General features: G+C 52.4%; 4 protein-coding genes and 2 long non-coding RNA genes across 10 annotated transcripts; 2 read left to right on the forward strand and 4 right to left on the reverse strand.

The window, feature by feature from the left end:
* Positions 1–5778: 5778 nt before the first annotated feature.
* LURAP1 (leucine rich adaptor protein 1) lies at positions 5779–11631 on the reverse strand. Its single transcript, XM_085067693.1, has 2 exons — positions 11362–11631; positions 5779–8388 (listed from the first exon to the last, which is right to left on the reverse strand). Exons 1-2 carry the CDS (start codon positions 11569–11571, stop codon positions 7699–7701), a joined length of 900 nt encoding a protein of 299 aa, XP_084923819.1. The 5' UTR covers positions 11572–11631; the 3' UTR covers positions 5779–7698.
* POMGNT1 (protein O-linked mannose N-acetylglucosaminyltransferase 1 (beta 1,2-)) lies at positions 11095–26574 on the forward strand. 3 transcript variants are annotated; one of them, XR_014853710.1, is made up of 23 exons: positions 11755–11955; positions 12789–12972; positions 14997–15105; positions 15468–15583; positions 15836–15901; positions 16308–16421; positions 17072–17189; positions 17489–17587; positions 18072–18199; positions 18786–18856; positions 19132–19207; positions 20594–20677; positions 20809–20850; positions 21020–21078; positions 21626–21698; positions 21983–22111; positions 22406–22531; positions 22687–22751; positions 23109–23153; positions 23332–23467; positions 23752–23861; positions 24134–26004; positions 26059–26574. XR_014853710.1 is itself a non-coding variant. In XM_085067692.1 (22 exons), exons 2-22 carry the CDS (start codon positions 12862–12864, stop codon positions 24234–24236), a joined length of 1980 nt encoding a protein of 659 aa, XP_084923818.1. In that variant the 5' UTR covers positions 11095–11110; positions 12789–12861; the 3' UTR covers positions 24237–26574. The 3 variants fall into 3 exon arrangements, 2 of the variants coding, with proteins under 2 accessions (XP_084923818.1, XP_084923817.1); XM_085067692.1 differs by lacking the exon at positions 11755–11955 and adding an exon at positions 11095–11110 and having other exon boundaries at positions 24134–26574; XM_085067691.1 differs by having other exon boundaries at positions 24134–26574.
* Positions 26575–30688: 4114 nt separating this feature from the next.
* On the reverse strand, positions 30689–35482 carry TSPAN1 (tetraspanin 1). The gene is made up of 8 exons (XM_085067694.1): positions 35378–35482; positions 35185–35249; positions 33977–34183; positions 33503–33577; positions 32699–32797; positions 32192–32329; positions 31655–31738; positions 30689–31402 (listed from the first exon to the last, which is right to left on the reverse strand). Exons 2-8 carry the CDS (start codon positions 35239–35241, stop codon positions 31349–31351), a joined length of 714 nt encoding a protein of 237 aa, XP_084923820.1. The 5' UTR covers positions 35242–35249; positions 35378–35482; the 3' UTR covers positions 30689–31348.
* Positions 35483–41268: 5786 nt separating this feature from the next.
* Positions 41269–119302, forward strand: PIK3R3 (phosphoinositide-3-kinase regulatory subunit 3). Of its 3 annotated transcripts, none has more exons than XM_085067698.1 (16): positions 41269–41420; positions 41980–42652; positions 46653–46748; positions 46984–47061; positions 55342–55473; positions 58228–58429; positions 58781–58866; positions 102251–102362; positions 104664–104762; positions 106190–106370; positions 107189–107314; positions 108070–108212; positions 109282–109458; positions 109939–110013; positions 110344–110514; positions 111938–119302. In XM_085067698.1, the coding sequence occupies exons 2-16, from the start codon at positions 42337–42339 to the stop codon at positions 112137–112139; spliced, it is 2196 nt and encodes a 731-aa protein (XP_084923824.1). In that variant the 5' UTR covers positions 41269–41420; positions 41980–42336; the 3' UTR covers positions 112140–119302. The 3 variants fall into 3 exon arrangements, with proteins under 3 accessions (XP_084923824.1, XP_084923825.1, XP_084923826.1); XM_085067699.1 differs by having other exon boundaries at positions 41302–41420; positions 42232–42652; XM_085067700.1 differs by lacking the exons at positions 41269–41420; positions 41980–42652; positions 46653–46748; ... (2 more) ...; positions 58228–58429; positions 58781–58866 and adding an exon at positions 86918–87363.
* LOC146433770 (uncharacterized) lies at positions 45061–47950 on the reverse strand. The gene is made up of 2 exons (XR_014853711.1): positions 47489–47950; positions 45061–45288 (listed from the first exon to the last, which is right to left on the reverse strand). It is a non-coding gene; the product is annotated as an uncharacterized LOC146433770 (long non-coding RNA).
* LOC146433771 (uncharacterized) lies at positions 84323–86922 on the reverse strand. Its single transcript, XR_014853712.1, has 2 exons — positions 86209–86922; positions 84323–85619 (listed from the first exon to the last, which is right to left on the reverse strand). It is a non-coding gene; the product is annotated as an uncharacterized LOC146433771 (long non-coding RNA).
* Positions 119303–121896: the final 2594 nt, after the last annotated feature.

Here is a 121896-nt window from a genome sequence, read left to right on the forward strand (position 1 = left end):
GGGAGGGACAGTGAGACTCTGTCTCACAGTGGCACTGCTTGCAGAGGGACTGGTCCCTGCCATGGGGACATGCCACTCTCTGGGCACAACTGGTCTCCCCACGGCTGCAGCAACAGCCCAGCGACTCATCTGCACTGCCAACCCATCACCCACCAACTGCTGGAAATAAGGTGGAGGCTTCCCTGGGCATGGAGGCAGCCACCTCCACTCCAGCCGGGCTCTTGCTCCCTTCCTGAGACATTTGGGGTCCCACGTGACGTGGTTAGACCCCAGGAAATGCTCCTGCTCCAAGCAGCAACTCGCACCCAGGGCTGTCACCCAGCCTGTCACTGTCCTCTGAGCGGGAGCAGAAGGAAGGAGCCCAGCTCCCTCCTGTGGCCACCTGCACCGGGGTCTGCCAGGCTGCTCTGTTCTGGGAAGGGGCTGGAGAGGAAATGCCCTCAGCCCACTCCCCGCAGCCTCGTTGAAGCCCCTCATTTGCAGAGGTCCAGGAGGGATCCTGGTGCTGTGTCCATATCCCGGGCTGGCCGAGCTCTGGGTGGAGTTCCAGCAGTGTCCGTGGTGAGGGAAAACACCAACCACCTCCCTGAGCTGCAGGGTCACACCTGATCAATGCCAGGAACGAGGGCTGGCACCAGAGCCACAGGATCCTGTGTCTGTAGCTGTTTTTGGAAGTGACCCCACTGGAACCTGCCACATACAGGGAAAAGCCACAGAGGATAGCAATTTCCCATGCCACCTTCCTTCACATACCCCATCCCTGCATCATTGCCATCATCTGGCACCTGCCTTCCCCCTAACTTGTCCCCAAACATGTCACCAGAGCCTGCACTGGTGCTGAGCTCTGAGGATGACTGTGAGCCTGTCAGAGTCCCAAGATCACTGAGCCATTTTTTCTCGGGACACTGGAGACAGGGCATGGCTTTTGGCTGCAACAGTGCCTGTCTCTCCAAGAATTCAGTGTTTTTCTGTCCAGCCGGGTGCCCAGGCAGCTCACTGCATTTTGGAGGACATTTCCAGTACCCTCAGAGGACCTTTGAAGTGAGGTGGCAGGACAGGACCAGACAGATGAGTGAGGCTGCAAAGATGGGGAAGGGAGAGCTCAATGTTTTTGTTTGGGTTGTGCAAATGGTACAGCACCCTCATGTGCTCTTCTCACCCACAAGGAGCCCCTCTCCAGGCTTGGCTGTCCCCCTCAGCCCTCTCCTTGCCCCCCACAACCTCTAAGCAGGGAACAAATCTCTGGTGATCCAACAGCAGGAACCCAGAAAGAGCATGGGGGGACTTCTTTGCCCAGGGGAGGTTTTTGGGGATGCTGAGGGGGAAGGGGTCTGATGATTGTGCTGGGCTGTTCTGACTGCTGCCATCTCTGCACCTCTTCAGTGCAGAAGGTTGCTCTTTAATTCCCTCTTTCCTCCCCTAAGCGCCTTAGGGAGCAGAGACGAGAGATGCTGGTGCTTTTTATAGCAGCCATAATCCCTGCTGCTCACACTGCCTGCACCTCCTGCCCCAAGACTCAGGGCTGAGCCTCCAAAATGAGGGCTACTGCCCAAAAACTGCCTCAAACCCCTTTGGCTCCCAGCATTGCCTCTCTCCCAGCCCACACATCCCAGCTGGGGTTGGTTCTGGGCTCAAGACCCCTTTGCAGAAGGTGTTTGATGGCCACAGGTGCTGCAGTCTGACAAGGAGGGACAGGCAGACAGATGAACAGACACACATGGATGAGCACCACAACAACTGCTTGGCCTCCCTGCTCTCCTCCAAGACTTGTGGAACTGGAACCAGCCCCACAGCACAGCCACAAGAAAATCCACAGGCACAAGAGGAAACTGAGGATTTCTTTCCTTTCTATCTCCCCCAACTTTACAAAAGGGAAACTGAGGCAGCGAGGCAGCAGGGAAAGGGCTCCTGGCCCTTCAGCCCAGGAGTAGAGTCCTTCAGGACAGCTGAAGCCTTTACTTAGATGTAACCCCCAGGACATGAGCTTAAACATTTTATCAGGATCATTGTGGTGCTGGGGTGGCTGGTTTCCCTCACCCAGCTTGTGCCTCCAAAGGCAGGGATGCCACTTGGGCCATCCAGGCTTCATCCCTGGGCCTGAAAGGGATTGAGGAAAAGCGATGTGAAATGGAGCAGTGGGAGGTTTGGTGGGGGAGGAGCAGGTCCTGGTAGAGGCATATTTCACCTCCTGTCCCTCTCCTGGTGGTCAGTGCTGTCCTTGCACCCAACCCCAGTCCCTGTCGCCACCCCAGGACCACAGCCACCAAGGAAGGGCAGGAGCAGTGCAGCTCTTTGTTCCCATTGCCATTTCTCTCTCCAGCAGCTCAGATTTTACTTCCCTCCAGCCGAAAGTCCCCCTGACTCTGCACCCTGCCAGGAGGAACCTAGCACAGCTCTCAGCCTTTTACTGCTTCTGTTTTAGCACCCATGGTTGGGCAGATGGAATTTTCTCTGCCCACCCAGCCCCGACCAGAGGGTCTTGCAGGAGAGGGAAGCCTGGCAAATCCTTCCTAAAACCATTGCCTGCCCACTTTGCCCTGCTGTAGGTCTGGTCCTTGTCTCCCACAGCTTCTTTTCAACACATTTGCTGTAATTTTTCCTTTAAGCACCCGACAGGGGAAAAAAAACAACCCCAGGGGCTGGTTCTTCTAGGTCAGGCTGAGCTAAGACCGGAAAAGAAGATTAATTTCTCAGAAGAGCAATTCAGATTTTTCTTCTGCTCCCCACTGGGGACCGAGGCAGAGCTGGTGGCAGGAGCACACTCATCTCCTGGCGATACACAGGTTTTGGTTGTCACCCCTGGGGTGGCACTGGGCAGGATGTCCCCTCATCCAAGTCCTACATGGGAGGTGTAGCAGGATCCTTGCCAAGCGATGGGTGATGTAAGTGGGAAGAAGGTGGGATATCAGGGATGCTGATGGGCCAGGGTGGGTGTCCAGCACCCAGGGAGGAGCAAGGGGAAAGCTGTGCCAACACTCCCTCCTGGCCCCTTGGCTGGGCTGGAGCAGGGCACAGGCAGGGAATGAAGCCCTGTGCCTGTCCTTGTCACCCACCCGTGCCCACAGACCCACGAGGCCCTGAGCAGTCACACTTGTTTTTCACTCCCAAGGAGTGCTGGGAAGCTCTAGAGCCAGTGGATTATTCTCCAAAGCAAAGGCCTGGCCAGCTGCCAGCCTCTGGCAGGGAACAAACAGCCTGGGGAGGCATTTCCCAAAGGCTCAGCTCATTCCTGGGTCACACTCTGACTTTGTACTCCTGTTCAGCAGACTCACACTCACCTGCAGACACCAAGAATCTCAGGAGGGGCTTCCCAAAGGGGGGAGGAGGCAGGAGGTTACCAGGAGACCCCACCAGGTATCTGAGCTTCCCTGGACAGAGTATCCTCTGTCCAGCATGGCTCCTCCAGGGTGTAGAAGAGGTTCAGTAGAAGACAGGTACAGGGAGGGGGATGTCTCTTGTCTCTCCTCTTTGCACAAAACCTGTAGGAAGTTCCCACCTTTGGAGACCTGTGACCCAGGAGCAGTGGGAAGGAAAAGACGGAAACTATTTGGAAATTCAGGACACAGGAATCCTACACTGGGCTGATTTAATCCAGCACTGGGGGGTCCTGGGCACAGCATGGGGAGCAGGCTGGAGGAGAGCTGAGTGATGGGGCCAAATGAGTGCCATGTCCCAAAGGAGTGGAATGAATTCAATTGTCCTAAATTGGAGAGAGCTTTGGCATCACAGGGCTCTTCCTGGGGATCTGGGCATCACCATTATGCTGCAACCAGCACCAACACTTCAGCCTTGCTCAGGAGGCCATCACAACATCCCCCCAGCCACAACAGGGTGGGCTGAGAGCAGGGGTTGGCAGCTACATGAGCCCTTCCTGTCCCGTGTATTGGCCTCTCTTGCCCCGTGCTGTCTGCAGTGGGTCAGGCAGCACAAAACGAGAGCTCTGCTCACAGTGCTGCTCCCCAGAAAGGGTTACAGACAACCGGGGTGTGTGGGAGCTGTGCAGGGAACGGTACAAGGGTCAACAGGGAGCATCCATCTCCAGATAAGAGGAGGGTGGGGGTGCTGTGATCAGCCCCACAGGCTGTGCTTGCACCCACATACCCCCTGCACCTGCTCCCAGGGTCCCCCCATAGTGCTGCTCCCCATGGCAGTGAGCCCATGGGATGGTGTGGGGCCACAGGCCTGCCAGGCCAAAGGCCACAGAGCTTGGCCACCTTCCTTCTGACCATGGGGACCATGCTCCTTTTCCTCTGGGAAAAGGATATTTTCATGCTTCCTCCCCACAGGAACTAACAGAAATTGCTTAAATGGCTGCATTGCTCTGGGGACAGGCCCCTTCAGAGCTGAGCTGCACGCAGGGAAGGGAAAGCCCAGGGGACATTTTAATAACAAGCAAGGAGAGCTATTGAAGTCTTTTACTGCCTCGTTAAGGCAGTCTAATCTCTGTGTATATCTGGAAAAAAAAATTGGCTTGCTGGTGTTTTTATTGTAACAGAGGTGGGTGTTTTCTGGCACGGCTGGGATCCCGCCTGCTTTATCTGCTTGTTTTCTTACCTGATACCAGCACTGAACAGCCCAAGAGCAGCTCAAGGGCAGCAGCAGGCAGGGTCAGGGCCAGGTAGACCAGGAGGGAAGCTCTGGGCTTCTTCCCACCCATGGGAGCTCTGCACCCCATTGCTGCACCCACCTTTCAGCGAGATGCAGGTCCCCGGGGTGTTTCCCCAGGGAAGGTTTGGCTCTGCCCATGCCTGGGGAAAGCCCAAAGGGGGGTGATCCCTCATCTATGCAGCCCAGAGACAGAGCTGGGATAAAACCATGAGGTTCCATCCATCCTGCCAGCTCCAAGGGATGGGATTTGGGGAATACACAGATTTTGGGGCTGTGGGCACCTTGGGCTGATGTAAGCCAGGCTGAAGAGTCCATGCCCAGGGGAGCCCCAGCAAAAGTTTTTCTGCAGCAATACAGGTCTGTCCAACTGCTGAGGTCTGGATTTGGAAGAGAAATAGGCAGGGCATTTCATTTCTGAGATTTTCTTCATTATTCTATTTTTTACCTCAGCCCAGCAGAAACTGGGGAAATCCTGCTGAGTCCTGCTGGCTCCAGCATCCAGTTCCCCATTTGCAAAAGCTCACGGTGTCAAAGCTGTGAGCCGGAAGGGATGCTGAGGCTGGGATGGCAGGGCTGGATAAGCCGATTGCGTTTGCTTTGGAAAAGCTGATGTTTGCATGAGCACTGGCTCTAGTGGTTTTAAAGGGATCCACCCAGGAGCAAATCCCAACAGCCTGATATCAGAGCTGTGCTGCTCCCACCCCGGCTGGGACAGAGAAGTCTCTGCTCTACACCCAGATCCACACTGCACCTCCTGGGTGGAGGAAGCCACGGGAGCCAAAGCTGCCACTGCAGAACACAGGAAGCAAACAAAGACTCCAGCACAGCTAACAGGGCTGGCAAACACCTAAAATGATCTTCCTTGGAAATTTGTGGCAGGAAGGGTGAAGCTGCTATTTGACCCATAGTTCAGCCGAGATCAATACAGTCACCACTGCTCCCAGCAAATGTGCACTGGTACCCAGCTGCTTCAGGCAAAGTGACTTTTATGTGCCACCACACTGATGTGAGAAGGGACAGAGCCCCAGACATTTGGTCTGTGCCTATTTCAGGGCTGAAGCTAAACCTGCCCTTCTGCAGGGCTGCCAGAGGCTGCAGGGCATTCCATCCCAGATCGTCTCCCCTTCCCCTAGAAACAACTGTAAGCTCAGCAAAGCACCAACAGTGGGGCCTGGGAGAAACATGAACATTTATTAAGCCAGCTATTTTTTGTTGAGAATGATTTTAACAGCGCCGAAGGACTTACCCTGTCTCCCCCAGGGACCCTCAGCTGATTCATTGCATGCAGGGTTAGCAGGAAAGCAGGGAACAGCCAGCCTTGGGGACATGGTGGCTCAGAGTCAGCAGCACAGCTATGCAGGGAGCCACAAGCAGGCAATGGCAAGCCAAGCACAGCTGCTCCGGGGCAGGCAGATAGATGCTTGCATAGTGCAACCCAGTCCCACTTTGCTGGGATTCCCCCAAGTCCTCAGCAGGTACTGTCTCTGAGTTTTGGGTATTGTCCTGCTCTCCACATCCATCCAGGGAAATCCTGAGGATCTGCAGGGGAAGGGAGGGTGCTCGGGGCTCTCAGAGGGTAATTTCCACTGAAGGTGCTGCTTCAGAGACACCAAGCTGAACCTGTTGTGCCCCCAACCACCTTCCTAACCAGCTCACATCTCACATCTGGGAAGTCACAGCCAGTTGCTTCCCTCTCTCTCAGCTTCCCACCGACATCACAAAATGATGTCCTCACTCCTACTGCCCCAGCAAGGAAAGATCCAAGCTGTGACCCATGCAGGGAAGGGAACAATGAAGCACGATAGTGAGAGCAAAGCCATCACAGCACTTGGCTGGGGCCAGATGTACCCACGGGTTCTGAAGGACACTCCAGGCTTATCCACAAATGTGGAAGAGTCTGGCTCCTTGAATGAAGCTCAGGTCCTTCTCTGCATCATCTGGTGAAAGCAGCAGGTCCTGCCCAAGCTCTCACATGGCTCCAGCTGCAAGCCATGCTCCACAAGCCAGCATGCTGGGAGGCGTGGTGGGGACAGCAAAAGGCACGGGCAGAAGCCAAGGCTAAAAAGACAGAGAAGATGTCTCCAGACCAGAGTCACTGCAAATCCACCCCAACAGAGCAGCTTCGTGTTTCGGTTGCTGGTAGGAGGCAGAGACCTGACACCATTCATCACACAGAGAAACCCAGCCTTCACCACCATCACACTGTGTCAGGGGAGAGCAGGAACCTCTCAGAGTCTGAGCCCTGCAGGCTCTGCCTGGCTGCCCATGCACTGCCACATCCCAGGGATTCTGCAGGACTGCTCCCAAGGTGGAAGACAGTCCAGGAACAAACTGGGAGAACTGGATTTCCATTTCCCACCCAGTGCTTTGTCATTCTCATGTCATCACGTCAGGAAGTCTGCACCATCATCCTTCCTCCACAGGGCACGGGCAAAGGCTCCTCAGCCCCACCTCAGACTGGCTTCACAGAGGCATTTAAACCAGGCAGGGCTGCACCTGCAGGGAAGGGGTTTTTAGCATCCATCATATGCTGGGGCCAAACCCCAGGTCAGCCCTGTCCCGGATGGACACTGGCCTTGAAGACAGTGATGGAAATTAGCAGATCCAACAGGGATGCCCTACTCATGTTCCTGCCCCACAGTGAGCATGCTGGTGCCACTGAGCTGTGGATGCATAGCAGTGTCTCCTGTCCTCTCTGGGTAGTCATTTTGGGGGAAGGGTCCCCAGTTTTTGCACACAGGAAGCTGAGGATTAGAGAGAGAGATCCCAGGAATCCCACTGTCCCAGGTTTCCCCACCACCACCATCAGGGACAATAAGGAGTGTCCAGCCACCTGCAAGCACCACCCTAGAGCAAAGGATTAAATCCACCAGGACCCACCTCATCCCACCTCTCCCAGAAATGTGCTGCAGGGCAGGCACCCAGTCCCTTATGGCTGCATCACCAAATGCTGTTGGGGTGATCAGAGGAACAGTGCAACACCCCCACCCAGCCTGCCCCCCCCTCCAGCCACCCCAACTCTCCCAAGCACAGACAAGTGAAGCAGAGTGGGCAGTTGGGAGAGCTGGACTGGAAAGGCGAAGCCACGGGCTATAAGAATGTCACATCATCCTGTGACTGGAGCCAGCGCCAGTGGGCATCATACTCCAGGTGCAGTTTGCTGTTGAGTTTGCAGTTCTCGAGGTCAGACTCAGCTTTCCAAGCCTTCCCATCCGGATTCCCCTTCCCCAGCCTCTCCCCAGCCCCCGGTGGTGATTTGGTGTCTCTGTCTGGTTCCAGAGAGGGGGACTGCTGGCCCAAAAACCCGTTGGGCACCTGGGGCTCCTTAGCAAACCGGTGATCCTGGGGCAACCCGGGTGGGGAGAGGTCCACATGGGGCCACTCATGCTCCTCTTTGTCCTTCTCTTGCTTTGCAAGACCCCTCTCGGGGTCGATCCTGACCCAATCCTGCTCTGCCCTGGCCAGGGCTCTGCCCGATGTGGATGCAGCGGCAGTTTCGGCAGCGTTCTGGGAATACTCATCCATGTCATCAGCCAAGGTGTCCAGGTAGCTGCCGACGGAGATGCTGTCCAGCCTGTCGTTGGGGTCCTGCAGGCTGTCCCAGCTGCCCCGCCGTGAGGCCTCCTGGCTCTCCACCAGGCTGTACTGGCTGCTGGCCAGGCTGCTGCAGCGGCTGGTCAGGGTGCTGCGCTCCTCCAGCAGCCACTTCACCGCCTCGATGCCCTCGTTCACCACCACCAGCTGCTGCAGGATCTTCACGTCAACCGCTCGCAGGTAAGCCTGGGGGGAGACAGAAAGCACGGCGGGTTGAGGTGACCCAGGGGCTCCATGTCCCAGCCCAGCCCGGCCGGGTGTCACCGCGGTGGCCACAGGTCTCCTGCTTGATGAAGAGCACAGTATGGAAGAGCACTCTGCAGAGAACTATCCTAGGGCACTATGTCCAAGATCTGGGGACGCTGCCATCGATGACCAACAGCCACCAACCCCCTCGGGGAAATAAATCCAGGGCACTTATGTTGCTGTCTCCTATGGGAACAATGAGTAAGCAAGGAACTGGAGGTACTGGATGCAAATCTGATCCCAGAGCATCCTCCAAGACCTGGGAGGCTGCTGGCAGGGCAAGAGGATCAGGCATTACTCAGGGACCTCCCCAGGCTGGCCCCTTCATCCCTTTACTTCTTTGTTTCTTGGGTCTGAACCAAGCTTGGTGACACTGTCACATGGCAAGATTTGGTGACCCAAATCACTCCCAAAATGGGAGGACAAGGAGGACAGGCCTTGCTCATCACACCACTCGCCTCACTGACTCCTGCCCCTCCAAGCCTGGGGAAGCTCTTTGCAAACCTCAGTTGCTGCAGAAACATCTGTTTTCCTAATGGAAAGCCCTGTGTGCCAAGACATTCCTGTCTGCGTGATACTGCCCGCCAAAAGCCACTGGATTTCCCCTACACAGGACGCAAATATTTTGCCAGGAAAGGAAATAAGGCCACGATGGGGAGAAAGGGAGAAAACCCACTGCAGGGCAGGTACAGGCAGCCTGGGGGCTGCAGATGCCCATGGCCTCCTCCACAAACACATCCCATGGCCAGCATCAGCAAGCTGTGACTGAAATCCAGGCGATCCCCTGGGATCATTTTTCAGCACAGCGCCCAGTCCTCAGCATCCGGTACCCTGGGAGTCACCCGTCCGCCCACGGTGACCCCACAGTCTCCTGAGACCCCCATCTCCGGTCCCACAGCCAGCACGGCAACAGAAGCATCCGAGAAAGGAGCCTGGGAAAACTCCAGCCAGGATTTTGCCATGTGACACCTCTCACTCCAGTCAACACCAAAAAAAAGGGTCAAAGATTTGTAAAGATCCAACACCAGCCCCCCACCCCCTTCCCCACACTCCTCAAGCTGGATTTAAATAAAAAATAGAAGTGATGTGCCCGGATTGGGGCAGGAGCCAGCTTCCAAGTGCAGAAATTTCCTTTCTAGGCAAGTTATTTTAAAAACTGCCTACAATGGACTTTTCTGCACGCACTGCTAAAGCATCTGGTCTTGGCAGGGAGACGATGAAGGAGGAGGAGGGCTGGAAACCCCTGGTGGGGGGTTCCCCATTTTTCTCTGCCTCATGCAGCTGTCAGAGATGCCAGGGAAGCCACCCCAAAAGCAGAGGGCGGGATAACACTCCCCGCTTTCCACACTGTTTGCTGGAAGGGATTGGCCATCAATTTGCTGCTAGTTCAGGCAAGCCTGACCTCCCCGTCGCACTCCAAGAAACCCCTTCTCCAGCAGGTCAAGGTTATTGTGGGAGGAGACCCAGCACAGCCTGCTCTCTATACTCCTCCAGATGCACTGAAGTTCACTGCACGACCTCACGACAAGGACAGCCATACAGGGGACTGTCACACTCCTCCTCACGCTCTCCAGGGGCACATACAGCCCTGCTCCCCTCCCCAGCATGCAAGAAACCTCAGGCGCCTTCTCCTTTGAAGATATCTAGCTCTAGGGATAAATCTTCCTCCTCCGATCAGGAGGCGAGAGTGGGAATTTGCTAAATTCTCCTCCCACCGCCCACTCCCAGGCCAGCTTATCCTCTGAGCATGGGGTTTGCTGGTTTCCTGCTGCTCGGGGTGGGGGGGAATTCTGGTTCACGTTCATGGGGATGGGGAGATGAGGGGAGCCCCGTGCTGGGTTTTGGCACCTGGGTCCCAATCCCGAGCTGCTGATCTGCGTGTGAAGTGTCCCCACTTCTTCACTGGCCAGCAAGAAGAGTCAGGGCAGGACAAGGAAATGCTTTTCTGAGCCAAGGTGAATAATGCCCGGCCCGAGCCAGGCCTTGCTGGCCATAGGCTGAGCCTGCTTGCACCTGGGCAGGGCAAACACCACACTGCCCCAGAGACCTTTCTCCCCCGGTCAGGGTGCAGCCTGGAAGCTGGCGCAGAGGGAGGATGAAAGCAGAGGGAGGATGAAAGCTCTTGCACCGATGGGAATATTGAATCAGCCAAAGTGGAGGGCTCAGGCTGGGTGGTGCTCCAGTCCCCCGGGGGCACGCGGGGATGCAGGCGTATTTATCCTGTTTCCCTATGGAAACAATGCTCATTCCCACCCACTCGGCATGTTCATGCGTGGGAGAGTCCCTTCCCCCCAGCTGCACTTGAACCCATTGCCCAATCTCGCCACGTTTCCCGGAGGCGCAGGCATCGCCGGTATTTGCTCCCTCCACGAAAGAGGGAGGCGAGAAGGCTGCCACCGGCACTCCCACGGTCCCCGGGAAAGGCTGCCACCGCAGCGCAACCCTTTACGAGCCTCCCGAGAAGCCCCAGCAGGAACCGAACGCCGGGAAAGCTCCCAGCGATGCTTGTGCCTTGTCACCCCGAGGGTCACACCCGGGGGAGAGGAGATCCACCACCATGCCCTTGGCGAAGGTCCCTGCCCTAAATTCTGATCCCGGGACAGCGCGATGCCCGCCGGAGCCGGCGGCTGGGGCAGCGCGGGGCGAGGGGCGCAGGACGGAGGTGGCAGAGGGGTCCGCGGGACCCCGGGGGTGAATGCTGTGTGAGCCAGGGAAGGGGTAAGAGCTGGAGAGTTTAACCCGTACGCGGAGGAACAAGGCGGGGGCTCCCCAAAATGCAGGCAGAGCGCGGGCACTATTCGGGACTGCCACCGGGGATGGCAAGCGGCTACCCGGGGTGGATGCGGCGACCGCGGGGTGGGACGGTCAGCTACCGGGGATGGCCGGCAGCGCTGCCGGTACCGCGGCACTCACCAGCTCGAGGCGGAGCGTCCGGAGGCGTTCGGCGAGCGGCGGGTGGGCACCGCGGGCCGGTGCGGGTGTCGCAGGCGGCGCGGGCGGCGCAGGAGGCGCGGGGGCGGTGTCGGCCCGCAGCCCCCGCAGCAGCACGGCGGGCGGGCGCCGTCCCACCTTGCCCGCCAGGTCCCGCAGGTCCGCGGGCAGCGCCTCCCCGCCGCCCTCCATGCGGGTGGGGCGGCGGCGGCCGCGCTGTCACCGCGGCCCGCGCTCGGACACGCCCCCTGCCGCGGCCACGCCCCTCGCCACGCCCCCTGCCGCCACCTGCCCGCGCACCAGCGAGGTCCGCCGGGGCGCGCAGAGCGGCGGGGGGCGGGGTTAGGGGCGGGGCTAGCCCTGACCACGCCCCCGCGGTGTCGCTGCGGCGCCGGAAGCGGCGCGGAGGGTGCGCGGGGCGGCGGCGGCAGCGCCGAGCCGGGACGGGACCGGCCCAGCCCAGCCCTGCCCAGCCCAGCCTAGCCCAGCCCAGCCCAGCCCAGCCCAGCCCGGCCCGGCCCGGCCCGGCCCGGCCCGGCCCTTTCCGGCCCTTCCCGGCCCCGCCTCAGCCTCCCCGTGAGTAGCGCCGCCGCCACACGCCCTCCGGCACCCCCCTGGACTCCCCGCGGTCCCGAAGCGCCCGGGTCCCCCTCTCCCCGCCGCCGCTCATTGCCGCCCTCAGACACCCGGCTTCCCCCCGCCCTGGGTGCCCTTCGCCACCGCTGCCCCCCAGTGCCTCTGGGCCCCTCAGCGCTTGTCTCCCCGCCGTGCCTGGCCTTGTCGGGGCACGCTGCGCTCCAGACAGGTCCCTGGCTCCGCCGGAACTCCACATCCCGCCCAGGCCCAGCGGTTCGCTCTCCGCAGGGAGCCCGGCCTCCCGCTGGCACAGCTCCTCTGCCCGGGGTGCTGGGAGCTCCAGCAGGACGCTGGCCCGGTGCTGCTCCCCGTGTCTGGGCTGGCTGCGCCCCGATAGCGGGGATCGGCCTGTGAGTGTGGAGGGTGTCACTCCACCACGGACCCCTGTGGCACATACAGCCAGCGATGGCCCATTCCATAACACCTGCCGGTCCAAGGGCTATTGTATGCTTGTGACTTTGGGCTGCGTTTCCTTCCCAGAGCGTGGGAATGGGCCCATGGCACTGCAGCAGCCTCGCTGAGGGGTTGGCCTGGAGCAGAGGCTGTCACTGGCCCATGAGTTATCGGGCCTCATCCTTCTCACAGCCCCGGATCGAAGCCTGGCCTCCTGCATCGCTCCCAGCAGGAGTTTTGGCAGGGATGGAGGCTTCAAAGGACTTTTGCTAGTGACACATCTATGCTGTGTGTGGCTGCTGCTTGTGCCAGGCTCTGTCTTTGCTGGGGAGAGGGTTTGAAGGCACCTCTCTCACCCTGCACCCATCCCATCCTGGCAGGGAGCCCCGATGGACATGAGACTGGAGCAGCACACATCCTGACCCCTGCCCCACACTGCCAGCTCCCGGGACTATGGACGAGTGGAAGCCCAACCCCACTGTGAAGCCCCACAAAAAGCGGAGCTGGTACCTTGCCTGGAAGTACAAGCTGATGAACCAGCGTGCGCTGCGGAAGCTGTGTCAGGTGAGTCACCCGCGGCCCTGCAGTAGATTAGGAGGGATAATCTGCAGGATTTATGAGTTTATGGAGCAGCTGCATGGGTGGAAGTGTGTCTGCTGGCAGTCTGGGTGACCTGACATGCTGAGGAAGCATAATTTGGTCCCCAAGATGCTGCCTCCAAATGCCTTTGTGTGGAAGGGTCTGCTATGTGTAGCAGCTCGTTTGAGCTGCCAGCAGACCTGTTGAGTGGCTATGGGAGGAGATACAATTATCCAGGTGGATTTGGAAGGCTTTCAGCTAGAAACCAGCTGATTCCTCCCATCCTTGCTCTGGACCCATGCTGAGTGCTGCAGGGCTCAGCTTTGAGCTGTTTGATTTGCAAACCAAGCCTGGTATAAGGCACGACAGGTGGACAGAGAAAATAGGGCTTGGTAACAGGATCTCGTGCCCCAGAGGCAGCTGGCGTCTGGGAAAGCCTCAGGCTTGGTTGGTTGTGCTGTGAAACAGCTAATCCTTGGTGGAGACGGCATCCTGGGGGGTGTCTGCGGCTGTAAGGACAGGAAGGTTTGGCCCCATGGCAGCAAAACACAGAAAAGGGGCCTTTCCTGAGAGGAGCTCATGAGATCTGGCAGTTGGTTGCTGTAGGAGGGAGCAGGGGAAGTTTTGCCTGTGGCTTGGAGGTCCTTGGGTCCTTGGTCTTGGACAAGGAGACTGCTCAGTTCTGTGTCTGATGGGGTGTTCAAGGCTTGGGCATGGTTCTAGTCATTCAGGCAGGCATTGCTCACCATGCTGGGGTAATGGGCTAGAACCTGCACGTTGTGATCTCTGTACTTTGTGGCACTTCTGTGGCTCAAAACACAGATGAAAATTTGGCTTAGAATAGGTAGATCAGAGCTGTAGGTATGGAGTAACCAGGTCTGCAGCAGCCACACATCCATCAGTAGCTTTGACTGAGCCAGCTTTGCTGGACCTGGCTGCTGGTCTTGCTGAGTTCTTATTCCTTATTGCCCTATTCACTTTGGTCACCAGGTCTTTTCCCTCATGTCCCCAGTGCTGACCAGGGCAGAATGTCTGGGCAGGTTGGTGAGGTGGCCTTGCTGCCTCTCTGTGAGCCCACGGCTCTGTTCGTGCCTAATTAAAAGCTCTCTGTGCAGAGATCCCAAAAGGTGCTCGTACTCCTGAGTCAACAGCAAATTAACAAGCCAAAATGCCATAGTGACATTTATACCATCGTATTGTCTCATTGCTGGTTTTTTTCCTCAGTTACTCTTTGAACCTGTTTGGCTGCTTGGCAGAGATAGCAGCAGCACGGAGCTTTGAGGCAGTAGCTGGACAGACAGGGCAGGAATCCTTTTAGTGCTTCTCACCAAGGGCAGGCCAGTGTGTGATCCCAGCCCCATTATACACCTCAGAGAATCAAGGGTCTGGTCTACAGCCCCTGGACCTTCCCACAGCCCTCTGTGTCAGCACCCACGAGGGTTGCATTGAAGTTTGCTGCAGACAGTAAGGCTGCAGGCTGGTCTCTGCAGCCTGTGGTACAGTGCAGTTTCCTGAAATCAGACCTCAGCTGCTTCCCTTTGTTTGATTCAGCTGCACAGCATCTCCTCTCCTCTGAATACCCTGAGTGCATCCTCTGGTTCCAGAGGGATGGATGAGAGTAGTGATGCTGCAGCAGAGGCAGAAGTTAAGGTTACCCTGGGAGCTGTAACTCTGAATTACCAAACTCTTTGCCTGCAGGGACTCTCAACATTGATGCAATAATTTAGCAGGAATCTGCTCACAGATCTGGAAGCAGGGATACGTTGGAAGTGGGTTAATTCTCACATATCAAGGAGTCAGTGCTCTCCAGCTGATGAATGCATTTCACCATGAAACTCGGTCACCTGTATTTCTTTCTCTTTGCTTTCCTCAGAGAAAAGCAGGGAAAATGACAGATGCTTGTGATCCCATGCAAGATCTCCTTGGGGTGTCCTGCAGCCTGTGCTAAGGTGGACTGGGTTTGGGGTTGTTAGTCACAAATTTCTAACACAAAACATCCTGCATTGCAGACAGGTGCTGTTCTCTTCCTGCTTGTGACTGTAATTGTGAACATCAAGCTGATCTTGGACACCAGGAGAGCTGCTTATGAGGAGGAAGAGGAGTCTGCACAGGACTATGGTGAGGGGCAGCATCCTGTTGTGCATTGAAAGCAAGGAAACCAGAGGGTCCCTTTAAGTCAGGGCTAACTTGTGACCAGCAATATAATGAGAGACAGGTCTGTGCTTGTGGGTTTAACAAAAATTAGTAGAAAATTCTGCTCCCTTCCTGGTCTGTCTACTGAAGGCTTCAGCACATTTGGCTGCAGAGCTGAGTCCAGACCTGTTGCCATTACTTACCATCCCTGTAAATTCTGACCCATGACTCCTTGGGCTGGGATTCCTGGTGGGCATGCCCTTCTGGAGGTTTGGCTGGGCTAGCACAGAGTGGGGACAAGCTAGAGGTGCCTTGACTGGTTGAAATTGGGAATTTCCCCGCTGTAGATGATGAGATGCTGAATGTGGAGGTCCCCAGGCACCCTGTCAACAACAAGAAGGTCCTGGATGTCGAGGTGTACTCCAGTCGGTCGAAGGTCTACGTGGCTGTGGATGGGACAACGGTGAGTGACAGGTGCTGGCTGTCCCTGGGAGCAGAGGATGGACAGAGCTGAATGGTGAAGCCACATACAGCAGTGGTGAGAGCACTTCAGTGGCTGGCAAGTTCTGCTTCCAGGACTTCTGCTCTGGCACCCATCACTGCTGTGAGCAAAGCCAAAGAAACTTGCCTCTTGTTTGGGGGCTCTGCTGTGCTGAATGGGCAGGGAATAAAAAGAGGTCTTGGCATATGATTCTCATCATTTTTTTGCTTGCAGGTCCTGGAAGATGAGGCTCGGGAGCAGGGAAGAGGAATCCATGTCATCGTCTTAAATCAGGCCACGGTAAAACATCCCCATGTCATTCTTAATGGGCAGTTCATCCTTGCTCTTAAACTGTTGGGTGCCTGAAGCTGGGGGCAGCCAGGATGGAAGTCCCTGAATGTTTTTTGTGTGCAGTTTGCAGAGCATGACACTGTCACCCAGAGAGTCCCTGCAGGGTTTCCTTGTGCTGCCTGCTGTCCTTGGGGAGCAGGCAGGGGAGGAGTTGTGAGGTTGGGTGATGCTTCCCATGGACCTCCATGCAGGAAGGCCTGAGGGCTGAGCTTGCCTGGGGACTAACTCCCTGGCATACCGGAAAAGCCACTCCCTGTGTTGCTCAGGGAATGAGGCTCCCAGGACAGATTTCCATAATTCTGTGTGTCCATACCATGTAGTATTTAACATCCATCTGACGTGCGAATACCAACAGGGTCATGTGATGGCCAAGAGGGTCTTTGACACCTATTCTCCCCATGAAGATGAAGCCATGGTACTTTTCCTCAACATGGTTGCCCGGGGCCGGATCCTGATCTTCACCATTAAGGTATGTGACCCTCGTGTCAAAAAAAAAAGTCATCTTGAGTCAGGATGTCCTGAAGCTTATCTGGGCAATAGCCTCCTGAATGTCATCAGGCATTCCCAGGACTAAATGTCACATTCCCATGGGGCTCTGACTCCCTGTCTGGATCACCTCCCTTGTCCTCTTGCTCTCCCCTGTTGCTTTAGGTACTACCGTGTGCAGCAAAGCAGGAGATCAAAAAGCAAATGTGTCAGAGCCCACAGCAGTAGACAAGGGGTTAGGTGGAGAGTGGACATAAGGAAATATAAGGATGTGGTGGGATCCTTCTGGCTCCCAGTTCCAGGCTTTATAGGGGCCCTGTGGACTGTGCTGGGTCCAGGCTGCTGTACAAGCAGCACTGCTTCAGGCTTTCAGGTTTAGCTGTGTGAAGTGTTACTTAACACATGGCCCTGCTTGAGAACAATTTGGTCTCAAGGAAACAGGAGTTCATGACTCCTTTGACCTCCCAGTGGGTCATGATGAAGCCACCAGAAGGTTAAGTGGTACAGAGACCTTGAAGGTTTTTGGCTCAACTGATTCAAAGGTAGGAGTGGGCCCTGTTACCCTTTGGTATTGGTGAGAGACTTGCCCTGTCAGGAGCCAGGCCTCAGCTATAGAGTTGTTTTTTGTTCCAGGATGAAGGCTCCTTTCACCTCAAGGAGACAGCCAAGAATGTCCTGAAAAGCCTGGGGAGCCAAGTTGCACCATTCTTGAGCTGGAGAGACATGTGGACATTTGTGGGGAAGAAGGGAGGTGAGTCTTGCACAGCCTGGGAGAGGGTTTGTGGCTTCTTTATTTTGGAGAAGCCAGGTGAAGACAAACCCAGCCCATCCCCAACAGACTCTGTGAGCAGGGAACAAGTTGCAGAGATTGGCAGCTCCATTCCTGGGGTCGAGGGAGGGTATGGAAGCAGAGCATGTTCCTTCAGCAGTTTGCCAGAGGCCAATGGTAAAAGGTGCCAAGCTGTCCCCCAGGCTGACAGCCCCTGGTCATGCCTTGACACAGGAGGGCTGAGCTCGTCCAGACAGTCCTGACCCTGTGTTCTGCTCCAGGGGAAGTATATGGGGAGAAACATGCCAAGTCACCTGCCCTCTCCACGTGGGGTGACCCCGTGCTGCTGAAGACAGAAGTTCACCTGACATCTGTGGAAGGTAGGAAGTACAATCTGCTCTGTGGTGTCTCTGGGAGATGTCTCCCTGCTGCCTGGTTTAAGTCAAAACCATGGGTCTGTATTTAAGGCTTTTTGAGATGATGATGGTAACTTAAAAAGGGCTTAGCTCCCTTTCTTCCTGCCTCCATGGCAATTCCAGGCATGGTTGTTGACAAGGGTGAGGATGAAGAAGTGGGAACATGGTCTGGCCAGTTGCCACCTCTCCAAACCAGACCTGGCCTGGTCTTTTCTGACTGTTAGCCATGAACAATGCATTGCTGCTCAGAGCAGCCAGAGGTGGGGCTGGGCTCTGAATGGCTCCTGAAGTTGTATCTGGCATCCAGAAGCGTTGCTTGTTCACAGTACCAAGGACTGGCTTGGTGCTGAGGCCAGGGAGAGCCATGTGTGTGGTATCCCATCCTGGAGCACACTCCAGGTGAGTCTGTGGGGATGACAGATCTGTTTTTTCTCCTTGGTGCATCCAGATGCTGAATGCCACTGGCCCGACACGGAGCTGAACCGGCGCCGCAAGAGGTTCTGCAGCAAAGTGGAAGGTTATGGCAGTGTGTGCAGCTGCAAGGATCCCACACCCATCGAGTTCAACCCTGATCCTGTGAGTGCCGGGGCAGAGTGTTCAGAGGAGGCTCCAGGAGGGAGGGCTGGGCTGGACCAGGTGTGTTTTGTAGCTCAGATGCAGAGAACTGTCCTTAAGCATCAGCTCAGTGATGCAAACTGCCCCAGCAGTTTGGCAAGCCCTTAGCCCCAGCAAAGGTGAGGTGAATACCTGGGGGTGGGCCATGCTGGGGAAGGGGAATTCCTTTGCCCTGAGCTGCCAGGTTACCCTGTTCTAGGGAAATCAGTGTAAGCAGCAGAGCCTGAACATTTAGAGACAGAGCAGCTATCGTGACTTTTGGGCTGTCCTTGGCACAGTACTGAAGGATTCAGACCCAATCTCTGAGTGGATCCATACTGGGATTTTGGAGCTGGGACAGAGGTAGGGTGAAGGAGGGAAGCTGTCAAGGTCTTCAGTAGTGATGAGGGCATCCTGGTTGGTTGGTGTGGCCCTGAGCCAGGAGGTAGGACTATGCAGCTCTGCTATCTTAGCAGCAGGTCCCTATCCCTTGGATCCTGCTCCCAGTGCGTCATTTTGGTTTGCATGGCCTCTCCCACCCCCACTCACACACATTGTTCTCTTCCAGCTCAAAGACAATAAAGTCTTTGATGTGCCTGTAGCTGTCATTGCCGGGAACCGCCCTAACTACCTGTACAGGTAAGCACTCCCAGAGGGCACGGCTACTCTGCTCTGTGCCACAAGACCAGGCATGGCCCAGGCCCTTCCCTTTGTCCTGCTGGCAGGATCAGCCTCCTCCTGGGGATGCATGAGCACCAAGGGCAGACCTTGGGGGAGGGGAAGGGAAGGCGTAGGTAGGTCCTGTTCCCTAATCATGCCCACTTTCCCCCATGCCAAGGGATCCATACCCCTGTGCTGAAGGGCCTGTGCCCACTGGGGCTGTGCTGCGCTCAGGCCCCTCCGTCTCTCCTCAGGATGCTGCGTTCCTTGCTGTCGGCTCAGGGCGTCAATCCACAGATGATCACAGTCTTCATCGATGGGTACTACGAGGTGAGAGCATTTCCAGAGATGCCTGTGGTCAGCTCTATGGTCCCCCAGCCCAGTGCTGGCCCAGTCCTTGGAGGGTGGCAAGTGAAGAGCCTTGTCACCTTCCTCCTGCTGTGTGTCACACTGCTTCTAACCTGCTCCTGTGCAAAGTCAGTCAGCTTAGCCAAGCCGTGGGTGTGGATAAAGCTGCCTTGGTCTTTTCCAAATCCCAGGGCTGATATCCTCATGTCAGAAAGGGCTTGGTGTGCAGGAATGACCTGTGGTGGTCATGATGGGCTCTCCCAATCTGTTTTTTTCACTTAATGAGTATCGCCATTACCTTGAGCAGGCTCTGGGTGTGACACCACCTGTCCAGCCCCCTCACATGGAGAGGAACACACCAGTCCAGCCATGCCTGTCCAGCTCCATTCTCACTAAGCGGTGAAAAGACCCAAAACTATGTTTTCCCAAGGCTCAAAGCTTGGGGCTCACAGAAGCTGGGGCCAGGTGGAGGAGAACTGGCCTTTTAGAGGGAAAACCCTGTCTCTCTGGCAGTGGAATGTACTTTGGGACAGGCATGTGGGATCTTAGTAGGTCTCAGGAGCTTGCTAGGCCTCATCTCTGCAGCATCCAGTGAGGTACTGCCTGGCTGTCCTGGGATGGAGACAGTTGTTCCCTTGCAGGCCTCTCCCACCACTGCCACGTTGTGGGGCTGGGGGAAGCTGGCTTGTTTATGCAGACTCTTGCTGCACCACATCAGAGCAGTTAAAGATAGCAGCATCCATTGCCATGGCAACTGGAGCAGCATCCCTTAGCTACAAGGGGGCAGCCTGGATGCTCAAGCTGCCATGGTGGATACCAGGGAAAGGGGGAAGGATTGGTACAATGGGAGCTCCTTCTCTCTTTTATAGCTAGGAGGTGGGATGCACAGTAAGGAGAAGGCCTTGGTGGCTCCTTTTTGGGGCAGAGATATGTCATCCCAAATTTGGATTATTTCTGACTCCAGAGCAGATGTGCTTGGTCAGAAAGGTCCTTTTCTTGGTAACTGTGAGAGAAAATGGAGTTGACTGTGGTCTTGCCATTAAGCAGCTACTAGGTGGTCCTGGCTATAGCTGTTTTCTTTCTGCACTGTCTTTGTGGGACTGAGAATTTGGGACCTCTCAGATATTTTTGGATACAACTCTGGGTCTGCAAAAAGGGCTAACAAAGTCATGGTGATACTGAAGGGCCATGAGAGTTTGGCAAGTTCTGTGCTGCAGGATCTATAGCTCAGCATCACTTTGAGCCTCACTAGTCCCCAAGAAGACAGCCACATGCAGGGGATGTTCCTGTTGTCCTGGGGAGCTGACAATGGCAGGGGAAGGAAGAATGGCCCATGCGTTTGGTGAGTTTTTTACTTTTCCATTGCAGGAGCCAATGGATGTTGTGGAGCTGTTTGGCCTCTCAGGAATACAGCACACTCCCATCAGCATTAAAAATGCCAGAGTTTCCCAGGTGAGAGAGCTTTCCAAAATCCTGGGACAGTTATTTCCAGAGACCTGGGATAGCATATGACAGAGGCAGGTTTAGCCCCAGATCTGTGCCAGGTTGATGCTAACACAGGCAACAATTGTCTTTTCTTACAGCACTACAAAGCCAGTCTGACTGCAACCTTCAACCTTTTTCCGGTGAGTGAGACTGCTGCAGTGCAGACTTTCCCTGGCATTTGTGATCCCTGTCCCACAGGAGCTGGGATCAGATGTCCAGGGCAAGGAACCACACAGGCAGGGGACACTGCTTGTGGCTCTGCTCTGTCCTGTTCATCTCCATCCTTCTGGTGTTCTCCTTACCCCGCAGGATGCTAAATTTGCTGTGGTTCTGGAGGAAGATCTTGACATTTCTGTTGACTTCTTCAGGTAAAGTTGGGGGTTCCTGGGTGGAACCATTTCCTGGAAGCTCTCTGAATGCTCAGGAGAAGCCAGATCCCCTGCCAGCTGTAGCTCACTTATCTGAGGCTGAGCAGTCCCCATATAACAGCCATAACGGAGCTCTGCATTCAGAGTGTTGAGGCCAGTGTCCTGGCACTCAGTGCAGGGTGACTTCAGGGTTGGGGATCTCTTCCTGGTTTGCTTTTTGGGGACACTGATCCATTCTATGCACACATGGTTGGGGCTGCCCCATAGCCAGAGGACAGGGGCAGCGTCTAATGGGGCTCCTGTTTCTTCTTAAGGAGAAGAGACTGATGGGCAGGAGACAATGCTGTCCTTTCCCCATGGTGAGATGCAGCTTAGCTTGTTTGGGTGCTCCTCCCCTGGTCTCACACCAGCATCAGTTATCTCAGTCCAAAAATTGGGATAAGTGGTTCCAGCAGTTGCTCATCCAGGGGGTGGCTCATCTCTTGGTGGAGGGTTTGCCTTGGTTTCCATGGTAGAAAGGTGTTTGACTGGTCTGCTCTTTCCTCAGCTTTCTGAGCCAGTCAATCCACCTTCTGGAGGAGGATGAGAGCCTGTACTGCATCTCTGCTTGGAATGACCAGGTGGGTCAGGGAAGGATGGTGGAGCAAGGTCACCTCTGCCCTGTGTTGCTCACACATCAGGCTGGGGTCCAGGTTCCATCTTTAAAGCAGGATGTGTGTCCCCACTGTCATCCTAAGTGGGTTTGTCTCCCCAGCCCTGGACTCTTCAGAAGTGCCCCTGCAAATCACCATCCTGTCCCTGCCATTTGCTTCCCAGTGGCTGTTCCCTTTTTCCCATCATGAGAAACTCAATGGAGCACTCCCTTTTTTGGTGGGTAAGGATGCTGAACACTCCCACATTGCAGGGCTATGAGCACACAGCTGAGGACCCCTCGCTCCTGTACCGTGTGGAAACCATGCCAGGCCTGGGATGGGTGCTCCGGAAGAGTCTGTACAAGGATGAGCTGGAGCCTAAGTGGCCAACTCCTGAGAAGGTGAGTACCCTAGAGGGACCCTGTCTTCTGCACCCCCATCCCTGCCCATCAGCAATCCCTGATCTTCACCCAGTCCCTGGGTGTACAGCTCTTGGAGGGGCTGTGCCTGTGTTTATACTGGGAAGGATGCCCAAGCAGAATGGATTTGGGACAGACAGTAACTTGATGAGGCACATAACTAGCCAGAGCTGGGGCCAAAGGGGCTGGTGTGTGCACCCAGAAGGGTCCTTGGGTGGCCACACTTCCAAGCCCTGTCCCCAGACTTGAGTGTGAGTAGCAGTTTCCCCTCCCCAGCTCTGGGACTGGGACATGTGGATGCGGATGCCTGAGCAGCGGAAGGGCCGGGAGTGCATCATCCCGGACATCTCGCGCTCCTACCACTTCGGCATCGTGGGGCTCAACATGAACGGCTACTTCCACGTGAGTGACCTCCCACATCCCCCAGACCCCATCCTGGTGCTGAGCTCTGACTCGGACACCTCCCCAGATAGTGGAGATGCTTGAGGTCAATTCCAGGTATTGCTGACACATGATCTCACCTGGTTTTCCTTCCCTCCCCTCTCTCTTCTTCCCAGGAAGCCTATTTCAAGAAGCACAAGTTCAACACAGTTCCAAATGTCCAGCTTAAAAATGTGGAGAGGTGAGTGCTGGTCACAATGAGATCTTTATGAAACAATTGCTTGGCCTCACCCTTGTCTCCTTGTGCTGGAGTGATCTCCCCTCTGGAGCAGCCATAACCTCCTGCATCAACACACTGGCCTCTGCTGGGGAGTCCTGGCAGTGGTTTTTGCAAGGTTGGGTTTGGCTACCCTGTGCTTCAGGTGGACATGTTGAAGGGTCATGTTTTTGCTGCCACATCTCAATAATGTGTGGCAGTGCCTGCTCTCCATTTATTGGTTCCAGCTGCCTTCAGTGTTAAAATTTGGATAATTTTGGATGTTCCCTGCTTATCAAACTGACTTTGCCCTGACCTCTGTGTTCTCTTCTCCTCCAACAGCTTGAGGAAGGATAACTATGAGACTGAAATCCATCGGCTCCTGGGGTGAGTGCCTGCTGGAAGGTGGGCAGACCACAGGGCACACTGGGTGAGCCAACCAGAACAGAAGGAAGGGTAGAGATGGCCCTGGTGGCCCCAGCCACATCCTGCATGTCTGAAGTACTCTGCAGTGGGAACAGGGAGAAGGTGGGGTCCCCTCTCACTCCCTGTTCTGTTTCCACAGTGAGGCTGAGGTCTTGGACCACAGCAAAAACCCCTGTGAGGACTCCTTCGTGCCCGACACTGAGGGCAAGGTCTACGTCATGTTCATAAGGATGGAGCAGGAAGCAGATTTCACCAGCTGGACTCAACTTGCCAAGGTGAGGCCCCTGACACGGCCTGTCCTCATCCCTGCACTGGTCTCTGCATCGCTGGGAAACACGTGGCTGTTGTTCTTGGGTTTGCCCATGGCATTGACACAGCTCAGCAAATGGATTCTTGCTGTCCCTGGATGATGTTGAAGTTCTTGGTGTGGCTGGAGGGGTGCAGCCCTCTCTGCTATGTGTCAGTGAGGGCAGGGGTTGTGGCTCCTCCCATGCCAGGGGACACCTGGCCCTGGTGTCCCCAGGCTCTGATGCCTTTTCCTCCCTCCCCACCATCCTAGTGCCTCCACATCTGGGACCTGGACGTCCGTGGGAACCACAAGGGGCTGTGGCGGCTCTTCCGTAAGAAGAACCACTTCCTTGTGGTGGGGGTCCCTGCCTCCCCCTACTCGTGAGTATCAGGGACAGGAATGTCTGAGCAATGCCCCATCCTTACAGCACTGTCCCCTGCCTGGCACACTCCATCATCCACCTCAGTCCCAGCCCAGTCCTGGGGACCCCACCCTCACTTCTTATTAACTGTGGTGGGAGAGGGGACAGGATATATTCACAGGGCTGGAGATTGACAGTGGGAAGGAGATCATACCAGGCAGTGCTGTTGGGAATTGGGGTCCTGAAGGACCACCAGCCCTGCCTGTTCCCATCCTGCCCCCTCCCCTGCAGGTCCAAGAAGCCCTCATCGGTGACACCAATCTACATGGAGCCTCCTGCCAAGGAGGAAGGGGCAGCAGCAGTGCCAGCAGTTGCAGCAGCAGAGCAGACGTGAGGCTGGCAGCTGGAAGCAAAAGGGATCTGGGGAGCACAGAGATCCCCACGGTGCAGAGACAGAGTTGGCAGCGGCTCTCGGAGGCTGGTGACTGGATATAGACTCCTGTTTTGGGCTGCAAAAGGAGATGTTGGGCTCCCTCCAGCCCCCTGTTGTGGTTTCCCTCTCCCTTGCACAGGACAGGGTCCTTCACTGTAGATAATGCCACCCCCATCCCAGGAACTTTGTTTTTTTAACACAGACACTCTACTAACGCTGCTCCTTTTGCCCCCTGGCTGGGCAAGGCTGGAGGAAGGAGGGGGCCTCAAAAAACACCTCTGCTCTCCTTTTTGGCCCTGAAGTCCTGAGAAGGCAGCATGGTGCAAGTGCTTCAGCCTACCAGCTGGGTGTTATTTATTAACTCTTCCCTGGCTGGCTTTGTGCCCCATGGTAAACACAGTGCTGAAGAGGGGATATTCCAGCATCTCTGCTGTTACCTGCACAATGGATGCACCTTGAAGACTGTGCGTGGGCTGGACATCTTCCTGCACACTGGCTTTGCTTTGTGGGCTGCAGGTACTGGTGCACAGAAAAGGGAATGCTGAAGAGGAGCTGGACTTGCTGTAGACACATAGGGAACACCCCACAGCCAGCACAAGGGCAGTCAGTTCTGGAAGCTGGAGGTGACTGTAAATGGAAGTGGACCAGGCTGTGTGCTCTGGCTCAGACTGTCCTCATCCACCTTCTCTGTGGGGAGCAGCCCTGCCCCTGAGTCGTGGGAGAGGGGGTGAAAGTGCCTTGCAGAGCAAGATGGGAGCAGCCAGCAGGCATCCCCTGGCTGCAGGGGCAGGCTGGGCCGGGGTCCCCTGGAGTGAGAGATGCTGCACTATGGTCCTTGCCTGTGGTACTGCACCCTGTCTCTCCACCCTCCCTGCCCAGGTATCTCCTGCTTTTGCTGAAGGCAGAGGGAGATTCTTCTCCTGAATCCCCACCCTTACCGTGGAAAGTTGCTGTCAGGGAAGCTGTGAGCTGGTCTGGGATGGGCAGCCCAGCCCTCCCGCTGTGGTACACCCCTCGTGCAGAGGGAGAGGGGGAGGGGGTTCTGTGCCTTAGGAAGCACCCCAGGGCCCCCTGCCATCCCCAGCCATTCGGTACTAATGTCCCTGCACCCCAGGGGCACAGTCCTGGTCCCCTTGCTCAGTACAGCTTCCCCTCTCATCTGTGCAGCAAGAGATCTGTTCTCTGCCCGTTCCCCAGCCTGGGGCAGGGATGCAGTGCTCTGGCTTGCCTTTGGGAAGAGGAGCTGCTGCTCAGCCCTTTCCTTGAGGTCACAGGGGCTCTTCCCCTTCATTTTGTCACTGTGAACTGAGCATCGGGGTCTACACTACACTAATTTATTTATTTATTGCTTCTGAGAGGGGGCAGATAACAGGAGGCAGCATGGAGAGCTGGCAGCCCCCAGCCTATTCAGGGGCAGTCATGGGAGGTTTGTCTCTTGTCCCCCTGGCTCCACCCTCTATATTCACTGCTTTCCTCCCTTGCCCAGAAAAGGAGTGAAAACTTGTGAACTCCTCTTTGGCTGAGATGATCCCAGTGTGGATGCAGCCCAGCTCTAGCATGACTGCAGGGACTCTGACACTCAGTCCCTTGCATGCCTGCCCCAGCAGCAGGGATGGGATGGGATGGATGCAGGAGGGGAACAAGAGCATGAGGCTGACACCCTTGAGGCTGCAGTACCAATCTGGGGTTCAGCCCTGCCCTCCCCAGCTGCCCCCAGAGCTGCCCCTCAGTGGGACTCTGCTCTGGCAGCCAGTGGGCAGGTGGCCCCTGTGCTGGCCCTCAGGGTAAAGCAGGTCTTTTAAGAGGATGGAAAAGGGACTTGGCTTCTTGCTGAGAAAAAGTAGCTTTGGAAAAACTTCATGGCTCTCCCCTACCCTTTCCTTGGCAGTTCTGTTCCCAAGGCTCAGTTTCTCTTTCCCTTGAAACTAAATGCATTCTCTTCCCTTTCTCAAGTAGAGCCCAGGCTTGGCTTCCTCCCATCTCCTCTTGGGGCTGGGGAAGGTGGTCCTAGGGATAGGAGATGGCTAAACATGAGTTCACTCTCCTCTCCTGCCAGCCATGTGTGACCTCATGTCTGTGGCTCCCAGCTCTCAGTGACAGCAGGACGTGACTGGTGGGCTTCAGGCTCCCCCTTCTCCACACACCACAGCCTGTGGGGTGCTGTTCTCCAGCCCTCCCCATATCCCCAGCAGGGCTCCAGGGTGGCAGCCATGGCAGGGCTGGGTGTGTGGCATCACCAGGGTTTGACGCTTTCTGAATTGAATTATTTTTTCAAGAGTAAACATTGCAAAGCTGTTGAGCCTCCTGTGTTTCATAGCTGGCCTCGTGCAGGGTCCAGGCTCCCTGGCTCTGGGGTCCTGCCTGAAAAAGACAGACCCCTGTCCTCTGGTGTCTCATGCTGCCCAGTGCAGCGCAGGCCTGGTCATGGCTAACAGTGGCCCCAGGCCTGTGCCAGCAGAGGTCCTCTGTGTGGTGCCAGGCAGTGCCAGCAGGGCTGGCACAGGTTTGGAAGTTGTTTCCTCCTTGAGCTTTATCACTTTTATCTTGAGTTCAGCAACGGATGGAAACTCTGACGAGCTGCCTGGTGCCTTGCCCCGTCTTCCTCCTGGCACCTCCAGCTGCTGTGCCTGCAGAACTACAGCCTTGTCACCCTCTTGATCATTCCCAATTTCTGCCCCTGTGGGGCAGGGAGCCCTGGGGGAGCTGGGGCTGCACCTATTTCTGGGGGCAGAGACCACAGAACTGAAATAAAGTGGCAGAGGGAGAGTGTCATGGAGCAGCTGCAACCTGCACCCCAGACCTGCTGCCTGCTCCTCCCCTACCTGATCTCTGCAGCCAGGCTGTGCTGCCAGCCCCTCCCCAGGACCAAGCACAGCCTTCTGGCAGGGCAACCCTCTAGCAGAAGCTTTTTGCATATCTCCTGGGGCTTGGCTTGGCAATGCCGGAGGGGCTGTCACCTCCTAGCAGCCTCCACATCCGCCTCCTGCTGAGGCCAAACCCCGCAGCGCTGAGCCTCCTCCAGGGTACTGTGGGCGAGGCGAGGATCCACCTGCTGGGTCTGAGTGCCCGAGGGCAGAGCCCTGCAGAGTGCTGTGGGCTCAGGTCTGACACCCTCCTGTAGTGCCCACCTCAGGGAGCCAGTATGTGCAAACTGCAGCCTTTGTAGGAGCCTCCCCTCCTGAAACAGAGGGATGAGAGTAGAAGCAGGTTAAACCCCTGGAAAGGGAGCACCTGTGCCACCGAGGGAGAGCCTCAGCTCATTGCCCCCAGGTGCTGGTGATGCCAAGGTTCATTACCCAAGGGGCCAGGCCCGGGGAGCTTGTGAGTGTAGCCAGCTCGCTCCTCATCCTGCCCTTTTTTTGGGGTGTCATTCACTTCCGGGCACAGCCTGCAGGTGCTGGAGCATTCCCAGCTGCCCAGGAGCTGGCCAGGCAACAGGCCCCTCTCCTGCCTTCCCTGGAAGTCTGATCCAGGGGCTGCCACAGCTCAGCCCCATGTGGCAGCAGCTGTAGCATGTGCTGCCCGAGCTGCAGATCTCACCCAGCCCCTGCAGCCCCCCCAGCCCGGCCTCCCTGGCTTTGTGCAGCCCTACAAAGGAGAACCTGTCCGGGCTGCTCCACCTCCCGGGCGCTGGCTGATAATTAAACAAAAGCAAAATAGCGTTGGCATGAAACTTGACCTTTCCAGAGCTTGTGGGGGGGTGGGGAATTTTGCATAATTTCTGGTGGTGTTTATTTTTGTGTGTTATGTTTTGGGCTTTTTTTTTGTTGGAGATCTCTGTGCTGGGGAAGAAGGAAGTCCCTGTGCTCTGATGACAGGGTGGTATGTGGGAGATGAGGTCCAGGCTGACCCTTCCCATGGCACATCAGTTCCTCTGTGCCCCACAGATGGAGGGAAGCACTTTCCAGCCAGAGTCCTCTGGGATAACATCCCCAGTCCTCTTGAATGGAGAGATCTCAGGTGTGCTGGTCCCATCTCCTTCCCTGCGTGGCAGGGAGGCACTGGTGCTGTGTCCAGCCGTTTGCATCCCAGCCCAGGGAACACATCTTACATTTTCAGCACCCTCTCCTTCATAAAAAGTCATAAATGCCAAGTGCATTTATGAATAAAAATTCATAAATGCCAGGGTGCCCAAACTGCTCCCAGGAAGGGGTTCTACTTGGCTTCTCCCCTTGATCCCAGCGGTAAGGGAGGTCCTTCCCCTGCACACAGCCCGTCCCTGTTCCCTGCTGTGCCTATGGACACAGGGCTGCCACCTCCTATGCCCACTCCTAAGGCTGGCAGTGAATTAATCTTCAACTGGGTGTCCAGAACTGTTGCTGTGATGGTTATTGTGCCATTCCTGCCCAGTGCAGAATTAATTATTAACACCCAGGTTCAAGGTCAGCTCCTGCCTTTTGAATAGCCCTGGCATCACCTCCTCTGATATCCCGGCAAATTATCAGGGAGGGAGCTGCCTAGAAAGCACCATTGGGGTTAGGCCAACACTAAGTTTATCTCTGAGGAAGAGGAGAAGGGGAGCCAGGCAGGAAGTCTGTGCCAGAGAACTTATGATTGCCTCACTTCTTCCCCTGCACCAGCCTGCACCCTTCAAGGTTGTCCTCTCCTCCCCAAGCTGGGAACATCGTGGCCACCTTGTTACAGTAGGCAGGGGAAATTCCCCACAGTGGGCACTCCTTGAGCAGCTGATGCTAGAGGAGTTTGCTTTTGCTTCTTATTTACCCCATTTATCAGCACAAACCCAAAGACGTGCAGTTCCTCCCTGCTTTCATGCACCTGTTCCCATCAATGCTAATTCCCAGGAAGGAGGGGGTGGTTCCTTTCCTAAATCGCTGATTCCTGCCCACTCCCTGCCAGCACAGACGCCTGCACCACACAGGGTTTCGCCTGCTGTGTCCTGGGGCAAAGTGATGCTGGTGGAGGGTGCACCTTACAAATCTCCAGGAATTCTGGTCTGTGTGCAGCTCCCATCATGGCACTGGCTGCTTGCCCAATGGCCCTGCAGGGAGACTTTGCCCTCCTGCCCTCCCTCACCCTGTATCCCAGGTGGAAAAGAAAAACCCCCATTCTGGCACACACCCAGACATGCCAGATGCTCGGGCCGTTTCCTGCCATCTTCTCGGGGGCAATAAGGAAGTTTCTGTTTCCTGCCACAAGCCCTGAAGGACCTTTCAGCCTGTGCTGTAAGCTTCTGATTGCCCCAGAGTGCCTGTCTGGGATAACTAGGCAAGTCGTAGGGGTACAAGGTGCAGAGGTGCCTGGTGGCACCACATGGGTTGGTGGGGATGGGTGGTGGGCTGGGATGTGCTGTGGTGCTGGTGGGGAACCAGCAGGAATGGGATCTCCTTGGAGAGCCCAAAGGCTGTGGCAGTGCTTGGGCAGTGGAAGTGGAAGGCACAGTGGGAGCACAGGGAGGCTGTGCCAGTCTGGTTTACCCCCCACTGCTCTGTTTTTAGCTGCCAGGGTAGCCAAGAGCCGCAAAGGGCAATTGGGAGGAATCATATCCGCAAGGAGAAACTGGTCCTTCAAGTTTTCCCAGCAGGTGGAGGGGAGGAACCGAGCCAGTGGTTGCAGGGTTATTTACAAAACTCAGTGCCACAGAGAGAGCCTGTTCTGTCCCATGGAAACCCCATGGCCAGGAGGAGTTGCAAAGGCAAAAGCCACCAGCTGGCCAGGCATCGCCCCTGAAACCACTCCATCCCACAGTGAGATGGTGAGAGGGTGTGTGCCAGGAGCCAGCTCTGCAAGGCATACCAAAAACAGGGAACAGAAGAGGCCATGGGTAGGTGTGCCCAGCTCTGTGCCAGCTGGTTCCTGGGCACAACACCTCTAGGAAAGCTGGCAGCTCCTGTGTACTTGGAGAGGGGAAAGAGGCATAAAAGCCCTGACGTCACCCATGAAGTGACACCAGTTTATGGTGCAACTGGGGCTTATTCACTTGTCCAGGAAGGAATGAGGCTATTTTCTGGCAGCTTCCTCCCACACCTTGCCATAGAGCAGGGTCAAATCCCATGTCCCCAGGGCTGAGTATCCCAGGGTGGGGAGTGGGTGCCCATGCCTGTCTCACTGTCCCCTGCCTGCTCCTGCCAGTGTGACAGGTACTGGATGGCACAAGGGACATGCCAGACCACGGCAGTGCCTCAGCACAGCCCCATGCCTGGGCAGGAGCTGATAAGGGGGTGCCATGGTGTGCACGGAGCCAGGCAGCACACAGGGAGGCTGTTTACACACTGGCCTCCAGCCACTGCCCCTGTCCTTCACTGCCTAGAGGGCAGAAAGGCTGTAGGCAGGGCTGTGCTACCCACAAGGATGTGGAAGGGAAGGTGAGGAGGAGGCAAGGCAGGCCTCACCCCTGCAACCCCCAGCAGAGGGTATTTATTAAAAGCAGAACCAAGATCAACTCCAGAAAACAATTTGTATCCAAGATGAAAAATTTATTGCATTTCTCTTACAGCATGGAGTGGGGCTCAGGCACAAAATGACAGGGGGTAAGGGGAAGCCAGGGAGCAGCAGGGCTGTCTTCATGCCAGGGAAGGAAGGGGCAGAGACCAGCCAGCACCCAGCCAGACCCTCTTTCAGGGGACAACATGGCAACAGGACCAGGGCTGGCTTAAAATGGGTGCAGGAATAGATATATCCCCCTGTGAGGATGTAGTTACCACCTGAAACTGATGCAGGGGGACAAAGTAGGACACTGTGAGAGAGGTACATCACCCACCTGCAGGACTTTATCAAGGCATCACTGTGCCATTGCCAGATCAGCAGCCCTGAGCTGTCCTGTGCTGCTTTATCTCCTGCTGGTATCAGCCAAACAGACAAAGCAGCTTCTCCCAACCCCACCCTCCATCAAGAAACACCCCAAAACTCTATGTACAGACTCCATATATCATATCAGTACAAAAATATAGACAAACTCTACAGATCCCAGCTCAGTAGATCAAAATACAGCTATAAATCACAGTGCACAGGACAACATCAGACGCAGGGAGGGATGACGTCCCCCTGAGAGCATGGCACGCCACGGGTGCACCCCAGCATGGGGAGGTGGCAGGTCATCCTCCTGCCTCGAGAGGTCACTTCTCATCCAGCCTACAGTACAGGTACATGGAAACTGCCATGGCTGCAATCTGTGGGGGACAAGGTGCAAGTCAGCCCCCTCCAATGTGCACCCTCCTCCCTTTCCCAACACGGGTGTGGGTCACAGCCCACCATCCCCAGTGCACCAAGGGGGAAGGGCTGCATGTGCCCAGCAAAGAAGGCTCAGTAGCCTGCAGCTGCAGGTGGTCCATGGAGCTGCACCAGCCCCTGGGCCCCAGGCTGGTCCCAGCCCCAGCTCCAGGCACAAGGAGGAAGCAGCACAGCAGTGCTCAGGCACTCACCTCCAAGGCAGCAATGCCGGCTGCCACGCCGCCCACCACTCCTGCATGGGTCCTGATTTCCTCCAAGATCTGTGGGAAACAGCCCTGCAGGAGGCAACCAGGCAGGTGAGGGTGAGCAAGAGGTGATGATACCCCAACTGCCAGGGCACAGCATCCCCCACAAAGGGAGATACTGCTTCTCCAACCCAGAGCACACAGCCATGGAGAAGGTCTGGGGGATTCATGGGGCAACTCAGCCACTTCTCAGATCAAATATTGGGTGGGGAGCAAGGAAAGGAATGGACAAAGCAGGGAAATCACCCAAAAAGGCAGAATGGTGCCTGGGTTCATGCTCAGCATCAGGCATACCACTCTTTTTTCTTTAAGACCAGAGCATCATAACTTTACTTGTCTCTACCAGGGACAAAAGGACACCACAGCATTCCCCCAGAATTTAAAGCCCATGGGACCACTGTGTCCAGAGCTGGAGCTACAGGAGAGCTCCCTCCCCATGCTCAGGCACACCCCAAGTCAGGCAAGAGCCACCACCACATGTACCTTGATATTGTACAGTTCAGCCAACGTGCTGTTGCAGAACTTGTTCATGTCACAGCACTGCTCGGGGTAGTTGCCATGTGTCTTGTACCAGTAGGAGTCATTGAAGTCTGTGTAGTTATTCAGGCCACAGCAGTGGACCTAAGAGGGAGAGAGAGGAAGGGATGGGAAGAGCATCCTTCAGGTTTCCCTCCAGACTCTGACACCATCTGGACCCTGCTGGCTCATGGCGGGTGTCACCCAGCTCAACCCTGCTTTGGTGGGCTGCTCAGTAGTCATCCTGAGACCAGGATTTTGCCCCACACACCACCACATACAGCTCTCACCCCACTAGGTCCCAAGCAGGTAGTTCTGAGACACCTGGGAAGTCGAGAAGGCAGTGACAGCTCAGCACATCCAGGATTGCTATGTGTCCCCACTGCTATCTCACTGTCCCACCCAGATGTGCACCACCTAGCCCATGTTGGGAGGATCCCAGCCCACAGGTGAGGGCCCCAGGGCTCAGCACACCTCGTTCATGGTGACATTCCAGATGTGTGTGAATGTGTCATCCGCCCCATACTTCTGCTTCAGCAGAGGGGTCACCAGACCATTCAGCAACGTTTCTGCCTGGAAGAAAGGGAACAAAAACAGTATCAGAAAAGGCCCTGGGGAGCACCACAGAGCTGAGCACCCCCATCCAAGTCTCAGCCTATGGAGAGGAGACCAAAAAGACCCTGCATGGGCAGAAGTCACACCATGTCCATTTGACCCACAGTTTGTCCCCTGCCCCAGTAACCAGTGCGTTATGCACCAAGGTCACTTCTGACCAGTGAATCATCTGATAAGCAGTGTTAGGTGAGGGAGCCAGGAATGACGTTTGCCCTGCGGTTGACTTCTCCAGTGCCTAATGAGGCAGCCACCTTTCTCCCCAGGTGGTTTCTCAGGTGCCTAATGAGGGGGTGAGTTTGCTCAGCATGAGGCAATAGGGACTTCCTCCACCAGAGGCTGCTGCCCTCAGAGGTGGGGAGGCGTCAAGCCTAAGCTGGTTAGGGACTGAGGGGCTGGACAGAAAGAAGCAGGCAAAAACTTGTTCTAAAAAAATTAGGATTATGATGTAACAGGAACACCTCTTCACAGCATCCTCAGGCCAGCCAGGCTACTTCAGCCTGCCCAGTTAGCTGGTGCCAGCAGTGACCAACATCCTCCTGCAGCACTGACCACTGGGCAGCTTCCCCACCCATGGGCAGCACTGCCAGCCCATGTCTCCTGTTTTCCCAGGGGGTAGGACAGGTCCCAGATCAGCCCAACCCGAGATTCAGGTATTCCACTCACAAGACCTGTGTAGATCAGAGCCACCACAGCAGCAACAACTTCGACGATGAAGATGATCAACACCACTGAGAAGAACTAGGACACAGCAAGGGGAGGGAGGTCAAACCAACAGCCAGAATCCTCAGGGGCCCCAGGAACTCATCTGCTTCCCCAGGGCTCAAGCCCTCCTGCCTCACTGCCTTCAGCTCTGCTCCAAGGCGGGAGCAGCACAACCTTGGGGTCCTCCAGCCCTCCACCTGCATGGGGCTGAGCTCTCTGGACATGCTCCAAAAGAGACCTCAGCACCCCCTCCTGCCTCCTCTCACCCTTTCCTGGGGCAGACTTGGAGTCCAACACCACCTTTCCAAGGCCCACCCAGACTCCACCACATGGAAACATCCACAGAGCACATATCCACAGAGAAATCCACCCATCGGGTCCCCCCACCCCAGACTCAGCTCAAACAAGGCTTGATAAGGTCAGTCAGGTCCATACCATCATCAGGAGACATTTGCTCTCCTTCTGGGCGCCATAGCACCCGAGGAAGCCGATCACCAGCAGGATGGCACCGATGACAATGAGAAGGTAGCTCACATTCACAACCTGCATGATGCTGGCAGAGATTGTCCCAAATATACCCAGGAATGAATCTTGATCCACTTTGACCCAGATGCCAACTCCCAGCAGGGTCCCACCAGCGAGCTGGGAGGAGAGAGGCAATGTCAGCTTCCAGATAGGCACGAGGTTTGATATTTGGGGAAGGCCCTGGCACAGGTGTTTCTCCCCTCGGCAGTTTTTCACCACACCAAAGCAAGACTTTGCATCACTGCAGGCAGCTCAGGGCATTGCCAGATGGGTCAGTACCCTGAAACACACCCCACCACCAGCACATCCCCCACGCAGTGTCACAGCTGCCCCTCTCCCCAGCCAGAGGGTTTCAGTGCCAGCAGAGGGCCAGCCAAGCCAGCAGTGCCACCAAGCCCCACCATGATCCCCGAGGGGCCCACATGGCCACTTCAGACACTGGCCACCATGACACTGCCCCCAACGCAGAGGAGAATCTGAGCAGCCCCAGCCAGTCAAGTATTCATGGTGAAGGTGAACTCTGGGCTGCCCAAGCCTGTCCCAGCCCTCCCCTCTGCCTGCTCAACCTTCCCCACCACACTCAAATCCTGGCAGGAGCTTTACGGAGTGAGTGTTTCACCAGAGCGAGCCTGAAGGCTCTGCATCCTCTCCTTCCCAAGGCTGTATCCTATCACACCCTTCTCCAGGTGGCTCCAGCAGAGCCAGGGCAGCTCTTGGGAGCTCCACTACGTTTTGCCCTGGGTGGGAGTAGAGCCTGCATGTGCTCTGAATTCCCAACATCCAGGAACCCCAACACCACAGGTCACAGTCACACACATGGGCTGCTCCCCTACAAAAATAGAGCACCCAGCAAACCCTCTTTTCTGGGGTACTCAGCACCCCTTGCCAAGCTTCAGCACAGCGAGGGACAGGGGCAGCTGATGCAACAGCCACTGTCCCCAGAGCACGGCACAGCCCTGGGCTTTGCAGGTCCCACCTACACTCACCTGCCCACACTCTCCACACCATCACCCACAGAAAGGAACACGGAGGGAAAGGAGAGCCCAGCCAGACCCACCCGGCTCCGGGAGCTCCCCGGGACCCCCTCCGGCAGACCCCAACCCCCGGGGCGCACTTACGAAGATGGCCAGGTTGAAGAGGATCATCATGACCTTGATAAAGGTGAAGAACCCCATCTTTGCACCTGGAGAGAGTAGAGGGGTTACCGGGGAATCCCCACCCAGCACAGCTCCTGCCGTCCAGCCAGCCCAGCGCCCTTCCAGGGAAATCCGTGGGGTTCCCACGGGCGGGGAGGGACAGCATCCAACTCACCTGAGCGGAGAGCAGCTCGCAGCACCCCGACCCGTCCTTACCCAGCCCGCTCTGTCTCCCCCACCCCGCCGGTGCCGCCCTTTAACCGGGCGCGGTTCCGGGGCCGCCCCCGCCACCGGAGCCCCCCGCCCCGTCCGGCCCTCCTGGGCCACCCCTGGGTGTCGCGGGGAGCCCGGAGCCCTGCTGCCCTCTGCTGCTGGCAGCCTCCGTGGGACTCACACCCGGCTCCCTGCCCGTGTCCCCGCGAGGTCCCTGCTGCGACGGAGCGAAGGCAGCCCGGGGGATTTCACCCTCTGCCCGATGCTGCAGCCGTGGGTATCACCCTGCAGCCGTGGGTATCACCCTGTAGCCGTGGGTATCACCCTGTAGCCGTGGGTATCACCCTGCAGCCGTGGGGGATCACCCTGTAGCGGTGGGTATCACCCTGCAGCCGTGGGTATCACCCTGCAGCCGTGGGTATCACCCTGTAGCCGTGGGTATCACCCTGTAGCCGTGGGTATCACCCTGTAGCCGTGGGTATCACCCTGCCGCCCTCCTCCGCACGCCGGGCACTGTGATTGCGATTTCCCAGCTCTGGGCACCCCCAGCACTCACAGCCTCCCTCTGCCAGCCAAGGCTGAGGCATCCATGGTCCCAGGCTGGCTCTGCGGGTGTCCTGCTGGTTCCCCTCCTCAGCACCACTCTGTCAGGGATCTCTCCAAAGCCCAAATCTCCAGCATCCTGGGCCAAAAGAGAAGCAGGCAAAGGAGGGCGCTGGGGAACGGCCGCACTAGCCTGTTTGCAGAGGAAAAGCCAAAGCTGCCCGGGCTGTCCCCAACTGCTGCACAGGGAGCTGGATTTTTGCTGGCGGGGACACAGCAGGGTGACGGCGGGAGAGGACAGTGACAGCCATGACAGATGCCAGCGCTGGAGCAGTCAGCGGAGACCTGCCATTGCCTAAGGGCTGCCAAAAGTGATTTTCTTTGAAAAGATGCTTTGAAACAGAGCTGGTTTCCCACAGAGGAGGGCTGCAAGAGAGCCACACCGCACACGGGGGGATGCTGCCTCCCCAGGCCTGGCCCTGGCGGTGTCCCTTGCCTGTCCAGGGCAGCTTTGGGGCAGGAGCTTGTGCTGGTCCCCTCCCCAGCACCCACAGCGTGTCTCTTTAGCTTGTCATCAAACCACAGAGCAATTCGGGAGGCAGGGGAGACCTCATCCTGCAGGAAACTAGGTTCTGTGTGCTTGGCACGCTCCACCCCACACCAGGCTCCCCTAAAACCCCACAGCACATTCCCTGCCTGGCTGTAATGATACATTTCAGCAGGGTGAAGTCAGCCCCATTGGGCTCCAGCCAAATCCCGGTGGTATTTGGGGGAAGCCTCCAAGCCTCCCAGGCACCCTGGGTATTACCACAGCCCGTGCTGCAGCTGGGGGCTGCAGCCCTCACCCCCCTGTGCCTTAGCCTCAGCCCTTCTCTGCAGCAGCTGCCAGGAAGCTGCTCAGAGCCAGGGGCCAAGCCTTCATTCCTCTCCCAAAGGGGGACAGCTGCTCCTAAACCCTCCCTCATATTGCCCCTCTCCCAAAAGTTGCCCCATCCCAGCCTGACCCTCTTTGCTGGACACAATCCCCCCCCCCAAAAATAATTTTTGGCAAACATATAAATACTTGCTCTCCTTCCCAGTCATTGCCAGCCACAGGGGAAAATCAGAGGCCAAGCTGTGGACTGGTCCCCTCACCTCCTCCAGTCCCTGGTGCAGCAGCTTGGGGTTTGGCTGCTCCCCAGCATCATCCACCTGAGCCTCAAAGGGGAGCCAGGCTGGATTTTCTGGTTCTCTGGGAAGGCCTGACCCGACCACAGAAGGACAAGTCTGGTGACATTCCCATGTCCCTCCTGCCCAGCAAGGCCACGCCATCTCCCCGCTGTCCCCATCCTCTCACCCAGGCCAGCTGGATCCCAAGCATCCCCTTCTCTGGAGCATGGAGATGCCTCTCACCAGGGCATGGGCAGCAAAGCTCCTCCTCTGGCCCTGGGAGACCAAGAGCAGGGAAGTGGCCTCAGTTTCCCTCCTGGTAAAGCACTGAGCATGAAGTCCTGGGCACTGCCAGCCATGGAGATCAGCCAGGTCTGTGACTGACAGGATGTCAGGATATCCCCAGCCAGGTGAGTCCCTTGCAAAGGGCATTCCCATGTCTGTTTTGGGCTGGCAGCATGTACCCATCTGTCTGTCCAGCATCCAGACACCTGGGGCAGCACTTATGGATGGACACACTGCAATGTGCCAGCTATGAGCCCAGCTTTGGATTTGCAGACAGAAGTTACTGAATGTAGCAGATTTGTGCTGAATTCATCACTTCCCACCTCCTGATGCGGAGAAATAAATATCTACATCAGCCAAAAGTTTTTGATGTCTTGAAGTATTTCAGTTCTCAGCTTCGAAAGGACTCAAAGCATTTTGGCTGGAGAGCTGGGGAAATCCCAATTCCCCCACGTTGGGAGGGAGCAGGCAGTGGGACCACACCGATTTCCCTGCAGCTGCAGCTCCCGCTTCCGGGGCGATCCTCCCCATTCCTGCGGCTAGTGCAAAACCACAACTCGAGTCCCGAAAGCAGGAGCTGCCCCTTCTGGTGCCATGATCTGTGCCATGTGGGGCCCGGGGTGTAAATGCAGGGGTGCTGAGGGGGGTTGCCAGTGTGCCCCAGCCCTGGTGTGTCCCTGTGCCTCACGGAGCCGATGTTAATCCCGACGATGCTCCAGCTGTTAATAACGCAACTAACGAGGGGCTCGATGACAACCTCCCTCCTTCGTACCGGGCTGAGCTTCTCCCCGTGCATTTCTCCCCTACAACGAGTCCCCCGAGGCTGCCCTGCCTCTGGCTGCCTGCCCACCCCTCCGGATCACATTTCCTTGTTTCCCACGAGTGCCCAGGCGGGCAAATCCCTCCTGAATTAATTTCCAAGGGCCACGGCGAGGCGGCAGCTGCCGTAAAGCCCAGCCGGGCAGGTTCGGGGATGCGAAGGGCTGCGCTGCAGGGTCACATCAGGACAGCTCCATGCCTCAGCGCCGACACTCCGGGGGCTGCTGCAGGCGAGAGCCAGGCGGTGAAGTCTCCATCGCTGTCTCGCCAGTGAGGATGGCCAGGGCTGGATGGGTGGTGGAGCTTTCTCCCCACGTTGGGATGTGGGACCTGGCCGAGCTCAGCTCCTGGGATGTGCTGTGCCCGCTGCCCAGGGAGATGGCATTGAGACCCCTGGGTCCCCAGTGCCACTCTGGGGTGCCCTGCCAGCCCCCCTCCTGCAGCCCTGGCAGCTGCCGTGCTGGGGAGCTTCAGCCCTGCAGAGTAGCATGGGGAAGAGCCCCAGCAGCACCTCCAGCCTTTCCTCATGTTCCTTGGGTTTTGTCCAGCCTCTCCCTCCCCAGCCCCGGGTTAGCTCCAGCCCGGCAAGCAGTCTGGTGGTGGTGGCAGAGCACGGCTGTGGGAGAGAGCAGCAAGAGGTTGTCCACGGATACCACACTGGGAGTTGTTTGGAGAAGCACTTGGCTCTCCCTAACCAAAACCCACAGAAGCCAGAGCTCAATGCTGGGCACTCTGGAAGAAAACCAAGAGAGAGGGAATTTTCCTGCTCCTAAGGAGAAAGCAAAGCATGGCCCATTCTGAATTGGGGAAACAGTGGTGATATCAAAAAAGCCAGCTCTGAAATGTCAAAGGAAATAAAAAATCTTTCCGTTTTCTCTGGCTGGGAAGGGCTCAGCCCAGTCCTGCAGCCTCACTTTCTCCAGCCGGGCATGTTAACAACTCTATTTATGCTCTATTTATTCACAGCCATGTGGCCAACTTTCCTGGACACGAGCATGGCAGCCCCCAAAAGCAAAGAGGGGAGCAGTAGGACCTTGAGTAGTCACTTTGGAAAGGCCAGGACAAAGAGCCAAGGTGGATGCTGAGCATCCCCTGGAGATGCTCCCACCAAGGGTTATCCCTCCAGCCAGGAGAGGAGAGAAGCTGCAGAAGGTTATGGGGACCCCAGGGAGGAGATATCACTCTCATCCCCACAGACCCATCCTGGGCTGCCCACACAGAGAGCAAAGGGCAGCCTGAAAGGGACTGTGGGGTACAGGGAGCAAGGATGGCTCCTCCTGCATCCTCCACAGAACACAGTCAAGGCCACTCATGGCCATGAGTGCTGCTCATTAATCCAGCAAGGATGGATTAATCAGGGCCTGACAGGCAGCTCCTCTGGCTCAATCAATAGCAGTGAAGGCCTGAAGCACCTCTTGCATCTTGACAGGGTGCTCTCTGAGGGCTCTCTGCCCACCTTGGGGGATGGAGTGGTGTGGGGGTTTAAATTAACCAGGTAGGGGTGACACAGGGTGAGGGGTAGCCCAGGGTGCAGAGAATGAGAATGATCCTGGTGCAGCTGGGATGCGATGTAAGGGGTGCTCTGAAGGTTCTTGGGACAGGAGCCAGCCAGGGAGGGCTGGGGTGATGCTCAGCCCCATCCAACAGCGGGGTTGTTGGGGGCAATGGAACTTGGCTCCAGCAGGAGATGGTGCCTTTGTGTTTGGGGACCCCAAGGTACATCATGAGTGAAAATACCTACTGCTGGGAAGGAGAGATGATGGGTGTCACGCCAGGTTGTTCCCCTGCCCCTGAGCCCCAGGACTGTGTTAATTCCTGGCCTATAAATTGGATTGATCCTGGGATAGGATGGGTGGTACCCACCAGCCTCCCCAGCTCCAATCCTGTCCCAGGAGGGAAACACCTCCTTGCCTTCCCCCAGGCAGCCCCCAGAGCACTGACACTGTGCTCAGCCTGGTTGACTTCACAGCCCCGTGGGACACTCTGGGGACACCAAGAAGGGCTTTAGACACTCAGCAAAAGCTCTCCACCCCTGATGGGGCACAGGGAACATGACTGGGGAAGCATGACTCAGGGGAGGGCAGCATCTGGCTGTTCACAGCCAACTCTAACTCTGTCCCAGCACCAGCAACAGCAGCATGGTGCCAGCAGAAGTGGGACGAGGGAGAGAAAAATCCCTTTTAATCTGCAACAACCAGCAGCTGGGCTGGATCCAGCTTGGGGAGTGGGGCAATGGGGGCTGCATGCTGCCCAAGGAAGTGCAGCTGGGGAGAAATCCCCCAGGATGATGCTGCCCTGCACCATCAGGCCATGTGCTGCAGGGAAAGGAGGGGGGCTTTGCTGAAATTATGGATGAGAAGGGCCATACATCTCCTGCATTGCTCTGCTGGCCTCTGTGTCTGTTTCCTCAGTTTTCCCAGCACTTGGGATTCCTCCTTGGACTTCGTGCCACCCCTGCACTGCTGCCTGCAGTGGCTTGGATTCAGCCAGCGTGCATTTCCCAGAGCCTGTGTTTTAGGTACCATCTATTTTTAGGATGTCCAACCTGCAGCAAAGACAAGGAGCCACGACCATTTCAGAGAAGTCAGCGTGAGAAGCAAGGATTAAAAAAAAAAAAAAATAGAACCAAAACAAGCCTTGGAGCCTCTGGGAACATCACATCCACCTCTCTGTGCCTCACAGACAGACAAATACTGGGATAGCTTGTCCAAGCTCAGGAGGAGAGCGAGGAACCAGAGCATCCCTGAGCTGGGATTCTCCATGACGTCTCCTGCCTGTCCTGTGCATGTTTTGTAGCCTGACTAAGGGATGGGATTCTATGTGGGTGCACAGGGAGAGCTGGCTGGCATAAGGGGGATGTCTATGGGGTGCTGCTCCTCTCCTGTCCTTTAGCACCCCTAAGGATGGATGGAAACCCACAGATGGGAGATCTCCATCCTACAGAGGATGCAATTTGGGAGCAGAGATGCTGCATCTGGGGATGAAGTCATCCACCTACTCCTACAATTCTCCCTCCTCCTGCTCGGTAGTCGGGCCCCCCCACCCCCCCTCCCGACGCGCTGCGGCGGGGGGGCCGCCCGGCTACCGAGCAGGAGGAGGAGGAGGAGGAGGGACGCTGACATCACCGCCGGAGCGCGGCTCGGCGGGGCCGGGAGCCGGCTCCGCTCCGCTCCCGTTCTCCGCTCCCGCCGCTGGAGCCACCGCGCCCGGTAAGGCTGGAGGGGCGGCGGGAGGGCTCTGGGAGGCGGATGGATGGATGGACAGACAGACGGCTGCTGCTCATCATCCCTCCATCCCTCTTCCACGGGGTCCTGCTGGAAGCTGGGGGGCAGTGGGTCGGCGGCAGCACAGTCTTTCCCCCTAGGGATGATGTCACTCTTGGAGGAATATATAAAAATGCACCAAAAAAAATTAAAAAAAAAAAAAATAAAAAACCCAAACCCACATGAAAAGCCTACATCTTCATCTGCCAGCTCCGTGCAGCATTGCTAGGCTGGAGCTGCCGGAGGGGAGCTGCGTGCGGCAGGAGGTTTCTCAGCACATATGTCTATTTTAAAAACCCGTGGCGTGATCTCTTGCCCTACTTTCCAGACTCTTGCCGGTACTTTCCTTGCGTGCAGTGGCCGAGCCCTGCTGGCGGGAGCTCCCTGGGAAGCAGGAGCCCAGCGAGCCGCTGGGCTCACCCGGGAGATGGGATGGGGGGACGGGCAAGAGGTTGAGGTCAAGGCAGAGGTTTGGTCACTAACGCGCTGCCTTTCTCTCCGGCAGAGCAGGGATGTCCCCAGCACCGTGCGGATGAGGCCAGGCTGAGGAGGACCCACGTTTGTCCCCTCTACCCCCGTTAGCCTCATCTCCTCCGTTTGCCCTGGTGAAGAAACAGCTCCTTACCCACACCTGAGCCAACGCTGACCAGTCCCAGGCGCTGGTGTGGCTCCACTGCAATTTTGGGGTCGGAGGGTCAGGAGCCGCTCTCCATCTCGGAGATTTTCCACCACTGAGGTTTTCCTCCTGCCTGTGCAGGGACAGCAGCGCTCCCAACCCCGCACTGCCCCAGCCCCGTGTGGGCACCCCAAGCCCTGATGCCCGGCTGGCCAGCGGCGGTGTGAGCCACGCCACGCTGTCGCCATGGCCTCCTCGGACGGGCTGCAGTACCGGGCTCTCTACGAGTACCAGAAGGACCGGGAGGAGGACCTGGCGCTGTGCCCCGGGGACGTGCTGACGGTCAGCAGGGCCGGGCTGCTCAGCAGCCCCAACTACAAGGACGGCGACGAGCGCAACCCCCAGGGTTGGCTGCACGGCGTCAACGAGCGCACCAAGGAGCGCGGAGACTTCCCCGGTACCTACGTGGAGTACCTGGGTCCCACCCGCATCGCCACCGCCGCCACCAAGGCCAGACCGAGGCCACTGCCCCTGCCACCCGCTGGGACCCCCACGCCCTGGGGTGAGTGTGAGGGGAGCAGGAAGGTGGGAGCCCAGGAGCCTAGGGCGAGGGTGGTGTGGAGGCTGGGTGGATGCTTGCAGTTGAGGTGGCTTGGTGGGAATCCACGCTCGGGAGGGGGATCTGGCCCCAGAAGGAGGAACTGGCCTGGGAATTACCTGCCCTGGTGTATGGAGGCAGCCTGGAGGGGCTGGGGGTGCCCAGAGTGTCGCTATACCCAGGCAAACATGCTGCAGGGATTGTTCCTCACCAGCATCCCAGGCTGGCTGCTGTGCTGGCATGGGGTGTCCAAGGGGATCCACATCCACGAGAGCACTGGAGAAGATGCAAGGCCCCTTTGGCCCCTCAGAGAGGAGCAGAAAGCCCCATGGTGGTCCCTGGGGACCTTTTTTCCAACTGCTCCTCTCCCCACCACTGCGGCACCTGATTCAGGCTGCTCTCAGTGCCCAGGCGAGTGCTGGCCCTAGGCCAGCTCCCAGCCTCACTGTCACTTTGTGCAAGCTGGGACAGGGGACAGTCTTGGCAAGCGGTGTGGTTAGTCCCTGGGGGGCTCCTCTGTCCCTGGGCGCTGCAGCACAGCTCTGGGGAGGGATATTTGGCAGGACCCTTCCTGGCACAGGGGCCTCCAGCCGTTCTCTGCCAGGATCTGCCGAGCTTGTGCAGCCTGCTCTGCCCTGGCCACTCATCATGGCCAAGTGCATTGGGGCCTGGAGGGATTTCACAGCAGTTGCACAGTGTACACTAGCTAAAAAAAAATAAAACCAAAGTAAGAATCCCCCCTTCCAGCCAGGCACGTCGTGGTGACCCCAGCCAAAGCTACGGTGCTCTCCTGCTCTGGGAGGCATGGAGCAGAAATGGCTGTCCGTGTGGCCTGGGGCTGGGATAGCAGCATCACCTTCAGCCATGGCAGGAAAACCTGCCCAGCTGCTGGTCTGGCACCTCAGGCACCCTCCTTGCCCATTTTGGGACCAGTGTGGCACCCAAAGGAGCAGCCCCTGTGCTGTCTGGGCATTGCAAGTGCCTTAGTCTGGGTTTGGAGGGACACCCACTGATGCAGAGTCTGTCTCCCTTCACAACACAGTCCAGTACCCCCTTGCCACCGTGATTTGAGGTGGGCACCACCTGGCTCCCGGGCTGAGCAGGGCACCATCCATGTCCATGTGTGGGGTTGCCATGCTGCTCCTGACGTGCAGCCCCCACAGCCCCTTGGGAAGGATCCTGGGCCCCCCTGCCACCTCCCCTCACCAAAATGCAGGTGCTCCTCCCCGACCAGTGCGCCAAGGCAGCCGCAGTCCCAGCAGCGCTGGGGAGGCTCCGTGAGCAGCTACGTGCTGGATTTGCAGGAGGGTGGAGGCCACTTTTTGGGGGTGTTTAGCTGCCAGAAGAGGGGTTTGAGCCCCCTGCTCAGTCTGGCTCAGTGGTGAACCCTCTGCCTGGTCAGCAGGCAGAGCCCTGGCAAACTCGGTGCTGTGTGGAGATTTCGGGTCAGACAGGAGCAGATCCCAGGGCTCTCCAGTCCCGCTCACCAGGGAATGTGAAGCCACCTTCTTGTTTCTGCCTTTGCTGCCTCTCACCACTGCCCTGCTGCATGCAGGGGGTGGCATGGGCTCCTCTCTGAGGGACATGTGCCCAGGGACCCCATGCCTGCAGGTTCTGGGGACGAGGTGATTCCCTACAAATCAAGGAACATCCGCAGCACATCCTGGCTGGAGAGCCTGGCCCATGTGGAAGGTCTCACTGCAGGCACCCCAGCCCTGCAGGTACTCAGGTGGAAGGATAACAGAATTTTTAAGAATGTAAAATCCACAGTTTTTAGTAGGGAAAAAAGCCCTAAAGCCAGGTTTTGGGGTAGGCTGGGGAGGGTGCCGCCATCTGCAAGATGTGCTCTGGCCATGGCCAGGTGTCCAGCCCCACATTCAGGGGGACACGGGGTGCTGTGCCGTGGGGTGCTCCTCCATGGGGTGCCTTTCCTGGGGCAATGCCAGGCTGTGCAGGGACCTCAGTAGGGGACATTCCGTCCCACGACCACATCTTTCTGCGGCACGGGAGCAGTGTGTGCCATTTTGTGTCAGTTTAAACCCAAACCTCCCAGCTCACAGGATTTCTCTTAGAGTGAAAATCTCCAATGTCCTCTTGGAAGAGAAGGTACTTTTCTTTTGGTTTGGGTTTTTTTGGTTTGGGGTTTTTTTTTTTAATTCTTCCCATACTGATTCCATTTCCAGATGGAGGTTTGAGGGACGTTTTTTTGGCAAGCCCTAATTTATTTTTCTGCGACAGCAGTGTACCCACTCTACTCCACCCCCCGAGTGCCCTCAGTTCCCACTGAGCCCTGCTAGCACACAGGGACCCTGAGCTGGCTCAAGCCATGGAGGAAGCCCTGAATGACAGATACTGCATGTCCCAGCCATGCCTTCAAGCCAGGAATGGTCCTTTATTTAATTAAATAACATCCCAAAAACAGCTCTGCAGCAGATTCCGAATCCCAGGGGACTTCCAAGAGCTCAGTGGCTGTTTTGCCCCTGGCTCGTTGTCCTGGGCAGCATCACTGCCAGGAGGCATCATCTCCACTTCACCTGGGGCTGGAGTCGAGTGGGCCATCAGGATGCTGGGGTCCAGCCTGGCACAGCTTGGGGCCATTCCTGCCATTCCCAGCAAGGAGAAACAGACAACAATTATATTTTTGCAGTCACCACCTTTTCCCTAAGCCATTGGTTTGGAGGAAAAGCCCAGTTTTCCCTAATTACAAAACCACTCACACAGCAGGGACATTTTTACATGAGCTTCCAATGATGTACTTTGCTTTTAACCCTGAAATCTTCCCTGTTCCCACCCAAGGCACCCACACATCCTCACTGGGTGGCAGAGGGGACCCTCTTGCTGTGCCTGGGGGTTGTGGCCATGCCTGGGGACTGGATCAACCACCCACAGGGGGAGGTTTGCATCCCTCCCTGTTCTCCAGGGGGCACCAGGGCATCACCCTGGTGAGGATCAGAGCCTGGATCTACCTGTCGCAATTTTTTTACAAAAAACTGAAGGCAGTGTGGCCCTGCCCAAAGTCCCTCTTTTATTTTTTTTTATCCTTTCCACATGCTGTCCGTGCTGCAGCAGTCGTACATGGCCCTGGTGTGCTGCAGCCAGTGGCAGCCCCTGCCTGCTGCCTCTCTGGGGGTCTAAAGGCCACTAAAGAGACAGTAGGGAGAAATCCCAGTAGTCCGCTGCCAAGGTTGCCACTGGGTTTAACCCACACAGGACGGGTTTATCAGCTGGGGTGATAAAAAGGGATGGATGGATGGATGGATGGATGGATGGATGGATGGATGGATACAACATACACTGGGGTAAGGACAGGTGCTCTCCTGCCTGCCAAGGGGTTTGCTCCTCTCTGCCATGGTCTGGTGTGAGGTGTCCTTGGTCTAAAACTCAGCAGCACATGGGGATTTGTGCTGTGGGAAGCCTGAGTCTTGTTTGTCTGAAGGGCTCTTCAAGGGCTGAGGGAGGTCTGCACCAGCCAAGGGGATACTGAGTCCTCCCTGGCCTGTGCTCAACCCTGTTGTGCACACCAGAGAATACAAGCAGGTGAGAGCTGCAGAGAGAGAAGTCTGTGCTGGGTACAGATCTGGGTGCCTGGGCCCTGTCTGGTGTCACTGTGGGCTGTGGGTGATGAGAGGGGACAGTCTCGGTGCCGTGAGAGGAGAGGTGGGGAAGCCAATTTGGCCTGGAGGATCTCCATGCCTGGGATGCGATGCTCCCCACAGGCAGGGCACATGCCTGAGCAGGTCTTTGCATCTCAGCAAGCAGCTGAGCCCCCAACGGTGACTCTTATTGCAAAAAGAGGATAAAATAAAGAGAGAAGTGCTCCAAAATTAGACACGCATGAGACGGAGTGTTGGTTGTGGCTGTGCCAAAGCAGCAGCTTGATCCTGTCCTGGGGCAGCTGAGGAAAGAGCCTGGAATTCCTGCCGGCAGGCATTTCCAAACCCCTTCTCCCCTTCTTTCCTCACAGGGCTCCCCGGGCAGGCAGAGCTCAGCGAGCACCCCACCCTCCCCGAGCAGGCACTGCCCACCGTGGCCAGGCTCATCGAGGCGCTGGAAAAACAAGGTATGGAGAACCACAGCACTCACCCGCAGGGCACCCCCGGGGCACACACAGCCACCTGATCTGCCCTGCTCAGGGCGCCCTGAGAGCATCTCTAGAGCCAAACCTCTCCCCATGGCCCCAGCTCCTGCAGACAGGGCGAGGGAGGGTGGTGCTCTCAGTCCCTGCCCACGTCCCCTGTGTCGCAAAGGAGGATGTGGGGCTCCGCACTGACCTCTCTCTCCTGGTTGTTCCCCAGGGCTCGACAGTGAGGTGCTCTACAGGTCTGGCCCTGGTGTGCTGGGGGATGCTGAGCTGAAACAGGCCCTTCTGGCTGGTGAGTCCCAGAGCCACATCCCTGCCCGTATTCCCGGGGGAAAACGGGACTGTGCAGGTGATCCTGCCCTGGCAGGGTAGGGTTGTGACTCCAATATCATTACAGCCCTAATCCCAGCTCTGTGAGGCCCTGCCTGCATGCAGACCCTCCTCTTCTCCCCGGGTGATGCAGCCAGAAGGGATGCAGGTGCACAGCTGGGGCCCTTCACTAATAGTTCTATTTTTGGAGGGGTGGGGAGAAGAAAAATACTTGGGTTTTTAAATCTCTAGGGTTTGTATCTGAGAAGCAGGGCAGGGAGAAAGCCTCTCATGGATAGGGAAAAAGAAAGAGGAAAGGAAAAGCATATTATTTACAAGAATGGGAAGCTGTTTGCAGGACTTGGGGGCATGAGCGGGGTGGGGAGGAGGGGAAAACCATCTCCACATACCTGCTTCTAAATCCACGGCGGGGATAGGATGGCACACGGCGGGGGCGGGGGGACGCGATGGATCCAGTGTGCCGCTCCGATCTGGGTATTTGGGGGGTTGGGGGGTGCATGGAGCATCCCCATCCTCCGGCCGCAGTGCCCAGAGGGCGGCACTGTGACACCAGGCACGGGCTGCCCCGCACAGCCCCGGGCCGGCCCCGCATCCCACCGCATCCCGGGCGCTGCCGGCCGGGGGGCGGCGGGAGCCGAGCGGTGTTGCTGGGGAGAAGGGCTGTGATGAAATCGCTATATTAAGCACCATGACCTCATCGCTTCCCGCGCACCGGGAGCCGAGTCCCGCCGGGCGGGGAAGGAGGGATGCAGGAGAGGAGAGCTGGAGCTCCCAGGGATGCTCCTTCCCCACTGCCCGAAGAGGGCTGTGCTCCCCCCGGAGCTGATGCGGGTTCGGGGCACCCCACCACCCCACTCTTCTCCTCCAGCTGTGGGCTGAGGAAGCCCGGAGCAGTGAGTGATCCTCTTCACAGCCTTGTACCCCGGCTCAGATTTCCTGGCTGAGCTCTGGAGGAGGTTAAGGCATCCAAGAGCAACCCACTGGACTGCCCTGGGCAGCGGTGCCTAGGCTGGGCAGGGGCAGCAGCAACAGCGTGAAAAGGATGCTTTGTTTTCCAAGCACGCAGGAGTTATGGGTCCTCCATTCTTCCCATGCGCCTGGTGCAGCATCCCAGGCAGGTCCAGGGCTCCCCACGGGGCAGCACCACAGCAGTTGCTGCCAAAATCCTGGTCAGCCTTAGGAGATTCTGCCAGCCCAGGGGCAAACCCCACTGGCTCGGGCAGAGCCTGGGCTGGAGCTCTGGGCTCTACTGGGTCTGTCCAGATCTGTCCATCTCCCACAGCAGGGCCCAGCACTGGTCAGAGAAATGCCATTGTGGTTTTCAAACCATTCGAGAGCCCTGAAAAATCACCAGCAGCCCTGGGAGACTTGATACTCCCAAACCCACATCTCTGGGACCAAAATCTTTAATTGGACACCTCAGGGGGCTGCCCCATGTGCTCAGCAACACTGAGCTGGGCAAAATCAGAACTATTCAGAGCTGGAGGGGGTAGGACAAGTCTCACACTTACCAGTCCTCAGCTGAAGGGGCTGATGCTCAGCCCTGCCAGAGGGATGCTTTCCAACAGGATGGGAATAACATTCCTGCCAGGGTCAAGCATGCCAGCAGCAGCCAAGCTTGGCAGCCTGCTCCTACTGCAACCTCCTGCAGACCACAGACCCAGTGGTGCTTTTCCAGGACCCTGCTGGGATAGGGGAGAGCAAGACAGCATCTCTGCTTTGGCTCCCATAGAAGCCCTTTCATTGCATTTGGTGGAGTAAAACATCTCTTCCAGAATATTGGAGTTTGCTTGCCCAAAGATTGTGTGAGGAGACGGAGGTGAGAGTCACATTCCCATTCCTCCCGTGTTCCTGGTTGTTCATCCCTCCAGTGTCCCATCTCTGCCAGCAGCCTGCCTGCAAAAGCCAAGCCTTATCCTGGGGAATGGGGAGAAATCAGAGCCGGGGTTGGTGGCGGCTGGAACCAAACCATGTCTCGGCTGGGGAGAAAACCAGCTTCCCACCGGGGGTTTCAGCTTCCCTGTGAATACCCAAATCACTCTGGTGTTGGGCAGTGGTGGCAGGAAAGCTGCTAGAGAGTGCAAGGAAAAAGGAGCAAGGGCTGGAAAAGTTCAGATGTTGTTTTTTTTAACCCCCAAATCCCAGTGTGTAGGAGAATTCAGCACATTTTACTGTACTGAAAGAGCATCTGAACTTCCAGTGGGGAGGAAGAGGAAGAACTTGGGAGACAAGGAGCCATGCAAGTCACAGCAGCCCTGGAGCCCATGGGCACTGTGTCCCTGCGGCTGGCAGTGCAGGCACTCATCTGAGCTGTGCTGGTTGAACCCTTTTCCCATCCCTGGCCCTTTCAGAGCCCTTACCCATGGAGGATCTTAACTGTGGGCAGCCCCTGAGCAAACATCTCCCAGGTTTGGGATGGAGGTTTCCCATCCTCGAGGTAGCATTGGACAGAGCAGTTCCACATGGCTCCACAGCCTGAGCTGAGCCTGTCCCCATCCTGGCACTGCTGATGCTCTGCAGGTCGGTGGCATCTGGCTCCTGTCCAGAACCTGTGCACCAAAATTGGTATTTCCATGTCGGATGGTGCAAGAAAAATTAAGAGAGGCGAGGGGGGCATGCAGCATCTCTGAACATGAGAATCAGTCACGTGCTGGCACCAAAAAGGGACTTAAAGAAATGCTGCAGCTCCACAGGGGGCTGGGGGAAGCTCACCAAAGGGTGGGAGGTGATCAGCCAGCCACGAGCCCTGCTGCAGTGTCAGGGAAAGAGTGTGGTCAGAAAAAGAGGAATAAAGCAGAGCTTTAAACAGCAGCATCTGGGTACAGCACTCACCCCGCTGCCCCTAGCAGTCCCTGCAGTGCCTGCCTGGGGGCTGCTCCATGCCCTAGGGAATTTCTGTGGTGTGGGGCCACAGGCTGACCACAGCAGCCCTTTCTGGCTCCCAGCACTCCTGCTGTCCCCTGTGTGCAGCTCAGGGGCTGTTTGGAGCACAAGGGATGGGGCAAATCCCCTGCCAAGTCCCCAGCGCCTGGGAACACGAGGTGTAAGAGCCTCTTCTGTGCCCATTCCTGATGTCTTCTCCCCTCAAAGATTTCTCAGTGTCCTGTCTACACCCCTCTCCCCTTGGGATATGCTAGGCAGCCCTCTCACAGCTGCTGCTGGAAATTTGGGACCTTCTCTGGCAATAGCAGCAGAGCTGTGGGTGGGCTGGTGGGTGCTGGAGCTGAGGGACTGAGCTGGGGCAGGTTTGGCTCGGGGATGGCTGCGAAGTGCTCTCTGTAATGGTCGGGCAGTGCTTTGCCGCTGAGCAGGGACGGCGTGCATCCTCACCCCTCCTCCCTGGTGGGGCACAGTGCACAGAGACCCCGCAGGACCCTCACCCCACTGGTCGGTGGGTGCTCCCCGTGGCTCGGATTGGGGCTGAGCCCATCTGGGATGGCAACAAAGCACCGAAACCTCTCCCGCACTTTGGATAACCCCTGCTCTGCTCGGGGCTCCGCAGCCCAGCCGCAGACGTAAACACCGAGAGACCCTTCCCCGGATACAAGAGCAGCAATGGGAAAGGCTGCGCTGTTGTCAGGGCCGGGCAGGAGCCGGCGGCAGCTCGGGGTGCCAGGGAGAACGCGTCGGCAGCGCACGGCGGATTGGAGCCGGTGTCTCCAGGCGTGCCGGGCTGCGCTGCCATCCTGCGCGCTTTGATCTGGCCCGGGCGCACAGCAGTCTGCCTGGAGACACGCTCACGTGCCCGGGAATTAGGTCAGGTCTCGGTGGGGATTAGCTAGCGATGGTGGGTCCCGGGGCTTCGCTGGGGCTGCCAGGAGCTGCTGCTAGGCAGAAAGGGTCGGGCAGTGAGGGGCGGCTTGGGGGGCCTCACGCCGCTCCCCCCATCACCACAGTGTGGATGCCCAGGGAGGGAGAGCATCCTCATCCTCATCCCTGGGATGCCAGAGGGGTCGGAGCCCCCAAGGGCTGTGGTTTCCCCTGGCCGAGCTCACTCCACCAGGATGACTTTCCTCCCGAGCGCCAGGCGCCCCGGTGCCTGCGGCACTGCTTTTTATTTATACCTGCAGTGGAAATAAACCCCGTGTCGTCAGAGCCTGGCGAGAGGCATGAGCTCATCTCTTATATTTGGTGGTGATGAAAGAAGGGTAAATAAACGGCAGCAGCAGAGCCATCCCTGCCAGGCCCGTCAGGGAGAACTGGGGGTGAGTTTTTGCCATCCCCTCGCATACCTGCTGGGAAAACTGAGGAAGGGGATTGCCTTAGGGAAGGTGAGGTGGGGGAAGGCAGTCTCACTGGGCACCCTCAAAGGGGATCCCAGCACCCCTACCCTGGCTGAGTGCAAGCTAAGGGTATGGTGAGTTGAAATCCAGCTGGGAGAGTGTTTGGGGCTGCCAGGAACTCCTGTGCATGGGCAGGGGGTGTCCTGGCAGCTGCCAAGTCCCCAGCACGAGGTACCAGCAGGCTGGCTGGGAGATGTTACACTGATGCTGAGTCAAAGCTGGGAAATATTCCCTGATTTGGCGCACCGTTTCCCAGTAAATCCTCACTGTGAGATGCCCAGGAGCCTGAATGCCTGGTCAGGTCCTCAGACAGGCAGCATCGGTGTGGATGGGAACGTTCTGCCCTCACGATTGGACAGCAAGGACATCTCTAAAGCACCCACTGACAATTAAAACTAAAAGGTCTGGAAGGGGTATGGAAAATCCCAAGTCAGTGTTTCAGTCACCCCCAGGGTGGTTTGGGTGCCCCTCTGTCACAAGGACCATGCACCTGAGAGCATCTCACTGCAGCAGCACTCGGGGGCCAAGGTCCAGCTTAGCCTGTTGCACTCCCTGCTGGCAGAGAGACCCTGGGTGCTGGGCAGGGTCTGCACCCTGTCACCCATTGCTCGGGCTGGGGGAGCAGCTGTCACCTGTGGCCACATGCAGGGGACAGCTGGGTACCAGGGCCCATTCAAGCCTCTCTTTCAAAACAACCCCCACACCCCCCCACAACCCCTCCTGGCTAAACATCCTCCGCATTTACCGAAACCCTGGGCTTACTCACACCTCCCCGGCTGCCTGCAGCTGCGGGAGAGATCCTGGAGTTTCCTGCCCAGCCTGACTCAGCCCAAAGCTCCGGCACCTTTCTGCCTCCGCTGGGATGTGGGCTCTGGAATCCCAGTGAGAGGAGGCTGGGACTTGTTCCCTCTGGGCCAGTGGTCATCCCACGCACCCTGTCCCCAGTCCCAAATTTATTCCTGCTTTTCACCCTTCCCTGGGCAAGGCATGCTCTCTGCCTGTCCCCGGATGCTTGCTCTGCCAGCAGGTCACGCAAGCAGGTTGTGTGCTGAAGGGGGTTGTATGGGGTCGAGGTTGGGGTTTTGGGGTGTTTTCCTTCTATTTATGGCAGGCAGATGGAATCCCTCCGTCATTCCTCCATCATTCCCCTGGGGAAAGGATGGGAACATCTGGAGAGCAGCAGGAGAGCATTGACTCATCCTGCAGCTTCATTAACTTCTTATAGCTGGTTATCATCTCCCTCAGATAAGAAGAGAGCAGCATCCGTGGGGTCAGGCCGGCGGTAATTGTCTGGGAAGGCTCCAGGGTTAACCCTTCCCCAGCTGCCGGCTGAGCCTCCCTGAGCTGCCCGGGCACAGCCAGCGCTGGGGAACAGCTCCGAGCATCCCCCGGTTGTGCTCTCAGCCTGATGGGGAGCCCAGCTCGCCAGGGCAGCTCCTGGGGAAGGAGGAGAGCTCCTCCTGGGGCAGGGGGATGCCGCTGCATTTCCAGGAGGATGGGGGCAACATCTAGCCCACATGCCACGGAGAATGGTGCCATCGGCAATCAGTCCCTGTCAGCGCCGTGTGAATCCCCCTGGTCTCCCCATCACGCCTCTCTCTGGGTGTAAAGATGTTTGTGAGTCTCGCTTTGAAACCGGCTGAGCCTTCCCTTTGAACACCCCCCCAGGCTCATGCCTAACGAGACAAACAAGCTAATTAGGCCACGGTGGAGCCCGGGGCTGATCGCCTGGGGCCAGCGCCCGGCAGCAGCCCCTTCCCTGCGCAGGAACAGCTTGTGGCTGCTCTCCTCAATCCGTGCCAGCATCCTTAAGGCGAGTGACAGGTCCCTGCAGAAACCTTCGTGGTGGTTGGGAAGGGCTTTGGGGTTTTTCGGTGCATTCCACCGATGGGAGAAGCTCTCTGCAGTGCAATGAGACCCTGAGATCCCGCAGCAGCATCCCTGGGTTTTGGCCATGCACTGCGAGTATTCAGCCCAAAACAGGTGTTGGATCATCTTGTGGGATCCCTGACCCCACCCTCCTCCACCTGTCCAGCTCAAGACAACCTGCCAGCTCACTTCTCCAGAGCAAGTGCTAGCAAAAATGGGTAATTGACTGTCATCCCCCCACAAACCCTGCTAGAAATAACCCTTTTGGCCAGCCAGGAAGGTCCAGCAGGGTGGCTGGGAGATGGGAGCATGACCACAGACCAGAGTGGGGCTGGGGTGCAGCTGGCCCAGCCTTGCCCACCTCAAGGATGCCAAGGGCAGAGTGGTCCATGCTGTGACTTAGTGGGGTGCCAGAAAGGCAGCACCCCATTTGCCCTGGGTCATGTTTGGCCATGCTGGATGGCTGCCTACCCCAGCATGATGGCATCTCTCCCAGCTGTCCCCACGCTGCCCCAGGACACAGTTCCCAGCCGGCTGGGTGCTTGCTCCTGGAAATGAGGTAGCGTCTCCAACGCTGGGTTAAAGGCTTCGCTTCGGGCATTGGTCAATCTGTTTGCTCTCCGTCTGGGAGCCAAATGGAAGGCACTGGCCATGAGGGACCTGCTACAGCTTCATGTTCCCAGGCTCCCAGGCTGCCTGGCCCTCAGCAGGGACATTCCAACTAGAGGAGATCAAGGTCAAGGTGCTCAAAACCAGCTTTTCTCAGCTGTTCCCCATCCCAGCCCTGCTGGATGTGTGTCTCTAAAGCCTTGTCCTAGGAAATAGCATTTCTCCCCTCTTTTGGGTTTATTGCCCCAGAAGGAAGCACAGCTGGAATGGCTGGAGACTCACAAAGTTTTCTGCTGGAAAATGCTGGGCTGGGAGATGGAGCATCTCCCAAAATGGCACCAATTTCAGTAAATCTGCATCTGGGGGTAAAGACCCAGGGAGGGGAGTGGAAGAGGGCTCAGAGCAGGGCAAGCCCATTCTCTGCTCAGTCTTTTGGGGCCTGATACAGCATCTTTAAGAAAGTGACTTTTTTTTTTTTTTTTTTTAAATTAACCATCTTAAACCATCCCAAATACCTTCATCTTTTTTATTATTCCCCCCCATACCCCTCACCCTCCAAGTTCTCCTACAAGGAGAATTTCAAAATATTGCATTTGGGTCCAGTTTGAATCAACGCCTGATTTTGAAACCTTCAGATCTTTGCAAAAGGCACCATCACCCTCCAGACAGCCAGGATGGGAGACCTCCAAGACAAACACATGAGGCAATACCAAAGGATGCTGAAAGGGCTCTTCCCCCTGGACCATGGTGAAACAATGTCCCTGTGCTGGCCTGGCCATGGGGCTCAGACAAACACATCCCACCCTCTGACTCCTGACAGACCGTGGGACACTTCTGCTCCTAACACTGTCCCTGGCCTGAGCTCAGGACCCCTGAGCCCCCAAGCCCAGGCTGTGTGCTTTCCCCCATTCCTGAGGCATCCTTCACCACCTCCCCAGGACAGCTGCCTTTCAGGGCTGGGAGAAGTGATGCCAATTGGGGCACATCCACAGCATTTCAGGATCACTGGGAATCACATGGGCCTTTAGCAACATGAACTGCCTGAGAACCATAACCCCATTCCATGGATGCATTTTCCAAGCAGTTCCCGCTGGGCTGGGGTTGGCACATGGCACCTGGCTGGACGGTTCCTGGGGCAGTTGCTCAGTCCTTCCCATGGGTCCTATCCTGCAGTGGGACCTCAGTGGAATGGTGACACTCCATGTGCCACACACTGGATGAACAGTTCACACAAAGCAGAGATGCTGCCTCGTGCTCTCCTTGGGCACGTGGAACTCAGGGTCAGTGGAAATTGGGACAGGAATGTTTGCTGGGGGAGCAGTGGCAGTGAAATCATGTGCAGCCACACTGGGGAGATGGGGGCATGGGGGAAGAAATCCTCAATGTCTGGAGGAAGGCCCACAGGGATGGTAGAGCTCCGAGCTCTGTGCCAGAGGGGAAGAACCTCAGGCTCAGGGTTGCCTCTGTGTCTCTCCCTGCAGATGCCTCAGCCGTGGACATGGACCTGTACGAGGCCCAGACGCTGGCAGATGCCCTGAAGTGGTACCTCCAGGAGCTGCCCATGCCCCTCATCCCTGCAGCTCTCTACAGTGACCTGGTGCACATGGCTCAAGGTGAGCACAGCTGGGCTCCCCCACACCTGGGGCCTTTGTGTGGCTGGAGAAACTTTGGGAAGCCCCCAGAAAGGCTTTCCATCATCTCCAGGGTGGCTCTGACCCCATCCCCTGCCAAGTGCTGCACTAAGGGCAGATTCTGAGAAGGGCCACTGGGAACATCACCTGCACCAGAGCAGCATGGGAATATTTGGGAGATACTCTGGGAGAAGGGGAGATCCAGGGGGTTGATTTTCCCTCACCACAGCATGGTCTTCTCCCTCTGCAGTGCCCAGAGGAGGAGGTGCTGCCTGCCAGGACAGGCAGCTGCCAAGGCTGGGTGATGCTGGCCCCAGAAGAAAGCGTTATTATAATATTTTGGCTCTGCTGCCTGGGAATATTTTCCTGTAATCTCATTAACTCCTGGCTTTATATGGGCACAGAAAATTCTCAGCTTTTCCAGCTTAGTACCATTAGGAAATGCCTTTAGATCCCTGCAAGCTTTTCTGCCTCTGTGCAAATGTATGAGACTATCAAGGTTTTGGTTTTATTTGATTTCTTTTCAAATAAACAGAGCATGGCTCACACCCAGGTCAGCAGAGCCCTCAGTCCATCTCAACAGTGAGCCTGGACCAAAACCCATTTCAAGTGAGTCCTCATAGAGCCTCTCAGCCCCTCCCAGCTTGAGGTGCCATGAGACACATGAAGCCCTTGCCCACTGTGTTAGACAGGACCTGAACCTCTTGCTGCCTGTGAAACCACGATTTCCCCTTCCACAGCAGCTCTCACGTCACTGCTGGTTGCTGCAGCATCCTCCATCCCTGTGCATCACCTCCCCATCCTAAGCCAGATTAGTGCTTGGGCAGATCACTTTCTCGGCTGCCTTAAGAGGCACTAAAAGATCACCCGTGGCCAGACCAGCGTGGCCTTTTCCTATCACATCCTGACAGGAACAGCCCACGGGCTCTTTGTGGCCTCCAGCAAGGCAGGAGGGACACACGGACAAGGTGAGGGATAACTCACACCCCATCCTCCCTGCCCTGTGCTGAGACACAGAGCCAGAAGAAATACCCCTGGGGCTGGTGGCACAGAGAAGCTGCCTTCCCCTCACCCGTCAGAGGAGAAATCAAAGGCTGCCTCCCTTCCAAGGATAAAAACGCAATTAGGAAGCAATTAGCTGGGTTGCCTCGTTAAGCAACTTCAAAGGGAAGCGCCTTTCCCTGCAGCCTGTGCTGCAGCGGGCTCTGCTCCTGGCACAACAGGGGCAGGAGGAGGAGGGGGCAGAACGGAGGGGAAACCAATGGGAAGAGGATTTCTCTGGGGAAAAAATTAAAATATAAGTCTTTGAGGAGACGGTGCTAGGTTTTGGCAGCCTGCCCTGCAAGATTCCTCTGCCCTGCTGGAGGCTGAGAGCTGGGTAAGCAGCAGGATGACCACCTTCAAAAAGAGGGGGAAAACATCCTCAAATTCTCCCCTTGGCTGTCAGCCTTCTCCTGCAGGATCCTCTAGGTGCAAAAAAGTGCAAAAAAACCAGGAATTGCAGCAGGGGAGGCCTGGAGAAAAGCCAAACATCCCTCAGGAGCAGCTTGTGGGATACAAGGGCTTACAAACACCCCATCACCAACAAGGCTGGGACCTGCTTTGGAGGGCATCCCAGCCCCTGCCCCTCCAGCTCCGGTACACCCTGGCTCCAAGGAGGGATGTCGGGGGCTGGCTGGGCATTGGCCAAGCCTCAGTCCTGGTGCAAAGAGCCGCGGGGAGCTGAATCAGCCCCTGGCCGAGCAGGGCTTTGAAGCCAGCTGAGAGCAACGCAGCCCTGGGGACTTCCCTGTCCCCAGCAGATAAAAGGGCTGGGACAAGGCAGGAATGGAGGATGGCTGGAGAGTGGCTGTTTCCTGTGCCTGGGGCAGGATCGCAGTCCCAGGGCGCTGAGCTCACAGCTCACAAGACCGGGGAGCCCCAGCCAAGACTGCCAGAGGGCAGCAGGGACTGGTGCGAGCTCATGGGCTGCTCGGGGCACCCGATGGTGTTTCTGGCAGTACCTCCGTGATGTGCAGTGCCATTACGTGCCTGATTTTATTCACAGGGGCAATTCCAGTATCACTGGAAGCAGCTGTACCCCAGTCAGCCCTCCCTGGGCTGTGTTTCGTGGGGTGTGAGACCATGAGGCTCACTGCAGCCCCATCTGCAGCCCAGGGGCACATTATTTTTACTTCCTAAAAGGCCTTTTCCTTCCCAACTTGCTGTTCCTGCAAGGGAGGGCTGAGCCTTTAAATTCAGCAGATCTTCTCTGCTTTGCTTTGCCTTTACTATAGCTTTGCTGTGCACCAGGGCAGGGCTCTCACTCTTCTCCATTCAGGCAGAAGTGAGGGATTTTTGAGGTGCAGCCCTTACCAGGTGAGCAGCTCAGCCCCCTGAGCTCCCTTCCTGGCTGTGCTGAGAGGGGGAATGTGCTAAAGGCACCTGACAACCTGATCTGGGGTGGAGTGAGTGGGTAAGGCAAACCCCAGAAAGAGGTGGCCAAGATCCTGAAGACGTCATCTCTGCACATCCTAGGATATCCATGAGTCCCACGGGCTGTCTGGGAGTGGATGGGCTGCAAAGAAATAGTTATAGGAGAGGGCGAGGTCAGGCTTTTTGGGGTCTCTCGGGGGAGTAGAGAACTACCACAGCTTATGCCATGGGTGCTGGCAGGTGCTGGGCTCCCACAACAGGCAAGGGGATGCCCTAAACTCCCAAACTGATCATTTTTCTCCTGTGTTCCTTCTGCTGCAGAGACCCCAGGCCTGGAGGAGTGTGGCCAGCGAGCCAGAGCCCTGCTGGCCCCGCCGGCCCTGCCACAGCCCCAGGCACTGCTCCTGCGCCAGCTCGCTCGCCACTTCTGCCGCCTCTGCCAGGGCAGCCACCGCAGCCGCCTCTCGCCCCGCCTCCTCGGGGAGCTCTTCGGGGAGCTGCTCCTCTGCCCTGCGGCAGCCAGGTGAGCTCCCCTGCCACGCACGGGACAGGGCGGGTGACAGGAGGATGCCCATGGACAGGCTGGTCCTAACAAAGCTGGGTTTGCTGTGTGACAGCACACCACTGCCCTAGCCACAGGGTTCTCCGAAGGGGGAGGCCAGATGTGGAAGTTGCCATTCCAGCTGTGGTGGTCAGACATCACACCCATTCCCAAGGTGACCAGGCATGGTGCACACACGGGACTGGGACACACAGCATTGCCTCTGTCCCACAGCAGAGCCATTGGGGCAGCATGCTATTGTCCCAAGGGGTTGGGTGTCTCCAGGGAGGTTGAACTCCTGGCATCCTCACACACCTCTCCTTCTCCTCACAGCACCGAGGCAGGCCCTGAGCTCCGTGCAAGGATCCTCGAGTCCTTCATCATGGCCAGTGAGGTGGCAGAGCTGCCAGCAGCTCCTGGTAAGAGATGTCCAGCTGGCGGCGGAGGGGGGACAGGGGGTGTGACATTCAGGGCAGTGATAACAACAGGTCATGGGGCAGTTTCAGTGGCAGTGACAAGAAGGTGCTTGTGTCCCTGTGGCAGTGCCCAGGCTGATCGGGCTTCCTCTCCCATTTCCCTCTCCTTTCTCCTCAGAGACACTGATTTTAGGGCATTTCTTTGCAGCCCCTCAGAAGGTCTGCAGCTGTTTTTTGGCTTCATGTCTCATCATTGCGCTCTGGTCCCTGAGTTTGTGATGCAAACAGGTTCTGCTCCCCCATCTTGGGGGCTCTTGGTGGAGGGCTGATGTGCAGCTTGTTTCAGTGAGCAGGGATCTGGATATAATCTGGGAGGAAAAAATAGCAGCATGACCATAAAATGGCAGGATGGTGCTTGCTGCAGGATCCCATCAAGGTTTATCATTTTTGACTTCCATTTAGTCCCCATGTGTGCAGAATCACACTGCATCCACTGCTGCTTCCCCCACAGGGCATCGCCAGGGTGGGGGTGAGGACAGGCACTTGTCCCCACCTCTCCCTGCATGGACAGCAGCCAGGAGGGGTTTTCCTGCAGATGTTAATGAGCCTCACCCCCAGGGCTGCAGTCCTGCCCCTTTCATCACCAACACCAGCGTTTGTCTCCAGCACCTCTTCAGTCTTTTGCTCTGCTGGCCACCTTCTCTTGCCGTGTCCCTCTTGCTGGGTGGCATCTTGTGATCCCATCAGTGTCCAAAACTGAAGCACATGCTCCTTTGTGCTCTCTGCAGCACTCCAAGAATGGGGGGCAAGTGGCCTTTCCAAGCAGGGATGTACATGGGAAGCAGGGAGGGTGCTCAGGGAGGCACAAACTGCAGACCTTGAGGACCACAGAGACCCATCCTTGCAGGATCCCATCTTCAGGCTGGCACTGAGACCCGTCTGTTCCCCCACACCGAGCTGCCCAGATGCCTGAGAGCCACAATTGCTTCCAGCCCTCCTGCTTGGAGATGTGTTGGCACTGTCCCCAGTGAATCCTGTTGGTTTGTGATGTCTCTGGGTCCTTGTCACCACCCTGCCTCCCTGGGGGATGGCCAGGCCAGGCAGGATTACAACTCTTAATATTCCTCATAAATCAGCCCTTTCAGACCTGTCATCTCATTTATTGCTCTGCCCCGAGCTCTCACCCATGAGTTTGTCAGGATACATCTGTCTCTCCCACCTGCTGATCCAGCTGATGGGCAGCTGCAGCCCAGCAGTCCCTGGGGTCACCACTGCCGGCCCCAGACTTTGTAATGTCATTGGTTGTCACCACCCCAAACTGAGCAGAGGGGTTGGGCAGGACCCTGAGGTCCTCATCCCCTTTCAGAGTCAAAATCTCCCCTGTTGGCACCCCACAAGTGTGGGGCAGGACACAGGACACCTGGACTTGCTGTGGGACTTCAGGCAAGTCCCGCCACCTCCCCTCTCTTTGTACCTAAAAGCGAGGATATTATTACTTGGCTGTCATCACATTAGGATGTTGGGAAGCTTAATTAAATGCCTGCAAAGCGATTTGGAGAGCTGTGGATGAAAGGGGCTATATATAAAGTGCAAAGAATTATTATTAGTGGTGCTGTCCATGCCCTGGTCCTGCTCCCATCACCCTGGCCCCACTCCCCTGCATCCCGGCACCGTGATTATTTTCGTGCGTGTGTGGAGTTGTGGTTTTATAATTATACATGTAAAACAGCTATAAATACCCTGCAATAACACGGCGGCTGTGTGCGCATAGCACAGGAATAGGAGTCGGTAGCTGACATAAGGAAACCGTGGTGTGACCTCATTCTGACTCAGATGTAAATATACCTCATGTGAGGGGGCAGCTGAGGGGCTTGGGGCTGCAGGGACAGTGGCCTCCTCGGCAGGGAGAGGTTTTGGGAGAGATCTGAAGCTCTCTGCTAACTCCAGGGAGGCTCCCGCAGGGCCAGGATACCTCCTCTCCCATGTGTCCTGGGACAGATGGGGGAGTCTTTGAGTCGTGGATGTTAAAATCTGAAAGAATAAAAACGTAAATTAATGGAATTTGGTTCCTGGAGGGGCTTCTCTGGGCGAACTTGCTGTTGTTGAGTTTGCAGCATGCCTTCCTCCAGATGCTGCTAGGTGAGGGGTGTGTGTCTCTTTAACTGCCTTTGTGGGCTGCAAAGGAGAAAATGGGTCTCTGATGGCTCTGATGGCTTCTGAAAGTTCTTCCTGGGATGCAGCACTGGAGTCATGCTGGAGGAGCTGGTTTGCATAGGGCAATGCCAGAGACTCGTGGCAAAGCTGGAGCCTGGGGCTGAGTGACTGCATTCAGGCCACCTTGCTGTGCTTCCCAGCAAGTTCCCAGCACTGGGCAGACACTCCAGGGGGACATTTCTCAGCCCTATGGTGGCCCAGGGGGGCACAGACAGCCCACAGCAGGATCCCAGTGTCTGGAAAGGACTGTTTCCCGAGCAGGGTGAGGGGGCAGGGGAAGGCAAAGGGAAGAAGTGATGCAAATACCAGCTCAGCTGAAGGAAGATGACTTCATCTCCTTTTCCTCTCCTGGTGCTATTTATAGTCACTTTAATTTACTCCCCTTTGCTTTATTATCTCTCCAACAAGCCGTTAGCCCTCAGACAGCAGGATGCCTTTACTCACCATGCAGACCAAAGTTCTGAAAATAAACCCTTAACCCACCACCAAAAAAACCCAAAAGCGGGGGCAGGAGGCAGAGTAAGGCTGCAGAGTGCTTGGGCAGGAGCATCGCCGTCCTGTGACGTAGCTTTCAGGAAAAAATGAGAGGATTTTTGGCTCCTTTTGGAGAAAGGAGTGAGAACTGGGCAAGGAAGATGTCCCCTTCCTCCTTCAGAGAAGTGGCTGGAGGGGACAGGACCAGCAGTGCTAGGGTCCCCTCCTCACTACAGGATCAGGGCCACTGTTTTGTTGGACCCAGATGAGGCAGACACCCCCTGCTTCCCCCCAGGACCCCCAGCCCTGCCCTGCTCTGCCACATGTGCTGGGAGATGGGGATCAGTCCCAGCCCAGGTGCCTTGAAAACACCTTCCCAACAAGCAGGTTTGGCAGCCCTGGGCCGTCAGGAAACTGAGGCACAGCTTCCCCATGGAATCACCCTTCCAGTGGCTTCAGAATCCAGCCTCTGGGAAGGTTGGACCCCAGATGCCCAGCCCCAAGCCCAGCTCCATGGCACCCCATACCCCCTCAGCAGTGCTCAGCAGGGCTGCAGGGGTAGCAGTGGTGGGTGACAATCCTGTGAACATCCTGTGATGTGACACTCTGGGCACTTCCCAGCCTGAGCCCCATTCAGGCACCTCTGGGACAGCATCAACACTGAGCAGGACTGCCGTGTTAAGCCAAATTAGAAGGATCTGGCTTTGAAGTTTTTAATTAACTTTTTCCCTGTTTGCTTTCTTCTGGATCCAAGGGAAAAGCCCAGCCTCCCGCTCTCCCCAGCTTGTGTGTCACGATGGAGGTTGCAGACTTGGATGTGCAGGGGGTCAGGAGGGAGCAGGGGGCTTGGTGTGTAATCCAGCACAGAGGGTGCAGCTGGGGGCTGTGTCCAGGTGCTGCCCTGCCTCCATGGGAGCATCCCTGCACAGCCGTGAGCCTCCTCCCACCTAGCCTGGCACATCAGCCACAGGGAACCTCAAATTTGCATTACCCCTTGGTGTTTCATCCCCTTGGAGCTGCTGGTGTGGGTTGAAAATAGCCAGCAGTAAACCCAACTAAAAAACCCTGGGTGGAGAGCGGCACAACGAAGCCATGGCTGAGTGGTCCCCTGTGCCAAAACACCTCGTTCTGCCTCCCCGAATCTGCAAATAATACAGAGAAAACAAATTAACGCTGGGGAAGGGGAGGGAAAAGAGCCAGAGCCGAGCTAGCAACATGAGGTAGGGAGAGCGGCTAAAAATAACAGATCCCTGAAGGCATGGGGAGGAACATGACGGGGATCCACACTCCTGCCATCCCAAAAGGCAGCCTTGTGCCTTCCCAGCTGCTCCTCATGACGCAGCCCTGCCCGGTGAATCCAGAGAGGGAAAAGCCTCCGAGAAGGGCAGCAGGGGGGAGGCGAGAGGTGTGGAGCTGTGCCATGGAGCCAGGGGCAATGCTCCCACCTTCAGCAGAGGATGGGGGTCTGCCAAACACCCAGGGTGCCCAGCTGGGAGGAAGCTGCTGCCTGACCAACTTGCAGGCAGCCAGCGGGCAGTGGGATGCTGCTGGGAGACCCCAGGGGTGCTGCCTCCGCAGCTAATTTTAGCCTGTGTTCAATTAATCATGGAACGGGAAGGGATCACAGCAAGCCCAGCCTTTGCCGGTGCCTCCAGCAGCTCCCCTTTCCATGCCATGTGTGCTGCTCCAGGGTTTGGAGGAGCTGGGGCTGGGCATTCACAGGGCATTCCCCGGTCCTGTGATTTTGGGATGAGGAAATAGGAGAGATCCTGTGCCACCGTCATCTTCCTCCAGTCACTTTTAAGAAGCTGGGGCAGCCCTGAGGAGGATGTTATCTCCTCATGCCTCAGTTTCCCCCCTGTGGCTGGCAGCAGTGACCTTTGCTGTGGAATTTCTCAGGTTGCCTGTACAGCTCTGACCAGGCATTTTCCTGGCATGCCAGAGCTCTGGAATGCCTTCCTGGGGTGGGGAGCAGTAAACCCCAGCAAGGGATGTCTCAGCCAGCCCAGGCCTTTGCTGCATGCTCTAATGGCAGCCCCTCTCCTGGGAGCCACCAGCTCTGCTGTGTAAAGTCGGGGCAGGAACAACTTCCTGGCACAAGGAGGGACCCTGGCAATGCTTTTGGGGTACAGTGTGAGAGCCCTGTGGTCCTGCTCTCCCCACAGCCCAGCTCCACTGGTCGCAGTGTCAAAAGCACAGCATGGTCCAGCCCTCCCTCGTGACAGAGGGAATGGCTTCTGACGGAAACAGGGCTTGGCTGGGATTGAAACCCTTTTCCTGCCGGCACTGCGTGGCCAGAGCTGATAAGGCCTGGATAACCCCAAGCATTGTGTGTTCCGCCGGCCCATGACCCGCCAGCGTGAGAGGAAACACTGCTGCTCAGCCAGCCAGGATTCAGGGGGAGACTGTGTGCCGGTGACAGTGTGCTGGAGTGCCCTGCTGTCTGGCCAGCCTGCCTTCCCTTTGGCCAGCACAAGAAGTTTTGGGATGGCTCTGTCAGATCATCATTGGTGCAAGCCCAGGTTGCTGTGTCAGCACACGCTGGCGGCTCTCGGCTGCTAGCATGAAAAACTTGGGGTTTCAGGGTGATTGTCGGGCATGGGCAGGGTTTGCAGGGCTCTTCAGATGGAGCTTTGAACCTGGGACACCTCTGCCTGTTCCAGAGGGCAGCTCTCAGAGGACTGACTAAGCAAAACCTCCCCAACCCAGAGGGAACCACCAGCTTTGCTGTCCCACACCGGTCATGGCTGGCTCGCTCCCTGTGCCGGCTGCTCGCCAAGCCAGACTGCGGGAATGTGTGTGCCAGCATGCGTGTCCTCCCAGCTCTGGCCCTCAGACACTGTCTGGGTTGGACTCACCCTTTCTGCAGTGGCTCTGGCTAAACACCACCGGCAGCCTCATGAAAGAAGATGGGGAGGGTGACAAAGCACCGGTCACACCGCCAGCCACAGCTGATTGTCCAGCTTGGCACCAAAGCCAGGAGCATCCTCTCCTGTGCAGTGGCATTTCCATCCCCTGCCTCCTGCCTGGCAGAGGATAGGCAGTAGCATGGCCCCCTGCTGCCCTTTTGGCCAGGAGATGCCAGAAAAGGGCAAAGCTTCCCATGGGGAATCTCATTCTGGAGTAGGGGAGCTGATCCCCCCGTGATCCCACCAGCACCCCTGGACCTTGCCTCCCTCGAGAGCACTCCGGCTCTGCTCCGAAGGGGTGGGAGGAGGCAGGCTACCCGACACAGACACATGAGCAGCTCTGGGGAAAGGCAGGATCTGTGCTTCCAGGAGGGAAAATGAGTCACAGGGGGATGACAGGGCTGTGCCAGCAGCGGAGCGCGGGGCTGGGGTAAGCGGTGGCTGTCGGCTGCTATCCGGGAGGTCAGGCAGAAATGCTCTTACAGGCCTTGCCTGGCTTTAAAATCTATTAACGTCATTTTGCTGTTCGAGCCGAGAGCCGCACAGGCAGCAGAAACATTCGGGCATGGCTCAGATCAGAGCAGGATTTCAATTACAGTAATCAAAGGTGACACAGATAAGAAACCCCTGGTCTATGGAGCCACGACAGCTGTCCTCTGGCTCCAACCGGCACCCATCCAGAGCAGCTCCATCAAAATCACTGAAGTGGTACTAGGGTAAAATTGGATTGGAATCCATTTTCATCTGCCGTGGTGGAAAATGCTTTCCCTGCATTCCTTGGGGAGGAAAACCACCTTCTCAGGGACAGCAAGGGAGGAAGGTGCCAGGCATGGAGGAGGGGACAATGTCCCCAGCAACAGCACTTATGGCTGCTTTTGGGTGATAGAAAAGGCAGGAGGAACAGCTGGGATGCTGGAGCATCATGGCTCTGCCTCCTGCTTTCCCCCCTCCATTTCAGCCTAGCCCCTAGCCATAATGGCTGAGGCAGGGATGTGCTCAGCTTGGTGTCAGGCTCCCTGGAGGGATGAGCAGCCCTCTGGACCCCCTCTGTGGCCACAGCATCCCAGGCCGTGTTGCAGGATGGACTTCCAGCAGTGCCTAGGAAAATGTGGGGAGAGGGTTGAGAGGCTGGAGGAGGAGAAGAGCTCAATGGGCAGGAGCTGGCACTCTTTTCTCATCTTTGTAAACCGCAAGGTGATGCCCAGGGAAAGCTGCTTCCTGCTCCTGCCTCTGCCATCACTTGCATGTGCCTCTGGTTAATCGTCCCCACTGCTTTTGTGAGTTTCTGCAAATCTTTTGGATGGCAGCAAGCCATCCTCACCTTTGACCCCCTCACCCCTTTAGGCTCCCACCCCACGGAGCCACTGGTGACCACAGCCACAGCCTCATGGGACCCTGGTTGCAGCCAAGCCATGGGGGCATCCCTGGGTCCCATGAGCACAAGGGGTCCTTTCTGCCCCTGCCCTAGCACGGCAGGATCCGGCCAAAACACAGCGTCCCTTTCTGCGCCCGCTGGCCCCGCGCCAGCCTGGCCAGGTGTCAACTGCCCGGCCGCAGCGTGTCCCCCCCGGTGCTCCACCGGGAGCAGGAGCCCTCTCCCAAACACTGGAGGTTTGTGCGGGGCGGCGGGGCTGAATGGTGGGTCTGTGTGGCCGGGAATGCCGGGGGGAGGGAAGGCGAGCCGCTTGTTTCATCTGTTTACCTGGAAGTGGAGATCACGGCCAGGCCCGGCTGCCGCAGCGGCGGCGCTTTCATGCCGGCGCTAACGGGATGGGGAGTGCCGTGCTGCACCCATCCCGAGCAGCCTGCAGCGTGCCAACGATGGGGACACAGCAGGGGCTTGGCAGTGCTTTTCTCCCTCCGTGTGCCTGCACAGTGCTGAACCCTCCTGCTCGCTGCAGCTCGAGAGCTGGAGCCTAGGTAGGGATGTGGGGATGGAGCCCAAGTCATCACAGGGGTGGGTGATGCTGCAGGTCATCCTCTGCCCTGCAGCATCACTATGCCCCAGGGCTCTACAGGGTCTCCCCACATGTGTCCCCATGCCAGCTGGGTCACCATCCCGGCTGTGTTCCTCATACTGCTGGTGGTTTCCATGCTGGCTGCACATCCCTGCCCTGTCCATAGTTCTCTGTACTGGCTCTGGGATCCCACGCTGGCTGTGGATGCCTATACCAGCTCTATCCTTGTGTGGGTTGTGCATCCCTGCATCAGCTGTGTCCCTGTACCAGTAGTGTCCCCATGGGAGCCACTTAGCAGCTCTGGGAGAGAGGGGCCACCCATGCAAGCGCCGAGTTTTGTCCTTGCGTGAGCCAGGACTGACAGCCACATGTAAGCTGCTGGGGAGGGAAAGGAGATGATAGCATCTTCGTCAGTGCCTGGATGCACGGGGATTAATGAAGCTGGCTCGCCGTCCCCAGGATTCAGGTTGCCTTATCTGTGTCTATCTGTTCTTACCCAGGCACTGCTAGAGCTGCTCCCGATGCGCACAGCTAATCCCAGAGGCTGGCAGATAGGGCAGGGACTGCTGCCTCCACCCACACCCTGCCCACGCCACCAGGGCCAGGGCCACCGAGCTGGGCCATGACCTGTCCTGCCCCAGGCCACCTGATGCTGGAGATAACCAGAGGCACAGGGCAGAGGTGCAATGAGTTTGGCAGTCTCAGTCTGCCAGTAGTACGTGCAGGGTTGCGAGGCAGGCACTGGCATTGCCTCTGATCCTGACCTCGAGGCTGCATGACCTTCCAGCTCTCCCAGCAAAGCTGTGTCTGCCCAGTTTGTCTCTACTCATCTTTCAGCTCAAAAAAGTCACTGCCCCGTGGCCAGGGCTACACCAAGGCTCTGGGAACTTGTGGCCATTCTTTGGCAAAGTAGATTTCTCCAACGTTTGGATACTTTTGGCATTTGGGGAGGGCTGCAGGTGGTGAAGGGGCTGGGGTACCCACAGAGACTGAACAGCCTGCCATCGTGTCATCCCCAGGAGACAGGGAGTGAGGGCTAGATTTTCACCTCACACCACACAGATGTGGCTGCAGCATCCTTGGCTCTTCCCAAATACCTGGAGGACCCAGAAGCCCTGACTGCCCACCCCAGGAGAGTGTCTTCCCTCTTCCTTCTGGCACCTCTTCTTTCTGCTTCTCTCTCCATGTGTTGGCTCTTCATACCCTGGGGCAGGAGGAGCATTCGGGGCTGTGCTTCGGCACCAACCCAAATTTCCGACCTGGTGCTCACAGTGCCATAGCAACGCCTTTATTTTTTCAGCTGCTTCCCTGTTTTCTTTGCAATTGGGCTCTTTCACTGGGTGATGGTGATCACAGGGGCTATTTGGGCAGCGTTCAGCACACTGCTGAGCAAGCAGCTTGTAGCACAGTGCCCAGACCCAGGACCTCATGATGGCCTGCCCTGTCATGTGCCCCACACCTCACATGGCTCTGACCCTCCCTGGCCACAGGGAAAAACATAGAGGGAAAAATAGAGGGAAAAACATATCACCTGGACTTGGGAGTGACTGCTCAGCTCTGCACACCTCAAAGTTGCCCTGGGACCTCAAAGCCACCCATTTCCTGTGGGCTGTACAGCTCCATGTACCATGGACATGGAGTCTACCGATTGATGTCCCCAAGGTCACCAATGCCGCCAGAGCTCTGGGTCTGCAGCAAAATGGTGCTGAGTGTGGTGAAACGGGTACCCAGCATGGCTGGCACTGCTCTCGTTTCCGCGACAGTCCTTCCTGCTCCCAGCCTGTGTCTCCTCCAGAGCATCTCTCCTTGCCTCCTGAGCCTGCTCCAGTGGGATTTAAAGCTATGGGGAAGGTGGCCTGGAGAAGGCTTTGTAAAATGCCAGTGGGGAACCACAGCAAAGGAAGCCATGCCAGGAGGGACAGTGGGGTCAGGAGAGCACGAACGCCCAGGACCTCTGAGTGAACAGGGTTTGGAGGACAGTGGCAGGGGTTTGGTAATGCAAAAAGTACAAGCCAGAGCTGGCCCTGCCCCACAGCCTCCCTGGACAGTTTCAGGAACAGTCACAACCACCGAGGGGCTGTACATGTCTGAAGGAAGCTCTGCTCTGCAGCTCCTATCAGCTGCTTCTGCAGGAGCCTTAAACGGAAACATTGGGGATGTTTCAGAAAGAGAAACCTGAGTGTTTTGGGGACCAGAACAATTCAAAAGATCCTAGACAAATTCACAAGCCATCAGTCTTGACCGGAATCTGGTCTTTTCAGCAAGGATGACAAAAGCACTTGTCCAAGTTGTTTCCACCCAGCTTTTAGTGGGATTAGAACTGCAGTGTCCTGTGCTGGCAGGCATCCCCCGGGCCAAGCACAGCCAACCCTGAAATCACTTTGTGCAGGCCCCAGAGTCCATCTCAGCATCCCGGCGCTTGCTGCTGCCATCACTTCCAATTTAGACCTGCTCATGGCAGAGACCAATATAGAAGCACTTTGCAGGATGGCACTTCCCCTCCCTGGGGAGCTGGTGCTGGTGCTTCGCTCTTGCTGCTCACCAGCTCCAAGGAGGACTGAGGAGCTTGAATTACTTTTTTCCAAGAAAGGTGGATTTGGTTTGCAGAAAGATAAGGACTGGGGAATAAGTTGTTCTGCTCTGCTGAGCCTTCTGCCATCTGGAACAGCTTTTGGTTTCCTTCTGGATACCAGTTCCATGAGATGGCAGGACTGGGAGAGGGGCAAGGGCATCACTAGGACCCCCAAGGAGTGGGAAGGATGAGGAGATGGAGCCAGGGGATGCATGGGTCTGTCCCTGTGTGCCCTCTTTGCAGGAGTGGGTGAAAGCCCAGGCAAGTGAAGAGCTGGTTTAGGGAAGGGCTTGGAACAAACCTCACTGTGGAAGCCCCCAGTCAGTCTGTCCATGGTATGAGCTCACTCTGTCCATCCCCTTTCCAGGGTGGTGGCCACGAGCTCCTGCAGCCACTGCTTCTCATTCTTCATTTTCCAGCCCAGGGGTGGGGAAAAGCCTTGTTGTCTCCATCCTCCCTCTTTTCTTCCTGGGGAAAAACATAAAACCAAAGTCATCACTCCAGGGCTGGATTACTCAGGGACTAAAGAGGGGAGAGGTTTCCCCAAAGTGAAGGCACTACTAACCTCAACCCCCCAGGTGAGGTTTCTGGTGTCTAGTAAGGGGTTGGTGCTCCTGCAGCTTTATCCTCAGTAAAGCCATAAAAAGTCTCCCATTCCTCTAGTTGCTTGTTCCCACAGAAACTGTGGGAGAACTGAGTCTCTTGGGCATGGTCCTCCTCACAACTAGACAACACCCCACAGAGCTCTTCCAGGGGCTGGACACAGCTCCCATTGGCCCTGCATGGCTCTGAGCCTCTCGTGTCCATGCCACATATTGGTATCCCCAGTCCCTACCAACTGCTCTGCACCAAATATTTCCTGGGTGGTGCATTTGATTTGGTGTCCCCGAGGCTGACACTCGGCTCAGGACCATGCTGCCACTGCCCAGGCAGCCTTTGCTGTCCTCAGCATCCAGTGCTTGAAACCACAACCTCTTGGTGAACATCCTCCCTGGAGAGGCCGCTCTCTGCAATTAATCCGGGCATGGTTTATGCTAACGACTCTTCCCACTTTAAATTATAAATGGCCCTTGGCATGTGTGCACACAAACACACGTGTGTGTGCAGAGATCCTTTAAGGCCATCATTAGCTGTAATTAGCAGGATCTGTCACTCATCTTTGGCAGTTAACGATGAGCCCTGAGTCAGAGGAATCCAGCGGCAGATAAAATAAACATGATTTCAAACAGTTTGGAAATAACAAGCCCTCATTAATCAGACAAGCCCCAAAGGGGAGCGCTTGGAAAAGTGGCGGCTTCTTTGCCATTGCCGAGTGGGGCTGGGTGGGCTCCAGGCCAGCCCCTGTGCTCCCCAAACCCCCCCTCAAGTGGGAGTGGGAGGCAGGATACTCTCGCTTGGCTGACTTCATGGCAGGACTGAGGTGTCAGAGCCAGCCAGCTCAAGCAAAAAACCTGAAAACTGGCAAAACCCAACCAAAAGGGCTCCTGCACGGCCCCTCTCTGGGTGAAAGCACGACCTGGCCCTGAGGTGCAGGTGGGGTGATGCTGGTGCAGGGCTCAGCTCTGGATAGAGATGAAGCAGCTCTGGGGTAGCACATCCTACAGCCATTACTCACCCCAAGATGTGAAAGGCTGCGTGGAGGGGAGCAATTCCAGGATCCAGCAGCACAGGGGAGAGAGGATCTGGGGAAGGGGCTGGTACAAGGGATGTTTCCTAGGGAGCAGGGGGAGCTGGGTAGACTTCTAGCTGTCACAGCTGCAGCTAAATCACAGCAAATAGGAGGGGAATGGGACACATGAGGCTGGTTTATATTACAAAGGAGCAGTCCATCATGGGGTATTTAAAATAATCCGCTTAGATGCACAGTAGCAGATTTGGAGTGCTAAGGGAATTGAAGGCGCTGTGGCTTTGCAAGGCTGGATCAGATCTAGTTAAGATGCCACTTAGGACAGTACATCCCATCCTGCCTCACTGCCCCAGGGGACAGGCACACAGCACCTGCAGCCCCTGCAAGGCCACTCCCATCCCACCAGGGAGGCACCCAAGGTGACACTGGGCACATCAGGATGGATGACAATGTCCGGTGGCATCTCCCTGGGACTGGTGGCAGGTTTGGGGAGCATAGGGCCATGGTCTGAATTAGGTGCAGAATAGGGGATTCTAATGAGGGGCCAAGCCTTTGGAGGGGCAGAGGAAGTACAACTAGTCCTTGGGGTCCAAGGGCACCTTCATGATGAAGCCAGATGCCTAGCAAAACAGCTGCAACCAGGAGAGAGCTGTACCCACACTGCCGGGGCTGGGAACCTCCTCTAACGGTATCCATGTGCCATTTGTGCTCAGCTGGGGCTGGGGACTGGTGTGGGGTCCTTGTAGACTGGGACCAGGTGCTTTAGGGGAAGAGCTGGGGCTGCTCTGCCTCTGTGTGGCCTTGCAAGCCCCCCAGCACGGCCAGTGGCTACAGAGGAGGATGGCTCCTAATGCCACAAGCTAGGGGATCCTCTGCTGGGGTCTGGGCTCAGTCTGGGTTCTGTGGGGGTAGGAACATGGGCTGTCTGAGCATCCCTGAGCATCCCTGCAGTGCTCCTCTGAGCTAGGCTGAAAGCTCAGCTCCAGGGAAGCCAGTTTATCCTGAGAGAGGGATTTCATCCCAGACACTTCACTACAGGCAGACATTCCCCCAGAAGAGAATCCTTCCAAGGGCAGATGGCTTCCACCTTGGGCTGGCTCAAGGGGTTCAGCCTGCAGTGGCCCTGCAGAGCCAGAGCTGCAGCAGCCTCTCAGAGCCAGGCAGTGTAGCCAGACGTGACCCTGGCACATAGCTGGTCCTCACACTGCCCATCCCTTTGCTCCCAGGGAGGGCAGAGCCCAGGAACACGCCCCCAGAATCTGAGGCTGCATGTCAGATTAGGTCACAGGACTGCCTAACCCTCTTCTGGTCCTCAACCTGTGCCCTCTCTCCCCTTCCGACCCCGCTACAGGGCTGCACTCAACTCGAGGGCTCACTCTGGCAGGTTTAAACACTGTCCCCAGCTCCCCTAAGCATTAATCCAAGGGAGGATTAAGGTTACCAAGCTCCTGGAGCCACCCAGCTCTCACGTCTCCCACAATGGACCCCTCTGTCCTGGTCCCAGAGAGGGCACAGGGCTCTGCTGTCTCCCTGGGACTTGCTGCTGTCCCCTCGAGCCCCCCAAGCTTTCTTCCATCAGCAAGCACCTCACTGGGGTCATGCAGCATTAGGGTTCATCTCTCCTCAAATTGGGAACCACAAATCATCTCGGGGGCTTTGGGGGCTTCCAAGCCTCTGTGGCCACCTCCCCCCTGCTCCCTGCAAGCCCTGGGATAGGTTTTGGGGTGGGCATGAGCTTCTCCCCACTCTTCTCCCCTGTCCCCCAGGTGCTGTGCTCTGGGTCAGCTCTGGGTTCGTGACAACTAGTTTAAATGCATGGAAAATACCTTAATCCTGGTAAGACCCTGATCCCTGCCTCCTCATGCTTCCTGTGAAAGCCCCCCAGTTCAGCCATAATCCTCTGGGAGAGATCATCTGTGCACCCTCCAGTTGTGGGAGCAAGGGACACTCTCCAGGACACCCACAAACTCCTGAGGTTGGCACACAGGGTCCTGGCTAGTACTGCCCAGAGATGCTCCTGTCACCAGCAGGGACAGAGATGCTCCTGTCACGGGGTGGGATGGCCAGGGTAGGAAAGGCCACAGGTGGAACTGCCACCCTCCTGTACCCCCTTAGTGCCACCAGCTCCAGAACAGAAGTTTTCAGAGAGAACCAGGTACCTGTGAACTATTTTTACATAGTCATGATAATTTTAAATTTCTGGTTTGAGTTACTATATGCTCCCCAGTGAGCAGAACTCCTAGCTTCCCAGTCCCTATCCCCTCCTAGCTCCTACACCATCCCATCCAGAGGGCTGCCCAGGGTACGGGATTGGAGGAACCCCTGGATTAGGAACCCCTGGATTGTGGGGTGAAAGAGAGCTCTGGCTCTGCCCCAAGTCCCATTTCCCCAACATCAGGAGCTTCTGCTGCCTTTACCTGCCTTGACCTGTGGCCCCACGAGCTGTAATCTCCCTCCTGCTGCACCCGCAGGATCAGAGGCTGCCAGTGTCCAACCCACCCCAGAGAAAGGAGGGCACTGGGGGGGTGGTAATAAATCCTAATGGTGTCCTGGGGATAGGGGGAGGGCAACAGGCTCTCGCCACTGCCTTGCGTGGCAATAGGAAAAGTCTGTGTTTGCAGAATTGTCTCTTACAAGAAGCAAGGACAATGCTGGGATAGAGGCTGAGCTGAGCTTTTAACCAGCCAGATTACACTTAGCAGGAGCATTTACCTCTGCCTCTAATCCGCCTGCCACAAAGACTTGCTAACTCCTTCCCGGATTTAACTGGAAGGCTTCAAATCTTCCTGCAGAGGAGAGAGTTAAGCCTGAGCTGGTGCTGGAGGGCTGCACAGGTCAGGGTCAGCGCTCCTCCTCTCAGGTTTGGGCCAGACATTTGAGTCCCAGACTCAGTTTTTTTCTGGCGACAGGTCCTGCAGTCAGGACAGACAGGGGATGGGAAGGTGCCAGGAGGCCTTCAGTCCCTGAGACCTCAAAATTAGAGCCTATGCAGAGCAAAAATTGGACATTTCTGAGCAAAAATCTCTGCTGCTTAAACAAAGAGCAGAGGTAAAAGCTCTGGAGGAGCCATGTGGCTAGTACAGCCCCTCTTGTTTTTAGCTGGATTTCTTGTAAGAACAGAAAACATCCATAGCCAGTGCTGGGTGGCTGGGCAAGGCTGGAATGGCTGTTGTAGGATATGGCCATACTCCGAACACCCTGTATCCCCTGACACATGGCCCATGTCCCCTGATTCCCCCATCCCACCCTGGAGCAGCGACATTCTCCACTGCCTGCACAGGGCCAGGCACATTGATCCTCAGAGCCCAGGGCACAATGCCCACTGGTGGGCACCAGCTCTGTGGCTCATGCCAGCAGAATCCCTCCCTGTTTGAGCATTCCCTTGCAGGATGCTTTGCATCCATGCTGGCAAGGGGAGAGACAAAACTGGCCCTTGGCCCTGCAGCACATCCCTATGGCACCCCCAGCACAGTGACTGTGACACTGCTGGGGGTCACAGTGCCTCAATAGGGGATTTTGGTGTGAGGCTTCGGGGCAGGGGGACAGGGACGTGGCACGTGCTGATGTCACTGAGCTGGCTGGTGTTGGGCAGCACGTGGCACTGTGAGAGACCCACCAGCTAAAATGGTCTGACTGGGAGAGCGGCCAGGACAAGGGCCGGAGCTCTGTGTCTGGCTCCACATAGCCTGGCCCGATAGGCTGCCCACCCTTGGTCTCGCCCCATGCCGCTGGCACCAAGCCTCACACGCCAGGGTCACAGGCTGAGCCGGGAAAGACGCGTGAGCTGAGATAGCAGAGCCAGGGATGAAACCTCCCCTGACTTCTGGGAAGCCGGCAGTATCGGAAACTTCCCTCCCGGCACGGCTGCGTGGGAGGGGACGGCAAGTCCCCTCAGCCAGACTTTGCGTGGTCTCCCTCCATCCGGCAGCACCTCTCGGGCTGCAGGGACACCGAGCCTCCATCGCAGCCCGGGCCAGGGTGACATGATGGCAGCCATCCCACTGCCACCGCCCCGCCACCGGCTCCGCGCACAAAGGCAGGAAGCTGGGTGCAGCCGGGGGGTTTCCCGGCTCGGCTGTGGCCCCAAGTGCCCAGGGATGAGCTGGCTGCCAGCCAGTGGCACCCAGCCTGGCCTCTGAGTCCCTTTGCTGTGCCGCTCAAGGGGCTTCTGCCGCAGTCAGGAATTCCCTGCCTTTCCTCCAGCTGCCCCAGTGCCGCCGCAGTGGGATCAATATGGGGGCTCCATCCACAGCATCACCCTGTCTTTACGCTGGGTGCAGAAAGCACCTGGTAAGAGAAAATCCTCCTCGTGTGTTTCTGGAGCAGGCTCTGGGGCCTGCGGCAGGCAGAGGGTGAGGGCTGAGGGTGCTGTGCCGGGGCAGGGCTGCAGAGCAACCCCACTCCCCTCCTCCAGCCTGCCGGGCAAGGGGCCAGCTTGGCTTCCGCAGCCCTTTCTGCAGGCAGGGCTGGTATGTTCACCACAAGCTATGGCCGGCCGGGCTGCCGCTTACAGTAAATCTGAGTGAGTTGTTTTGGGCAGGGCATTCGCAGTCCCGCGGGCAGCAAACTGGCTGTGTCCTCCTGGCACCGTCGCCTGCCGCAGGCGTCTCCTGTTTCCAGCACCCCTTGGCTTTCCCAGCACTGACCCGACGCGTGTCTGACCCCGGCATCAGCACGAAGCCACTTTCCCGGGGCTCCCCCACCTTCCTGGTGACAGGCAGTGTCTAGGGGAGGGGAGAAGCATCTGCCCTCCCCTTTGGCTCCAGGTGCACAGGAAAGCTGGAGAGGAAGCATACTGGGTTACAAAGTGATGCCAGCATAGTCCCACAAACTGCTGCCCAACCTACCTTTTTGCTGCTGCTTTCTCCCATCACTGCCCTCTGGCCATCTGTTCCAGTCTCTAGTGGAGGGACTGGGGGATTTTTCTGCTTTCTTGGGACAGTGTGAAGCCTTTGTCCCTATGGTGGCCAGCAGATGAACCTGAAGCACTACTGAAGCATTTTCATTATGGCTTAAGTGGGATTTATGTGGTGAAGATGCCTGCTCCAGCCCCTTTTCATGGATTGGTAACTTCAAGCATTGGGGAAAGGCAAGATTTGGCTTACCTAACAGTTTCCCTGAGCCCTCAGGATCATATTTTGCATTTCCTTATCCACAAATAATTTCTCCCTACTCACTTTTCAGGAGAAAATCACTGAGGGTTGCATGTCACCCGAGACTGTGAGGCTTGGGGCTGCAAGGATTGTCCCACACTTTGTGTCACATCTGTACCCCAAGTCCAGAGGAAGGTGAGCAAAACACACTAGCAAAATTTCATTCTGTTGAATGACCAAGAAGCAGAAAACAAGTAAGGCACTAAGTCACTCAAGGACAGACCACCTCCCAGGGGCTAAGCCCTGCCTGACCCACCAGCCTGGGGATATTGCCCCAGAGCAGCTTTGCCAGCTCCATGGCACCTTCTGCATTTTGCCCAACCTTTCCCAGCATGGGAAAGGATGCAGAGCAGACACAGGCAAGGGATTTTCCAGGGTGGAAGCTTGCTCCTAGTCTGGTTTTTCAGAAGCAGACTGCAAGCTTGTGAATCGGAGGTATTTGTCAAGTCGGTTCCTGCAGTGGAAATGATCAAATAATTGTTCATACACTCGTCTGGCCCAATGGCTCATGCTCACAGAGCAGAAACTGGCTGTCAGGCTTCAGGACTGTGGTTCCCCCGTGATGCTGTGGCATGTTTGTAAGAGGAAGATGCTGAGGCTGCAGGTGCCTTTCCAAGGCAGAGCTCTGCCACGCTCCAGGCATGCTGCCAGCCTGTCGCTCGGCCGGATTCATGCCGCCTTTCTCTCGGAAAGTCTCAGGGAGGGCTGTACTTCACAGAGGGGTTTTCCCTGTTCCACTTGCCCAACAGAGTGCTTCCAGCCTCTTCTCCATCCCATGTCCTCTCTTTCCTGTTCCCACCAGTGTGCAGTTCCAACAGCACATCTTTGGCTTTGCCCATTTTCTGTGCTCAAGCAGGCATCCAGAACAACCCTGCTGCTCTGAGTGAGGATGGAGGACAAGCATTCCTGTGGGAAAGTCAGGCTTTCCCAGAAGCAGGCTCTTCCAGCCCCAAAAGTGACAGTGACCTGAACATTTCTATTCAGACCAACTATTTTTTCAGGCATTTATAACCTCCTCTAACATATTTTTCTTTTTCCTTTGGGGTTGAAATTATTCTGGCTTTGTGCAAAAACCAACTCTGAAGTGCTTGGGGAGTGAAAACCTCCCATTATACTTTTGAAAAATAATATTAATCTTCCCTCTCCTTTTATGAAGAGCTCTCTCCCCAATGGCTCAGGACTGGAGGTAGGCATTTGATGTGGAAATAGCCCTTGCTGGAAGAGCCCTTTGATGTTTGATTTTCACAGGGCCAACTCCTAACCAGCCATGGGGGCACAGGGCATTGGCAGGGTTGGGCTCCAAAGGGTGCCCAGGAAGGACATGGAACAAAGGGGAGGTGCTGCCAGACCCTTATCCTGCCTGCCTTGTTTCTCTGAGCAACAGGCAGGTGTTTCCAGGCTTCAAAGTCAATAAAACCAGGGGGATTTCCATTCATGCAAACTGCCCTTGGCCTGATTCAGCTCCAGGATCTAAGGCAGATGCCCAGCCTGCACTGAGCCAGAGCGACCCTTTGCCCAACACAAGAAAGACCTGGCATCTCCCATCAACCAAAGAGACCAGAGGGGATTGCAAGAAGCAGGATTTGAACTCAGCTGCAGAAATGCAGTGGCAAAAGGAAGGAGAGGACACACTGTCTGTTACCATCACCTGCTGGGCTCCCAAAAATGCCTGTGCAGAAACACACCCACTGCAGAGAGATGGGGCCATGGGCCATACCAGGAGGATGAGGATGATGTGCCTGAGCTAGGTGTGTGGGGAGGTGGAGGCTGGAGCACCACAGACCTGGATAGCATCTGCAAGCAACACCTTGCTTAGCAGGTGCACCTGGATAGCACCTGCAAGCATCCCCACCCTTGCAGCAGGGACACAGGGGACAGTGAAGTGGATTCCCACTTTGGGACTGAGCCATTGTCTTGAGGTGCCTCTGGTGGCAGGGAGCCTGGTCACACATTTGCTTCTTTCAGTCTGACATAGATGCCAGCTCCTTATTTAGTGGGTTTAGTATCCACTGACTTTGCCTCCTGTAGTGCAGCACAAGTTTTTGTCCCTCCCTCTCCCTCTCCCTCTCCCTCTCCCTCTCCCTCTCCCTCTCCCTCTCCCTCTCCCTCTCCCTCTCCCTCTCTTCTCCCTCTCCCTCTCCCTCTCCCTCTCCTACTGTTTTCACTCATTTAATTCCTCAAAGCACTTCTAAGAGGCCGTTCATCTGGGAGGTATCGCCCAAAACAAAGCTGTATTGTGTATGCTTGGTCAAAGCAAGATAAGAGCTTCCCAGCGACAGAGGAGTAAAGGTGCTTCTTCAGGTGCTGGCAGCTCTCACAGAGCACAGTGTTTAGGATGTGTCAACCCACCAGCTGGGATTTGCATAGGTACAATATCCCTCTTCACTTCCTGGCACCCTGAAAACTGTTGTATTAAACTTTAGTTCAGTGTTTTGGCCTGGTGATCAGCATCACACGATTTTGTTTCTCCCCTTTTTCTTTTTGGAGAGAATATGGCACTTAATGTTTTGTCAGCACCCTTCAGAATGTCCCACTCCTGGCAGCTGCAGGGACCCAGTGCTCTGGCAGCTGAAGGCTGTGTCTACTCTCCACAAAGAGCTCATGTCTAGCACATTCATGGCACCAGGAAACAAAAGTTTTTCCACAGAGTCCTCTACTAACCTACGTGTTGTGAGAGAGATTCAGCTGCCTTTTTACGCAAAAGCTTTGTCCTCAGTAAAATCTGAAGATGTTGCAAGTTTTGTCTGATCCTTGAGGAACAGATGAACTACTGGACATCTGGAAATCCTGGACACAAGCACCATGCCTGCATAACTCAGCCCTAAGGCACATGCTGAGCAAGACCAGTGATCCCAGGACACAGCCATACATGTGCTGCACAGTCCCTCCATGCATGGGCTGTAAAGCTGATACTTTCCAAAAACTCTGGATTTGTATGTCTTGAGGACATCTGTGCAGCATAGGCACTGGTAGGCTCAGGATTCCAGCAAATGGCCCAAAGATTTGCCTGATGTACTGGGAAGCTGAACTTCATGCTGCAGTGGCTGATCTGCCAGTTTGTGCCCACTGCCTGCTATGCCACTGTGGTCAGGATTTTGCGAATGTGAGAAATTTTGGGGTTTGATGGATAAAGTCTTGTCCAGTGGCACAAAGTAGTGTGCTGGTTTGCAGGTATAAGGGAGGTGTTTCCCTGCATGTTTCTAGAGGATACCTAGGATTTCACAAGGCAGGGATGGCAGCAGAGACACAGAGTTCTCAGTGCCCTGAAGTCCCACCTGTCTTCCAGGGACATAATACCCTTCCTTTTGGGAACACATAATTACTCAAGCAAATTGTTTGGAAGTCTTCAGCAGGGAAAGAACCTTAATGCAAAGGACAGACAAAAAAGGGTCTTAATGAACCTGATGTGCAAATTGCCTTTGCTCAAACATTCCCTGCCCATCACCTTGGCTGGACAACGAAGGCATCGCATTCACATGCTGGATTTTAAACGCTCACCCTACACCTATACTGTTTGTTTTATTTCCCTGCTCAACGTTCAGAGGCTCCTCTTCTTGTGCTTATTTACCATAAAGCAGAGAAAGCCAGGGAAAATGATCTCCAAAGCAAATAGAGCCATGTTTCCATTTGGGAAAACTTAGAGGGAAAGCGCGTGTAGCTAAGCAACAATGCATGATGGTAAATGGGTCATTTTCCAAGGCATGAATTGCATGTGGATAACTGCAAGGAAAACAGCCCCAGCCAACACACTGCCGACACTTGAATTCTTGGCCTAAGTGATTAATAAGAAAGGAGAGGACTTTTCAATACCTCTGAGAGCTCCCTGGGTTGTTCTGGGGGTTTTTCTCCTGCTTTCAATCTCCACCCAAAATCTAGGGTGGGAGTCTCCGGTCCTGCAGCTGGACAGAGCTCTGAGTATGGATGTGCTGCAGTGAACTTTCTGGACATAAAGCAATTGCTCAGTGCCACCAAATCCCACAGAAAGGGATGGGGGCAAAGAAGTTGCATGGCAGGACTGGGGACTCACACATGAGAAACTTCCTTCTGTTTTGGGCCAGATGGAAGGCAGCATTCCCTGGTGCATTAGGACTGAAGTTTGATCTCAGCCTCTTCCAGTACTGCCCAGGAGTGGCTTTGTTCACTTTCCCTCCCTGCAAAACCAGATGATCTCCACTGCAAGGAAAGGGGGAAGTTCTTACTGTGGGGCAACATGTTATGGATATATGAGGCTAACACTACCAGGATAACATTAGCAGAGGGATGGTAAAATCGTTTGGGAGGTCAGGAATGGGAGAGTTTGCCGGAAGATAAACAGGCAATGCCACACTGGGTTGGGGGCATAATGTCCACATCATGTAGCTGCTGCATCATGGGGGGACCCTGCATGGCTCAGCCATGGGTGAAGGGTTAGGAAACCCTTCAGCTTTGCATCCTAGGGCAGGAAAACTGTTGTGCTGTTTTTTGGGGGGTTTTTTCGTAATAATAACAAATCTACAGAGTTCAAGCTTTGCTTTTGCAGACGTGAAAAGTCCTCTGGGCTTTTCAGAATTCCTCTTACCGGGAATGGTGCCACCTTCAAACCCATGCTGGCAATCCAGCCTGAAGGTCACCAAATGCAATGTCAGCAGAGTAGGGCTGAGACCTTGCTTTTCCTAGAGGTGCTGTTGATTTCCTCTTCCTGCTGCTTGCATCACTGGCTGGGGTCAAAACATACACTGCAATGTTTATTAAAGAGAGTTTCTGCAGGAAGGTATTGGGATTATTTCTTTCCTCCATGAATAAAGTTCTACAGTTCCTCTTAAAATCAGACCTGAGGAATTTACAGAGTGGTTATTGTACATTCCTTGGGGGAAAAAAATCTAAGCAAGTAGTTCCAGTGCATTAAAGCAATGAATAGAGGAAGTGAAAAATATTTTAAATTCCTATACAGTGTTACATTTTAAAAGTGTCCTGGTTTAGGACATTAGAATCAGGGAAGGAGCTTTTTTCTCTCTCTTTTTTTCCCCCTCTAATTTCTCTGAACTTGTTACAAGTCTCCTTCCATTTTACTCACCATTTCTAAGCAACTAAATAGAGAGGGGCCTGGAACGATGACAGAGATGCGAAGTGCACAAAGGGACCAGAGTGTGGTCCGATAATTCTGTAATTGGAGCTGCTCGAGGCAAAATTTTTTTTCAAGCCACTGTAAATGGGGATCGCTGAAACCCTTAACAATCGGTCTGTCAGGCTGCTTCTTTAATGGATTGCTCTGTTTAACTCTCTCTGTTTGTCACTGGCAAGATGACAAGAGAAATTAGTGTACTGGAAAATATAAGGTAACTGGCAGTTCCCCAGCCCGGTTCTGCAGACCCCGGGGTGCTGCAGCGCCAGAACCCAGCTCACCGGCTGCTCTCCTCCCTCCGTGGAGGAGGAGGAGGAGGAGGAGGGGAGCTTGCAACCTCCTGCCCTTCCTAGGGGTAGGAAGACTTGCAAAAATACCCTGTGACTCTGGGCCTGACCTAGAGAAGAGCATGTGGAGAGAAGGGTGTCCCCATGGCCGGGATTGCAGTGGGGAGAGCACCTAAGTGTCCTCCCAAGTCACAAACCTTTCATCAGCCGCAAAAGAGCTTTGTCCACTGCTTTTACATCACAGCTACTCTTTTTTAAAGCTCTGAGGGTTAATGTCAGTTTTCTGGGAGCACTGGGTGCGGGTGGGAGCAGTCACCATTAGAGAAGATGCTTCCAGCGTGTGTGTGAGTGTGCGTGAGCACACGTGAGTGCGTGCAAGGGTGCACTGCTTTGGAGATGCTCCGACACCTCCATTGTTTGCAGCCAGACCCTGAAACTTGGCAGCAACGATGCCCCGAGGCTAGAGATGTACCTTTCACTTTTCCCATGAAATTCCACTCTGGTTTGGCTGAGTTATAAAAAAAAAGTTTGAAAATCACCATTTCCCTTCTGCTGCCTGCATTCCTCAGGAAAACTTTGGCAGCCTGTCAAAACAATAACTGAACGTGAACTTTCTAAAGAGCTGGCCCGGTGCTGTCTGCCAAAGCAGCAATTCAGCACAGCTCAGTGCAGCATATCCTTTCCCTCACCTCCCCCCCACCCCGTGCCCAACCCCTTGCACACCCATCCCTGGGCACCCTCCAGGTGCAGATATGTCCACCCCAAATAGGGGTGTGCAGAGCCTGGGGCTAGCATCCACTGTCCAGCTGCAAAAGCCACACACACCTCCTCTCCCCTCACAGGAGAGCAGCTTTCTGCTTCCATCCCAGACCGTTACTCCCGCAACTTTTTGGGCAGAAGCCTCCAGAGCAGGGAGGAAAGGCCAGTCCAAGCCTCACTGAGCGATACCTTCAGTCCAGCTGCAACAACCTACGTTATAGACATTTATTTAAAAGATCTTTTTTTTTTTTTAAATGTTATTTCCTATGTTAAAAGAATGTTGTTTATAATGCAAAGCCAAGTGCTTTTAAGTTAGGAAATGCCTAATGTATGATTCCTCGCAAGCTCAGCTCTGTGTGCATGCCTTGTGTTCCGACCTTTATGGACATGAGCCCCTATTTCAAACTCTTCCCTTACCCTGTGGACACGGGAGGGAAAAGGGCACAAGCTGCTCCCACTGCTGTAAATAAGACACTTCCTAACACTGAAGCATTTCATTTGAATGTTTTTTGCAGACCGCATATTATTCTTTAATACAGGTTTTTAATGCAATGTATAATTTTCAAACCAAAGCAACCCGACTTCGGCACACTTGCCAGAGTTTTTCCTCACCACAGAAATGTGGCCGCATCTGGGGTGGAGTGAGGCAACTGTTTTGCAGCCTGTCAGGACATAAAATGACTATAAAGCAGAGAGAGGAAGCACAGTCCTTGTTAAAAACACCCATTACATTTCACATGAAGGTGCTGGAGGATGCAGGGAAGCAAACTGCTACTACTTCACCCCTGCAGGGATTAATACTCTTAATCTTGTGGCAAATGCTTTGTGGTCTCTGTGGTACTTTTGTACTCTGGTACACTGTGGTACTGTGGTACTCAGACTGTACCATCGAAGGGGAAGATGGTGCTTGCACTGTCTCCGTGGTTCAGGAAGGCAGGATGAACCTCTGCCATTCCCAACACCTCTTCTCCTGCCAGCAAGCCCCAGGGTTGGTGTGCAGCACACTGAGCCACGCCAAGACCCCAGTGACAGTGTCTGAGCCAAAGCAGACCAACCCTCCCACCTTTCCTCATCTCCTCATCACCAGGAGCTGAGAAACAGGCAGGAAGAATCCGTTAACTAAACCAAACTGCCACAACTGGTTGTTCTTGTGCTGTTCCTTGCAAGGTGTGACTGCCCCCGTGGAAAGCTGGTCACCAGCCACAGCACATTCTCCAAAAATCCCAGTGTCTGTGCAGCAAAAGGCCAGTAATTTCAGGTCACATCTACTGATGGCCAGGGAGTTGTCCTTTCTGATGTGAATGCAGCTCTACCTTCTCCAGGCTCCCCTCCAGCAGCCCCTGAGCTTATGCTAACAGTGAAGCTAATATCTGGATCTCAGGAGTGGCCAGGAGTCTCCAGCCTGCCCCCAAAGTCTCTCATCATTTTCGTGCATTTGGCTGGCAGCACTGTGGATTCAGCCCCCCTCCCTCTTCCACCCCTCCAACTATAAAAGCCTGTTGTGGCCTACATTCAGCTGTCAGATATCACATTATCATGGCTCGGCAAAGAGGAAACCAAGCAGTTTGGCACAAATGGCTTTTCTGTGTTCAGTCTGTTCCAGCGCAGGTCTGTTCAGCTCCTCCTGAAGCACATGGAAGCGCTCAAAACTTCAATATTTAATCTTGCCTTGAAATGCAAATTGTCAGATCCAAGGAAAGGAAAGTGAGCGAATGCACGGCTGTGGACAAGGGATGTCGGGAAGGCAGCAGGCACTGGGCTCACTTCTTGTCTTTCATCCTGAGAGTGAGGCACCAGGCCCCCTCCTCCAGCACTTTGACCCCTGCTCAGGCACTGCCAAATCACCATTATTTTGTTTCTGTGTTTGAATGTAGCTTTTCCTGTCTTGGGTTGATGTATTGGGTTTGCACGGCCAGGTTTTGGCAGTGGGAGTGCTCCCAGACCTTGAGCATCCCTGAGCCCTTGGCATGCTCCCGGTTTTGTCTCTGCTCTCCAGTGGTCAGACTTTGTGCCTGTGGAGGAGAGGCACAGGCAGAGGGGGGTTAGCAAGTGTGTAAGGCAGCACATTGCCTCCTTCTTCCCCCTGGGCACACACATGCACATCATCCTCATCCCTGGTGCAAGGCAGGCAGTGTGGTAGGAAGGGGAGCACCCCATAGGTGTGTTTTGGGAGCCAAGCAATCCTGGATAAATTATAAGCACAGTTTTGAGAAATAAAAACACATTAATATTCTGTTCTCTCAAGGCATTATCCTACTGTTTACCATTACACACAATCCTTTGCCTTAAATTGCATCTTTGATTAAAGCAGCAATGAGAGAAACTAGTGCTAATAACAAAATGTATTCTGCTTTAAATCACTAAAGTGAAAACATCAATAAGCTGTAACCATCAGTGCCGCCATGAAAATGAAGGCAACCACCATGGGAAACAGCAAGGATGAAATCCACTTTGCCAGCATAAAAGCCAAGTAATTAGGTCTTATGTGGGTGGAACTTATAATGAGGTGCAGGAAGGGGGGAAATGAATTTCAGCCTGAGTCTGCCTCCTCCCCCCTCTCTGCCACAGCTGCTAATCTAAGTTTGGGGGCTGCTATATGGACTGCAGCCCCCTATTTTAGCTCGGCAGGGCCTGCAAAGCAGCATCCACCTCTGCACCTGCACCCATACCCGACCCTTGTGGGATGCCCCACATCCTACCAGTGGGCAGCAGATGGCTTGTACCCAAAGCACCAAGTTAAATTTCACTGGGGGAGCCAGCTGTGCTTTCAAGGAGGGCATTTCCCTTTGAAGAAGCTGGAGCTGATACATGGTATCAGCTCAATAATTTAATTTAAAAATTAAAAAACAGAATCGTATCTGGTTATCGTGGATTAATCAGAGTTTGCGGATGGGCTTATAAAATTAATTTATATACAGTGAGTGACTTGAATCAAAGCCCTGTGCTCCTCTGCAGCCATCTGTCCCTCAAGGAGCCCTGTTCCTGAAGCAGACTGCTCTCAATTGTGGAAGTTGTGATACATCAGCAAACTTCAGATCTTCCCTCATACTCTTCTGTCGGGTACAGCCTTGTAGTTGTTCAATGTCACAGTCACCCTACAGTTCATCCAAGCCAGAAAGGTGTTCTAAGGAGCTGCTTCCTAGAGCCAGAGCAGGACAAATTATTCGTCACTTGCTCTTCTATGCTTTGAAGTGCAAATAAAGCAGACAACTTCAGTGCTGGGTTTTCCAGCATTCCCTGACATCTCCACAGCAGATCAAGGTGTTGTCCATCCTTGTGCCTGTGACAGCCTGTGACTCTTGGGAGTCTCTGGAAAGGACTTTTCCTTAATTTCTCAGCAGCAGCCTTTCTCTAAGGGTGCTTCGCCGCGCTAAAACCAAGGCTGAGTGCCGAGCTGGCTGCACTTCTGCCTCCCGCCGGTGCCTGTGGGCTGCGGCTGCCCATCGGGATGTGGCTGCCAGGCGGGCTGAGGTTCCATTTCGGGTGTGTTAGCAGCTCAGACCTATCCCAAACCTTGTGAAAGGCAGACATCCAGTTTGGTGCGTTATCCTGTAGGGGTTTTTTTATTTCCGCTGGTTATGTCACTAGTAAGCGCGTCGGTTTTTTTCTCGGGGGGTCACACTCGTTAGTTACGGTGCCCTCTAAAATGGTCAGGTTATTACGTGGATTACGTGGCTCACACAGCAGGCAGCTGCCAGGGCCCTGCAGAGGAGGGAGGAGAGCCCATGTTTGTAGCCAGTGCAGCGGCTGAGGGGTCAGGGAAGTGGCCAGCGGCTCCACCTGCACAGGGGCCCCTGTGCCCGGCTCTCCCGCAGGCCCCATACCCACAGGGCGGCCGGGCCGGGCTGGAGGGTGGCAGGTAGACCCGGCGCTGCGGTGCACCGGCTCGGGGCGGGGGCAGCACCGCCGGCGGTGCGGGCAGGAAGCGTTTCCCCAGGGGCAGTGCTAGGGCCTGCGGTGTCGGGGAGCTGCGGGGCCGGGATGTGGGGCCGGGATGTGGGGCCGGGATGCGGGGCCGGGTCACCCCGCGCCCCCTGAGCCCCGCTCTCGCCTCAGCGCTCGCCTTCCTTTGTCCCGCTTGGTAACCGGCGCTCATGGCCAATCGTCATCGAGCCGGCCGGCCCCGCCGCGCGCTGATTGGCTGGGCCGCCCGCAGCTCTCCACCAATCCCGGCGCTCGCTGCTCCCTCAGACAAAGGCAGCAGCTCTGGCAACTGCGCTCCGCTCCCCCCGCCCCCCGCGCGTGCTCCGCGGCAGCGGCCCCTTGGCGGCCGGCCAGCCCAGGGACCTACCACCTCCGCTGCGCGCCTCAGAGAGGGGGGGTCACTACGAAAAGGCGTCGAGAAAAGTGGCGAAAGCGAGCCGGGTAAAATGTAGAAAAAGGGAGAAGTAGATTTTTACTCTATGCCAAGCTTTCTGTGTGGGCGTGCCCCGCCGGCGCGAAAAGAGACGTTTCTCCTTTATGTCTTTTTTTCTGCCCACCCCTCCTTCTGCTTCGTGGAAGCGCCCGCTCACACACACCCCCGTTCACCTCCAAGGGGTTAAAAAGCCGGCGCGAAGCCCCGCCCCCTGTCGCCGGGGGGGCGTGGCCCGGTCCCCGGCAAGAGGCGGGTGGCGGCGGCCGGGCCCCTCAGAGCCGCTTAAAATGTCACCGAGCGCGGCCGCTCCGAGTCTGGCACCGCCGCCCGCCGCCGCCGCCCGCTGCCCCGCGCCGCCTGCAGGGCACGGCGGGCCCCGCCGCGGGCCGCCCGCCCGCCGCTGAGCCCCGCGCACCCAGCGCAGCGCACCGCGGGCACAGCGCCGCCCGCCCCGCTCGGGCTCCGCGCCCGCCCGTATTGTTGCCCGCCGCCGCTGCCTCCGTTCTCGTCCTCCGCCGGCGGAAAGAATTCATCCAGAGACTGAAATCGCCCCTTTTTAGCCGCTGCTTCCCACCATCCCCCCGCTTTCCTGTGGGGGGCTTCTTTGGCTTGTGTTTTAAAAATACCCCGAAAACGGCGATTTTTAGAGAGAATTCAGGAAAGTGGCTTTTCTGTGGAAAGGTGTCTTTTTAAACAAAAAGAAGCACTCTCTATATATATTATATATATAACTACCTATCTTTAGTTCCTGCAGGGCAGCTGCTGAGGTGACTTGCGTGGAGGTTTTTTTTTTTTTTAATTAAGTTGAATTTTACGATATTTTAGATTTTTTTTTCTTTTTGATCAAAGTATTATTTTACAGGGAGGTGGATTCTTCTCGGCTTTGTTTTTTGGGGTTTTTTTTTACACCCCTTTTACCTCTCGATTAAAAGCCGAGCTATCCAGCCTCTCATTTCTCACCCTGCCGGGACTTGGCTGTCGCGATGTACAACACGGTGTGGGATATGGACCGCGATGACACGGACTGGAGGGAAGTGATGATGCCCTATTCCACTGAGCTGATATTTTACATTGAAATGGACCCTCCAGGTAGGCAGCCAAACCTGCGAGCTGCCCCCGCACCCCTGGCAGACTTTTCCCCCATCCCCGTCCTCCCTCCCCATGCAGACTTTACCCTTTTAAAATAAAAGGGGGGGGTGATGGGGGGGAAATTAATATCTGTAGTTAAACTTTGTGTAAACTTCCCAGGGACTTGAGCTCGCTGTCTCTTGGGCAAAAGTATTTTAATACTGGGGTTTTTTGTGGGGGAGGTGGGAGGATAGGAGCATTTTATGGTGCCTTTTGGGAGATGGAAGGAGGCAGGGGGAGGAGAGCTGCTCTCAGCCCCTCTCCCGTGTCTCCTTCTTTTAAAGCCTTTATTGAAAAGCGTATATTTCGGCTGTATTCGCTCCTAGAGGAGCGCTTTTATTATCCTCTTCACCTGTGTGCCTTTATGTGCCTGTAACACTTTGATGGTGGTGATTTACCCACCTCCATTCAGTTCCAGTTTAATCGCTTTTACAGTCTCCAAGACCCTTTTCTCCCCAGCTCTCTTCCAGCAGTGACAGATGAGGTGTGTGTTGTTGCTGGGTTTTGGTGGTGGGGGGGATAATACTTGGGAACAGGCTGGAATCCATCCCTGGAGGCACAGTTACTTTGATAGCACTTAATAACCTTGTTCAAAAGGATTTGATGCACTTTTTCTTCCCCCCCCTCCATGGATTGCTAGTGCTGAAAATGGGGAAATGTATTATCCCTCGCTTGCCTGAAGTTTTTAGATGGGACAGAAAGTTTCCTTTGTGTCTGTAAAGGGAGGGAAGGCTTGTGAGGAGGAGAGGTTGAGCCTTTCTTTGGTAATGAATTAAAGTGAGCATAAATGGGGACTGGTGAAACTGTATCTATACGTGTAAGAGTCAAACAGCCTGAGAGCAGTAAGGTAATTGAAGGGCCTTTATCTTCTCAGTTCTCTGATCTGTACAGCCAGAAGGTACAGTAAAATATGCACCAAAAGTCTTAGCCTGCAGAGAAATGGATAGCAAATAAGTGCTGCTAAATGGTGTCTTTTATGGGGCATGTACTTTCAGAATGTGCTTTTCAACCTGTGCCTGAATCATGGCATGTATCTGCAAGTGTGGTTTATTCTCTTTGTTTCAGCAGAGTGAGCTGTATTTTTCTCTCTGGAGGTATGTGGTACTTTAATTAAAACAGGAGGAGGTGATTTTTGGATCTCAAGGACCTGTACTCGCTTCCTTTGGTAACTCTGATGCTTTAAAAATTGGACAGATCTCTCAGACACACAATACTGGTGGCCACTACTCATTAAATTCTTGTATAGCTGACACTACCTATTTTTAGATGTTACTCCTGAAAGCCTAAAGTTCAGTCAAATCGCTTTCCTTCCCTGAATTTCAAAGGATATCTTTCTTGTAAATGCTTTTGATTTTTAACTATTCATGAGGTTAGTATTTGTGTGTGCTTGTATCAAGTGAACAAAAACCCCAGTCCCATTGTAGGTGACTTAAAGCAATTAGTGTGGGGTTTTGTTATAAAAAAAAAAAGCCCCTTGAATGGCTTAGTACAAGGAGGTTGCTAAAAGGAGCTGGACAAACTGAACTAGTCAGGAAACAACTTTCCAGTGCTTCTGCAGGAATTTGGCTGTGCAAAATTCTTAGGAAGCCTTTCAAAGTTTACTTTAAGTAGCAGCTCTTCTATCATTAATAATGCCAGTACTTCCATCATTGGAGCCCTCTTGTCAAGGATCAAGGCTCTGCACAGTCCAAACACCAGTTAGCAAAAGGACTTCATGTTACAGGCTGATCCCTGAAGTGTTCAGTAACTTTATCTTTCATATTTTTAAACTAGACGGGCCAGAGCTGGAAATGATGCATGGGATAATCCCCATCTGTATGTCCTGATTTCGTGGAACTGTAACTTTTAAATTGCAGGGGGAGGGAGAGCCTGGCAGAGGGGCTCTGCTTTCTCCCTGTTCAAAGGCAGGGTGGGAAAGCGTTTTCTGGTCTGGGACGATAGGTCATCCCTAAGGGGAGTGTGGAGGAATTTATTTGGGAGGCTTAAACACTCGGCATGCCTTGGGATAAAGTCACTGCGCTTGCACCCGGTAACAACCACAGCTCCATTTGGCCCACTTCCAACCAAAATTCGCGAAGGTTTTCGGTGTAGCATTCCCAGCACGGTGGCCGGAGCTCCTGGGAGGCTGAGTGGTGGCACAGTTCCCTCGGCAGCGCCCAGAGCAGCGATGTGCAGCCCCGCTGCCGAGGCAGCAGGAGCGCTCTTTTGTTCCCACAACTTGAGTGGAGAGAGCCCTGGTTGGGTTTTGTGCTGCAGCACCGGGAACTGGCGGATACCGGGAGCCAAGTGTCTGGGATCACGCATGGCTGCTCCTGATTACATTTTACTGCGTCTAAACTTGAGGCAGAAGACAAAAGCAAGGTGAACATAATGTGTGGTGTCACCCGTAACCTCCGAGCTGAGGGTGGGGATACTGTTTCTCGTTAAGGGCCAGTAGACCTTTAATTTATCTTGGCAGGTTGTCTTAATACCCACCTTAGCGTTGCCCAATAATAATGCAGAAATAAAATCTGGTGATGGCAGGCAGCCTGCAGCGCAGCCGGAGCTTCTGTCAGGCCTCAGTGCACCTGCACCAGCTTATCAGTGTGCTCGTGTTTGCTGTTCAGGGCTGTAGGTGTAAATGGATGTTCAGAGCAGGTCCTGGAGCCTCTCTGCTACAAGCCTTGCTCTGAAGTTCAGAAATAAAAATAATAACGCCTGTCTCTCACATGAGTTTTTCCTAACTCGAGCAGAAGCAGTCAGGCAACAAGGGACTGCAAGCTTTCTGCTAGGCTTTAATCCATCCTAAACACAGGAGTGGGACAGTTTTTCCAAAAAGAGTGGTGGAGCTAGGGATTCAGCTCTGCCAGCCTCACAAAGCATCATTCAGAGCAGAACAACTAACACAGGAGCCACAGTGGTGACAAGCAGCAGGGTGACTCCTGTTACCTCATGCTTTTTTCCTTCTGCTTACGTTCTACTTTGCATTTATACATGCATCACTGGCATAAGGTAGGATCTCTTTGTGGCAAATAATACTACATGCAACAAATAACTTTCAGTATCTGAATACACAACTGGCACCATCAGTTGCATATAGCTAACATAGCAGCTTCTCAACTTTCTAATAATGGATTAAGTTAGAGTACTGTGGCTATAGCAGCATCATGTGCTGGCTATGGCATTAGGAAACTGTCAGGGGTTCACTCATGTTTGTTGTTGCTGTGGGTCTTGCTATGTGAAAAGACAAGAAAATAGGTTCTGGGTTGAATTTAGTATGTTATTTGACAACACCAGTTCAGGTCTGCAAAAAGTTGTTACTGCCAGAAGTTAAGTTTTTGAACAGAGGATTTCAAATTGATTCCAAAAGCTACCAGAGTATCTAAAGCACCACTACCTATCTATTGCTTCACTTCTATTTAGTAGGGCTGAGTAATGTCTTTTCCCCTGTAGATCTGGGATATATTATCAGTTATGTTGATGATAAAATGTGTAATCACTGAATACATTTTGTCACAGTTGGATGAAAATCAGTAAGAATGTTCCATTGGGATTTCTGATACAGATGTCAGCAAAGATACTTGGCTCAACTACAAATTAGAGGTTAGTTTCATTTGTGTGGGTTATGCAGAAAACCACAATTTTAAGGTAGGCTTCCTAATGCAGACCATTCTGTCTATGAACAGATAGTACAATAACTCTTTAACCTGAAGCTATATGGAAGCTACCTGTTTGAACCCTGAAATATGACCAACTACATTTATAACTTGATCCAGCTCTCTTTTTCAAGAACAGAGAATTGCCTTGCCTCATGTGCTGTAATAATGCTGTTGCTACAAAATCTTTTGATAATTAAGTGGGGGCAGCAATAATCTATGGGCTGTTTAGTTTAGTCTGCTTTGTAGAAGCAGCACTGCCAGTGTATGAGTGAGACAAGTATTCAAGGGAAAAACTGTATTTATTCATTATAGTTTCTATTTTCTTCTCATATATAATTTGACAACCCTTATTTTAGGGGAGCGATACTATAATTGTAATTTGGAAAACACAGGGTTCTGAGCTCAAGGGCAGTGTTTACTGGGATAGCAGGCATGCTGTATCATTATCAGTGTTATAGTGGAAACTGACTGTGGCTGCTCAAATTGGGTTTGTGGTACACAGTAGCCAGATGTAGGTGAGCACTGCCTGTCTATGCCTGACTAGTTTTCCAGTGGGAGAACAGATGCAAATTTGAATAGCATTGTCAGTGTTGTCCTTCAGTTTATCTGAGCTCACTCCAGAAGCTTATCAAAGAAAAGTTCTGTTCTTACACATCTTAAAAATAAAAAAAAATTGTTCTACTAGTGTGTGTATTCAAAACAACAGCACTGTAGCTTCAACTGTCTTTTTTGCAAATTTAAGTCTTGCTGGAAATCATATTTTAAAAAAAAGTAACTGTTTGGGATTGAGAGCTTCCTTTTTACAGAAGGGAAGTTTGTGCAGACTGATTTGGGGTAGATCAGGGAGTAAGTAAGGCTTAGTCACTGTATTCTGCATATCTGGGAAAATGGTTTGAATTGGAGTCTCGGCTCTTATGAGGACAGTGGTGTGAAATGTTTATATTCTGTTCTTGTTACACCTAGTTTTCTCTACTGGTGTTTTCATTTAATGACTGCTGTAACCATTTTTTATTTCTGATTGCATTTTTAGGCTTGCTTTTGCATTCTTTGCATTTCATTTTCAGTTTGATGGCTCTGTTAAAGAGTATCAATCATCAGCTTTCAATTAAATACATGAACACAAAAAATAGCATCATTAATAGAAAGTGAAATTATGTTTTGCTTGAGATGAGAGAGCCTTTTTTAAAAGGCTGACATTTGTGTTTATCATGAGGTTTTTAGATTATGTAGAAATAGTTGGGGAGGGAAAGCTTGCTAAGGGGAGTTGTTCAGCACTGTGCTCTGTAAAGCTATAAGCTTATGCAAACTAAAACATGAGGGGACATTCTGAGAAGAAACCAAGCTCTTCAACATGTGTTCTTGCAGCAAATGTTATTTCTGCAATTGTTCCAAACACTTTTGTGTATTGCATTATTTCTGTACCTGACAGGAGTTAATCATAGTGTTTCTTCTGTCTCACCTGTTTTAAAGGAGAAAAGTCTTCCTGGAATTTCCTGTGGGGGCTGTTGCTTTCTCAAGCAGCAGAGTTGACTTCTGTCTTCGCCATTGCCTGCATGATTATCTTATTCCAGACTGAAGCTATTTGAGCTTATCTTTGCTCTACAGCTTGGGAAAACAGAGGCATAGCTGGTCATACACATCTGCGCCCAGGACTGAACACAGTTGGGTGCCTTACATCACCTCATGTTGGTTGTTTAGTGAGTCACTTTTTGGGCAGAGAGCTAGAAGAGCATAAAGAATACCTTTATCAGCATGCCGTGTGTGTTTTAAAGCTTAGGTTTTATTATTGTCAGAAAGACTGTTAACTGTGTTGAAACAGGTTGCTGTAAAACTTCAGTCCCATTAAAGCAATAGGTGTGCTCTAGCTGGATTTTTTGGGAAAGTCATTTTTGTAAAGTAGGTTGCTGAGTAATGCTTAAAGAACAATCTCTGCTCATGTACTAAGTGCCCCTATGGAAATGAGTCAGATTGTCTTTTTTTTCTTCTGCTTTTTATCTCATTTCTTCTGACAGGTTAAAGTCTGCACAATAGCTAAGTAAGCAAGAATTCATTTCTCCACATAATATAAACTACAGCAATGAGCTGGTGCTGGGTCCCCAAACAGTGTGAGTGGATGTAACTTCTTTAGTAGATATTTTCATTGTCCTTCATGTTTGCTGTGTCCTCCACTCAATAGGCAAAGACTCTGCAATGTTCCAGTGAATGTATTCCAGTACCTTAAGTTTTTCTAGTTCTGAAGGAAAGTGTCTATATACAGGGAGTTTGATAAGGATTCATACAGTACAAAAAAAGGCAAAGTGCAGGTGGTGCCTCTTGTAGCCCTTGCCAAAAAGGACTCCAGCTGCCCTGCTGAACACCAACCAGCTGCCTGGTAAATCCTGATGCCGAAGCACAATGAGCTCTGAAGCTTTCCTGTGGCTGAACAGGATCCAGGATCTTCTCTGGCTTTGAGTCCAGCAGCACACTCAAGATGGATGCCTTCCATCCAGAGCACTTTGAAAAAGGAGATTAAATACTTCAACTGTGTTAGCCTGTGACTGCTTTCAGCATTCACCCAGACTCTACCAGTTTTTGTGATTTTAGTGATAGTTCATAGGAACGTTACTTCTAAAAGCACATATCCCTCAAGATGACCCACAGATCTAGAAATGGCTTCAAAAACGTCACAGTTCTCTGCACAAAAATCAGCGGGTTTGGAAGAATTATAACCAATCTGCTCCTTATCCCCTTAATATTGTTTGTTCTTTTGCTACAGAAAAACTTGACTTTTGAGTCAGTGTCACTGTGTGACTCTTGTACTTTAGGTCAGTTTTCTCCATCCAAACATAAACCTCCTCTTTGCTTTTATTAACTACTGCTTACTCTCTGTTAGTTTCTTCCTCTAACTCTTGAAAGAAGAAAATCTACTTGGAGCCATTGTTTCAGGTTTTTACCTTCTGTAGCTTCATCCTAACTTTGCAGTCCCTAAAATCTGATGCTGCACACAGTCATCTTTTCTTTTGGAGGAATTCTTTCTTTCCTTGAATCCCCCCCTTAAAAAATGCGAACAAAACCCCCGAAGCCACACCTGCAGCAATGGAGTTCAAATAAAATTGCTGTAATGGGGGAACTTGGCTCACTGTTGACATGTGGGGTTTTTTGAGTGTGGGCAGTAGGGCTTGCCTCAACACCTGTCCCAGGAAAATGTCTTAGAGGTGGGATGGATGAGAAGTTCATTGGCAATATTATGCCTGTAAGTTCTGTTGTCTGTGTGTGTTACAACCTGAATTTTTACATTGAATTTCCCAGGCTGTCAGTACTCCTGCTGCTCTGCCCTGTGTAGTCGTCCTGGGGACATTGTCAGAATCTACATCCTTAGCCCTCAGGGAACTGCTCCCAAGTGTCAAATTAGAAGTCTTTGGTGGTTTTGGCTTTGTTACCCTGATTTATCTCCTGTCTCCAACAGTGCCTGTTGAAGGATACAAGGCAGCTTGAATCAATGAGAGGAGTGTTTAAGATCCTTTCAGTTTTGAAGTGTACAGTACACTCTCACTGATAAATTTTGGGGCAGTGAAAGAAGTCAAGCTGCTGCTCTGAAATGGATTTCATTAAAATACTTTGAAGATCACCATGTACAGAATAAGGAGATTATTTCCTTTTCTTTTGTTACACCTTGAGATCTGAGTATGAACAATGGCCAGGCTTGACTATTCCATGTCTGCTCTGAATCTCCCCTTCTGCTGCAGGCACTTTGTAGGATCCTATGGATTGGGACTTCTGCCTCAGTGGAGCTTTCTTCAACATCAAGGTGCTTAAAAAAGATGACTCATGACAAAGTATTCAACAGATCCCCTCTGAATACTTTTTTGCCTTCAAATTTGTTCTGGAGACTTGATTTTAAAATGCACCTTTTGATCTTGATTTAGATGGCTCACTCTTAGCAATTTAGGCAGTGTTGAAATATTTGTGCTTTGGTAGCTAGAAAATGGTTTGACATAGCACAAGGACAGGTACTGTATGAGGAGCAATTTTACATATTGCTCTGAAAGATTGGGGGTAGTGGTAAGCTGAAATAAAATGCTGCTTAGAGCAGCAAGAATCATATGCATTTGCAGCTGTATTATTATTATTTTTAAATAGCCTCTTGTGCAGCAAACTTCTCAGTAGCACCAATTATTTCTGTGAATTGGCTCTCCTGTGAGGCCTGTACCTGACATCTGGATGGATGTTTAGTCTTTGAAATATCTGGGGAAAACAGCCCTAGGCTGTTTTTCTTTAAATTATTTATTATTTAAAATTAGTTATTATTTAAAAGGGCTTTTTCTTTTTGGCTTTGGTATGTCTCCTAGCCATAGCTGTCACTGCTTGGGCCTGACTTCATTCCCTCTCTTCCACAATGAAAAGCCAGTTCTCCATTCTTGGTCACTGTAGTTCTTTGCTTATTCCAAATTTTGTGATTTCTTTGCTTATCAAAAAATCTGTTCCCACGTGTTGACCAAAGAATACTTTTAATAGTGGTTTGAAGACTCTGTCTGTGGAGGGGTAGAAGACATGTTGTGGTATTTCTTCTGTGAGGGCAGATGAGCTGCTTTAGTTAGGAAGTGAAAAGGAGAGACTACTTGCTCCTTGCACTGTACATTTACTTTTGCTGTATAGTCTTCTAGACTTGACATTTGATACTGTAAAGTATGACATTTGTGTTAAATGTCTGAAATTTCCATGGCAATAAAATGTCTATCATGGACTTTCATCCAGAGTTGGCAAAAGCCTGAGTCTGCTGGCTACATGATAAAGTTATTCTCTCCTTGTGCAAGCCAGGCATGTGATGCTGGGTAGTGACAATCTTTAAGTGATAAAACATGGCAAAAGGTCTAAAACTTCTCCAGTTTATTAAGAGTGTGCTAATTATGCCTGGTAGGTAGAAGAGGGCTTATCCTTTTTATCCTCCTCATGTTAATTTTGGGACTGTCACCTCAACCCTGCTGATCATGGAACCTCTGACACTGCTGTATGCTCTGGGTTGGAAGGACTGGGCAGTGAAAATAATTAGGAAGCTGAGGTTTTTTTGGCTTTGCACCTCCATGCAAAGGAAGGAATGAAAGGGAGGAGCAGTGTTATAGCACAGAAGTCAGAGATCCCCATGTCATTTCTCTGACTGTGAGTACCTTCCATTTTTTTCTATCTCAGCCCATGAAGTAACAGGACTTGCAAAGCAGTGAGAGATGCTTTTGAAATGCCAAAAAGAATGCTGAATTTGAGCCAGCCTCTTCACACACTGTTGTTGTCCACTGTCCTGCAGGTGTCCCAGAGCAGATAATTTTTAACCTGTGCAGTAGCTGTGGATGCTCATGAGGAACAGAGTGCAGCAGAAGCCTGGCAGGCTACAGGAGGTGAAACAGTGACTGGGAGGTGTGGGAGAGGGCTGGATAGCTGGGGAGTTTTCAAACAAAACAGATCTTTATCAAAAAAGCCAATTAATCAAAACTGAAATATTTCTTAAAGGTGTTGTTTTTTATGAAAGTTCATAGAAACACAAGCAAAGCTATAAATGGGAGTGTTTTCATTGGAAGCCTGCCTGGCTTTCTGCCAACTTGTCTGCTGTTTTCTGTAATGAGATATTGAAAGACTTCAATTCTTTGAATATGTCTTACTCTTTGGCATCCTGCCTGTTTTGGGGGAGGAGAGCGAAAATGTGAGCATGCCTGAGGTTCTGTGGCCAGCAATAATTCCATCAGGAGCTTCCTTCCCCATTCCCAGAGCAGTTCTCCATGCACATTTGCTGCCCTTTGAGGAAGGGCAGCTTCGAAGGGCATCGGTGCTCAACGCTCTGCAAGAGGGGTCTTGGCAAGAGAACTGAGACGTGGAGCTGCCAAGATAATTTACCTGCCAGTGGTGGGGAATGAGCTGCTGTCAGCAGGTGTGCACGACCCTCCTCTGTCAGCTGGAAAACCTCTGCAAAAGCCTGTGCTCTTTTCACAGATGTCTTTGAGGGGTTCTCATGCAGCAGGGACGAGTACAGGGCTCCTGAGGGAGGGAAAGATTTTGAGGCTTTGCCTGAAATGTGTTAGAGAAATTGAGAAGAGTGTTTGGGAAATTGAGTAAGACGGCAAAGAGCAGTTGAAGACTGGAGAGAGTTTTTCTCTTCAAAAAAGCTAGCCTACATTTTCATTCCAAGTCTTCATCTATATCTCCAAAGGGAAAACCCTTCTCTCCTCAAGGACTTTGTCATTAAAATGTTAGCTGGCCTAACCACAGATTACTTGCATGTTTCCATAGCAATGACACTTTGTAGAGCTTTGTATTACAGTTTGCAGGGTATCTACTGTACATCAGCCTTTTTGAAACTGAGTAACTGTCTTGGAAATCCTCTGATCTGTTTTCTGCTTGTCACAATGTGGAGGGAGAGTAGATTGAGAGCGTCAGAAAGAAGGCTAGTAAACAAGTCAGTGGAAGTGCTGAGGGACTTAAAATTGACTTTATCAGAATACTTGTAGTTGTGATTATTTGTAACAGTATGGTAGACTTAATGCTGCATTTAAACCTGCTATGCTTTTAAGTATCTGGCTTGAAGCTCTTGGAAAGTACTGGAAGAAATAAGCTGTGGAGCCATACTTAGGCTAAGTGGCATCTGCCTTAAAACTGAAAATTAGAGTTTCATTAACTGGCAGGTTGGTCTTGTACACAAACACTGCAGCCAGAGAAGAAACAGGCCGCTTGACTGGATACTGCAGGGGATATAGCACTTGGAGAACCAAGGCATTCTTCCTGTTTTACTCCTGAATCAGTGCCATTCAAAACCCTCACACATAGGGGCTCGGTGGCTCTTAGATCATGTAAACTTGTAAAATTTTTTATTCAAAACCTGACTGGGGAACGTGTGTATCTCATTGAACTCACAGCCTACTTTGCTGGAGTTAAATTCAGGATTAATACAGCCTACGATTTTTTACGAGGGACTTTAAAAGAAACAGAGCGGCGTTGGACTTCAGCCACTTGCCAGCTTTCCTGCTTGCCTTGGTGTTGGAGGCGCTTTGAATTCCAGAGGATCGAGTCGGTTAAAGTCACGCGTCGCCTTTTCCAAAAAACAATTCTGTGCAGTCAAGAGAGCATCCCAAAACTACCTTTGGCAGATCCCAATCCATAGGCTTTTCTCTCCAAAGCCCTGGGCAGCAGCTCTGGGAGCAGCTCAGCTGAAGATACGTGCTGGAAATGGCACGGCAGCCTTTGGGCCCTGACGTCAGCAACATCCGATCCTGCGCCCGGCACGCATTGGCTGCCATCCCTCTGCTCCATCACCAGCTCGTTTTTATTTCCCCCTTCTAAGTGACACTGAGCTGGGATTGGGATTTAGCTCTAGCTAGTCTGCCTGGGAAAGCTAGAAACAGGAAACTAGAGTTGCTAAAAGGAATTAAAACCAGATATGCCCATGAATGTGTGAGGGAGAGCCAGTCTGCTCTCATTGCCAGGTGGTCACTGAAGGCTGAACCTGATATTTGGAATCTTCTCATGTGGGAGAGGAAGGGTACAACTGAGCTGTCACCTTTTGTGATTTGGAAAGATCTGTGCTCTAAAGCTGTCCTAGAGGCATGCTAGGGGAAGGATGCTTGTGCATGTGGTGCTAAGAGAAAGCTCTTTATTAGAACGGATAGATCCGTTGTGCTGTTAATCACTTGTGATCAGTGTTCTTTCTCTCCCAGGAAAAAGGAGGCAAGAAACCATCAGGATCATTCACTTTAATCAGTGCTGGTTTTGAGATAAAGTAAGATTATGCCTGTGGCTAGATGAGAGTTAGACTCAGTGACATGGAAAGAAACACGGCTGCTCTTGAAAGCATTTCTGTTGACTTCAAGCAAGTCTTATTTTACTTTACTCTAGGATTTTAGCTCTCTAATATTCATCGAATAAGATATATAAAACTGGATTATTTTGAATTTAAATCAAAATCTGTGGACTCTTTGAGGCTCTTTGTGGCTTCTCATGGAAACATTGCAGGATTTCTTCTAGCAGGATTGTCAGTACCAGCTAGGTACTAGCAAAAACTGTTTTAGGATGCCTCTTCCAGCTACCCATTGGGCCAATGTTATGAGAGCAGCAGTGTGGTGGATGCTGCTCTGTTGCAGTAGACTTGCCATGCTAATACAAAATATTCCCTTTGTGTCATTGCAGGCTCTGAGGTTGAGCTCTTGTCACTGGACTCTGAGGCTTTTTAAGCTACCTTCGTGAGTGTTCACTGTTTGTACAGACTACAGTCTGTGGGCTGAGAGGGTAGCCAAGAAAAGCTGAAATGGATGGGCACGTTGGTCTATGGGGTAAACTGATAGCAAGGGCCTGGTTCTCTATCAGTACAGGGGAAAATCTATTGTGACTCAAAGAGCTCAAAGCATTGAAAGTAAAGAATAAGATACATAGCTCTCTGGAAACAGGATCCACCCTTGCAAATAGTTTTGTATTTTTGAAATGTGCAAGCTATTAAAAAGCATTTTTCAAAAGTCTATTGTGTAAAGGACTGGCTTCCATGAGTCAGGTTTTACAGGAACTGATCCAAGCCTTATTCTTCTCCCTGAAAGAATTTCCTTCCAGTTTTCTCATGCAGAATGAAGTTTTGCAGGCAACCTCCTGATAGTGAGAACTGATATCTGCCTATTGAGAGAAAGGAGAAACTCCCACCTGTAGTAGGGACACTCGGTGTAATGTCTAGTGCTCCGTGTCCAAACTCCCATTCCTTACCTTTCTGGTCTTTGTTAGTTTGCTTTTCTGTAGCCAGTGCTTTGGAGTGAGCCCTAACAAAGCTGCTAAATAATCCCACAGTGTATAAAGGAGCAAGACTTAATCTTACAAGGAGGGCTAGAGAAGTATTCAAGTAGTCTAGAGAACACTTGAAAGCCTCTTCTGGAAAGCCCCTATAACCAGTGTAAAACAGGCTTTTTACATTGTAAAATACCTTGAAGTTTTTGATATGTCCAGGCCTTAATTTGAAAGACCCAGTGAAATAGTATCAGGTACTGGTACAGTTTTCAAAGAACTCTTTGCACTCTTGTATGTTTTTTATATAAAACTTCACAGGCTTTTTGAAGACTCAGAGCCTACAGAAGGTTCTGGAGTGGGTCAGAACATCTACAGATTTTCTGAACTCAAATTTACTGTCATGTGCAGACACTGATGAGACTCAGAACTGCTGGATCTGTCCTGTCCCAGATGTGATGTTGGGAGCAGGGAGAACCTGAAGACATTTTAGTTCAGGAACTTTGAATGGGGGAGATGGAACAGCACAGTAAATACAATTGATTCTACAGGCTTAGCCTGGATATATGTTCCTGTGACCCTGAATGGGGCTGGGAGCTTGAAGCAAAGTAGGTTTAGAGCCGTGTCTTACTCTCAATGGTGCTTTGTGCAAATACTTGTGTGCTACACAACCAACCATCGTAGTTGAGCTACGAATAACTGAAGCTTCCTAACCAGGAAGCTACTTCACTGAATCCGAAGGTTTTCACCTTCCTTTTACAACAAGACCTGTTACTGCCTCACTAGATGTGTGCACACCTGAAAGTTCCCAGCTCAGCCCATAAAAAGAACCTGTATGCTACAGTTTAATTCTCGGGCCCGCAGAATGAATGCTGCTATCTGAATCAGGTGTTTGGTCAGCAACCCCAGGGTGCAAACGTCTGGGTCAAGGTTCAGATTTAGTTTAGATTGGCTCAATTAAAGCATCTACTGGTTTGTCAGAGAACAGTGAAGTTACTGTGTTGGATATTCAGCATGAAATGGTATTTGGAACTGCAGTTGGAAGCCTGTTTTCTCTTCTTTCATGTGGGAGGCGTGGCTCGGAGGTGAGCAGATGGATGGTGCCAAGTAGCACACCTCTCAGTGCTAAGCCATTCCATGCTGGAGCTGGAGATCAAGATCTTCTTTCTGCTGCCTTTATTTGTGTTTCTGTGTGTACACAGGGATTGTGCATCTGAAAGATGGCTGTTGTCACTTTGTCAGGCCTGCTCGCTGGGGCTTGTGTAATCTGATGGCAAGGGCACAGGGCTGGGAGCACAGATGTTCAGGATCTGACTTAGAAACATGCTAGCAGCAAATCAATGTGGTGGAGCTGCTTTTTTGCTCTGAATGCGAATGTGACCTGTCCCTCTATAAAACCATCTCCTGAAATGCCAAAGAAGTGCTCAGTTTCAGTGGCAATGTTCTTGATGAAGCATCCAGTCTTTGCAAAACAGGGGAGAGCACTCAGGACATCATTCTCAAAGCAAATGAGAAAGAAAAATGTATAATACCTTTCTGCTGAGAGACCAGTCTCTCCCAGTACATGGATGTGCCTGTGGCTGCTGAATTTCTGATTCAGGGTTCACAGTCAGGTTCACAGTAAAGTTGTTTGAGCAAAAACTAGCCAAACAGAAACAGCTTTGGTGTCTTGTACACCCTTACATTGTGTAACCAATTTTGAGAATGGAAGTAAAAGTCTGTTTGCCATGAATTCAGGATAGGGGAATTCTGGGCAGGTGTGCACCAGGCCTGCAGATCTGCAGTTCTGCCTGTCTGTTGGACTTCTGTAGCAACCTTTTTCCTGTGGTAAACACTTCATGCAAAGTGGAGCAGGCAGTCCAATAATTATCTGGCATCCTTGTCCCCTTCCCTTACCACCTCGTGTCCTGCAGTATTCAAAGAGTCACAGCCTTTGTTCCAAACAGGACCCTAAATGACAAACCCAGTGTGAAACATAAACCTTGGGTCTATGACAGATACAGCCCTGCCCAGCCACCACTGCTCTCTAGCAGTGTTTTTCCCTCTGAAGAGTTCACCTGTTTGCTTTTGTGGGTTGGTTTCAGGTCTGGTGATGCCTGAGCAACTGAAGTTTTTCCACAGTGGTGCCCAGTGCTCTCCAGGCTGTGGCTTTCAAACACAATACACCTTTGTCATTTGTTTGGAGCTTTAGGCGGCACCTGCCCTTGTAGTCGTGCCTGCACCAGTCTTCTTTTAACAAAAACTCATGTTTCCTCATACTTATTCCTATTCCCCTCCCTCAGGTGTTTGATACTAGAAAATCTTCAATCACAGTGGAACAGTTGACTTCAGACTTCCTTTGTAATCACCAGCTCCATTTGGTTTGAGAGAGCTTGAAAGCTGAGTTCAAGATACACATTTTCTCTTGGTTTTTTACTGTCATATTTCATTAACAACTTAGTGATTATTTTCTCCTGTTTACCTTTTGTTAATCTGTTTTTCATTTTCAGCTCTTCCTCCAAAGCCCCCCAAACCAATGACTCCAGTCAATACAAATGGAATGAAGGACAATGCCAGTTGCTCTCTGCAGGAAGCAGAGTGGTACTGGGGGGACATCTCAAGGTAAGCAATATTGCTAAAATATATTAATTAAAATGTATTAATACAAGTTGTTAAAATAGGATTAGCCTGCTAGAATTCAAGACAAAAAGAACATGCCTATTTCAGGCAGTATTTTACAGGAGAGGAGTGCTTTAGGACTATGCTTGACAAAACACCTAACTAGAAGTATTCAGCTGGGTTCAGAATATTTAGGTTACTGCTCTTCTGGTGCAGATATTGCTACTCTTGGTGACAGTAATTTTTGAGTTTCTAAATTTGTCCAGATACACAATCTTTAAAAAGAAGAAAAGTGCTTCTGAATCTGATATTTAATAAAGTGCTGTAAGCATGCAATCTTGGAATGCATGCAGTTCAGCAAAATTTCTGTATAAAAATAATATTTCAGAATCAAAAGAGTTGCATTCCTAATTTTGGTTTCTTTATGTTTGTTTAAAATTGCGTCTGTATTAATTTCTATTACATCGTGGTATAAAAAATAGTCCCTACAAATGCTAACCATCACCCAGCTATACTGAGCAGATGATAGAGACACATACCAAACAAATTAAGTTTTGCCTGTTAAGAAAACCCTTTTCTGTGCACTTGATAAAATAGATGGCTTGGGTTTGGTTCAGAAAATGAAAGGCCTGTTTTTATATACTTAATTGCACAAAAGAACTGAAGTGTTCAGTCCTCTCTTACCCTCTTAAGGTACTTCTGAACAGTCTAGAATTTGGAGCTGTAAGAAGACAGGCGAGCGTGCTGGGAGTGTGAGCAGGAATTGCTCAAACTTGTGCACATAATACTTTGAAGCACTTTGGCAGATAGAGGCAAGAAGAGCATGTTTGCCACATGAGCTCATTGACGTTCTGAGGAGGGAAATAAAGTTTTCATATCTTTATTGTACCACCCTTATCTTTTTATAAAGTAAACCCTCATAGATCTTGCTTTTGAAGGGCCTTGGCAGAGATATTTTTCTGTTAATTTTAAGTTGAAGCAGAATGGCAAAACCTGTTCACAAAAGCCACTAGGCAGAGTTTGTTTAAAACCGCTCAATATTGGTATCAGTTTATTGACTGTGGATTTGTCCCTCAATTACCAGTGCACATGATGTCAGGAGCTAATGCACTACAAATCGCATTGGAGTGGCTTTATTAGATTAAAACTTGATACCCGCTCATGTAAAGATGGAATTGTTTATGACCCTGGTTGGCAGCCAGCAGGTACAGGCTGCATCAGGCTACCAGGGCAGGAGCAATGTTCCTCAGTCAAGAACTTGTGCTGAAAATTCTGTCATGAGCTCCAGGGTGCATCTTGCAGGCACAAACCTGTAGGTCATATCTGTCCATTCAAAAAGGAGTTAACTGGGTACAGTCTGTTAAATGGTCTGAGAGGAGTAAATGGATATGCATGTGATACTCCATAGGAGTGAGTTTTACTAACAGAATAGTTTTCAGGTAGCTAAATCAAAGCTAAGGCTATTCTTTTGTTATTCTTTTGAATACTTTTGTTCCTTGTTATTTGAACAAGAAAAAAACCCTGCTGTTAATTTTTCTATGTAAGATTTAACTAGGCTTCCTACAGCACTTAAAGAATGTTGAGGCTACCGGGAAACTTTAGTTTCAAAATTATTGTATTAAAAAGTGCTTAGTGCTTCCACAACCTTTGTGGGAACTGTTGTAAAGTGAGATACATAATCTAGGTGAAATGCTCATAAGGAAGATGCATATCTCTTCAGCTGAAATAATTTTCTTAGTGCTTACAGTAACTCACTTTCACTGAAAGATTTCTTGGTTTAGCTTAAAGCTCTGGACTGAGTATCCTTCTGTCTCAGTTGTAAATAAGGAAAAGTTGCACTGAAGCTAGCAAGGTTGTAGTGGTTTAAAGGGGCTGTAAATAAGATCAGAGTTAAGCCAATAATGAGCCTCTTGAGACTAAAACTGTGCTAAACTCTAGGCACCTTTGAGCTGTGATTCTAGAGACCATGTCTTAAGAGGTCAGGACTGGCTTCTTAAAGGGCACCTGTTCCAGCGTGGACTTTAAAACCTGAGCAGATTACAGGGAAAGGTTGTGAACTGAGTCACAGCTGCTACTGTTGTTTAAACAGAGACTCCTTCCTAAGTGTCAGTTGGCTGTAGCTACTTTTCTTTAGTACAGCTATGCAAGTTGAAACTTGCTTTAGATGGCCTAAAAAACTGGAGAGGCTGAGCGTGAAAGATTGAACTCTACACATGCTGGTGTTACTGGCTCCAGTGTTTCACCTGTGGCAAAGATGATCATGTCCTTAGCACTTCTAATTTTGCCTCCCTTTCCATTCTCCAGGGAAGAAGTCAATGACAAATTACGAGACATGCCGGATGGAACATTCCTGGTGCGCGACGCATCGACCAAGATGCAGGGAGACTACACTCTGACACTCCGGTGAGCACTGAGCACTTGTGGTCCCCTCAGCAAAACCCTGAGGAGCTATTGCCATGCCAGTGACAGCCCTGGCTGTGTAAAGCTCATGTGGCTCAAGCTGAGAGATGTTCCCAGTTCTCCACATCACAGAACAAGCAAATAAAGAGCCAGGTCTGACAGTTCTGCTCTGTGCATTGAATCCTGTCCCTCTCTAAACACTACCCGGAGGATCTCTGTAGATGAGATGGAGCTCAGGGAGGAGAGCTGCTCAGGAGTGCTTCATAGTTGCAGAACTGCTAAGGTAAAAGGTGTTTGTAAGCTAGGGCTTTGATTAATGGGAGAGTGTTGAATACCTCATCAGCGTGCAGCTCCAGAGAACACAGTGTCTTGGTAAAAAGAGTATCTTGTGCTTTCTGATCTAAAGCTTAGGAAATATTGACTTGGAGCCGTGTTCTTTTCTTCATTAAAATCGTCTGCAAGTGGCAGGTTTCCCAGAGCTGCCCCAGCCCTGTCTGCTGCAGTTAGGCAGAGACCTCATGTGACTGGCTCTGGTGCCTTGCCCAGCCTGCCCAGCCACTTGCCTCTGACAGGCTCCCAAGGCTGGCTGTTAGAGGCAAGTGGGTGAGGCACAGAAGCCACTGCCTTTGTAGCACACCCTTGGGAGTTACTGTGATACGGCAGGTATTTGATCCTGCTGTGAAATTCCGTTGCCTTAATGGTAGGTTTGATCCCAAGGGTGTAGTTAAAATTCTGCTTTAACGTCTGCCTCGAAGTTCACAGCCTGTGTGCTAAGGTTTGGCATGATTTGGTTATTTTACTGAATGCAGCTGTCTTTAGGAAGCAAAATTGTAGATGCAGGAGAAAGACAGGACAGTGTCTGAACAGTCTGTTGGGGGAAAAACAAAAGGAAGAAATAAGCACTGTGAACATATAAATCCGGATAACATAAAGTCCTGAATTTACAACCATCTTGTAATCCTCAAAGGATTTTGTTTAGGTTCATGTATCTTGTATTAGCACCCATAACTCAAAAAGATTCGTAAATAATTGTATAAATCTGTATTCAGTGGTATACTATTAGTGACCCTGAATTGCAGGAAATTATGGGTTTGGGTTTTCTTATGGCTCCTTTATTCAGCCTTCAGCATCCTCCTTTTCCCTCGCAAAACTTCTGGCAAAGCTAGGACTTAAATATCATAAGCTGGCTCCAGAAAGAACACATAGGAAGAGATTTACTTTGGGCTTTGCTCCTGTTCAAATAATCTGATGATAATTCTGTGTGTATTGACTCTTAAACTACTTAATACTGCTACTGTGTAAAGAATCACCGTGAAGGTGTGCAGTGTGAAAGCCACTTGCCCAGGAATTTCACTGGTGTCTTTGTTAGCAGACTCAGTGCTGAGGAGGGATGGGAGTGACACAGTAAAACCTCTGAATGTACTTTACAGGAAGGGTGGCAACAACAAACTGATAAAGATCTATCATCGGGATGGAAAATATGGCTTTTCTGATCCACTGACATTTAATTCAGTTGTGGAACTCATTAACCACTACCGCAATGAGTCTCTTGCTCAGTACAACCCCAAGCTTGATGTGAAGTTGATGTACCCAGTGTCCCGGTACCAGCAGGTAAGATCTTCATCTGACCCCAATAGCTGTTAGTGCAGACAAGAAAAAAATTGCAGATGTGTGTATAATTTTGGGGTTTCTTTATCAACAGCTTGCATCTTTTGGGTTTGGGGTTTTTTTTTAAACAGGAAAAGAAAAAGGTGAATTTTCGTATTTGGCCTCACTTGTGTCTTCCAAATTGTTTAACCATCTAAGCTGCTTCATTTTACCAAGTTTCCAGTCATCACCTTAGCTTAATAGAGAATTGAAACCCTGACATGCAGTGGAGTTGAGCCTCTGAGAAGCCTTTTAATTTCCCCTTGGACCTTCGTGGACCCCCTGAGCACTGTTCTAGCCAGTGCTACCCATATGAGCTGAGCAGCTGCTCACTCTGTGCATAGCCATCTACATTTTTCAAGAACATTTTTTAAACTTTTATTCAGTAGCCCAAAACACATCTTTGCATTAAGGAAAAAGAACTGTGGAGGTTTTGGGAGGAAAAAAAACAAACTTCTGATCTTTAACTTAAGATTCTAAGCAATTTGCTTCCTTCTTTCTTGAATAGGGGATAGCAATCGTGAAAGTAAGGTGTGGTGTGGTTTTGGAAGCTTAGTATTTTGGCATGGCTCTTGATGGCCCACAGTTCCAGTTCCTACTGTCTGTAAACTGTGGAACATGTTGCACAAAAGAAGGTGGATTTAGACACAGTGTTCTCTAGAAACTGGATTATAAACATGATGCTAATATCTGTAAAATGCAAATGTGCATAAGTGGACAAATGAATACTCTTAAGGAAAAGCTGCTTTGCTTGAAGACTTAATAGCTCTTTGTATGTGCAGGATCAGTTGGTGAAAGAAGATAATATAGATGCAGTAGGAAAAAAGCTTCAAGAATACCATGCTCAGTATCAGGAAAAGAGCAAAGAGTATGACAAACTGTATGAAGAATATACCAGAACATCACAGGTTAGTTCTGATTTAGCTCTTTATAGAATCTGTTTCTTGTTGTTTAAAAAGCAAAGAAAATTATTTTAACCTGTTAAACCTAATAAAGGCAATGTTAGTAAATTGTGGAATAGAGCAAGGAAGTTTCAGATTTGATGGAAACAGTGAATATTTCTCCATGTTGCTGATAGTCCTAGAAGTAAGGTGGGGAGGCAAGGAAGAAAGAGGAGCTGAACTTTCCAGTATAAGGTAAAGCTGTGCAGAAGGCCAACACCTCCAAGCTTTACACTGCAAGCTTCTTCCTTGGCTGCTGAGTATTTCCAGCTGCCACATGCTGCAGTGAGAACTGTAGAGGGGTTTGTCCAGGTTTTTTGTGAAGTCATGTGCAAGTCAGTTACCAGATATTATGCATTAAGGAAGTGTGAATACAGTATTTGGACTGCTTCTTGTAAAATAAGATAGTTCATATATGGGGAGGAGGTTTGCTGGCACTCTTCCTGCAAACTAAGATGGAAAATATGACTAAAATATTTGAGGAGTTTGCAGCCTAATAGAGAGCATCGTGTAAGGGAGGAGGGTAGACTTACAGGGAGTAAGTCTGCCCAGTTCTTCCCTGACCCTGCTCAGACATTTGACTGAATTTAAAGCTGATTAATCCCATTTTGACCTACGGGGGGAGAAAAGATCGTCTTCTCAGTCACTTTAGGGAACATAATCGAGTCTTGCATTGTCATCTGTATTATGAACCAATGATGAAGGACTCTTTCCTTACATAGGAAATTCAGATGAAGAGAACTGCAATTGAAGCATTTAATGAAACCATTAAGATATTTGAGGAACAGTGCCACTCACAAGAGCGATACAGCAAAGAATACATCGAGCGATTCCGCAGGGAGGGGAATGAAAAGGAAATTGAACGGTGAGCTCTTAGGCTGTGTCTGCTTACCTGGAAAAACTGGTGTCCACCTTGACTCTGCCATTACAGCAGCACATAAACCACTTTGTAAGCTCAGTATTTTCTGAGACATTCCCGCAAGGTATCTCAGCCTTCGGTAAAGCTCTCTTCTCTCAAGGAATTGCAGAGCTGGAAAATCTCTGGATTATCCTCTCTTAACTTCAGTAAATCGAGATACTGTGATTAGGACCAGGAAAGAATAGGAAATAATAATTTGACTTGCTTATCCCATTTCTGTATGGATTTGCTTAGAAAATAATTCAGAGAAGTCTTTATTTGCAAACTGTGAAATACACATAGATCTGGTAAATCACATTGTCCATAGTCAGTTTTAGTTGCTTTCAAAGAAGATCAATATTTAGTAGCTGTCATCTAACAAATTCAGTAAGTGCAGTGTTTGAAACTGCCCTTCTGAGAGGGTATTAGCAGAAAAAGCTGGATCTGGGCCTTTGAAAAAAGGCCAGGTATAATGCCTTACTTGACATAGTGTTTTATGAACCACACAGGGTAACTGTAAGGTTTTTGGACCAGAGACAGTTACCTGTAACAATCTCTCTATGCAATTGTGGTGCTTCATTCTCAGTAAAGACAATTAACAAGCAAAAGATGTAATTTTTCTGAATTACACAAAACCTGCAAGCTAATCTTGAATGAAGAGACAGGCAGCATTACTTCCTGGTAGCTCTTGATAGTAAGTGAAGTCTGCATTTGAAATCTTGCTATTGCTGATACCTATGGTGGGCTCTCCTAATTGATGAAACAAAAACTGAATCTGACAATGAAGGAGGAATCTGTTCTAGCTTACCCTCCTGCAGGTAATTTGTTCCTGCATCTCTGCCAGAAGGAAATATATTAAGGTAAACTGAAGGTTGCAGGGCTTCTGGCAAGAGGTCTTTGCTTCACTCTTACAGTAATTTTCATGTAAAGGTGAGGTGGTCAAAGGGAGAAGCTGCTGTTATGATAGTTCTGGGGATACTGCTCTGTAAGTGTACTTCTAGACTAGTTTGACCTCTTCTCTTGTACTCATTTGCAGGATAATGATGAACTATGAAAAATTAAAATCACGCCTGGGTGAGATCCATGACAGTAAAATGCGCCTGGAACAAGACTTGAAGAAACAAGCTCTGGACAACAGGGAGACTGATAAGAAAATGAACAGCATCAAGCCTGACCTAATTCAGCTCCGCAAAATCAGAGATCAGTATCTTGTGTAAGTAAGCCTGACCCGTACCTCAGAATAGTGTCTCTGATGAATCTGATTAATGGCTGTTTCCATCAGGATAATGAGAATTTAATTTTCTTTTCATAACCAAAGTTCTGTAAGTGCTAAGGTGCTACAGTCTGGCAGGGGATGTCTGAGTACTGGTTGGCTTCTTCATGACTTCATTATTTAAAGAGCCAGCCACAAGTAGGTGCACATTTTGCAACTCCTGTAAATAAAAAAATGTAAGCAAAATTAGTTATAAACAAAACCTGTGGCTGCTAATACAGCAGAGGTTAGTACTTTTTTTGTTGGGTGTCTCAGATGTTGCTTCTACCTACACTTGATTTCACCACCACTGTTAGCCAACTCCTAATGTCCTTGGGCTGGACACAGACTGTTTCTCTTGTGTCTGAGCTTGAGCTTGCTCACTAAGAAAACCCATACACATGCTCTAAGTAATGTATTAATGTTCTTTTCTTCTGGCAGATGGCTCAATCACAAGGGGGTGAGACAGAAGCGAATAAATGACTGGCTGGGGATCAAAAATGAAAATATTGATGAGTAAGTGTCACTATACATATGATTTTATTGAGAAGTGTTCCATTAGTAAGTGTTTTCTCTTGTGGGGATGGTAACAAAACCCACCAGTTTCTCAATAAAGGACTGGAGAAAGTCTCTAGGGGAACTTGATGTCATGTGAGGCAGCAACTCTGCTGAAACATTTAGGATTAAAATTAAGTTCTAAGTGGAAGCCTTTAATATATGTTTGTTAGGAGCCCAACCTCCCAGTTTGGGCAATTCTGGTATTTCTTTGTACGATTTCTGCAAAAGTAAGTGACTCTGCTTATTAACTCCTTTACTGATCACTGGTTAACAAATTTATCCTCTCAGCACATACTTTGTGAATGAAGAAGATGAAAACCTGCCACATCACGATGAGAAAACTTGGTTTGTTGGGGATCTCAATCGTGTCCAAGCAGAAGACTTGCTCTGTGGGAAACCTGATGGAGCATTTTTAATTCGTGAGAGTAGCAAGAAAGGATGTTATGCTTGTTCTGTGGTGTAAGTCTGTTTTTCTTTTTGTTCTAACTACTCAATTCATAAATCTCTACCAAAGCTCTTTATTTTGGAGAACAAAAGCCAGGCCTAGCTTAGGCCTACCCTTTGGAATGTGTTGCATGTTTGCAGGAAGACTGGCATGGTAAAAGCTTTGTAACAAAAATGTGCTTTGAATGTGCAATAACTGTAGCCCTGCAGTTCCCACAGTAGTTAGTACAAAATTCTGAAACATTCCAACTTGAAGCTCTGTAGTCTGTAAGTAAGTTAGGGTCTAATTCTCCTATATTATTCCCTGCTAAGGGACACATGGGATGAAATAAAGCAGGGCTGTAAAGGTGTGATAACTTCCATTCTCATTTTCAGTCATGCCCAACTCTGGATCTTTCTCTTGTATGTGTAAGGTAATTGGTGATGCTTCAGAGGATTATTTGTGAGCAGTGGTTTTGATGACATTCACACAGCCTTGCATTGATTTCTTGTATTTCACTTCATTTTATGCTGGTGTAATGAAGGTCAGAAATACTCTGACTCCATTATCTAAAAATCCTTCAAGCCTGTCCTGGAGTCCAAAATGGCTTTCACTGATTTATTTCACATGAGGTTAATTGCTTCTGAGCACAAGTCTGAGAAATGAATATATAAAAGTTTAGCATCTCAAGGTAACTGAAGATGGTAGGATTTGCTGTGTTCAGTGTTCTGTTCATTGCAGTCACTCTAGTGTTGAGTTCATCAGATGCTTCTGTTTGGTTGGGATCGTGCTACAGGCTCGAAAAAGGGTGGCATAAAGTAACCTGTTCCTACATGTGACTGGGATTGTAACAGGCTCCAGTACAGGGATTACATAATACCTGATGTTTCTGGCAGATAAGGTTTTCTAGCAGCTTTGGAATTGCTGTGTTCCAGTAGCTGCTTTGCCAAGTTAGAGATTCGGTCGCTATGGCTTCAGATAATGAATCAGCTCGAACCTGTCCCATGCTTAACATTAAAAAATGCCCATGGGAGGTTAGCACTGTATTTCATGGAATACTTTGTAGGTCCTGAGAATTTGTGGGTTTTGGTTTCTTTGCTCAGTGGAAAGGTTTCTAGGTAAGTTGAGCACAAAGTCATTGCTGACTTCGGGTGCTTATCTTCTTGGTTCAGCTCTTGACTTTTTTTCCAAGGAACATTTGGAGAACAATGCAGTAGGGAATTGTACTGCTGGGATGGAAGAGCCCTCTTATGTGGATTATTATGCAAGAGAGTTTAATCGCATGCCCTGAAGCACTGTTTCTTCACAGACTATATTAATCTCCTTCACTTGCATCTGCTGGGTCCTCCATTATGTAATCCAGTGACTGGCAGAGTTGCTGCATTAGTTAATTGTTAATAGACTGTCACTTTGGGTTTGTCCTTTTATGTTAAACTCTCCTCTTTCCTTTCCTTGCAGAGCTGATGGAGAGGTGAAACACTGTGTGATCTACAGCACTCCAAGAGGTTATGGGTTTGCAGAACCATACAACCTGTACAGCACACTTAAGGATTTGGTTCTTCATTACCAGCAGACATCTCTTGTCCAACACAATGATTCCCTAAATGTCAGGCTTGCCTATCCTGTCTACGCACAGATGCCCCCCTCTCTCTGCAGGTAAATTTTGGGGAGGAGGAAAGCGTTGGCTATCTTGGATTCTTTTCTACGATTTTTATTAGAACTCGGAGGGCATTCTTTCTCCTTAGACTGCTTGTTTTGCACAAGAAGTGATTCTGTGAATGTGAATCAAAAAGAGGCCTAGCAGCAACAAGACGACAACTTGGGTGTAGGTGTCCTGGTGCTACCTTAAAAGCTCAGCTGTGCTTTTACACCGATACTTTTGTTTCCTTATGAGGGGAATAAACTCAACCCAATGCATACGAAAATACTGGAAGCAAAGCATCATTTTATGGAGATGATTTTTTGCCAGGCACCTTCAGTGGAACTCCTAATTGGATTTTGTTTTCTCTTGTTCTAGTAGACACAATTTGAAGCCTCTACCTGAGGCACTGGTAATGTCTTTCAGTCTTAAACTCCCAACAAACTAGGGGGAAACTCTGCCACAGCAATTCTTCTCTGCTAATTTTAGCAGCTTCACTGCGATTCAGCCGGACTTCCAAAAGAGGGCTTGTCTTGAGGTAGCATGGAATTTGGTGAGAGAAGACCAAAGGAATTATGGGGAAGTTTCAGGTTCTTATTTAAATGGAAAAACGCTTGTAAAAGGAAAGTTGCTTTATTTTTTTGCCAATGGTAACAAAGTTTTGGTTTCAATGGCACTACAGGTCTTCGCTTAAAGGAAACGTAACCAAATTGAACACACCAAAACTTTGTTCGTTGCTAGATTGAGCACTTACGGGGGAGGTTGCATTAGCATCCGCACATACTTTCTGCACCAAAACTTGAAACAAATAAAAGGAAAAGCTAAACGTTGTGTGGCTTCAGAACACTAAATTTGTCTGATCTGATGTAATTGCTCACTCTGCCCTTTCTTCACCCCCTGTTCCTGCCGTTCCTCAGCTTGGGATTCTGTTTTCAGATTTTTAATGATACTGTGCTTCAGAATGTAAACCAGAATGAAGCTTGCACTCGCCTGCTGCAGGTCTCTTGCTGAACAATGATAGACTCTTGTAACACTTGATTTGGGTACAGAAGAGGTCGGTGTAATCAAATGCTTCTGGATGGCTTATTGTACCAAATTCATTGGTGGGCTATAGTCACTTCCAGTTGTAAGAAATTAGCATGCTAATAATCATAGATCTCCTCTGATTTGTTCTTTGCAAGCTGGTTTCTGAACTCTCACACCACTGCAGCCAAGCAAGATTTTACTCTGGTAGAATCTAAATTCCCTTGTAGTTATTTTAGACATGATGGAAAACACAGGATGGGAAGAGAGCCATACTCCTCAGTTATTGAATGTCTGGTACCATCCTTTGGCAAGGGCTGCTGTCATATACTGGAATGGGTAGTCCTGGGCTTCACCAACTACAGCAATCATCAAATAAATCCCCTCCCTGGAAAGTGTACAAAGCAGCTTATTTCCATTCCTTAAGCTTCTGAAATGAAAAAGAGCTAAGTTTGGCAAACTGAACCACTTGGCATCAAAGCACAACTGGCAAAGTCATTGTTCAGTGTGCAACCTTGAAAGTTACTTTTGTTCCCATTACTGGAAGCGTTTCCCTTGCAATGCAGCCATTGTGCAGGACAGGAAGTAGACAGTCATGCAGGTCTGAGAATGCTGGAGACCCATTTCTGACCCTGGGGCTGATTTCCTGTTCAAATAGCTTTTTTCTGTAATGCCTGGGCAGTAGTGCCAGGCTTGTTGATGTATAATGTTTACACGAGAAGTATTATTTCACTGAATGTCTTGAATTCACAGGCAGGGAAGTGACAAGGCTGGAGCACTGACAGCCATTTCAGGAAGGGTAGTCTGGTTGCCTGGCATGCCATGACATTTTTTATTTTGCACTGATGACCCTGACGCATCCCAGGCACTTCCTAATAGGCCAGAGTTCAATCTTCAGGCAAGGAATTCTGTAGATGCCAGTTTTCTCATTTAAATGATACCCTACAAAACATTAACAAAACTGTGTGAGAGAAGAATAAAATTCACATAAGCTGCTCTGTCAAAAGGAACCACATCTGCTGATGTGTCCCTTCTACTTCCCCAGGAAAAGCCAAAATGAGACATAGCCTTTGCTGTTAGTGGAAATCTTGAATGGTTTCCTCAGTGGTCTGTGGACATGGAATTTTTTCTTTATAAAGAAACTTGCCTCTACATCTTGGCTAATTTGCACTTCTAATCTGGTAGCTGTAAAGCTGTCATTCTCACACCTCTTGGGCATCTAGCATTCCCTTGATGCTGGGCTGAGACCAAATGCCCGATGAGGGAAATCAATTCAAAGGCCCAAATGATAGCCAGGTGCCTCATGCCTGTAAAAAAACCTGTGTGAGAGGAGTGTCTGATTGTTTCCCCTGCCCTTGTGATCTCTCTGCACTCTCCTCACTGACAGTGTTAACATTCGAGGCTGATGAGGCTCATGTTCCTGATCCCTGCTTTTGGGTCAGAGATAACCTGGCCAGAATGTTTCACATCTGCCCCAATTTCAGTTTTGTTTTAAAGAGGCACAGATCTACTTCCAGGCTCATAAATCCTGGCACACCCTTGCAGTCCTGACAGCAGTGGGATAACAGAGCAGCGCTGTCTGAAGTGTCCCTGTAGTGGAATCTGTCTGATCCTGTGAGGTCTTGGTCCAGGCTCCAGCCCTGGCTCTGCCAAGGTAAATACAGTGTAATTCCATCAGCATCTCTGAAGGTAGCTTGGCTTTATCGTGGTGTGAGTGAGTTGGGACTCTTGGCCCTTTGTTCCCTGAGACCTTTTTGCTGATCAGAGGTAATGTGTTTGCTATGAATGAGGGACCCAGAGCCAATAAGCCATCCTGAAGTGTTCTTTGAAGTTCTGTTTTGCCCAAACCCTCAGACCAGGGCTATGGGCAGACTGAGCCTGCATTCCTTGTACTGGCTCCATTATTCTGAGCAGTCTCCCTGAGGCTGTTTTGCCACTGTATCTGTGTTTGGTTTAGGCACCTGAAGTCCCAGCTGCTGCCATTGCTCCCCCTTGACTCACACATGCTATTGCACAGATTCTTTTTGCATCCATTTTGTGCTCACAGAGCAAATTAAAATTGGTATAAAACCAACTGACACGTGAAGCTGGTGTGATCTGTGGGGCAAGGGCTTGGTCCTGCACCTCTCATTGTGCTTGGCCTAATTCTGTTTGCTCAGTAGCATTAGACCTGTGAGAAAACCCACAGCTTCCAGGAGCTACACTTGCATGGCTGAGGAATCAGAAATGGACCTGTGAGGTGCAGGATTACACCCCAGGATGAAAAGCAGCTGGTAAGCCTGAAACAAATACAGGAAATGTGAACATAGAGGCAAAACAAAGAAACTCAAGTTCTTTTAAAACAGTGAGATGTGAAGAAGGTTTTAATTTTAAGAGTCAGAACATCAGGAGGAAAGGGGGAAGCAGCCTCACTGTTGTGGCAGCCATCTGGTACCAGGCTGCAGTTGGAGGAGCATTGATCTCATTGACCCATATTGTATTAAATATATATGTAGAGTTAAATAAATAACTTTTGCACAGTGTTAAATGGGGGGGAGGGGGGAAGGGGATGTTGAAACTCGAATATGCACAGTTTCTTCTAATCTGTTTTGAAGTATATTTGCAGGGAATTAGGGGTGATTCAGTATTTTGTATTGGGATAGATGGAAATCAGGTCTGCTTCCACAGTTGCCATTGGCCCCATTGTGTCAGCCACGAGTGCCATGTTTTTGAAGTTACTAAGTTATAAGTCTTTTCCCACTAGTTTCTTTATTGATTACAAGTAATCTGAGCATGGGAAGAACCAGCCTAGAAACAGAGGGATGTCCCAACAGATGCTTCACTAGTGTGTGAAGCAGTAATGTGCGATTGTCCACCTTCTGATACTGGAGTGCTCTAGTTTTGGGGGTTGTATTTGGGTTTTTATTTCATTCCCATCAGCAGTGAAGTGGGTTGGCTGCTTTGCACCATTGGTAGTTGCAACCTAGAGGTATATCCAGTGCAGCCCTCTGTCTTATGCCAAAAATAAAATGCTCTTTCCACGCTCATCTCCCTTGAGGTGACAGATGTTCAAGAAGTTTTCCATTTAATGTGATGGGCCTGATTCTTTTCTCGCTGACACTAGTGTTAGCAAGACTTCCACAACCAAAAGCCATTCCCAGGAAAAGAGCTTACATTTAATCATAGCTGAATTCTAGTCACAGCAGGGCAAAAATCAAAGATTTTCCTTCACAAAGCCAGGCAACTGTAATGGGACTGTGGAAATGAATGTTGACACTTAGTGCTGTTTTGGGGAGGACAGGAGGAGGAGGAGGGTCTTGGTTGCCCCAAATCCTGGGCTCTCTGCAGGCTTAGGTGGCACCGTGTCTGTAACAGAACGCTGTGGCTGTTTAAAACAGCAGAATTGCTATAGGAGTGTCACACTTTAAGTTTGGAAAAGCCCCTTATTTGGTACTTGAACAATCTCGCTTCTGTTTTTGAATGTCTGTTTATTTTTTATTTTTTGTTACACTAACAGGGAATAAAAATCTGAAATGTTAGTGAGTCTTGTATGCTTGCTGCATTGTGCAGACATGAAACAGGTACTGCTTGTGGATCAGGAGGGGTAAGAGACAGGTTCAAAATGCAGTTTTACAAAGCACTAAGATGGGTTGGGGGTTGTTTTGTTTAGACCATATTTAAAATCGAGTTTTCTTATGTATAGTTTCCTTATAGTTAATTTGCAACCTCTGCTTTTGCAATAGCAAAATCAAAATAACATTCCCGAAGAACAAAGATGCTGTGAGGGGAGGGGGGTCAGGCTTGCTCAAATTCAGCATTCAAAGCAAACAGCTTTAGTGGAGAGGAAGGATCAGCACCCTAAAGCATCCCTCTGGTTGTAGTTCGATGAAGCAGGAGACAGACCATGAAGCAGAAACCTCTGCCTGGAACCACAAAATAAGAGGAGACACCAGAGCAGACCCTTCCCTTTGGAATAACCAGTTGTACTCTCCTTAAATACACACGCCAGGAAAGGGTTTAGGGAATTGATCTCAGTCCTTGAGGAGCTGCTGCCCTTTCTGTATGGGAAGGGAGCTTGCATTGCTGATCCCCTTGTTTCCCTTGGCACACGAGCAGCCGGGAAAGGGAAGGACCGGCCCAGAGGAGCGCCAGGCTGTTCGTCAGGCAGCTCGGCCAGTTCAGCACTGCGTGAGCAGAAGCTTTGGATGGGGTTACGTGAAGTTTGGCCAACATTTTTGTGAATCTTGCGTTCTGTGGGCAGAAATACTTTCCACCGAATGGGAAGGGAAAAAAAAAAAAAAAGAAAAATCTCTCTTGAAATCTTTTCAGTTCCTTCCTGTTTGTTCAAAGGGGCAGATTGGGAGCTTTAGCTTGTTAACTGTTTAGATGATGACAGTGCTAGAAGTGCTGGTCTTTGGGGCTGGCTCCATACAATTAATGCAGAATTTGCATTTTTTAAATTGCTATTGGCATAGACTCACTGTATTTTATGACTAGACTCGGCATTTGTTCTAAAGTTTGCCTTCAAAAAATGTAATACGAGCTTCAGAGGCAAGAAAAAAAAACTGAAACAGGCCCTTTTTGATAGAAAAAACGCTTCGTTGATCAACCTGTATTAGAGAAAGCAGCTTTAATTTGATGCCCCCCTCCACCACCTTCCCTTGGGATTGCTTCTGTGAGATCGGCATTGGCAAATGAGGGGAGGGACATCTCCCCCTGCATCCAGCAACGCCGTTCCCACGCACTTCCCAAGTGCTTGTAGCAAGAGGCTCGGGATCGTTTGGAGAAAGTTACTGCATCCAAAGACAAAGAGAGGTCTCTGAGGGTGGCTGTCACCCCCTGGCAGGGGGCTGTGGGATGCTGGGGCCGGCCCCGAGCTGCCCCCGGGTATCTGCTGGCTGCAGGGGAGGCTCACGTTCAGTCGGCCGGGTCGGGGTTTGGATCTGTTTTGTTTTCGTGAGTGACTTCTACATCCAGCAAAGATCTGTTTGATGAAACCTGTTAATTTTGTATATCTGGCTGTTTATTGCACCATGGGATTGTAATGGTCTGCATCATCCGTGTGTGTGTGCGCGTGCGTGTGTGTGTATATGTACTGTATGTATATAGATATATGTAAAATATATTCACGTACACATTTATATGCATTAGCTGTAAGTGGCACTGCCCCTTGAAAATAAAACAAAACTCACTGTTAGCGCATTCTGCCACGCGTTTAGGCAGAATTGGGTTGGTTTTTTTGTCAAATGAAAAGGAGTTTATTGTGTTCATCTTGCATATGTGCTTCTGAAATGCTGAACTCTGGATTTCCTTCGGGGGGGTTGCTACTGTATTTGTAAACAGAGTTGATTTGGGGTGTTGCTCTGGGACAAAGCATTCAACCATGTCCCAGGCAAAGGCTTAGCAGAAGAAACCCCTCTTGCTCTCCTGTGAGACGCAGTGATTGTTTGCACGTTTCAGTGGCCCCTCAGTGCCCCCTGTCCAGAGCTGATGTGCAATGGGTGGTGTTGGTGCGTGTCCCTTTGTGAGTGGACTCTTTGTACAAGGTGTGGTTCAATGTAAAGCATGAGTGGGTGTTTGATCTTGTGTCGAGGGCTGAAATAACAGCACACTCCTTTGTACAACCTTTGCATCAATGTTTCTGCTTTTCTTTGACTTCTATTTTCTTTAAGGGAAACTGCATCTGTTAAGAACCTGCTTCTTCAGAAGCTATTGAATTATTTTGTTTTCCAGATGAATTCCAGCATGTAACTTTGGTACTCTTGTTTGTTATTTGTGTAAAATCTGTTCTTCTGTCGTTTATGGTGTAGTCGGGGAGGGGGGTGGGGGGAAGAAAAGATTAAAAATAAAAAAGGAATTCATGTAGTTTAACTTTTAAAGAAAAGAAACAAACTGCTTCATAAGGAAACCAAGTGTATGTTAGTGTTTTCTGACAAGTCATCCTGTAGTTTCTAGCTCAGTAATGCAACACTGTACTTGTCACCGGGTGTGTTACAATTTTGCTGTACTTTCTTTTACTAGATGGTTGGGCTTTTAAATCCCAGACACTAAGCATCCTGGGCCTACTTGCTCTAGATAAAAAAAAATGCAATAAAAAAAAATTGCAATAAAGCACATTGACATGTAATGTTTTAGAAGGATGTACTGACAGCTGTTTCTAATAAATTCCAAACTGCAGCGTGGTCGGGCTGCCATGGTGTAGCTGTGTCTGTCTCCCAGCCGAGGCCATGGGCATCATCTCTAAGAGAAGCTTTAAAAAAGACTTGCAGAGGTCTGATTTCCTCTAGGCTGGAGAGAAAGCCCCTCCTGGGGCTGGGAGGAGGGAGGAATACACGTAGCACACGCACAGTCCTTAGCGGAGCCTTCCCTGCGTTCCTTTTACAGCGTCTTCCAAGGGAGCAGGAGCCATCAGCAGTGTTCCTGCATGGCTCACTGCTTCCTCTGCCATCAGGGAAAAACCACATTTGGTGATGCCACTGCTGGTGCTGGGAGGAGAAGAGGGAATGTACCACTGGAGCAGACTTAGGAAAGATGGGGCTCAGCTGCATCCACTCATCTCGATTTTGCAGGAGCATGGGAAATCACTGTTTGCTCTCCCAGTTCCTTCATGAGCACCAGGCAGTGGAACCACTGAAAAATCAGTGAGTTGAGGTGATGTTGCTGATGCTCTTTCATTCCAAACACGGGTGATGGCAGGAGGGCAAACTGGAGGAGATGTTTTGCCCTTTAAACTTGGGGGTCGGATGGATGCCATGCCAGCATCCTCAGAAAATGAGGGCAGGGCAGGGGCTGTGCCTGGCTCAGTGTTTTTGCAGCCCCATGAGTCGACGTTTTTGCAAACTGACGAGCAACATTTTTCCAACCTCCTGAGTCAACCATTTTTTTTTAAATGCTGCATCAGCATTTTTCACAGGACCGAGTGAGCCTTTTCAGCTGCTGAGTCAGCATTCCCTCCATCACCCACACCACAAGCCCCTCCACCAGCAGGCAGGGAGCACCCAACTGGGCAGCCAAGTCCCTGATCATGGTGCAGAGGAGCTGGGAGCACACGAATGGACCCTGAGGGCTAACTCAGGCTTCTGTCCTTACACCCAGCAGGGAGCTCCCCCCATGTCACAGCACCTCAGGGTGCTCCCTGCCATCCTGCCCACGAGGAAGTGGCACAGCACTGGAGGGATGCAGCCACTCAGAAACATCACCTGGAACAGCAGGAGCCACGTGGTACCCAATGGATGAGCCATGGGCTTTGTGAGGCAGTGTTCACTGCATTGGCACCCCCAGGCTAGAGGAGAGCAAAGGGAAAACATCAGCAAGAAACCGGGAGGACTCAGCAACGTGCTCCGGGGGCCTGGCTCTTTTTTATTATTATTTAATTTATTTCTTTTTAATAAGGGCTAATGAGGTAGAATTGCAGGGAAGATGTAAGTCACTAATTGGCGAATAGTTTTCCAGGGCTTTGCCAGACTGTTCGTTGTGTTATGAAAACATCACCGCCCGAGCCGGCGTAGGAAATTTCCAAGCGGCCGTGCTGACTGGATGGAAAGAAAAACACCTCCCAGCTCAGATGTCTTCTCAGAGAAAGGGCAGATCCCGGGGATTTTTCCATCCTCAGCAATTCCACAGAGCTTCCTGCAAGTCCCCTGGGTTCCCCCCTGCTCACACAGGACCCTTCCCAGGGGCAGGCAATGGCCTTGGCACCCCCAGGCGTGGCACCGCAGGGCAGGGGTGCAGGATGGATGGACAGATGTCCACAGGCTGCTTTCATGGGGTTTCTGTTCACCCCCATGCAGGAGCCCACTGTAATGGAGATTCATGCCAGGGTCTTGCCAAAAATCTGGCGGGAAAAATCCAAATACCTCCAAAAGCCCATCCTCCCCCAGCCAGAATGCCTTGATGTGAGGGATGAGGATTTGGTTTGAAACCCCAGGCTTGTTGCAGCAACCGAGCTGCTCCACTTCTCCTCCTTGGTTTCAGCTCTCAAAATAGACTTATTTTAGTCTAATAGTTTAGTTTAATAGACACCGTGTTGCTGGGCAGCAGGAGCAACACAACCACAGCCGTAGCTCGGAGTAGCACAGCCATAAATGAAAGGCAGGGTGGTGAGTGTGCAGCACATCGCCTTGAGCAGCCCCAAAATCCATGAGGGATGTGATTGCCTGTCCCCTCCATCCCACCCCAGCATGCACAGCAGGGGTGTGGGATCCATCAGGTGCCTCTGCCATGAATGAAACACCTGAGCCCTGGAAATGCATCTGGGGCAGCTGCTTCTCACACCAGTCCCGCTGGGTTTGGGGTTGGGGTGGGTGCAAAGATGGAGATTGAAGCCTGAATCCCCTTGGGAACAGGACTTCTCCCAAGGATGCACAATCTGGCTGAAACCCCAGGAGACATGAAGATGGGGCTGTGTTCACCCTTACCATGGCTGCAATTCATCCTGCTGAGACATGAGATGCAGCATTTCACTCCTTGGAGCATCGAATCCAAGCTTGGAGCAGCAGTCAGCAGCTTTCAAGTAAACTGGTGGATTAGGGTTGGCCACAGACCCAGAATCCCCATTTCATGGGAAATTTCATCATCTTGCTTGTCAGGTTTCATCCAAATTGGAACAAAATGTTAATATACAAAATTTGACTCTGGACAATACTTTCAAGGGGGGAAAAGACATCCCACACTGATTTTGGTTGAGCTGGCACAGTCCCACACCAGCATTAGCCTTTCTGTGCTAATGTTATCTGTGAGCCCAGAAGAGTTTGAAGGACAGAGGTTTCACCCTGAC

This window comes from Lichenostomus cassidix, chromosome 8 (genome assembly GCF_008360975.1).
Source record: "Lichenostomus cassidix isolate B80296 chromosome 8, HeHo_3.0, whole genome shotgun sequence".
Classification (NCBI taxonomy): Eukaryota; Metazoa; Chordata; class Aves; order Passeriformes; family Meliphagidae; genus Lichenostomus; species Lichenostomus cassidix.

Excerpts from the sequence above, each read along its gene's own strand:
- PIK3R3 (XM_085067698.1), top strand. The coding sequence starts at position 42,337 with ATGGCCTCCTCGGACGGGCTGCAGTACCGGGCTCTCTACGAGTACCAG. Across the intron at positions 46,749-46,983 it reads CGAGGCGCTGGAAAAACAAG|GGCTCGACAGTGAGGTGCTC; the intron begins GTATGGAGAACC and ends GTTGTTCCCCAG. Across the intron at positions 55,474-58,227 it reads CCTGGTGCACATGGCTCAAG|AGACCCCAGGCCTGGAGGAG; the intron begins GTGAGCACAGCT and ends CTTCTGCTGCAG.
- LURAP1 (XM_085067693.1), bottom strand. The coding sequence starts at position 11,571 with ATGGAGGGCGGCGGGGAGGCGCTGCCCGCGGACCTGCGGGACCTGGCG. Across the intron at positions 8,389-11,361 it reads GGACGCTCCGCCTCGAGCTG|GCTTACCTGCGAGCGGTTGA; the intron begins GTGAGTGCCGCG and ends GTCTCCCCCCAG.
- TSPAN1 (XM_085067694.1), bottom strand. The coding sequence starts at position 35,241 with ATGGGGTTCTTCACCTTTATCAAGGTCATGATGATCCTCTTCAACCTG. Across the intron at positions 34,184-35,184 it reads TCTTCAACCTGGCCATCTTC|CTCGCTGGTGGGACCCTGCT; the intron begins GTAAGTGCGCCC and ends CTCTCCTCCCAG. Across the intron at positions 33,578-33,976 it reads GCAAATGTCTCCTGATGATG|TTCTTCTCAGTGGTGTTGAT; the intron begins GTATGGACCTGA and ends GCTGTGTCCTAG.
- POMGNT1 (XM_085067692.1), top strand. The coding sequence starts at position 12,862 with ATGGACGAGTGGAAGCCCAACCCCACTGTGAAGCCCCACAAAAAGCGG. Across the intron at positions 18,857-19,131 it reads CGCCCTAACTACCTGTACAG|GATGCTGCGTTCCTTGCTGT; the intron begins GTAAGCACTCCC and ends GTCTCTCCTCAG. Across the intron at positions 21,079-21,625 it reads ATTTCTGTTGACTTCTTCAG|CTTTCTGAGCCAGTCAATCC; the intron begins GTAAAGTTGGGG and ends CTCTTTCCTCAG.